Source organism: Poecilia mexicana, unplaced genomic scaffold (genome assembly GCF_051168715.1).
Source record: "Poecilia mexicana isolate PSO_F unplaced genomic scaffold, ASM5116871v1 scaffold_19, whole genome shotgun sequence".
Taxonomy (NCBI): domain Eukaryota; kingdom Metazoa; phylum Chordata; class Actinopteri; order Cyprinodontiformes; family Poeciliidae; genus Poecilia; species Poecilia mexicana.
Genome location: NW_028263388.1, coordinates 6417835 through 6537240, shown reverse-complemented (window position 1 = coordinate 6537240; position 119406 = coordinate 6417835). Strand labels below are relative to the sequence as shown.

Below are 119406 nucleotides of genomic sequence, written 5' to 3'. Positions count from 1 at the left end.
CATAGCTGCCTGAAATCCTTGAAATCCACTTGAAAAATATTTATAACTGCCCATTTTAATCTTTCGAACAGCAAATATATACTAATATGCATTAACACGTACGATGGAGACGGTCTTAGCACTAACCAGCACTAACCACTTAACAGACTCAACAGTCTTCCTTTCCTCTGCTCTTGGGGGTAAAGGTAACCAGCTTTGCTTAGGTCTTCCTGAGTTAAATTTCAGAAAATGAGATTAACCATAAGTAATAATATAAATGATCCGCTGACTAAGAAGGGTTTAAAAAAGTATCTACTCATTTGGATCCTTAAGTTAAAGTCAACATTCGTAGAAAGGCTCCAGAGGTTTAGAACCGAGTCAGGGCTGAAGGAAGGAAGCTTTTCTATCCCAGAATACTTCCATGTCTCGCTAAATATTTCCTGGGGACATTTTTAAATTCAGTGCAAATATTTAACACCAGGTACAAACTTAAACGTTTCACCCACAATAAGAGAAGCTGGAAGCTGAATTCCCTCAGGCTGCTTGTGGAAATCTGGAGCTCCACTGTTTGTCCAAATATAGCTGCCTCGAATGACAGAAACCAGATGCTGAATTTTATGATGTGCTTTAAATCAGTCCTTTATAAACCAGGTAGTAACATTAAGTGGGCTTTGTTTAGCTGTTTCTTGTAGCTTTAAAATGAGAAGCTTCATTCTTGAGTTCTCCACCACACAAAAATAGAAGCAATTCCAGAAACAAAACACTATTTTCATCCCATAAACAGCATAATACACAGTATGACTACCAAAGGTTAATATGCTAACTTTAAGCAGGAGTCACTGAATATAATCCAGTTAGGCTGGTGTGTGTGTGTGCGTGTGCAGTGGTGAGTGTACACAGTAGGTGTGTGGATGGACTCCATGACACTCCGAAAGCAACATTTCTACAAACTCGACTGCACACACCACATGGCTTTGTTTGGGGATCCTGCTCACTTTAGTCAAGTAGAGAAGACTGCTTGGCAACTGGCTGAGGATGAACACACACAGCTGGACATAAACACACACCTCTGCAGAGGAGCCATCGAGGTTATGGCGCCCTCAGGAAGGGCTAATGACACGGAGAGTAACCGCTGCAACAGATGGCTGTCGCTAAGCTAGAAGAAGCCATACCAAGGCCCCTGTTAGCAAGTGGGATGTCAATGACTGGCTCTTGTTTACTTATTCACACCATTGCACATATTTACACACAGTCGGGCGGCACGACCACTCTTGCACATATCACTTGAAGATGCTTTCTGCAGAGTTTGTTTTTTTTTCCATATCATGACCTAAATGTGGGGGAACAACTGGAAAGTTCTCAGAGAAAAACGCCTTTTGGTTCGTCCAAACGGAACGAGAAAACCAGAAATAGTACAGAGATACTTTTCTGCTGTGAGAGTAAGAAATGCAAAGCTTCAAGTGCAGTTTGTGTTTGTTCATTGTAATTATATGATTTCAGTTTTTATTTTTTCAGAACAAAGATTGAAACAGATTTACCTCAAAATGTTTCTAGCTTAGGTTTTAACAAAAAAAAAAAAAACTGTTGAAGCTTATAGAGCAAGATCAGGATCATGAGCTGAAGGGCAGAAATGAACTAACATGCAACACTTTGGACAGGAAGGCAACAGGCTGTAGATGAACACGAACAGGTTTATCAACAGAACTATGTAGTTATGATCGAGATTATGAACCACAAGGTTTGGTTTGGCAACAAAAATGAATGGTTAAAATTACTAAAAAAACTATAAGATTAGGATTAGCAAGAAAACCACATGATAAAATTACATGGTTAGGATTAGCAACATAACTACCTCCTTTAGAGTGGGATTTGCAACAACTTTGCATGGTCAGAATTTTGAAGAGAGAAAGATGAGAAAACGAGAAAGAAAAAGACAAAAGAAAGATTTACAGCACCTTTTTATTTCACCATCCAGGGAATGAAACTTAACAGTGGCCTTACAAAACTCCTCCATGCCTCCATGAAAATCTATGTTACAAGGGAGACACCTACTGATTATTAAAGGTATTACAACTTGTTCAAATATTAATCAGCACATTCAGGGAGAGCGTGAAGGAGTCGTGTGTTGGTGTGTATGGGCTGGTGTGGAAATAGTAGGCAGACAAAGACCACGTCTGGAAAGGGTCAAAGTATTAAATGAAGTAAAAATAGTTTGAAATAAAAATAAAGTAAAAGGGAATTTAAGCATTTTGTCACGAGTATCCAGACAGTGACTGACTTAGTTCCGGCTACAAGCTCAGCACATGAAAACAGTCCAGGCCATTTATAATCCAATTCATCTTATGCTGACATAAGCGGTGATGATGCTGTCGTATGTCACAGTGACATGCTTCACATGCTATTAAAGAAACAAGAGGGGGGAAACGTCTCTGTCACGCTGCTCCAGACTGGGACGTTTTGAAGGAAAGTTAATAACAATGAGTCAGAACGTGAGTCACGGCTCGTCCCAACACACACACACTCCTCTGATCGCGGATGCATGGAAACATATTCTCCGGATGCAGCTGAGGACATGGATCGGGTCGCGCACACGGATTACATAACAAAAAAAAAAAAAAAGGAGAGAAAGTCATGCAGAGAGGTTTTTATCTTCATCATCATTAGCAGCAGGAAAAGGTGTTTGTCCAAAAATAACATGGAGGAAACATTCACAGTGTCATAGGACACTGTGAACTGTTTATAGCAAAGTGACAATTCAAGCTAGTATAAATAACTATAATTATAATATAATTTAGTTAGGGAGGAGTTGATGTTTGAAAATGTGCCGTGTTTGGGATGAATTTTTAAATAAATGTTTTGGCAAAACTTTATTTTTTTAAGGGGATTTTAAAAGATCTTACAGAATCACAGTCTGTCATTGTTTTTAAGATGATTTATGACCAGCCTAAAAACAAATTATGAATTTGTAGTCGAGTGAAAGTGTGTGTATCTGTAACTGCTTGTAATTGTGCTGCTGTCACTTGCCAGGACAATGGCAGGTGACAGCAGCACACTTGCCATTTTAACCTTGAGATTAAAAGTCTGGTAAGAGACTTTTAATCTCAAAGAGTTTTTTTTTTCATCCTGGTTTAATAAAGCTTGATGGTGATGATATCTGCATACAACTATGATGGCATATTAGGGCCGTTATAGAAGAAAAAGGAGTACATTTCTGCCAAAACTCTAAGAAATTTTTCCTAAGTCTAAAACTTTCTTTGGAGTTTAATTTTTTCTAGAAAATTTCTGAGATTAACCTTAAAATTTCTGAGTTTTTTGGGAGTATTTTACTCCTATTTCGTCTCTCTGTAATGGGAATATGCCGTCATACGCAATACACACATTACGTATGTGGTATGCATCTGTTAACTTCCACTAGGGCAGTGTTTTCAAAAATGGCTCGACCACTGGGCCTCTGAAAACTGGACAGATGAGAATAATAAAACACAAAAACAAAAAAATTTGGAACCACAATTTTTTTTCATCATAAAATCTAATCTGTTTTTCAATCATTATAAAATACGAGTTAAAATAATTGACTCACCCTGTGTGAATAAGGGGATACTGATGTTGGATGGATTTCCCTCCTTTGGTGCCTGGAGGTTTATGTTCTGGTTTGACCCTGAAAAAGGTAAACACTCAGACATTTTTATTAGAAGAATGCAAAAATCTTGTTCAAACTCAAACTTTAAAAAAGGCAAAGCAGACCAACAGTCTTACAGAGTGAACATTTCCATTTCGATTTTCAAAACTAGGCTCACAAAATGTCAGCGTGTTACCCTGGTTTCCCTTCCTGCTTCCTGTTTGGCTGCCCTCTCAGCTGCTCGCCCGCATCGACTTTCTTTTCTGCTCCGGGTTGACCTTGCCCCTCCCCCTCCTGTTATTGATGGAGCTGGGTCCTACCGCTGTGTTGCAGCCCGGTTTGGCAGAATGTCACGGTGTTGCAAACAGTTTTAAGCCAATCAAAACAAAAGATTGTCGTGCGAAAAGGTTCCTGCTCCTGCGGTTCGTTCTGCATCGTCGCTCCGGGTCAACTCAACCCAACAGCCGGTGCCCACAGACTCGGATCCTCCTGCCTGCCTGGATTATGTGTCGGGTATTTTTCTGGAGACGGAGAACAGAGGGATGAACCAACTGGCTGTTTGTCATCCTGATTGATGCACCTGCATGGCTTAGACCTACAACAGAGCCTGTTACTTACACAATATTGATGTTCTGTTTTTTCTATACATCTATAGATATAGATATATATCTCATTATGATTATCATGTGAGAAAATTATACATTAAAACCAAAAGTGTCTTAAACAACCACCCAACAATTTTAAAGCTCCTGAACTTTGGGTAAAAGAGTTTTGTCAGGCTAGCCGGTGTTTCTACAGGTTTGACCAACTCAAATTTAAAACTTAATTTATTTATGAATTAAATTTCAGACATGTCATGACAGAAATGTACAAAACATGATAAATTGGGGATAAATTTGCACTTACCCATGATGGATGTAAAAAACGCTAGCTAGCTGGCTAGCAATGGCACATTAGCAGCTGCAAAAAATACAAAAAGTAGAAATAACCAGCACTCTAAAAAATTAATTGGTGTGTACGTACGTATTCCTGATCAAGTTCAACATTTGGATGCATTTTTGAACAGACTTTAACAAAACTAAGACAGAGATTCCGATGGAAGTAACCTGAAACAGAAGGGGAGAGCTAAGTGTGTAGCTGAAGTGTTGTCTTTTCTAGCTCTGTTGCGCATGTACACGTGTTATTACACATCACGGTAATTGTAAGAGGAAATTTCTCACATCAGAACAAGATTTCTGGGAACTGATTGCATAATGTGCAATACTCTGAGTCCCACAGCAATTTCAGGCCACAGATAATAAACTGATTAAAGACAGTCAGAGTGAATTAAAGAAAGCAATCAGGCTTTTAAAGGAGCCGCTCAAACTCATTGGCCGACTCAACTCAACGCTGTTCCTGGTGTCTTGGTTGGCTCGCTGCTGTATCATCGTTGTGTCCGTCCTTCTGGCTCTCTCTGCTGCATCGTTCTCAACATCAGCCGTCTGTGGCTCTGTGGACGACCTGACATCAGAGAACTTAAGGAACATGTGAGAATCTGAGGCTTGTGCAGGTTTGTTAGCTAAATTACATTGAGATAGGATTAAAAGAAAGATGCCTTATGACAGCACTGACATTCAGCTTAGTTCTGATACAACAGAGCTTCTGTCCTTTAGCTTCTCAGTAGCCAGGCGTTCCATCAAGGTTTTTTATGCACATTTTGAAGTTCCGCATTAGAAAAGGTTAGAAAAAAAAAACATCCTAAATTTCGCAAAAAAGGTTAGCGCTTTGCTTGAGGTGGTTTTAGGATCTTCCCGAAAAAGAGTCAATGCACAAAAGGGGAAAGGGGGAAAGAACGTTGTTTGTCCTCTGCAACTTTTAAAAAACCATTTCTACTGTGTTACTTTATTATATTAATATAAATTTCATAATGTGTCATCTACCTTAAATGCAGCTCTAAAACAAATCTTTAGATAAAAATAAATTGTTGGCAAACCAAGACTGGTCTGATTTTTGATAATCAGTGAGACTGGTTCAGTTATGAGTACAAATATCTTTTAAATTAGCTACGAATAATATCTGCCAGCAGGAATAAAACATGATTAAAAAAAATTGTTCTCGACTTAAAACCCTCCAAAACTTTCAGCTTTTAGAAGAGTACATTTTCACCTTTCTCCAGTCCAGCTTTATTTTATGTAAGGGTTTATATTTGCTGATCTACTAACTACTAATTTATTTGCTAGGTTGGTTTTTCACCCTGCTGGTACCGTAAAAATCTAATAATTATCTATTTTTCTACAGGATGCAGAAACACAATTTGTCCCAAAAAATCTGTAATTCCAGTCTGCTACCAGAAGATGGCACCAACGATTCACAGGAAGAATCTGACAGAATTTATTCTTCAACACAATTTACAATATAAATAATTGCAAGATACAAATTACAAGACCACAAGTTAAGTTATTTCCCTCTTTCAGATTCAGAGAAAAAAAAAAGAAAACCTGTCATGTACACAAAAAGTGCTTCAATCATCAGAAAAGAATAAACATGAAGGCATCTTTCTGATGCATCTGAAGAACAACCGTCATCCGGCACTGATTTGACAAAGATCCACTTCATCCGTGGAAAAATACTCAGCTGGAGATAAAAGCCGAAACAAACATTCCTTAAAGCGAGGAACCTTCAATACTCCAGCTGTTTCTTCAGTGATTCTGGTTACAGGTTCAGGCTCTCATCCACCAAGAGGAACAAAACAAATCTACAAACTTTATACAAAAACTGAAAAGACCCCTAAACTATCGTAATGGACATTAACAATTCTTAAAGCCGGTCTGAAAGCAGCCGCCAACGCCTTGGCTTTCATTTCAGCTGCCCAGCATCATGAGTCAAATTTGAATTGTGATCTGATTCACGAAAAGTGAATATTGTTTGTTTTAGGAAGGATACGAGCGTATGCCATGGGATCTAGCCACACCTGATGAGTAGAGGTCTGTCGTTGGTCTCTAACAGGAATGTAGAAGAAACCTGCTCTGATAGAGGATCTGTCATTCAAACAGCAGATATTTCTGAAGTATTTTCATGAACTTCATACTGATAAAATCCCACAGCACTCCAAGGTTACGTTCAAACAGCAGCCTGATCCAACCCAGATCGGACGTTTTTTGCCTGTATGCGACCCACGTCAAACGCCGCCATCTGAACGCTCCAATTCAGATACTGTCACCCTACAAAACATCACATCTGTTCCACATGTGGTGCTAAATCAGATGTGCATCAGATTGTTTTCACGGCATCCACAGACTGAACAGTCACGTCGCATTTGATCCAATTTCGATGTCATTCTGGTGACTTAATTCTGCCAGACGTGGTAAACTTTGATGTAAACAATGATGGAAGATTCCAATTCTGCTATTACGAAAGACGTGTGCATCAGTGAAGAGCATCACAGTCTCACCGCTCTCATTCCTGACTCCACATCCAATCAGATTCCTCCACAGACGTCACACTCAATGCTCTACTAAACGCCGTTGACTTTAGTTGTGACTTCTTTTTATTAGCTTACTTCATCCTGTTATGATTCTGTGACAAGACCGTCGTCTCCCTTTGCAGAATAACTTTAAAAATTGATCCATAGATGGCGCCATTTATCATTACGTCCGTAAACGGTGCGCTGCTGTTAGACGTCTTCATTAGAAGTTCTTTTTCTGTTCACACTGAAGTCTGATCGTGGTCCCAATTCATTTATGGTACGAGTTCTTTTTCGCAAAAATAAAAATAAAAAGGTATTTCAACGTAAAAAAAAAAAAAAGATCATAAGTACCTGCTGTGTGAACGTAGCCTGAGCTTTAAGGTGATGCTGACTTTATTCCAATCTATTCTACAGGTTACATGACGGCGGGTAAAGTAAATTAAGTGAAATGTAATTTCCACTAAGGTTAATGAAAGGGGTTTGAAATCAGATGTTTTTTATTACAGTCAACCTTTACACAGAATACCCAGTTATTTACTTTATGCCCATAAAAATACACTCATAGCATTTGAAGCCATCATAAATAAGTTGGACATCTCATGAAGTCCCCCTCTCTCCTCTGTGTCGTTGTGATAAAGTGCAGAGTACAGTCCTTTGCTGATGATGCGCTTCTTTACATTTCATATGGGGTCAAAATTACAGAGAAACTGAATGCCGTTTAGTGTTGAATCTCATCACACGTCTTCAAATATGAAATGTAGAGCACATAAATACGGACGAAGGCTCAGATCAAGTTTCACATATATCAATAAAACAGGTTAGATACTGTACAAGAAGAGGACACAGTGACTTTAGAAACGGCTGATTAGCTGCATCAGTGAGTTTGATCCGATTCTGTTGATTTGATAAACTACAACATCATGACCACCAAATTCTGCCACTGAGCTCCCAAAAGACAAAATGAGCCGTCATTCTTAAAATATGTACATCACATATGAAAATCTGGGCAACATAGATTCTGCAGGCAGTGAACTGAGTTGAAACGTCTGTGTGTGTGTGTGTGTGTGTGTGTGTGCGTGCGTGTGTGTGGACATGCACAAGTTATTTTACATTCACAGTTGCAGCAGATGGATGAGTTATGGGAGTTGGCCTTATAGTCACTGAGAAAGTAAGAGGGACATTCCCAGGCACACGCATACTCTAGCTTATTGTGTAGTTTAATGATAATAATAGTATCAATAATAATAATAATGACAAGATCCCTGCTTTCTTTCGCTAAGTTCAGTACCGACATGATCAACACACCGGGTGCAGTCTAGGTCCGGCAGCAGCCAGCGACCCTCATTTCTTTGTCCACATATTCCTGCAGCTGGAACTTTGGCTCGTCTGGTTCCTTCATGGTCCGGTGCTTCAGCTCTCTGGTGATCACACACACACACACACACACACACACACCCACACACACACACACACACACACACACACACACACACACACACACACACACACACACACACACACACACACACACACGGAGTCGGAGTGAACAATTAATGTCTGACTTGTGTGTTGGTAGGTTTTCTGCAAAGATCTCCATCATTTGTACATTTTCAATAATCACAAGTTCGTGGAAAAGCAGGAAGTTTATGGAGTATGTGATTTAAGGGGAAATATGAGTTTTAAAAAGAATAAAAGCACATGTAGAACTGTATGATTAAAGTAACTAAATATATTCGAAAGTAAAAGGTTGAAAAGAAATATTTCTAAATAGTTATATGGAAGATGGATACACAAGCAGTAAAATAATTTGGGATATTCTTAGATGATTCAGATAAATATATACATGTTATGTATACATTTATGTATGTATTTTTGATATAACGGTATATTGAAGAATAGCATAAAGGGATGGGAATTAAAAAACAAAACATGTAAGCTACTCATCACTCCTTTTCAAACAAGTATAGTAAGTTAGGAAAAAATACTGAACACCTTCCACATTTATTCTAACACACTCACTCAGTTTCCTGCGGAATCAGTCAAAGATGGCCACTTGAAGCTAACCAGACTACATGTAGGTTTTATATGTAAAATCTGCTCATTTGAAGTCTGTACTTCATCTGGATTTATTGTGGAATCATTTCCAGGTTTGAAACTTGTTTTTCTTTATCAAACTGTAATTGTTCATGACCAAACCATTCAATTGTTTTAGGGAAAAATGTCTCATCATGCTAATACAGCTTTAAGAACTTATTTACATTAAAACAACTCTACCGACTGATTCTTCTTGATCCAAAATTGTGCTGTATTGACTGGATGTGTTTCTGTATATTTTGCTTAATATATTGAAGTAAATGTCCTCTTATAGAATGTTTTTCATTATAGTCTAATTTATATTGCTGTGATTATCTATTTGGCCTCCATTCTGTATGTGTATCCGTCTGTTTCTGCAGTTATTTTTATTCTGAACCTCTAATGTGATCCATTTGCTAAACTCCCTGACCTGAATGTATTGGCTGTAAGGTGGTGCAGCAGTGAATCAGTAAGTCAGTTAAAACATTGAAGTGGTTTGTTGTTTAGTGGTAAATAACAGCAGGCTGCGTGAAAACTCCCCTCGTAATTCTGAGGCATAAAATCGATCTGGTTATTCCAACAGAAAACTTTTCTCCTCTGTTTGCATCTCTTTGTACCATCTGCGTCCCCTATGAGCTGCTTTGTTGTCATTTTGAGCTTCTTTCATGCTAGATTTGTGTCTCATTAGGAGTCTCCGCACTTCCTTTATTGACCTGCCTTGAAAAAAAACGTAATAATTTCAAACTAATGGAGCTGATATGCCACCACCTCCTGAACCTTTGAGCCCTCCGGGTCTGTATTTGGCGGTGCGTACCAGCAACCCACCCGTGGTTACCGTGGAAATTAGCTCATTAAGAGGCAGAAACCAGGAGCTTGATGAGTTTTTAACCTAATATTGAACAGGAGTGCAGGATGCTTTTGTCGACACAGAAATGAATGTTTTGATTACTGCTTTAATATTAGAGCAGTATATTAGCTAAAAATGTGAATAAAAAACGGGTTATTTATTCTCACTAATACACACGTTACATTCCCCTGCTCTGTTTTTGGTTGCTTTCCCAACCCTAACGCGATCGGAGCGAATAACAAAAAGTGACAAAGTGGAGATTTAACTGTGACAAAACAGATGAGCGAAGCAAAGTTATGAAGCAGCAAACATGAGCTGGAGGACGAGGAGATGAACGGATCAGATTTGATATTCTGTATTTGCAGAAGGATTGTGTGCCAGACAGCGAGTCTATTATTGGCAACGTCTCAGCATGCCGGCCTGTTACCATAACGAGGCTATAAAAGGGAAACGGCTCCCACACAAACTGCCTGACATTATACATTAAGAAAAAAAAACACACACAGCTGAAATAGTACCCTCTGTGCTTTTGACTTATTTTTACAGTTTGATTTGTGTTGTTCAGTTAATCTGAAAAATAAAGTTGGCTTCTCAACTCAAATTTTGTTTTGCACTTTGTTTATACAGTAAAAAAGGTGCACAATTTAGTTTTTACATCGTTACTGTTTGTCATATTAATACGACGCCTATAGACTGTCCAGATTTCATCATAGATTGGAACAAAATCATTCAAAGAAAATGAATAACCATAAAAATCCCCACTGACTGGTCAGAAGTTTGATGATATATTAGACATAAATAAAAAAGTATCAGTATTGGCGATACGGGCCTGTATTTACTTGGTATCGGATGAATACCAAAATCTTCAGAATCGCACACCTCTGGAAACTTATAAGTCATGGAACTTTTTGAGAAAATCTTTCTTCAGAAATATGAACTGTGGATGCCGACATTAGCATGTGCTGCTGCAACATGCTAATGTTTAGCATTGAGATGCTATTTTAGGCTTGAGCAGCTCCGCTGATAGGCTAACTCCTTTTAGCACAACTTCAACACAATAGTCTCTTCCAGCATCCAATCAGATTGTTTTTTGAAGCAAAATTAACCCTCAGTAGACCAACAGAAGCAGCTTTGTCGTCCATTGCAGATCTTGCTAGTGCATCAGATTTATGGGCGTACCAGAAACACTCAAATACAAAAGGCTCCAGGACTGATTAATTACTTTAAAAGATTTTAACACGTTGAAATTGTTTTGAGTAAACACATTTGCACTCTTTCCACTCCTCTGAGCTAAATGTTTTCTTGTGTCTTATTATTAAATATAAAAATCTGAGCAAAAGTGGCATCTCCTGTTCAAACCGTTTCCATAACAACCACCAGACAGCGTTTACATACCAAACATGGACTTTGATCAATGTCACTGAATAAATGTAGAGATATTAAGCTTGATATTAAGCACATTAAAGTTTTTAAACATCTTTACCATGACAACCATAACATCACTCCCATATTCTGTCCTGCTGTTCTTTAAATTTGAGTGTTTCTGTGAAAAGCCGTCCAGGCATATTTACAGGCACCAAAGTGTTCTGAGGAGGAGGAAATATGACTTTAAATACTGGTAAGAATCCCAGCGGTTCTCATGCTGCCACCTGGTGGTGGGGGTGTTTTCTGGTCACTACTCACATCAAGTCCCTAATCAGTAAATCTCCTTTATTTTCTCTGAGCCAGGAGGAAACAGCAGGATGATTTCCATGGTTTTGCTTCAGCTGAACTGGAATAAATACTTGTACAACAGCAGGAACAAACGAGCGTTTTCTATGAAACTCAAGATACCATTCAACTTGGTGTGGCTCATGCTGGGCCTCTGTATTTGTGTGACTCACTTGGCCGCAGCGGTGAAGGCCAACTCCACATTCATTCCTGATTTAGCGCTCGTCTCCATGAAGGGCACTCCAAACTCCTGCACAGGAAACATGACTGCTTTTAGCATGCCGACGGAAATCTAGTGAGGGGAGAAAATAACCCTGGAAATGATTAGGTCTTTATTAATGCACACTTCGTTTGATGGTTGGGGTTTAAAATACCTGCAGAGGCATGATGGAGTTGAAAATTAGCGGCAATAACTCAACCTCTTTTTGAAAACATGTCGATATTTCTGGCCTTGAGCCATTTTTCGCTTTCTTTCTTTTTTTTGTTTTTTATTTATTTCCAAGCAGAGTCGATGAAAAGTGCTCCCAGGTACAGAAATATGATTTTGTGGAAGTGAAAACTGTCTTAATATTCCAGCTGAGAACGGCGTCCTGACATCTGCAGAGGCTCGGCCAGATTTCCTCCCGGTGAATTCAAATTTATCCTCAGAGGTTCTCTGAGTGAAACGGCCGGGGTAATTCATTTAGCAAGGCGCCACCATTTATGATAACAGCATTATGCAGGGCTACCAAATGTGTAATTTAACAGAATAATCAAGAAATGACACACAGACTAAGGACGGAGGGTGTTTGTGCCAGAAGATGGAGCAGAGCAGAAAGCTCCTGTGTGAAGTGGAGAAGGTTCACCTTGGCCAGTTTCTCTCCTTCCTCTCGCTTCACCATCCTGTCATGTGTGGAGTCAGCCTGGAAAACACGATAACATGCGGTTGCTCTGATAGTCTCAGCGCCGACACAATATGAGAATAATATGCAACTTTTTATTTTATTTTAGAAAATACCAAACAACGTGTACAGAATGTTGTTAACTCAAATGTATTTAACTGGTGCAGATAAATACATTTGAATATCACCAAATGCAAAATTTTATTTCAAGAATTTGTCTCAAACAGTAAAACTCCAAAAATGTATTTAACGTAGAAAGTTTTTTGTCATTATTTCTGGAATATTTTAGCTTGCAGAATACTAGAATTTAAAATTCTCTTTCAGTTTCTAAGCCACAAAAGATAATCGTTAAAGAAGACTGGTGCTCAGAGCTGTGTGGACAGCTTGTGAAAAGTTCAGTGGAAGGAAAAAACACTTAAGATTCAAAATGTGTGAATGTAGCAACAGTTAGAGCAATTAAAGACCAATTAAAATGAGTTTGATAATTTCCATTCTGATGACTAATATTCTTTGACAAGGAATTTTGTTTAGAGACTTCATAATCCATTTTATTTATGGTTTTTGGTGGTCCTATTTTAAATATTTAAAATGTCTTCCAGCTCTAGTGTGGTATGTTCTATACAAAATTAAGGTTTTTGAGAAAGTGAACCTGCATTTTTAAGCCATAATTATTATTAGTTGAAAATATTATAAAACAATATTTTTATTTACCACTATAATTTCTTGGTCAAGTTATCGTCAAGCAAAATTTGTTTCTGTATTTGTTGTTATTTGTAGTTGATACCCACAGGTGTCTCCAGGACGGAAGCATCTTACCGAGGCTCAGGTTGTTCTGTTGCCATTTGTTCATTTTTGAGTTAAGGTCAAATTTCCGTCTCTTTTTCAAATCAATGTTCTAGATCTTTAGAGTGGAGAGGCACAGAACCGACTTTCTTTAGGCCCAGTGTGAAGTTTCCACAGCGCAGGATGGTTTATGGCGCCCTCTGCTGGTGACGCTCCACTGAGTTTTATCAAATTCAAAATGAGTTTAGACATTTTAGAGAACTGGATGCTTTGCTCTGATGACAAGCTTTCATTTTCCAGCTGTACTGCTCATTTTGCTTAAAGCACCAATTCCTGAGTGAATATGGTGTAAAGCAGAGGTGGACATTTATCGTACTGTTCATCATTTATCGTGATACGCTTCTTATCATGATAAGAATTTTGATTTATCGCCACAATAAATTCCAATTAATTATTTAAATAAATAAACTAGAGAGTTATATCATGAAATCCACAGTCGCTGTGTTGTTGCTCCTTTTACACTGTTTGGTCACCCGTTTGCATTCACGGATCCGCCTTGGCGCTCCCATTCTCTCTACACCCTCCTCCTCCTCCATGAGCCTTCCCGGCCACCCTCCGAGTCCATCTGCCCATCCATCGCCCAGTGTTGCCAACAAGGCCTCACCTTGTTGCCCAGCAGCATGACCACCACGTCCTGCTGGGCGTACTCGTGAATTTCCGTCAGCCACGCCTGCGGATGAAAACAGAGCAAAGATTAGGGAAAGAAACGAAAAAGGGAGCAAAAGGACGAACCGGGGATGACAGACGGAGACAGCGGTGATGAAGAGGAGAGTCAGGGATGAAGGCTTGTGAGGATTGTTTCATGAAGAGAAAGACAAAAGACGCATTTGTTGTTCTCTGATCATCAGCAACCCGTGTGCTTTCTTCTTGTATCTCGGTCCATCCATCTCCTTCCAATTACAGAGTTCCTTTGCTCTTGTTAGTCTTTGGTTTCCACTCACTCACAGCTCTCTCTAGAAAACTTCTCATTTATTTGTGGACTGCGTTCAACCTTTAGGTGCAACGTTTTGAAATGCAATACAAAGAGTACTTCTAACCCAAAGAAAGTAATGATAGATTTAAGACTAACAGGACTAGAAAAAGACGAAGACAAACTGTTGTTGTATCTCCAGATCTAATTAGTATTGATCCAGTTCTTCAGCTTGTATGACATAATTAAATTCACGTGGAAAAATGAATAAATGCACTTGGAAATACTCCACTGCACCAATTAAGAGACAGGTGAAGTGTGTTTTGTATGTTTCGGTGTAAGATGAGACAAAACAGGATGGCAATGCAAAGAGATGAGTAGCTATGGCAACTAGCATGTCAAAGTTGCTTCAGCCTCAATGGAATCTTGTGTTTTCTCTTGAATTTGTATCCTGCTTAAACCGTGCTTCATGTGTTGACTTTTACTTTTTAAATACTATTTCCTGCCTTTTTGTTTTCCTTCTCATCAGGTTTGGAGACTCCTTAGTGTGGAGATTATTGAAGATACAGGGTGCGTGTACACCAGCCCTGCTTAGGCCGCTTTAATCAAACTCTAGTTTGTTTGCCTAGAAAGTCTGGTTCGTTTGGGGAGGTATGAACACGCAAGTGAACTCTGTTCCGCCTACAAACCGAGGTCTCTGTCTGATTGAAGTGAACTCTGATGCAGTTCAAATTGCAAGCGGACTGAAGACCACTCCAAAAGCAAACCACGCCAGCTGAAAACGTTGATGTTATGCAACTCAATAGAACCAAATCTACTGGTGTGAGGTGTGAAAACACCCTCAACTCTAATCCAAGTACTGCCGATGTTCATTTTCAATGTGAACCAATCTTAGGGAAGTTATCAAACTTGTTTTGTACAAAACCTTGAGATATAAAACTATCTGAAAATCCAAAACAACAACAAAAGGAAGTGCAGTCAGCATGAAGCCCACTCTGCCTCTGCAACGCTTCCAGCTACTGACTAAAGACAGACATTCAGAGGTTGATCCCTCCTACTGTGGTAGGAGATTTGTTTCTGCTCGGGGGGACTTGCAGCAGGGTTCTGGTCATTTAGGAAATACCACCCCATCACTCTGCCTTAAGGGGCTTTCAAAAATAATAATACTTTCCATGTTTGAAGTTTTGACAACATGAAAAGTCAAGTTTGAGCCAATGGCTTCTGGAATCCTGAAAACTTCATGCTTTCTTTCAGCGTTTATTTGTTTCACTTGATGTATTATTGATGACCAGACTGTACAACAGTTAACAAAAGACTCGCTTTTATGACAGATGATGAAATAGATCAGGGGTGTGTTGAAGCAGGGATATATGCAAAAGTTGCAGGATGGTATCTTTTGAGGAACGGACTTGGACATCTCTTTAATAGACTATTTCAATTCATGTATCTGACTCTTAAGCTACAAAACCAGCTGCAAATTCTGAAAGTTATTATCAAGTTAACAGAAAACAATCAGTTGATCTGACTGACCAATCTACTGTATAATTCTGTGGTGGAACCTTAAGAGAATGTCTTAGTTACGTTATAATTAAAAGTTTTCTAGAAGAGTGGATGAAAGTGCCGAGATAGATTCAGAAAGCCATATAGCAAAGCTACGTTAGACCTTTAGAGTGCAGGTAGTTTCCGTCATGACTGCATCATTCAATTGTTTCTAGAAAATAAAAACCAGAAAGCTAAAGTTGGCAGAATATTTACCAATTAAAGACGACGTCATCTCACCTCAGTTATACACAACGTGTTTTCAAGTGTAAGAAGGTAAAATATTCTTTGGTCTGTTTGATCACGGAAAACAATACAGTGAAGGATTTTACATGTTTCTTTCCACTTTCACAAATCTAAAAAGGCGTTTAATCTAAAAAGAGATGAAACACCTTTTCCCCTTTTCTGCTTTGTTTTAACCTTTGTTTCAATAATTAGTCCCAAACAAAGCTTCTCAGTGGATTTTTTTTATTATTAAATGATTGAAACACTGAAAACATCACATTATCTGCCATTTGTTCTTTGTGTAACTAACTTTCCAGCTGCTTTCTGCTTGCATAACCAGTTCAAGACAGATGCAAATAAAAAAATATATATCATTAAAGTTTGGCACCAGTTAAGAACCAAAAAAAGATTTCCTGGAAGAGTTTTATTTTACTTTTTCAGCTGCAGCCTTGGTTGAGCAATGTGTATTTTAATATGTCAGCCCTGGCAATACTTTCTACTGATGAGGAGGAGGAGGTGGCCGGGATGAGCAGCAGTGTGTGTTCGTAATGTTTAGGTTTGGGTTCACATCCAGCCAACGATTCCATGTTTACCTGAAGCTGATTAGGGAGCAATTTGACAGTTTGTTGGCACGGTGGCGAGAGGTGCAACAAAATTAAACCCAGAGAGAGAGAGAGAGAAAACTCTACCTCAGGATGCCAATTACTCTGACAAAAATATGGCCTAATAATCTCACACTGTTATTTCCTTTAAATAGCTGTACTGAGCTTTTATCACAGAGTTCTGAAGAGAAACTAAAATATCTTTTTGAACTTTAGTGATGTGTGAAAGAAGGACAGACATCACTGTGGTGGAATCTTAAGAGAAAAGAGAAATATGCAAAACCTTTCCTCAGCTCAGCGTTTCCAAGACACCATTTAGTGCCTTGAAAAAATAATCAGACCTCAAAAACTTCAATGGATTTCATGTGATAGATAACAGATAGTGACAGATTAATATGAAACAGTGCCAGAATGTTTAGTGGAAGGAAGTGACATATAGTTCTTTAAAGTGTTTTATACTGCAAATACACAATTTTACAAAGTATTTTTTGGTCTAGTTTCTAATGCAAATATCTTAGTACGCATAAAATAAGATGAAACTAACTTACAAGTGACTTTTCAGCAAGATATAGCAGACTTAAAACAACCTCCTATGGCGTCCTGAAAAGTCACTTTTAAGTTATTTGCACAAGAAACTAGAGCAAAAATACTTGGTAAGATTTTGAGTTTTTTGCTACGTATAAATAAAGATCTAAAACAACCTATGTTTATTTTATTTATTTATTTATTTTTACATAAACATGAAGTGAACACAGAACAATCTGGCATCATTTAACATCTCCATTGGCTAAACAGTTTTCTTTTCCAACTAAAATATATTTAACGGAGTCATTGACAAAGTTCACACCAGATATCAATTATGACCCAAGAAATCAACAAATATTCTCCTTCCAGCAGGACAATGTTAAACTATCTAGGAGGATCTATGTTTGGATCTAGTTCGTACGCCTCCCTGGTGAGGCGCTCCAGGCTGAATGGATGGATGAATGGAAATGCAATCATTTCCTCTCCACACTTGTAGAAGCTGCTTAAGAAGAGAAAAGGGGCTTAATTTGTTATTTTGTGTTCCTTGAAAGATGGGCTTCTTCTACTTAAAACTATCTGAAGGACAAGATACTAAATAATGAGTCCAACGGGATCCAAGAGTGCCCTGCTAAGGACTTCATTAACTTTCAATCTTGTGTAATTTTCTGTCCACGGATGATGATGAATAGTTTGATTTTCTGTCATTATCCTGTTAATCCTGATGATGTGTGAGTGTGGGTTTGTGTAAAAGTCAAATTGGAGTTTGATCAGGGTATGCTGGTTTCTATTAAGAAAAACAGAAGTATTCTGGGATCGACTGGAACACATGTACGCTTTTTTTTTTGTAAAGTGCTTTGAGACGACATTTGTTGCAAATAGGTGCTACATAAATAAACTGAAATGAACACAATCTGGAACATGGAAGTTGAGCATTCTCTGGTAAATGTTTATAGCAATCACCCAGCTTACATCTACCACACAGTTGAAAGAACCGTTTTTATTCCCGCAGAAGGTTCTCGATCCTGACAGCCTTCCACCTTTCACGCTTCCCTTCAACAAACAAAAATCTGAGGTCTTTTATTCTACCGACCAAACGACAAGGGAACAGACCTCAAATCTGTGTTATCCGTTTTAGCTCTGTCAGTTTCTGAGTTCTAACACCATGAACAAAAAGCTTCAAACACAATGTCTCTCTACCAGATTTGAGTGCCAAGTTGCTCTGGGCCCATTGTTCTCTCCATCTCCTCCATCTTTAAGTACATTGAAAGCAGAGTGCCCTACTGGATGATGTGCAGTCCACTAAAATGAAAGAAACACTCAAATCAAGTGTAGACGGTGAGTTGAACAGAGAGCTGCCGTTACCATTTCAAGCATCAATAAGCACATATTGACTCTTGCTAGCAGGGAGCAAACATATTTCATTGCTATTGAAAGAAACAGGAAAAAAGGTCAGAGCTTTCTCTTAAAACACAGGTTCTGTATAGTGTACAAACACAAACACACACACACTTGTCTTCCTCTAGTGTTCAGTGTGTGAATCATCAAAAAAAGAGCTCTCAGATCAGCAGTAATCCCTCCCCCCTGTGTGCAGGTTTACAGTATCCCGAGAGCTTTACATCGTTTCATTACACTAAGATCAATGGTGCAGAGCCCGACCCCACACCCCCCAACAACACACAGACCTGCCAATTACTCACGCAGCCTTTAAAGATCCCGGCAGCCTGGGGGCGGATTAGGTGAGAAGTGGAGGGGGAAGGAACCCCAGTTTGGGAGCTGAAAGTGATCCGACTTCAAAAGGACTAGCTGTCGACACGCGGAGTCAGAACGCATACGGTATGAGGCGGGATGCGCCGAGGACACGTGTTCGGCCGGGTTTACATGTGATGCTTTGTGACTCGCTGTCAGATTTGGGACGTTTGCAAAGCTTCCAGTTCGACACAATGACTTTTGAGCACAGACAGAGCAGAAAAAGAGAGAGGGAGGAATGGCCAGACGCAGTCAAAGGGCTGCAGTGCTCAACCACCTTATTATCAAGTTATCAAGTTATTGCTGGCCAGTTGAGATTTCACAGGTTTCTAGAAGTCAGAAATTTGCATATTGCTACAAAACCTCCATCCTTTATGGTTCAAATTACTAAAATGGGATCTCAATGTTCACCGAGTTGACTTTTGACATAGTTCATATTTTGAGTTTTCTCTATCATATTCGTAGAACCCTTTTTGTCTCATCCTAGTGAGCCCAGTTTGGAACTGAAGCAGGACCCAACCCCACGCTGCATTCATCAACTTGCCAAATATGGTTGAAGTTTTAAATACAATCTCCTCCAAAATGACTGTTAAAGAATCAATATAGAAAATGACAACAAATCCAAAAGGAAAAAAATTCAGAAGTGGACTCCTAAAGATGATTTAGGTTTTTCACTGTTTAACTATTAAGTTAAACTACCACTTGTTTCCCATTAATATCCAAATTCCTTCACTGAAGGGCTCATCATCTGAGCTACTGCTGCCATCAACTTAACATCGTCTCATTAACAACGGCCCAGGCTTTGAGTGATTAACACAGTCTCTTTCCTAGACAAACGTATTAACTGAGATTTTATGGCAACTCAGTAAAAGCTTAGCATTTAAATGAATACAGCAGATAAAAATATATTAACATGGGCTGGCATTCCCAATAGCTGTTAGCAATAAAATGCTAACAGCTATCCCATTTTTACCTGACCACAACCTAGAAACTTTCATGTTGAGATTCAAGCACATGAAAAGGCATATAAAAAAAAAAAATCAGGAAAGCACTTCAAGTTTTTTTTTCCTATACAGTCATACAAATAAGCCTGAAAGATTATAAATAGGCAACAATTTAAGTTTTTTTTTTTTTTTTTTACAAATATCCCAAAATGAACATTTATGATATAAGAAGAAAGCTGGCTATGTTTTTACATTTGGCAGATGTTTTTATCCAAGGCGACTTGCAGGTGAGGCTAGAACAACGTAGGTAACATCAGAGCGAACTATGAGCTTTTTAAGGCTAGGTCTTCAGCTAGATCTGCAAGAGTTTCTGGACGATAGACAGTGACCCCCCAGCTCTGATACAACTTGGTATTAACATCGCATGACAGAGTCTGGAGTGTTTTAAGTGCGGCATAGACATTGCTAGATTTCAAACCCTTGACAACCGGAGTAAGATAAGACACTAACCTTTGCGAGAACAGTCAGGTTGAGAGAGTCTTTTCCATTAACCACTTTGGAGTGGTAACTTGAAATAGGTACGGACAGCTAAAGGAAAGTGCAGCTCAATGAACACACCTATTCTCTTTTAGGCTGACTGAAGACCAGATGTGCCAGTGGCAGATATGTCAAAGCACAGGCTGGCTCCAGAGACCAGTTAGGAGAGCCTGTTAGTAGAACCTGGCAGTAGTCATGGCCAAGGACTGCACCAGGAGATGTGTGGTGTGATAGGTTGTTTATAAAGTTACATCAAAACAATCTTTTGACTTCTTGCAAAAAGAAAAAAAAAAAACTGGACTAAAAATAACATAAATATTGCAAGTGCCTGGCAAGATCACCTCCCCAGGAGACGCCCTGCTGGTGTTGTAAACATTTCTGCCTGCAGCTGGAACAGAGTTTGTGTAGCAGAAAGTAGCTATGAAATGTGTGAAAGCAAATGTCTAATCATTTAGGCCGTTTAATCTTATGACAGGGAGCACTTAAATGTAAACACCATGGGGAGAAGGCATTCAAAATGCAAAGCAGTAAAACCTTTGCTGCCAATAAGCCCCACAGACTGAGAGAACATCCAGTTCTCTGTAATGGCTTTTCGATACAGAATGTGAAACTGCTAGTGATTCATAAAAGAACTCAGTCATAGTTGTTAAGGTGAGACCCTGATCACATCTGTATATGTCACAACAACCCTGGGAAATGTCTTTCTTAAAGGCCTTCACACACTTGCTTCACGGTACGACAGCAACAGGTGTTTGCCAACCGTGTTTGTGAGATGTGATTACGTGACGGTGTGAGAACTGAGGCATCTGTGGTTCTCAGGGTGTTACTTTCAGGAAGTTGTGGTAAGATTTGGGTGGACCGCTATGAGACCAAGACGGAGAGGGGATGTTACTGACAAAAGCTCTGAAGAGATTAGTCGAGACTGAGATCAGGACAGCGCTGCAGGTAAACAGCTTCTCACGTTTGATATATTACATTTCACAATCAAGTGTAAGCTTGATATAAACCTTAATAGTTGATATTCTTATTTTAAGTTTGAATTTATGAGTATGAAAGGAGTAAGTGTTCACTAAAATGTGTTGTCAAAAATGCCCTCACATTTACATATTTAACATTTGCTGAACAAGTTTCTACTGATCAATTCTACTACACTAGTTTTTTTTTTAATCAGGAGAAGTATACATTTGTAAAATGTAAGAAAGAACAAACTTTAAGGAAAGATCAGCATCAACAAAGTTAAAGTAATGAATCGAATGGATTTCTTTAAAACCATTTTAGAGTATACAGTAAATCTTTTTTACTTATTGTTTGACTGCGGACTTCAAAAGTCACAGTGAATCTTTTATTAAAAAGGTTCTAAAATGTTCTTCATTTAAAGAGAAGCGTTTATCTATGGCATGTCATTTCTCATTAGGAAAGGTGTGGTTTGTCTGATGTACAATGCTTAGGACATGTGTTGCCACTCCTGGAAGAGTTCCTGTTGTGAAAAGTCAGTGGTTTTGAAACTTTATTTTAACAAGTCCAGATGGGTGTCTGCTGTTCCTCTTTTTAGATGCAAAACATCCTGAACACACCCTTTCCTTCTTCTCTGTGTTTCTACTCAGAGTTCTTTTCACATCAAGGTTCCACTCAACCAAGCAAGATGAAGAAATGTTCCACGGGAGATATAGCCTCTGCTTGTCACAGCTCTGTTAAAATGAGAGAAAAAGTGTGTCATGTAAATACCGTCGGCATCAGAGCACAGAGCAGAGAGAGTCCAGGGCCAAGATGTTCAACAACACCCAGCCACGTCCCCAGAGAGAGACCGAACTTGACGGTCTTGACATCCAACGTGAGCTTTCGCTCTCATCAGAGACGGTGGTCAGTTGACTTCTGTAAATGCCAGACACCGCCTGTCATCATGGTGAGGAAGAACAAGAAGGAACCCGACCCTCCTCAGCGCACTGCTTCCCTTCTGCGACTAGAGACATCCTCGCATTCGTCTTTCAAGCGATACTCATGCCCCACCATTGGGATCTTTTCATCGACGTCTTCCTCTTCTTCCTCCACCTCCTCCTGTTGTTCCCCAACTTCTGTTCCCACATCCGTCATCATCGGCCCAGATCCTTTAGGATGGAAAATACAACCCAAATCCAGGTCTAACTCATCTCAGAACCGCACCAAGAGGCTGTCTCTGCAAATCCCTCTCCCCACTCTCCCTACTCTCAGATCTCCAAACCCGGAGCCTTCGTCTCAAACCAAACCTGCACTCGCTCCCAAACCTTCCCGCCGCCACCACTCCGAGTCCTCTGCCTTCTTGAAATTGCTCGGGAAGACTCTGCCTGTGGTGACTCTTGAGCAGCTCCATGCCGTGCATCTCCGGCGAGTTAGCCTTTCCGATGAATCGGACGACGTCTTTGATGAGCCGGGTCAAAGCCAGGTAAGGGTGACTGCTTCACCTCGGAAAATACCGCCCCCTGTTCCAGAGAAGACGGCCATGGCCAGGAAAATAGCGCAGCTGATTGATTGTTCACGGCAGCCTCGCAGGCCGGTTACAGTCAATATCAACAAGATCACTGCAATGAAGCAAACGTCTGAACACTGGCAGAATAAGGGCCATAACAACATGTGTGCCACAAAAATGGGTGAGTTGCACATAGAAATAAACTTTCACAATCTTGTAAAGCACAGGTGTCAAACTCCAGTCCTCGAGGGCCGGTGTCCTGCAACTTTTAGATGTGCCTCTGCTGCACCACACCTGAATAGAATAATTAGGTCATTAGCAGGACTCTGGTGAACTTACCTACACAAGAAGGAGGTAATTAAGCCATTTCATTCCAGTGTTTTGTACCTGTGGTACATCTAAAAACTGCAGGACAGCGGCCCTCGAGGACTGGAGTTTGACACCCCTGTTGTAAAGGATGCAATTTGTTATCTACCGCTTAGTTCATTATTATTTATTAATCCAGCAAGAGGTGTACTGCAATGACTTTGATGATAGATGACGTTATGGGTATAAGGAAACATGACAAAATCCTGAGTGTGCTGGAAGGGCAACACTCAGATGGATCCCCAGATTTAGCTAATTTCAGCAAGATAAAAGCTGTTTAACAATTTCATAAAATAGCATTAGGTTGGTCACCGTTTTCTCAGCTGAAGAAACATCTGTGTTTGTATAAGACAAGGGTGCCCAACTCCAGTCCTTCAGAACCATCATCATGTAACTTTTAGATTCCCTTCTGCTCCAATGCTGGCATCACATTAGCAGTCATTTAGCTCTGCAGAAACCCCGTAATTAGAATTTCATTTAATTTAGGTATAAAAAATATGTTTGTCGATCTACTGGTGATATCAGTATATGCAGAACTTTTTCAACCTTTTTGAGGATTTCTTCATTTTCTACAAACTGATTGTTTGTAGACTACAGACTGATTGTGATTCTACAAATTGATCATTTTTAAACATGTCTGTGAAAATATTTATTTTATTTAACCATTTATTTCTGAAATATTCTAAAATTTCAGGTCAATTGGTAACATTTATGAGGGTTGTAGCAAGGTAGGAAGTGTTTTACTTTGAGGGCAGCATAATTAGTAACACCTGAGTTAAACTTCTGAATGAAGAATATTTATTGTGAAATACTCACTGAGAAAGCTGCTTTAAATCCATTTCACAGTCAGAGTTGAAAATTTGAAGACGCTGTTACAATTTTGGAAATTTAATGTCAGTTTCCTCGCCCACAAACATCACATTATCCTATGAAGTCAAGCTTTTTTGGAAAAAAATAAATAAATAAATACAAAATTATAAATGATGCATGAGGCAGTTTTTGCAGTTTGCCCCCACAACAAAGTGGACAGCCCAGAGTGTTTTTCATCCTGATTAACTTCCAATGATTTTCTTTAGGATGTGAAGAGAAGAAAGAGACGGCCTAACACTTGAAATCAATGCTAACAGCATTAACTTTCTTTCAGCCGAGCTGCATCTTGATAACGTCTGCAACAGGACAGGTGAACCCGGCACTTCCCCCGGCCGTGAAATGTGAGGAGATAACTGAAGAGTCTCCTCCTCAGCTTCACAAATTACGACCACGGGGTGTGAAACTGAGAGAACAAAGTGTTCCCGAAGACACATTCAGTCAAGTTTTTTTTTGTTTTTTTATGGTTTTATGCTCTAGGACTAATATTGCTGAAATTGTTGAAAACAAAAATGTCTCATTACTTCAATATTTTACTCCCCCACCCCCAAAGCATCTGTGCCGTCTTACAATTGCAGTTTGTGTTTTGTTTGTGAAAATTATTGGTGTGACTGAAAATGTTTGTACAAACCCAGGTATGCAATTACTTTTGAATTAAATTTAGTAAAATTTGTTTATATGCAATTACCTCATCTGAGTTGAACAAAAAGTCTGAAACAAAGATAATGAGGCATCGTGATTTAACTACCGTTTGTCGACATGTCAGATTATGTGTATGAAAAACAGCAGATTCCCTTTATTATTAAAAACAACAACATGGACATGAGAATAGTGAATTTATCCAGCAAAAATTAGCTTTTTATGAATAAGATTTCAAACTAAATCCAAATGTGCACAACCCGAGTTTACAATAAATCTGACATTTCCCTTCCTAGCGGGATTCAATTCTTCTTCATAATGTAATAGGTTTGCAGCTCTGGGAGGTGTAGATAACCACAGAAATGTTATTAACACATTAATCCTCATCCACATTTTAATTCCCGTACATCCAGGACCCACTAACCCAGAGTGGGTGATAAGATTGTAAAGAACCTTTTTATGGAGAAGAAACTTGTTAATAAGCGTATGAAGCTGTCTGTTGCCCCGCGGCTTCCTCATAAAGTGACAATGAAACTTTAAACAAGCTTCAGATGCGGTTATGTTCAAAACCTCTACTCTGACAGAAGCATCTGAGGGGGAAAACCAGTCTCTACCTAAATATCATGCTACATATTGCACATATTAAGGTGAAGCCTGGAAGATTTCCTTCGCTTTTTAACCTCGTCACCAAATATTTTAGCTTTCGTTGGTGTGGAAACGTATTTGGAACATAAAAAACATGGAACAGTGGTGAACCTTCCCAGGACTGGATGCCTCACCAAAGTTACCAGGGATGCACCGATTTGACAGTTTGGGCCGATATCAATATCCAAAATTAATATTGCTGTTATGGTAAATAACCAATATTAACTGATGCATACATTTTATGAATGTTTCACAATCCTTTTGACGATAAAAAAAAAAACAATGACACTGACTTCATCACTGCTTCAGTTAAACTCTCCACAATCCTACACTGCATCACTGTCACATGACCAACCAAATGAGGATGCACAATACAGAGTTCTGTTAATCTACTTGGTTTACTTATTTTCTGTTAATCTACTTAGTTTAAATAGAGGTGAAGATAGGATAAGATAGGTTTAGGAAGTAAAGAAAGTAAGGTGCAGAAGTTGAGACGCAGCATGTGTCTCGGCTCCTATCAGTCACACATCCCAGATGATTTGCACTCGACTCATCCTGATGTTACAACAAATGACCAGATAGAAAGCAACAGAGAGGCTTTTACTAATGTAATGCTTCAGTGTGTTCTGTATTTTTTGTGTCTTTATGATGTAAAGCACTTTGAACTGCTTTGTTGCTGAAATGTGATATACAAATAAACTTGATTTGATAAAAGCTAAAAATGGGAGAAGTTACAATGTTAACATTAATGGAGATCTAAAAATAAAAGCAGTAAAATCTGAATTATAATACGTTGGGTTTACTTCAGGTGTGAGTCACATCGGATCAGGCGTTGAATTTTCTTGGCTCGATGGAAACTCTATTGAAGATGCACACACTCTGGTGGAAAATATTTTCTGCTTTTAAATTCAGACAAAACAGAAGTCGCTGAAATTAACCGTTAGTAGTGATTGTCCGGGACCTGCTGTTTACAGGTATGTCACAAAAAATTGGAATGCTGTGAAAAAGTTAAGTTTTGATTGTCATGATCTGATCCGTGTTTCTGTGTATTTATTTTTAAGGGTTTTCTGTGTTCAGTTCCTTCCTGTGAGTCTCTGTCTCTGCGTCTTCCCCGTTGATTGCTTCCCAGGTGTGTCTAGTTACCTGATTACCCTCCCTGTGTATTTAAGTCCACCTGTTGTCTCTGTCTCTTGTTGGGTCCTTGTCAAACGTATGTCATTAGTCTGCCTGCAATCACAGTAGAACTGTGAAGTCCTGTGTTGGTCTAGCTCTCGTTTTCAGTCTTCAGGTTTTCAGTTGCTACCGGTAATTAGCTGTGTGCTAACTCTCTGCCATGCTGCCTGATCTGGACTGTTTTGAGGATCTTCGTTAAAGTCATCATTTTCTTCTACAACCTGGGTCTCTGCGTCTCTCCTCACCACCTCTCACCCACCGCACCTGACATTGATCCCTATTTCAGAAAGTAAAACTCATACAGATTCGTCACACACTGACATTTCTTTCTTCTAATTCTGATCACTATGGCTTACCGATAAAAAAACTAAATTCAACCAGAGCAGGCTGGAAACAACCATTTACAAAAGTCAATTTTCTGAGGCTCAAGTAATATAAAAAACAGAAGGAAGTACGATTTCAAAAGTAAAACTGTGTACCACTTTAAAGTAAATGTGCATTTCTGTGCATGAAGTAAAATTATGGAATAGTTTGGATGAGGAGTAGGAAAAAAATCCTCTATGAATCCATTTAAAACATTTACAAGAAAAAATTACTAAATCTAATATATTTTTGAGTTAAAGAGGAGAATGATATACTGTTTGAAGTTTATATGGTTAATTTCATGTATATCCCTGAAAATGTGCTTTGTACTTAGGGACAGGTTTGTAGAATATTGTGCTTCTCCCTGCTTCCTTTTCATAAGTGTATTAGTTAATTAATGATGAAATTTGTTAAGTCGAGTGAATAAACTGACTGACTGAAGAAGACATACATGTGGGAGAGGTTTAGTTTGGAATTAAATTGTGTAATAAAATATTAATCCTCAAAAGGAAATGACATCAGAAATATAGAGAAATTCATTCAAAATAAGAAGAGTTGACAAAAAGAGGTGATGTTGAATTCTCCAGATACTGCTGTGAATGCACTGGGACTCAGTTTTTAGATTTAAATACATTTTGTGAGCTGCAGGGGCCAAACCGATGCTTCATGCTCTGCATCACTTCCTGCAGACTCCAACCAGCATGCTGCTCTCTGTCTGCAGTCTGAAAGCCAAGTGAGGAGGTTCTGCTGTTCAGTCAAGATCCTACAGCTCTGTCACTTCTCATTGTTGGCACTTCAAGGACTAATTTACTTCCCAGACACCTTAATCACCATGACAATCATGTGAAGAAATAGTTTCAAATTTCTCCTCCTTCCTTTTTCGTTTGGCTCCTGCTACTTAACCTGCCAAGGAGCTCAATCTTTTCCCAGGTGTCTGTGGGATCATTTTAAAAGCTCAGTCAGCTGCACTTGCATGCTAAATAATAATATAAAAGAAGTATTTCTGCCATGATTACAAATGAGAACAGATGTTAGGAAGTGCCACAAGTACCGCCAGCAATCACTGAGAGGCAGCACAGCATCCTAACAATGTAAAAAGAGAAAAGGGGCCAGTAGAGAATCTTAAGCCGCCACTGATTGTTTCATCCTGACATCCAGCAGAGATGTTTCTACTGTTTCCTGATTCCTTCCATGTCTATTTTAATTCTAAATTAAAATAAAATCAGAATATAAAATTACACATTTGAACAAAATTGATCAGTGTCAGGTTAAAGTATAAACTCCCAGTTAAGGATTCTCAATTTTGTTTTGTTAAAACTACAAACTTTAATATATTTTGAAGCTGCAGTATGCAACTTTTATTAAAACAAATAAATAAATATTTGTTGAAACTGTCACAATGTTGACACTATGTTATGAGACAGAATCTGTCAGAACAATGAGTAGAAAATGTTAAAGTGCTCTTCTGCCTTCTCCCTGTGCTAATTAGAAATAACCAATCAGAGCCAGGAGGTGGGTCTAAGCGCTGTCAATCACTCTCCGTGTGACCTGCTCATTTCCTCCCTGATGTGTCTGCTGTTTTCATGTTTTCTCACTAATGCTCCCTGACCAACATTTAATGTCTTAATAGAACGGCAAGTATTTATAACGAGAATATTCTCTTTTTGTTACTTCTGAAGGCAACTGGATTGAACAGGATTTTCTTTATCAAGGTTATCAAGGTAAGAGGAGCAGAATACAAATGCTGGCTGTATCTCTTTTCCATTAAGCATTAATTCTGCAAACTAAACATCATAATGAGTTAAAGTGTTAAGTTGCATTTTTTCCTGGTGTTTTAATGTGAAACAAGAAGCAAAAATACCACATAAATTCACAGATCGTAAAAACACTGTAAAATGCATTTCATCTGTTATTTCCTTAAATTTATTTGTACATTTAGAATCATGCTGACAGCAACTGAGCCACTGTCTTGCTATGTTTTATTTCTTTTTTAAATGCAGGCTGCAGTGACAGGCACTGACAGCAAAAATCGCTATTTTTCTTATGCCGTGACACCTGGAAAAGAAGGACTGCATGACATGTCACATAGTGTGAAGCCACATTTCGGGTCACCAGCATGCATATGTGGGGAAAACAGGGCAAGCTTCCACCTCTGATGTCTCGTCTGAGAATAACACTATTTTTTAAAATGAATAAACTTGTTTATTCCACTGTTTTGACTTCAGACACCTGGATTCCTCTGTATCAGGGGTTCTCATACTTAATGTTCAAACTTCTAATCTTATTTCTAGATATGATCTAAGGTACATAACTAGAAAATACATTTTGATTTGACTGAATCTGCTTACAAAGCAATAGATGGATGGCTTAATGTGTACATTTAACAGTGAAGCATAATGGGAGCTTCAATTGGATAAAAAATGGAAACTTAAAACATTACAAATGTAACGTCTCATACCTCCACATAAAGTGGCTTTCTTTAAACACAAGAATAAAAAAGTATAAAGAGTATAAAGTGCAAAAACAGGAAAACTTTCCATGAGGCACTGACTGCCTTTGTTAAACTAATGCTAATTTGCTAACGCTAATGAGCTTTTAAATGGACTGCTCAATGTGCTGATGGCAGAAACAACTTACCATTCCAGGAAAACGTTTAATCAGCAGTCTTGGTTTCAACGCTAACTAGCCTCAGCATTCACGGCAGGCTGTTTTTTGGACCTAGCTGTAGCGTAAAATGGCAAGTTGCTGAGGCTAGTTAGCAATTAATTCAACGTGCTTATGGCGGAGAAATAAATTTCTGTTTAAGAAAAACTTTTTGTCTGCCATCGTCAGTGCCAATGCTAACTAGCCTGAGCATTCACGGCAGGCTCGGTGGTGTGGAGCTAGCTGCAGCGTAGCGGAGAGCCAGGAGGAGGATGTGAACAGTAGCAGGTAGGAGGCAGAGGAGCCTGATGTTTTCACAAATGATCCTTCTCATGTTATACTATCACAACATAGTGACAGTTTTAGCAAATATTTCTAAGTTACATAAGGTATAGAGCTGTCTATTTTCATAAGCAAGATTAACCATGAAGCTGAAGTGAATCTATTCTAGAAATTTTCCTGCGAATTGATTTCAAGTAAATAACCGAAACTTCCGAAAAAGTGTGAGTGAGCTGGACAGATGGAGTCCGAGAAGAAATAACGAGACGGGACATAAAGAGGGACAGGAGGAAATCTTCTTCCACCCAGCGGGGTGAGCAGCACGGGCTGAACAGGCTGAACACACCGACGCTTATTAGTTTGCATGAGCGCGGGACGGCACATCATGTGAGCATTGTCAGAATTTGTTTACCCAATATGTGCATGAGTTTGCATATGTGGGTGTTCAAACTTCTCTGCTTGGTTTGGCAGCACAGTCAAGAAAAGGCAGGGAAAAAAACACAAGGTTATCATCAAGACTAGACACTCTGAACCTGATCCCACCTCATTATCCCTGTTACAGCTCGCCGAGAGGCTTCTGTGAAATGCTCAACATTTCTAGCCGCAGGGTTTTGATTTTAGACATTCATATAAGTTCCTCTATAGGTGACGTATGTCAAAATGCTGCAGAAATGTCAGTACAGGTTCTTCTGAAACATTCGTCACATGTTTCTTCATCATAGTGTAGCAGTCTGGCCTCAGAGTAATTCGGCATTTAATCCTACATTTTAATAACAGTGTGTTTAGGACTATTTCATACAGATGGTCAATATTAATACTTCACACAGTGACAATGAAGTTTTGATATTGATTGCATCAAGTTTTTTTTTTTTTCTGGATTCTAGTACGCCTCATGTAAGAATGTTTTATTAGCCATTATCAGCAAACTCGTGGGATTTATGTCAACTTCGTTCAATTTATTCGATTACCTCCATTTTAGAAATTATATTTTATCAGGGATTAGGGTTTGCAGAAATTGGGATTTAAACTTTTTAAATTAAAATTTTCTCTCAAAATACAGCTGTTTTGAAGGATTCAACTGAGAATACATTGTTCATAATTGAAGCAAACTGGGAATGAAGCTATTAAAGTTTCTCCTGGCAGGCTAGAAAAATGAATTAACAATCTATTCTTTGTACTTTACATAACGATGGGACACAGGCTGGCCTTTTCATGCTGCTTCCATCCGCCACTGATAAGCCAGCTAACAGTGGGGACGGCTTTTTAGGAAAAAAAAACACATGAAAAAAAACACTGTGGTTACCATGGAGGCGAAGGGCAGGGAGCTTCAAGGAAAAAGCAGCACAGGCAGAAGAAAATGAGACAGATTTAAAATCGTAATATAAGACAAATTTACTGAAATTACAAAACATATGAAACTTTGACAATAATTTAATTATTACTATAGCCGGAAATATATGGGCCGCTGCTTGTAAAGTTACACAGAAAAAAAAGAACAGCAACATTTGTTTTTTTGGGTTTTTTTTTTAAGGATGTCATGGAGAAAAAGATATGGGTTTTCATTTTCAAAATTATATTGAATGTATAGTTCAAAATTATACATTTATTTCACAAGCTAAATATTTAGTTTACAAATTAAATAGTTAGCTACCAAGTGTTATATTCAGCTAGTAGGATAAATATTTAAGTTACAAATTAAACAAGTACTTAGTTTGTGAACTAAATATTTAATATAGTTGTGAATATTTAGTTCACAAACTAAATATTTAGATCTAAATTAAATATTTATTTTAACTAAATATTTTTCTCCAAACAAAATATTAAATTTTCCAAACTAAACATTTAATTCTCAAGCAAAACATTTATTTTCCAAACTAAATATTTTGCTCAAAACTAAATATTTAGCAAGCAGGCTAAACACACGGCTGGTTACCAAATTATTTAGGTTGTTAGCTAAATATTTTGCTTGCAACTAATTGCTTAGGTCGATGCTAAATATTTAGCTAATATGCTAATTAGTTCATTACTCTAATTAGCTGCGAGCTAATTAGCTCAAAGTGAAAGCTGGATTTTGCAGACTTCTGTATGAACTTTACTGGACACTACATTATTTTTCTCTTTCTAAATAAACCAGAATATTATTGTTTATTTTTAATTGTGCAACTTGGTCTGCCATTTTTTTCTTTTTCTTCCCCCCCTCCATTCTGCGTAAACATTTATCCAGTCGTGTGCCAGCAGACACCAGGTGTACATCTCATTGATTTCTACTCTGTTGATAAGGGAATGTCTCAGAAAAACAAATCTTTCCTGCTGCAGGAAGGTTTTCATTGATTTAAAGATTTAGTGATCTCCCTCCCCTCGTGGCCTTTGAGCGGGAGCATGTTGGTCAATAGAAGCCCCGCTGTATGTTTGTGCTTCCAGCCGCACTTCTTGAGTTTTTTTTTTTTTTTGGCATTTAAGCAGAAATCCTAACCCATCAGGGTGTCCAGGTGCCATGGCAGCAGCTGTACGGCCTCGATACGGGCGTCTTAAAACCTTCAGCTTGCTGAAATGTTACCGCTCCACACGGCTGATGATGATGTGTCTTTTAGAGATTAGGCAGCAGCCTGAGGTGATGTTATTTGGCTGCTTCCAGCACTTTCTACTCAGTGATTTGTTTCATTTGTTCTGATTATTCAAATTAAGCTGCAGACGGCTGTAATTACACCAAAAGACCAAACAAGCTCGGAACATTTTAGCATAATTTGAATTGAAAACTGGACACACCCACCATTGTGGGAGACAATAACGCTCCAATTAAATGTCAGCAGGGATGGCAGAAAAAAGAAGGTATTACTCAAGAAGTAGTTGGCATGACGACAATCACAGGACGACAGTAAGTTATCAATTAAGTCCCTGATGTGGATGGGTGTAATTATAGCTTTTATATTCTGAAAGACAAACATGATTTTTGCCTGTGTATCATTAAACTACTTGAAAGCACTTAGTATTGCCATGTTTTGAGGTTTCAGCTATGGAGACAAATAAAACATTGTACACAGCTGTGTGATGATGATAATAATGCTTTCACTCTTAATTAAACTGAAATGTGTCAGTTTAACAAACTATCTTATGTAACTATTCAAGCATGTGCTGAAAAGCATCGAGTCACTATGACAACGGTGAAATCAGGTGACAATGACCTTTAATCAAATTTACCTATGTACATTTAGACGCATGCAGTTCAAGTGTGATGTCATCAGTTTGTGGAGATTTTCAGAATAAAACAAAGCTAAAGATGGAGAACACTGGACAGGAAGCAACAAAGCTAAAGATATTACAGCTCTGTTTTATCCCACACGTGTGGGAGATTTTAGTTTTACATTAATACTGTCTGTTCTCTTGGGAGCAGAGAACACTGGACAGGAAGCAACAAAGCTGACTGTGCCAACAGACTAGATGATAGTTTTTATCTTGCTTTAGCATGAGCATTTATTGATCAAACAGAAACAAGGACTGTACTATTAGATGATGCAGTATCACACCGTAAATAACAAAAAAAGGGGAATCCCACAAGGTTCAGTGTTGGGACACCAACTTTTTAGTTTAAGTCTAGAAGTCATTGAAGTGTCGGGATACAATCTACATTTCAACAGATGCTATTTTTTGTGACTGAAAAATTATTGTAGAAATATTGTTGACATAAAGGTAAACCTCAAAAATGTAATTTTTCCACTTTAATGAAACAACATTTATTATCTTCGGTGACCATAAAAGGAAACATTTACTATGGGAGTTGATTAAATCCCAATATAAAATGTACCTGAACTTGTCTTAAAAGTATTTATACAATGAAAAGTATGCAAAAATATTGCAAACTTCAATAAAACTAAAAGTGTTTTGAACATAACATCTTATTTTTTGTGCCGTCTGTTTTTGACTTTCTATATAAGGATTTTGGCAACACTAGTGTGACCAATTCTAAACCTTTGCTTTACTAAACAAAGCAGTATGAATATTACATAATGTTTGCCATTACATTTTTTATATCGGGTGACAAATCTAGCCACCAAGTTTGTGCTTGTGAAAGTCTGCTAGTTTGGTTACAACAGGATTTCTGGAGAACAAAAAAGTGCAATTCCATAACATTTTAAATGATAATATGCAAGGTTAACATTAGCAGTCAGTGATTGTAAATGTTTACCCTTAGTATTTATCTGTGGAATAATCCCCAGCGTCAAAGAAAATGTACTTGAAAAGAGTCTCAGACAAATGCAAAGAGCCCAAAACATTTTACAATCTGCATAAAACCTATTCAAATGTTACAAAAAATAAGACGCACTTAAGCAAATGCAAAAAGTTGCAATTAGACGACCTTAAGGAGCTAAGTGGTTTGAGATGCAGCATAAGTGGTAAAAGCAGCAAAGAAAGGCGGATAGAAGAGGGCCTTGTTGGCAGCAGTGAAAAGAAGAGCGAGAGAGAAAAGGAAAGCCTGGGTGCCAGAGTGAGACAGTGGGAGATGGACAGCAGCGCGCCCAACTCCTTTATCTCGCCATCATTTCGCTGCCCTTCAGCCTCCACCTCCAGCCTCAGCTGCTAATGGATTCACACTATAGGAGACAGCCTTGTGCAGCGGCCTTGGAAAGCTGTGTAGTCGACACGAGTTTAAAATAAACTCATCTGTTAATCCGTTTGGTGCAAGGTTCTGTCCCTGCTGAGGCACACTGGAATATTTCTCTCTAACAAGCAAAGAATTAGCATGAATTTTGCATTAGCTTAGCATGCGAGAGTAAAAGCCGCACGTTTTAATGGCATCCATACACAGTATGTTTAAACTGTGATGTAGTTATGTATGCAGAAGTAAAAAGTGGTAGAATAATATCTGCTTAAAAGCGCTGATGATTACAATTGTGTTATTTTTAACATTTTAATTTTAATACATGGACACGACTATTGGAAAGTTAGAGAAGTGAGTCTTAAGAGTCAGTCAGGTTTTTCATGAGCTCATGTCAATGATTCACTCAGTTTACTTTACCCAGAGATATTTCAAAATAGAAGGATGAGGAAGTTGGTTGGTCAGCTTTTTGAGAGTCTACCATCAGCCCGAAGCAAAATATAGAACATTAAATCATGCAGTTTAGTTTTTATGTCTATTACACATGTTCTTTTGCTTTTCAGCTTTTGTAAAGTGACCATATAAAATGCTAGTATTGGCTGGTTAATGAGTCAGGTTGTAATCATTTTATTTACTTATTTTTTTACTTTTTGTCTAATTCAGTTAGTTTTAGTTTGTTTTTAGAGTGGGTTTGGTGGTTTTTATTAGCTATCAATAATTTCAGTTTTTCCAGACTGATTCATTTTTTGGTGGAGATTTCAAAAAAGGTCTAAGTATCGTATTGTGATGATGTATACACTGGGTAGTGAATACTCAAGTGTACAGAGATGTGTTGACAACACAACCTGGAGCCAAACTCCACCATCACTCTGCTGTCCTCCATAAAGACATCTTGTATAATGTACCTCAAATCTGTTTCCAAGCTCTGTGTTGAACAGGTGTTGTCTCCGACCGCCCCAAAAACAAAAACAGCCTGGTCAACAATCACACACACACAGACACACACTCACACACGCACATCCACTGTTCATCAGCCTCCTACTGGGTTTGCATCTGCTCTGGCCATTGGGGCTGTTTTGTCCTGATGATGGGAACTAAACACACTCACTGCCTAACAGTGGAAACCTCAATGTGGAGCAGAGTCGATGCGTCTCACTGAAGACGTGTCAGAGCTGTTTGCTGACATGAGGGAGAAAAAAGGATTAGTCTGCTGAAGGGAAGTAAATGAAAACTGAAGCGAAGCTGCTTCTTAAATTTGAATTATGATGGATTAAATTTGCTTCACATGCTTGCTTTTCATCCCAGAATTTAATCCATGGTTCAAAGGAACGCTTTCCCGCATATGTGTTCTCTGGTTGTTGCAGAAATCATGCACACAACAGATCTGGCTCCATCTGAGGGTGGCAAGAGGAACAGCACTGTGGACAGGAAGCCATGAGTTTGTCATAAACCTTATGTGGAACAAAGCAAACATGTGGAACATGGAGCTCTGCTCCAATATTACACTTTAGCTTAATGCTAAATTCAAAATGGAATGGAAAATTAACAAGCACCATCATTCTGAACACATCTGGTTGGGTAAATGTGGTGGCGGTGTCATGCTGTGGGAACAGGAAAGCTGGCTGGAGTGGATGGAACGATGGAGGGAACTAAATTAATAGCAATCCTTTGCTAAATAGTTGAGATCAAACCAGAGCCACTCGTTGGAATGTCCCAGTCAAAGTCCAGACCTAAGCTGAACTGATGATCTGAGGCAAAAGATGGAAATAACTGATGATCCCCATCCAATCTGACTGAGTGGGAGATATTTTGTAGAAAATGGGATTTTTTGTGCTTTTTTTCTTTGTCCTATCACATAAAATCCCAATAACATACTCTGAGGTTTGGAGTTAGGTTCGACAAAGTCTGACTAAAGCTTTCGCAATAAATCAATCACACGATAAACTAAAATGTTTCATAATTTCCATTGTGATGATGAATAGTTATTGAAGGACAGTTTTGTTTACAGACTTCATAATCCATTTCATTTATGGGTTCAGTTGTAAGTGGCTTTATTTCAGTTTTATTCATTGTTTTTTTAGATATTGTGAAAATCTGAATGTAAAAAAGTTCAGGCATGTAAGCACATACTGTATAACGAGCATCCATGGACACTGCGGTCACACACACACACACACACACACACACACACTTATTTACATGTGAGGCTCTCCTACAATGACCATGTCCTGCTCTCATCTCTGCTCCGTGTTCATCAAAGGAGAGAAACGCGCCGAGCAGAGAGGAGAGCAGCACCAAATGGGACAGGAAATGGCTGCAGAATAACGGAGGAGAAGACTTCACACACCAGAGATTGGAACTACAAAGAGATCCGTCTATTAGAGGCAGCGCACGCTCTTATCTGCGCGGCCCATGCTGCTCGCCTTCGTCACCTCCCTCATTTGCTGCCGTTGTTGTGATCCTCACTCAGTGGCCTTGTTGTTCATTATCTGATGCTGGTGGGGGAGTTTCAGCACGCTTGCAAACGGCTCAGGGGGGAAAAAAAGCTGTTGCACTTTAAAATATGTTGGTTGTAAATTATACTTCGCCTTCAGAGGCTTCAAGGAAACAATTTACAAAAGAGGAAGGACCGATGGTCAGAGATGCTGCAATAACTAATGATCCACAGTAGTTAGGATCTCCCAGCTGTTTTTGATCAAACATACAGCTTACCTACTGTGAAGTTAAAATGCTATTAACCTCATGAACTCTTCGCCAAAGAGAAAGAAAACAATCTGCTGGTAAATAACGAGTTCTGCCCAAGTAGCACGATATGACGTTCAGGCTTGTGGATTTAAAACCATTTTGAAATAGAATGCTACCAACGAGAGAGAGAGAGAGAGAGGAAGAGAGAAAGAAACAAAGAGGAAGACAGTGGGAGACGAACATCTTTCAAGGTGATTGATCTTACCCTGATGTTGTCAAAGGAGGCTCTGTTGGTGACGTCATATAGAAGCAGCAGAGCTGGGAGGAAAGAGACAAGAAAATAAAAAGAGAAATTGTTTTATATTTAGCTTTATCTTTAAAACCCAACAAAGCCTGCAGAGGAACTCCTGTCAAGTTTTAATTTAGTTTCTGCCAGATGGCGACTAATTCATCTCAGTCCAGATGTTAAAAAGTGATGGTGAAACAGGGACATCGCACCTCTGGGAGAGGATTTATTAAATGAGGGAACAAAGATAAAACAGGTCATGATGAGTGAATCTGGAACCGTTTACCTTCAGTTTCTTTTATCGGATCTGCTACTCATTAAACGTTGACATCTTAACATGTTTATAGCTCATATTCTTTAGTCATTTATATTTGAAAGTAGCTATCTGCTACAACGATGTAGCATCGCACCACTCGGAGCCTAACCTCATGTGGTGAGGTAACCACATAAGAAAAAAAAAAAACAGTCTATAACCCGCCTCCTGAATAACAATTTGCAGAAATGTGCACAGGTAAAACGCAGGGATAAAAAGAAAAAAGAAATGTAAATGGATTACAGTGTTGGCTGAGGAAAGTGCTGAACTCTGCTCTTTAGCGCAGCATTATTCTGCTCGCTGACAACATAACTGCACATGTGAATCCTAATGAGCTCCAGCAGCGCCGCGCCGCCACAGAGAATAATATCACCTCAGGCGTGTGTTTAGTGGAGAGATGTGGGCATTATGAAGCTCTGCAGGACAGGAGAAAATCATTACACCTACAAGGCCCATTTTACCTCATTTTCACAGATGGCTTAACCTTCGACTGGAAAATGTGCCCTTTGGTTATTACCTCCACAACACTTCACCACTTCCTGCCGCATGTAATCCCCACAGTCCTCGCCTCCGTTACACATGTGTCACTGTCCTGTCCTGTTTTTTCACTTTTCCCCTCTGTACTTGACCCTCTTCTACATCTCAGCCGTAGCCGCTACGTCTCCAGATCCAAAGTGAATTAAACGTTTCGCTTGCGTATTCCAGCCAGGCATGTCTGTGAAGGGCGTTTAATGAGCGGTAATCACCGAGTGCTGTCTGAGCATGTCAAACCAAGAAACGGAGGATGAGGGGGACAGTGGAAGGTATCCAGAAGGAGCGGGAAGATGTGACCGACGAGTTAATTTCCTCTCTCAGTGCTCCTGTGGTGGACTGCCACTGTAAGGCGATCACAGCAAACCACAAGGAGTCCATACACACACATGCATACACACAAAATCCAATTAGGAAGACAAAAGGAAGGAGAAAACATTGTCAAAAATAAAGCCCCAAGTTGAAGGCTTTAGTTAAGCCGGTCAACAGTTTTCTCCTGTGGGAATGAGTCATTATTTCACAACATGGGGCTCTTTTTAATCAAGCACATGTCTTCGTTTTGGAAGGTGTCGCGATGTTTAATCTGTAAACTGTACGAGGTCGGAGCCTGGATAATTATTCCTACATAATGGCCGAGTGTCTCTTGTGAACTATCCATCTGCCAATTAGTGAGTCTGCAAACTCGGTGCTGAAAACACACCAAACATCAACACACAAAAAAGCTGTGTAAGTAGGGGTGTTTAAAAAAAGAACGCCCGCCCTAAACGCGTCAGCTAAATGCAGCATGTGGAATTTAATCAAGACCCTGAGAAGTAGGAGCTACCAGTGAGAAAGCTGTCCAAACCTGCTGAAGAACCAAACTGGTCTGGACCAGAGGGTCCAATTCAGCTTTACAACTGAGGTTGACCAAACGAGTTGACTAGAGCGTATTTGGAGAAGAAGACAGGCAAGGAAAAAAAAAAAATATATAAAAAGTTCACAGCTAAAGTAAGTGTGAAATACTCCACAGGTGTGAAAGTGCACATGCCAGAACGCACGGCTGCAGGATTTGTTCTACGGTAAAACCTGTGTGCCGCTTAACCTTTCAGTTTAACACGTCTGTTACGGAATATGGATGTGTTACATGAGACACATTCATATTCGGAGACGGTTTGTCGGAGACAGACATTACATTTGATGCAGAACGGACCTGTAAGGTGAAGAACATGCTAGAATCACAGTATCCTGACACAATAAGCCCTACAGTGGATTGAAGGAGTCTTGGTGGACTCATCTACACAGTGATGCAGAACCGTCTAAAAACAGAAATCATCCCCAATCAACATCCGAGAATATCGCCAGTCTCTGTACAGTGGTCTTGTGTAAACATACCCTGAAACTGAAATTGAATAAAAACATAGCTAATGTCCAAGTACTTCCTGGGTTAGGAGGTTGATCAGTGTGGAAAGCTACAGAGTACTTCCCTGAAACTTTCCTGAGATTCTGCTTAAGAACTAACCAAAGAAACCCTAAGAAGATGTCGTATCTAAAATACTCATGACTTGTTTCTAAATGACACTCAGACATATAAAGACTTAATTGCTTAAAATGTTCTGTTTAGGCTGAAGTCTTTTCTATGAAGCACATCTTTGTACAGGTATCATTAGGTCAAATGTGTGAAATCCAGTAATCTGTTGACTCTGTTTCATAGCTACTATGATACTTGATACTGAACTCTGAGCCAATACAAAAGACCAAAAACGGGACGTTGAGCAGACATCCAAGCAGAGTGTTTACATGTTGAGTTCAGGGCAGTGATCTGTGTGTCTGATCTGGGCGTGAACCTGTGGAGAGGTAAACACGAGAAGAAATGCCTGAAAGATCAACCATTCCCTTAATAAATCTACAGGCTTACTGTACAACAAACATAGTGATATTGACTGGTGACCAAGATGGTTTCCCTCCATTTGCCCCCTCATCGTTCCAGCTGCTGTTGTCATTTCTGCAGAGTCTCCTGTTTAACAGTGGGCGGCAAGTCTTCATCCTGCCGTGTCAGTTTTTACAGAACAGTGGATCAATCATAATAGAGTTAAAACTCCCCTCACAGCTGCAGCTCAATGCATTACCGAGGTTCAAAATGCTACACTATGAAGCTTGGTTCCATGACATGCGTTCAGACGTCGTGTTAAACTCTAACTTTCCATTTTCCTTTAATAAAGTAGAAGTCGGATGTTTTTTCTTCTCGTGTTTTCTACATCCAGGTGTCTTTTTGATGATGTGAGATGAAGATGAAGCTTTATACCTTGTCCTATTTATATCCAACTCTTTTACATTTGTCTCTAATGTTTTGCTTCCCCCATCACTCTTCACCTTGTTTCTAAATGATTCACGTTTCTTAATTCCTTCCCTGCTATCGAAACACCCAAGAGTAAAGCTAAGCTCTACTTTTTTCTATTTGAAAAGTTTACATGCCTCGACATGCACTACTTTGGTCCAATGTGAAAATATGATCATCTCCTTCCCGAGAAGTGGAGTTTTTGGACATTTGACCTTTTGTGATATTGAGATAATCAGAAAAAAAGACAACAGAGGTGAAGGAGACAGATACTACTGTCCAAAAATAACCTAACTACCCATCTAGAGTTAATCAACTCAATCGATTGCCATCACCATCTACAATAACTCTCACGACTTTGAATCGATGAGCTACAACAACATTTAATTTCCCTTTGGGATCAATAAAGTATTTTTGAATTGAAGTTGCATAAATTAAGGTATTGACTGAGTTTTACAACCGAGTCCTTCAAGAGTGTCAACATATTTGATGCTTCTCTGCATGCGGACAGTCTCCTTTCTTTTGGCTGGTCAGCAGAACACAGACGAATGTAATACAAATTGACATGGATGGACGAAGAAGCTTTTCACAGCATTTTTATGGAATTGTTGTCGTTGTGCAGCTCGTAAAAATCGAAAAACAAACAGACGTTTGACACCGGTTCACTCGTTTGAAGGTTGGAACCGTTTTACTGGGACCTCAGTGGGATTACACGTCCCAATTTTCTGTCAATTTATTGTCACATAAATTAAAAAGTAATTACATTAGCGACTGCACCAAAGGGAACCTGCCATTTGACACTGCTGCTGTGGAAGAAGCATGTCGGAAATGCCAGCATGGGATGAATGTTTGATTTGGTCTGTACTTTATACCATAACATTTACAGAGCTGCTGGCAGCTTCATCGGCCGAGTGGCAAATAGTGTCGAAATCCATGAGAACCTTTACAATAGCTGTTCTAGATATCAAGTTGTAGATAAAAGAGTAGAACAGTCTCTATGGCGTGGATTTTACGGATTTTTTTTACCATTGGTCCCCCAACAGCGAGCTTGAAGGAACTGGAGGACACACTGGTTAAAAGTGAAGTATTGCAAATTTCTACAATACAAGGACCAACAGCAGCAAAAAAGGTTTATAATCACCACATGGAGGATGCCGTTAGGACAGGCAGATGGTTTCATTTTGTCAACTAAAGATTAAATGTCAGTCACTGGATCATGCGTCTTCAGAGGCAGAAAGGGTGGAGAGGCAGAAACAAAGTCATGACATATTGATGGGCAAATGCTTCCTGACATTATTGACCTTGATCACACAAAAAAATACATAAAAACTTGGAGTAATTGCTGTCATCTTTAGAGGACACTGTACTGTAGGAATCACAGGGAAAAGAAGACAGTTTATAGTTTCAGACAGGAACTTAGAAAGTTTCTCTTATTTAAGAAATGAGATTGAAGAACCATTTCAATCTGGTTGTTTTTATGGATTTATTTAATAAAAAATAAATACATAAAAAAAAAAAAAAACAAAGACCCCTGAGGTGGAGCCTGTGAAGGTTAGATGCTCAACTTGTTCTACCTTATGTCACAGTTTTGGATTTCTGAATGGATTCATTTCAACCCATTACCCTCCCTCGCCTGTGGTGGTGCTGCACCATGAACCACTGAAGGAAACGATACAAAAACATCAGACACTGAGCTGAACTTCCTTCACAAAATGGAAACAAAATTGAGTGGCGTCAGATTTATCTTTGGTAAAAGACAACAGAGATTTATCCCTCCAGCACCAGGCACACATGTAAGGTTTGGTTTTATTTATCCAGAATGCCTTGCGCTTTAAACTGCTTCCTGCTTTTGGAGCCGTTTCTGGTCTACTTGGTATTCGAGCTGCTCCAGAGTTCACTTCAACCAGTTTTTGAGTTTGCTCTTTTGTGTCTGCATCAGAGTTTGATTAGACATCAACACCTTCCCAAACGAATCAGACTTTCTGGGCAAATGAACTAAACAGGGTTGATGTGAATACATGAGACATCAATTCTTTACCTTTATAAGATATGAATGTATCTACTTGAAAACCTTGGTTTGTTAAACTGATACAAACCACTGAAAGATATAAGGAATAAAGCTTAAAACAGAGAAAGTAGTCTGATACAAATGTTCATCTGTTGATTCAAAACATCTAATAATTTATTTTTCTGACAGCCTGAAATGTAAGGTCAAAACTCTTGTCTGAAAAAGAACTACTCCCATTAGACGGACAAGAAAGGTCAACATCAGATCATGGAGTAACAGAATTACTTCATTCTTTAGAAGGGTTGTTTCCCCTCCTGAACTCTGTACTAGACGTTAATCTAAACTTATTCTGACATGTCTGTTGAGTTGACATGGTGCGTTGATGAAATCTCTAAAAACCATTCCATCCGACCCGATTCCCATTCAGACACGAAACCCAAGAGAGGTCTCTTTGATTCCCTTTTATGACCTTTTATAACCCTGGAACTGCAGAAATACACTTCTAGACATGCAATTAAAAGAAGGAACATGATTTCTAATGGCTTTTTAAATTAAAAATTAGAGTCCTACAACACACTTAACGATATGAAATGGTCCCAACTCGGCAGGATTACAATGAAAGCGACGTCTGCTTGAGATGTATTTAGAGAGCCATTACCAGTTTCTTTACAACACCGGGAACAAAGAGCGAGCAGTGGGGCCATTACCGCAAAATGAAGCAGCAGGAGTCCTTCTTCTCAATATTGCCTAAAATACTCAATCGTGAAGCGCCATTTGGAGGCATAATTTGTAACGCAGTCATTACCTGTTTCACAAAAATCAATTTTCACACTCCATTTCTTCTGCCTCGTTATCTTTTTAGTGACGAGGGTTTCTTCGAGCATCTCGTTTGGAAAGGAGACATTTAGGCCACAAAGTGTTTTTGAATCTTAATGTAGTTTGTGCTCTTCCCCCATTCTTTAGAGTCTAAACTTAAGGAATAATTAATCTGAAGGGGAAATATTATCTCATTATCCTGAAATGCAAACTTTTATTTAGACGTAATTTCTTTTACTCTACTTTCCGCAAAAGGAAAAGTTGAAAATCATTCAAAGAGGAACATTTAGTGCTTTTCACAGAATACTCTGTTCCTTTGTATTAGGCAATTATATTCCAGTCACACAGTTAAAAAAGGTAGACGTTTTCATATTTAAATTCTCCTAAAATGTCACCACTGTTCTCTTTAAAACAATGACTGAACCTGTCTCTTCCGAGTTTTCCTTCTCTGCTCTCGGATTTCTTTCCTCCGTCTAATTTTGCCCCCAAATCGTCCCCGTTCCCAGGTAACGCAGCTCCTCCTAACTCGTCCCATCTACAGAGCGTGCTTCCTCTGCTCATATTTCGCAGCCTGTGGTTTCAGCTCACGCTGTGGAAATGACAAACTGTCAGCTCCAGTCAGAGAAGAGCGGTGGAGCTGGGCGGGGAGAGGGCTGCAGGTGTGCCGTGAGTGTGCAGCTGGGTTCTGGACCCGTCCAGACCTCGTCGGTGCCCTGCACCAGATGGGCCTGGCAGATTGCGCTGGGCTGACTCCAGCCTCAGACAGCCAGGATCTTCCTGCTCTCACATTACGGACTTAATGAATGTTATGCTCTTGCACAAATCGCTGCTAAAAATACACCCAGTGATCTCCGTGGGGGCAAAAGTGGCCATAGGAGAGAAGTCTTAATGAATCTCAAAACATGATCTTATCTGCTGGATTAATCTCTTATCTGTTAAATTAACTTTTCTCGCATGTTTTCCACAGCACAACCTTTACATTTCAAGTCAAAGGCAGCAGCTCCTGCCACAGTAGTAAACTCTTACTTGTTCAATTGTCAGATTTTATTTTTAAAAAAAATCAATAAATGTGTACTTTAAGATGAAATACTACATTTATGTCTGAAATTAAAAACTCTCACTACAATATAAGAGAGAAACAAATATTTAAATTGGGACCAAACAAATTTGCCAATTAAGTGAAACTACTGAAATATTCTATGCCTATTTAAATGCAGAGTGTATATATATTCAATAAATTCCAGTCACGGTTATTTCTTAATGGATCACTCAGTTTTAAGTATCATTTTATAGTACAATCAATCAAGTAACTATATTATCTTCAACTGTTGTAGAAATGCTGTATATATCAAACATGACTTAACAGAAAATTGACTTGGCAATTTGATGCTTTGAAATTAGGATCCGTCCCTTTAAGAAGCCTTGGCACAGTCCAACACTCCACCTCCAGGAAGTCATCACATCTCTCCAATGTTTTTACCAGCGTTGCACTGAGAAGTAGCTCCTATAATGAGGTCAGCAGTTGTGAAGCTCCACCAGGGTTTGCTAATTGCTGCTGGCTAGTCTGAAGGAGCTGAGTGGAGGAGTCACAGGGGAGGGCTGCTCTGTGAGGAGGAAGTTCAGAAGCTTGGAAACTGCAGCTCTGAGGAGGAACCTTGTGAAAATAGGTGGGGCTAGGTCCAGCCAGGTGCTTTGCACAGCTGACTGGTTGCCATGGGAGATATAAGGATTTCTCAAGCATGCGTGAGAGAATCAAGGAAAGGCTCCACATGTGTCTTTGATTGGAATAACATTATAACATGATGCAAAACTCATAAAAACTGGTGTTACGTAATGCTGCCCCTTTAAATTTTATGCAGCTTATGTGCCGTTTTTGTGCTGCTGGTCAGTGCAGACACCGCGGATTAACATCTTTTAAATTGTGAATTTTTGATCTGCATCTGCGTCACAATCCCAAAAGTTCTCTCAAAAAATTAACCAACAGTCTTTTTTCTTTCACAGCTGCTGCCACTGGTCATTTTACCACTTTGTCTTTTCATATTTTTGCAGTTTTAGAGATTCTTTACTTTTGCCAGACAACAAATTGGGCCATCCACCGCATAATATTGCAAACTCGTGTCAGTTCACACCCCACATCAGATGGACTTTTCAAGACCCCCAGACTTTGCTAATATGAGCCAATATATAAAAAGACATTGAGACATGAGTTTAAACTAGTCACAAAGATGCTAATGAAGCTCTCTATATTGTCAAAACTGATTTAGTACTGAGGAACTTCACAGATATCTGTTCAGAAAAAGCTAGTGGTAAAATCTCAACAGCTTCTAGTGTAAAAGTTAAGAAGATGGTCATAGTGAAGCCTTTGATCATGAGAGGAGGATTTGAATGTAAACTGTGTTGATCTGTCACAAAACGTAACGGAACAAACCTCAGAATGTCAGAGGTAATTTCCTGGTGATTTTTAACTTGCACTAGCTCTAAGGCTCTGTTCACACCCCACTAGTACAAAGAAATTAGTTCCTTTACACGAGCCTCCAAGAACAAGAACAAATCTCTCGGTAGCCAGGTCATTTCATGCTTCACAGGAGCTGCACAGCACAACTCAAAAGAATTCATTTTGCCTTTTCCACTGCAGAAAAACACTCAGTACTAGACACACCTTGCAGGAAATACTGTAAGTTCTGACCATAATGTCTCAAGAACGAGCTGTAAGAACAAATAAGGGCCAAAGGCATACATAGACAGCTATATGTGTTAGACAAAACCCATAGCTACAGAGACAGAACCCTTTAACACCATGAGCACTTTGTAATATGAAACATTCATTGGCAGCAGCCACTGGCATCAAATTGTTTTAATAAGTGGGAAAATCTCTCATATTTTTGTGAAGGAATTTTGGCCAGATTTTCTTTATTGATTGGCCCACCTTTAATAAGAGAAATAAAAGTGGCACACTCTGCAGACTTTTCATTTAAGCACTGAAGTCTTTTTTAATACAAGATTGGATGTATAGTAAAAAACAAACAAAACTACTCAATTCCTTTTTAGATAAGAAAATAAACATTTTATTGCCTATATTTTTGTTTTGCTCTGACTGTTCTTTCAGCAAATGGCCTTTTTTGAGAGTCTGTATGCTCCAGTTACCAATTAACCTAAATTAGTTTTTTTTTTCCAACAAATCAATTAATATGATTAATCGCTTCACCCCTTATGCTGTTTCTTTAGGGCAGGGCATGATGTGTAGTTTTCTGACACCTTTTAGCCTGCTTCATGTCGTCAGACAGGTTCACTTTAAGTGATTTCTGGACTGGTCAGCTCAGGCAGTAATCAACGAGGAATTGAACTCTAGTTTCCAAACAATGAGGTCAATCACAGTTAATTTAAAACCTAATTCACAGTGGTTTATTTTCATTTGCATCGCAGGCAGTGTGGCAGTCTGTCATTATCCATCCTACACTGTGACACGACGTACATTAGGATTTGAAAATGTCAAGCTAGTCGTGTGAGACGTTCAAGAGCCCCACAGTTGATTATGATTCTTGACAATCACTCTATAGCTGCGTTTCTGTTGGCCATATAATTGCGCAACTTGGCAATTCAAAAACAAATTTGTTTAAATGAAACATGGACATTTAGAAATAACACTAGTTTTTAGATAAAAAGCTAGATAAAAATACACGTACTGAAGTTGGTGTATTTTGCAAAACTGCAATGGAAACGATTAACTGCATCACGAGTCACATGATCAGCAACTGGATATTGCCACTGATTCACATGTGATTTTAATTGTACTTCTTACTTAATGCAAACATCACCATTTTTCTTTAAGATATGTAACTAGTGTGTGCCATGCCAAACAAAGGTTCAGTTCCTTTTCACAGAAGCCTTACAGAGTTTTATTGGACAGTTTAGTAAAATCACCATTTGAAAACAGCCTTTTCCAATCCTTCAGGTCATCTTTGTCTCATTTTAAATTTGTTTGGTGGTCTGAAACTTTTATGTGTGAGGAATTTGTAATACTATTTGCAGGGGTCTCAAACTCCAGTCCTCGAGGGCCACTGCCCTGCAACTTTTAGATGTGCCTCTGATGCACCACACCTGAATAGAATAATTAGGTCATTAGCAAGGATCTGGAGAACTGATCTACACAAGGAGGAGGTAATTAAGCCATTTCCTTCCAGTGTTTTGTACCTGTGCCACATCTAAAAACTGCAGGACAGCGGCCCTCGAGGACTGGAGTTTGAGACCCCTGATTTACAGCATTGCGCCCTTCCTGTTTTTAAGTTTTACTTTGAGCCGAGGCCCAAACGCGTTCTAGAACTCGCCCAGTTAAACTTATTGATGTTTTCCAATTGGGCCGAATCCTCTGACAGCCGGATCTTTTCAAGTCATGAAGCGCCGTCCGTTAGTCGAAGGCAGTGATGGAATTAGCTGTGTTTGGGCTGTGTCCTCTCCCCCCAGTCCAGCCCGTCAGGCTGAATGAGTTTTATTTAAAAGTCAGGAACAGACGGACGGCTCAGAGGCTCTGATCCGAGGCTCCCCGGGTGTCTTGTTAAAGATCAGTGAGGGTAAACTGAAGAATCCACAGATCAGAACAACAGGCAATGGGCCAGAGGAGCACAGAGACATCACCCCTCCTCTCTCATGTTGTTATAAATAACCTGACATCCAGAGGAATGGGAGCTGACCATGTGTGAAATCGAACACGGGCTAATAATTAAAGGTGGAAACCAAGACAAATTTTTCAGTTTGTAATTTATTAACCAGATTATCATGCTGGAATGTGAACTTTATTGGGGTTGTTTGAAATCTACAGATACTTCTGAACGTATTTGTACATAACAAGCTGGAGTGTATTTTATCTGGATTGATTGTTACAGTCCAGACTCAAGGTCTGACAGTAATAATAAGAACATATTTGTATAAGGCCCACTAGATAATTACATATATCTACTATTGATGGCAAAGAAGATTGTATAATGTACGTATTGCACCACTGAACTAATTTGTATCCAGAGACACAAATAAGTTTTTTTTTTACAACGCTCCTCATATTTCCATTAGCTGAGATTCTGCATTCTAGAGAACCCACTCCCTGACTCAGCTCTTCCAGACTAGCGGCAGCAGCGATTAGCAATCACCTGGTGGAACTGCACGTCGTCTTCTTATACTTCTCAATTATCAAACGTTCCTAAAAATGGTTGTAAAGGAGATAATGGAGGAGCACTTAGGTGATGACCTGTTGACGGTGGAGTGACAGCAAGAGCAGGAGCTTCTTAAAGAGACAGAGGCCCAATTTCAAGGTGTCTAATTACAAAGTCAAATATCATTTAAGTTTGATAGTTACTTCAGTTTTTATAACTAAAGTTACTTAGTTGTGCTTTAAAATGACACTATGGGCCTGGAAAATACACTGTTACATATATACCATTTTAGATTATTTACAACAGATTTAGATGTTAAGTTCAGTTTTTTCAAACAAGACAAATTCACTATAAAACATATTAAAGTTTCTGGTTTTAATTTTGCTGTTTAAATGTGGCAAAAACAACAAAAAAAAATCATTCTGCACAAAGAGACACACCCATCCTTCTGTTTATAGGTTGAGGTTACTAAATCGACCTCCTCAATGTAAGTACTCACCCTAACCTGACTTATTTTGTACCCAGTAGATTGGCAAAATAATACTGGATGCAACTGTCAAAACACATTTTATTGCCCACAATAATCAGAGTTTTTGTGCCTCTTCATTCCAGCAGGAGTGAGGGAGCTACGATGAGCTATCAGATGTCAGCCAACATTTTGAAGACAAGAGCACAGCAAAATGTCAGGGCGGTTTAGTTCAGACAGGAGAAAATTAAAGCTGTGTTGTCAGTCATGACAGCTGAGGCACACACACACACACACACACAGAGGTAGGACACATACCGTTGGCATCACGGTAATAGGCGTGTGTGACACTGCGGAAACGCTCCTGACCAGCTGTGTCCCAAATCTGAGAGAGAAGATGGAAGAAAAGGTTTTAGGTGACTATTAATAATATTCCTTATATCTTTGCCAAATAAAAGCTGCAAATAAAAGCTTATCCATCCATCCATCCATCCATCCATCCATCCATCCATCCATCCATCCATCCATCCATCCACTTTCTTCCTCTTATCCGAGGTCAGGTTGCGGGGGCAGCAGCTTCAGAAGGGAGGCCCAGACTTCCCTCTCCCCAGCCACTTCTTCCAGCTCCTCCGGGGGAACCCCAAGGCGTTCCCAGGCCAGCCGAGAGACATAGTCCCTCCAGCGTGTCCTGGGTCTTCCTCGGGGCCTCCTCCTGGTGGGACGTGCCCGGAACACCTCACCAGGGAGGCGTCCAGGAGGCATCCTGACCAGATGCCCGAGCCACCTCAACTGGCTCCTCTCGACGTGGAGGAGCAGCGGCTCTACTCTGAGTCCCTCCCGGATGGCCGAGCTTCTCACCCGATCTCTAAGGTAGGAACGTAGATCAACCGGTAAATTGAGAGCTTCGCTTTTTGACTCGCCTCTCTCTTCACCACGATGGACCGGTACAGCGCCCGTTTCACGGCAGACACTGCCCCAATCCCCCTGTCGATCTCCCGCTCCCTTCTTAACTCATTCGTGAACAAGATCCCCAGATACTTAAACTCCTCCACTTGAGGCAGGATGACCCCCCTGACCCGGAGAAGGCACTCTACCCTTTTCCGGCTCAAGACCATGGCCTCGGATTTGGAGGCACTAGGTCTCATCCCGGCCACTTCACACTCGGCTGCGAACCGCTCCAGCGAGAGCTGCAAATCACGACTTGATGAAGCCAATAGGACCACATCATCTGCAAAAAGCAGAGATGCGATCCTAAGGCCACCAAAACGGATCCCCTCGACACCTCGGCTGCGCCTAGAAATTCTGTCCATGAAAGTAATGAACAGAATCGGTGACAAAGGGCAGCCTTGGCGGAGTCCAACTCTCACGGGAAACGAGCCCGACTTACTGCCGGCAATGCGGACCAGACTCTGACACCGGTCATACAGGGACCTGACAGCCCGTATCAAAGGGCCTGGTACCCCATACTCCCGGAGAACCCCCCACAAGGCCCCCCTAGGGACACGGTCGAACGCCTTTTCCAAGTCCACAAAACACATGTAGACTGGTTGGGCAAACTCCCATGCCCCCTCCAGGACCCTGCTGAGGGTGTAGAGCTGGTCCAGTGTTCCACGACCAGGACGAAAACCACACTGCTCTTCCTGAATCCAAGGTTCGACTATCCGACGGATCCTCCTCTAAAGAAAAAACGAAACAAATAAAACATGCCATATGCCATGGTAGCACACCACTATGGCTGCTGAGTACATGAGCACAACGGCTGCACAGTTGAGAAAGTGTCGCCATTAATCCATGAAAAACTGTTAATTTGTTCTTTAATGATCTTTCTTTATCTACTAGGCTTTATCTAGTGAGTTTCAACTCCCTTGAAACTCACAAAAAAAAGGTGCAGGTATATAAAAACTGGACTGACAACTAATCTCTGGCCACAATTACTAAATTTAACAAGAGAGGAAAGATTCAGTATTTCAGCTCAGTCCTCCCTTTAAGGAGCCGGGATGACCACAATGTAGCAAGGTCATTTCTCCTCAGACTAGGCAGCTCTCTCAAACCGTAAAGTGGTGCGCCAATTAAAGAAATAGTAGTAAATGAGCCCATCTTTGAAATATCACCTGAATTACCAGGTTTCACAGACTGACAGATGAATCAATTAAAGAAGAGGAAAAAAAGGCAGAGAGAGCGATGAGGAAGATTGTGTAATTGAGAAAAGGAATTTGACTGACATCCATCTGCCTCCCTCCCCCTCTGTGTCTCCTGATTCTCTCTTCAGTCAGGCAGAGCGGCTGCCTAATTGACTGATGGATAAACCCACGCCTCATTAACTCGTTGCTTTTGCCTCTTTGCCCTCATACTGAAGGCAACAAAGACATACAGAATGTATTTACACCACTGGATGTTTTTACCTTTCATTAGTTATTTCAATTAGAGTAGGTGAGACCTGCAGAAACCTGGTTTTAAACAGAAATGAGGCAATGGCAAAGATGAATGTTGTCAAGCCAACCACTGATAATTTGAACTTACCCATGATAAACACAAAACAAGCTAGCTAGCAGTATATTGCTAGCTAATGATAGCCAATATTACAGTACATTAGCTAGCCAACTAATATGTTGCTATTACATTAGCTGGTAATGTAGCTGATAATGTACCCAAACTAGCCAGATATCTAGCTAGGGAACTTTAGCTAGTCATCTAATATTCTTAGGTACATAGCTAGGTAGAGTAGACTAGTTAAGTTAGCTAGAGAAAACCTAACTTTTCTCAAGTTAGCCTGAGAAAAGTTAGGGTATATATCTAGATAGCTATCCAACTAAGCTAATTAAATAGGGCATCTGTCTAGCTAGCTAACCTAACTTGCAAAGGTATCTATTTAGCTAGTTTACCTGGCTAGGTAGGGTATAATGGCAGCTTTGACAGTAAAAACCTTATTGCATACTATAACTTGACGGTGGAGGGTAAGTCCAGTGGGAGAAAAAAAAAAAAAAAAAACCACATAGAATGTCTGACATTAAGTAGTCCTGCCACGACAAAATTTAAGACCTGTGATTAATGTGCTTAGGACCAAATTACATAAAAAAAGTAAAAGAATTTATGACATTTTAAGGCTTTAATTTTATATAGCTACACTAATTTAAGACTTTAAGGATTCACAGACACCCTGTAAAAGGCCCCCCCCCAAACACACACAAAGAATAAAACAAGAGTCTTGATCTTTTAAAATCCACTGCTCTTCTGTCTCACCTGCAGTTTGACCTTCACACTGTCGATGGTCATGACTTTATTCTGAAAGACAAAAGAAAAATCAATCTTTCAATGACTCAATTGTGCGTACATACAAAGAGAAACAAGGAGGTAGAAAGAGTTGATTTTGAAGTATGTAGAAAAACATTTGTTGTAAAATGACTGGCCTCTCCAGGGAGGCGCTCTTTTACAGCTGTAATGCTGTCACCACACTGTACTATCTGTAGGTCACAGACACAAATCCTGGGCTTTGCTCCATGTCGGCTTTGTTTCAGAGAGTTGCGTCATTTACCAACACCACGGCCGCAAGGCGGTCTGCATTATCCATGAAAATACACAAAAGCATTTAAATTTGTCTGCAGAATCACCTCATGAGGAATGATTCTGGCTCCATGAAATGAGAATGGAACTAACTGAGCCATCAATCATTACAAGGTTTGTGATAACACTGGCAAATAAAATGGATGGGCTCACAGACTCGGTCAGGAGACTGTGGAAATATCGGGATCTAAACAGATTATTAGAGCTGCAAAGAAAAACATGCAAGGAAGACACAAAGCTGCAACGCTTGAGAAATGTTTATTTCTTTTTATCCTGCTGGCTTTGGAGGCTGAATCACAGCCCTGGTGTATTGCAACCACCGACTCCTTTCTTACAATCACTACATATTTGTCCCCTGAAGACAAAACAAGCAGAAGGTAGAGTTGCTGTGAGAGTGTTTGGTATTCACTGACAGACTGAGGTCTCTCTCTCGGGTCAGACCATGGAGAGTTCCACTGAAAAAGCAGAATAGGATTCTTTCTGTAGAAAAGGACCGTTTATACAGCGATGACTGGCAGATTTAGATTATTTATTAAAAGTTATTCATTAAAACAAACAGATGATTGTAGCACTTCTCAGCCTGGAACGTTTATTAAAAACAAAGACAAACACTGTAAAAACCAAGTTACATGTAAAATGCTGTTTTTATTTTATTCTTTGATAGAATATTGAAATAAAATAATGTCTTATGTTTTTCATTCTTAAACGGCATCATCCTAAACATTTTCCAATACTTTGTTCTATAGTACGAAGTTTGTACATTAGTGTATTTTTGTCTAGTTTTTAGAGCAAATATCTTACTACACTTGAAATAAGACAAAAATAACTTTAAAGGAACTTTTCAAAAAGATAGATTTAAGTAAATAATTATTGTATATAGATTGAATTTAATTACGTGACTTTTTTTTTTCATCCTGTTTGTTTTTATCTGCCAGTGCATTTAGTACGGTTTTATAATCTTTATTCTATAATTATCGACTTAAACAAGTTTAATTATTTTTACTTTATCTAGTTGAAAAGTTACTGGTTTGTACTTTTCAGTTAAATGTTAACATAAAAAAAGAAATATATATATATATATATATATATATTTTTTTAATTCACATAACTCAAGTCTCCCCAACTAGTTTTTCATTATTATCATTTCAATTTCCAAAAAGTTTTTCTTTTTTTACCAACACCCAGATGCTGTTTTTCTGAGCGTGAAACCTCCAGGGAGTAATTCCACCAGTCACCAACATCATACCGCCTTCATTTTTAATGCATTTCATTCATATTTCATGGGATACAGAGGTTTGGTTTAGTTTTATAAATGGAAAACACTTTTCATCTTGTATGTGCTTATTTTGTTAGTAGTAGAGAGCTGCCAAGCTCAAGCAGGCTCTGAATGAAGTAAGACAGCAAACAAGGAAGGAATTGTAAGGATTACCTTACTGCTGGGAAACCACCTGGCTTTGGTTTCAACATATTTAATAATCATCGTCATATTTTATCAGATAAACAACCTCTTACAACAGCTTTAACTACTTTTGAAGGGATGCCAGAAACAACATGGATTCTTCTCTGTCCAGACCGAACATAGACAACATGTTAGCTGTAAAGAAGCTAGCATGTTTACTGTTTTGTTCATGCTAGCTCCTGTACAGCTAATAAGCCCTGTTCATGCTAGCTATACTAGAACTAGCATGTCAGTTGGGAAAATAAACTATGTATACAAATGACGGTTACTGAACAAATAGTAATACAAATTTGTCAAATTTCAGTCATAAATTTACAAAATAATGCTACAGTGTACATCAGTACTAATTAAAAAAAAAACTTTCACTTTTTTCTTTAAATTTTCCATAATCAATTACTTTTGATAAAATCAAAACATATTTTAAAAAAAACCTGTTTGATCTCCGTTTCAGAAAATTAAATTTAAATATTTCAATTTAATTTCAATATTTAATTTTCAGCATTGGCTCATTTTCTCTTTCAAAAGGCTCAATTAAAGTATTGGCTTGCAGTTTCATAAATCAGATTATTGATCTTTATTGTAGCTTTTGTTGATTTCTGCTTTTGAACTATATTACAATGAGACAGAAATCAGTTTCTAATACCAGTCCATACCTAAATGTCATGGAACAACCTTAATGTATCTGCATGTCCAGCTCTACATTTTTACTGTTTAAATTTTCTAGAAGTTGAAGGAACCCTTGGAAGAAATGCGCTTCTCTAAATCATGTGACGAATCACTGAAGCGACGGTTCTGATTCGCTCCTACATCCAAAGCCATTCAGCAGAAATGGATTCCTCAGACTTGAATCACCATGTGCATTGTCAAGCCAAGGTAAATATAGAAGCTTAATAATAGACCTCTTGGATTTTAATCTGTATAGCTGTTAACAATTGGGTGTACCATGGCATTGAACACTGAGATAGCTAAAAACAGAAAGTCTATTTACCCAGAAGCTCCAGAACAGCAGATGTTCACCAGTGCCAGGTTTATGAATCTATCCCAATCTTCGAGTATTAATAGAGAAATCTTTAAACATGTTTAAGTTCTCTTGAATTTTATTCTTCTATATTTAGTTCCTCTTCTAATAGTATGTAGTGAGAGCAGGACTATTAGCAAATAAAGTGGGACTGTGACTCAGCGTTACTACGTTGTTGTGCTGTGAAGATGTTGGCAGCTCTGTGTGTATGACGGCTGTTAAACTGTGTGAACTCCATCCTGCTGGATCCGGAGGCTCCGATATGCAATTTGAGAGCATTCCCCAAACCTGAAACAACTTTTACTAATGAATAAAACAATCAGTCAGGAAATGCTCCCAGCTTTTAACATCTGCTCACCTGACTTGGTAATAAATGGTCCTCAAGAGTCGTTCAGCCAACATCTGAACCAACGTCCAAACTTTCTCCATGACCAAAAACATCTGACCTTCCATCTTGGGGACAATGACCCAGGAAGAAGTGCTAGATTAAATTAAACTACTACAACACACACACACACACTTGCTGCTTCTCCTTCACCTTCACATTTAAGCAATACTCTGAACGACTGCATTAGTAATGACTTTCCAACAACCTGAGGCTCCAATTCAATCTCCTTTCCTGTCATTTAGTCTGTTCTGTCATTGTTCCCAAGACCCTGTCACTTATTGGTTTATTGCTCTGTTCTTTAATGTGGTTTGTGTCCAAGCTGCACACTGTAGAAGCTAAAGCAAAAATACAGGTTCCACATGACCAGACACGGCATTTCTTTGACTAAAGTTAAACAGGTGTAAAACTGAAATTCACTGTGATTAATGGAACTTGTCGTTCATTTGTCTCCATTAGATTGTCTTCTCAGAGCATCTCCTGTTGGGTGTCTTGGACTTTTAGAACAAACTGTGAGAAATCTGTGGACAGGAAACTCGTCTCCATGTATCCAACTAACTCAGAAGACAGCAAACCTCCAGCTAAAGTGTAAAGTGGAGTTGCACAATATTGTTATTTTTATATATTTTCAGTTTCTTTACGCTTTGTCTATTGATTATGTACCCGGCCAACTGGATGGTCTTTAGCTGCCTATGTACGTCCGCTCTAGAGGTTTATGTTTAGGAACCGAGGTACTAAAACTCATCGTATAATAGAAATAAAAATAAAATGTGGAAAATCTGGCTTAATCATAATCTATATTATTGCAATTTTTTATTGTGCATCCCTACAACTAAATACAACATGCAGAGAGTTGAACACTGTGTTTGTCAAGGAATGTAGTAATAATAATAATAATAGTGAGTTTAATAGTTGATGAAAATGTTTACTAACTAGAATACCTGCATTTTTCAAAGAGGTAATGCTAAAGGGCATTCACTTTAATCATGCTATGCTAATATAAGATGCTAAAGTCAATCGGTATGTTAAGGGTAGTTATTTTGTTTGTTTTGTAATAAGTGAACGATGAGTAACATTAACCACTTACTCTGCCAGCTCTGGGCCAAATATGAATAATAAGGTTTAGTAGACAGTGAAGTTAAAAGATAAATAAATGAATAAAGGTAGTGAGCTACAACCTGATTAAAACATAAAATTTCCTTATGTCCCATTTATTCCTTAAAGTTTTATTTGTGTCGATGGCTCAATTATGTAGCTTGAAAAATATTTCTGTATTCTGAAAATTTCAGTGGGAACAAAAGTCCATCCCATCATACATCAGTCACATGTCAGCCTGCCCTTGACTCCTGGTGGGAAACTGAACTGCATGTCGGTGAATATGGCTCTCACATTAAGTATTTTGACTGCTTATTTACCATCCATCCATCCATCCATCCATCCATCCATCCATCCATCCATCCATCCATCCATCCATCCATCCATCCATCCATCCATCCATCCATCCATCCATCCATCCATCCATCCATCCCTTCCTCTCTCCCTCCCCCCAGTGGGCCTGGGAGGGGTGCTGGTGACTAACTCCAGCGAACGTTTCGGGCAAGAGGCAGGGTCATCCTGGACAGGCCACCAGTCTGTCGCAGCTGCTTATTTACCACTTATGAAAATGTTTAAGTGGTAAATAACTTTTGATGTAAAGAAATGCAAAAAGTAAAAAAAAAAAAAACAGGATAAAAAACGCATCATTTCTAAAAAAAAAAAAAAAAAAAAAAAAGAAAAAAGAAAAAAAAAACAAATAGAAAAAAAAGTCAAATAGGTCAGAAAATCATTTACACATCACAGATGGGAGCATCTCACCTTCATACAAGTAGGAAAGAAAAGGAAAACAGGTGACCGAACTTAAAAGAAAAAAAAAGTTCATTTGTACAAGTGCATAAATACATTTTATCGAAGTAAATAGAGCTTAATAAGTTGTAACAAACTTGACAAACTTTGACAAACTTAATTTGGTTAATTGTAACAAATGAAATTTTTTTTAAGTTGGAGCTCTGCTCTCTTTCAGCATAGCAGCAGACATATTTTATTTCTTTAAGAAGCAATAACATATTGCTTTTTGTTTATTTGTCTTTAAGGCTTTTTTTCGGCACTAGTGTCCTTTATTTTGACAGTAATCTGATGGGAAGGGAGTGAATGGGAGAGCGGGAAAGACATGCAGCAAAAGAACCGAGGATGGGGTCGTGACTCAGGACGGCTGGGTGCCCCAGATATCCACTGCGCCACGCGACGCATCACATTCTGTGCATGTAGTGCCTTTCTCCCCCATTTACCCAATTATCTGCTGACTCCTCACATTTTACTAGTGTCGTGCAAAAGTTTTCACAGCCTTAATTGTTTTCCATGTTTTGTCATGCTACAATCACCATCTTTAATACGTTTTCTGGAGATGTTGGCATCAGGGCTGCTGAACCAGGCCTCCATGGGGGACTAAGGAAAATTTGGTTTTGGGGCCCTTTACATCTGCTATAAATGTGGACTACTGCAAATCAACAAACAATTTGATCATTTGCACAGCTGCTATAAACTTATCCCATCTCTGAATAATGTTGTTTATGTCATATCCTACATGTTTATCATCTAGTGGTAAAAGTAAAAAAAACAAAAAAAAAAGAAGATGGTGTACACAAACACATATTCATGACATACTTTGATTAAATTAATAAATTAATTCCAGTACCGAAAAATTAACTTTATACCAGGTGAGTCTCTCTCACCTGAGAATGTGAACCTGTACTGGGCTGATTCTGTGCCTTCAAATAATTTTAACAGCTCCAGGAGAAGTTTCATAACTTATAAGTCTGAAACAGGAACAGGTCTGAAAAAAACTGTGATACAGTTGAGAGAGATTCCTTTGATGTATCAAAGAGTGATATCACTGTTGATGTCATTGTTACCATAGGAACTGAACATTCTAATGGTGCATTCACACCAAATACGTTTTGAGCGTCAGGCGAGTCTGGTTTACATTCAAAGTCTATGTGGAGCGTCCAACATTGCACTAGACGCTCTAAAGGCGCCGCAACTTCCCTCGACGCGCCTCCACATAGACTTTGAATGTTAACCAGATGCGCCTGACGGTCAAAATGCATTTGGTGTGAATGCACCATTATATGTACAGTGTCATATTAGTTCCATCATATTAGGACCAAAGCCTGGTCCTAATATGATGGATTCATTGTGAATTAAGTTTTAGTTAATGTTAGAGTTGGGGAAAATGTCTGGGTTAGGCAAAATCGCAGCTACTAAAATGAAGGGAAATGAATGCAAAGTTCCAATATGGGTCAAAATACTTTTGACAAACCTGTATAGAATTTTGTTTTTTAAAATCATTCTATAAGTAATGATGATATAATGTTAGGTTGTTTTTCTGCCAATTGCATAGCTGCAGGATACCAGTAGACACATTCAATACATTAGAAACCAATCAAACCAAAGGACAAACTTTTGGTTCTGATTGGTTTCTAATATATTGAATGTGCTGAGACACATTTAACACTTTTGGTTCTGATTGGTTGTTTCTGGACAGCTGAAATTGATGCTGTGTTTTCTCCATTGATTTTGGAGTGAGGAATTTTATTTGCCTGTGTCTGTTTTAATTTTCTAAATTTGTGTAAAGCGTTGAATTTTCATAATGCCCAGTGTTGGCAAAACCTGGGTTTGGATAATGACCCAGGTTAGTGCCACCTGGGTGTGGGTCGATGTAAAGGCCGAGCCGGGCATAGATTGGTCTTCATGCCAACGCCAGCATGAAGGCCCTCCATGCAACCAGTGGAGTTTGGTCGCATGGATGTCTGTCTTTCCTCGGACCTCCTTGGGTGATTGGAGGTCCATCTTTCTTCGGACCTCCCTGGTTGATTGGAGGTCCGTCTTTCTTCAGACCTCCCTAGTTGATTGGAGGTCCATCTTTCTTCGGACCTCCCTAGTTGATTGGAGGTCCATCTTTCCTCAGACCTCTCTGGTTGAATGGAGGTCTGTCTTTCCTTAGTCTCCTCTGTTGGCAGGGAGCCTTCTGCTTGAAACCTGGATGTGGGTCGACGCAAAGGCTGAGCCAGGCTATGCATGGAGACCCCTCGTTGATTCAAAGTCTGCCTTTGCTTGGTCTCCTTTGTTGGTATGGAGCCTTCAGTTTGCAGGGGGACCTCTGGTTGGGTGCAGACTCTTTGATGGTTCTTATCCAGAGCAAGTTTCAACTTCTCCTTCAGGTCCGCAACCTGACCCTGCAGAGATTTCACAGTTTCCTCCTGCTCTTTGAATTTGGAAGCTTGCTCAGAGAGACTTTTGAGCTGCTCCTCGTATTTAAGTCTCACTCTATATTCTTCAACCATTACTTCTATGAGACCTTTATTGCGGGAGGCATATTTTTCAGCCTCCCACTTGAACTGCTCCAGCTGTCGAAGAATGGTCTTGTCGGCAGTAACTTTAGAAGAGCAAGTAACCTGTTCACGTTTAGCTTGCAGTTGACGTTCTTTTTCTAACAGTTTTTGCAGCTTTTGAATCTCCTCCTGCTGTGATGTGACTTCAGCCTGGTATGAAATCCTTCTGTCTCTTTCCTCTTGGAGTTCAAAGGTCTTACTCTGCAGTTCTGTTTTAAGATCGTCAACCTGCTTTGTCAGCTCTCTAACGTGTTCGTTTGTCTCTTCCACTAAGGGGGTGATCTTGAAGTCAGCAGATGGAGATGTTTCCTGCTTGACTTCCAATGATCTTGGAATCTCCAAGTCGCTGGAAGGACTTGATTCCCCCTGGATCTCTGCTGATTGATCTTCCGACTCAATGGAAGATGAATCAACAGATTCAACAAAATCGCTATCGTCTCCTAAAGGGAAAACGATAGCGTCGTAGTCAACTTGGATGTTGAGCTCCATCATTTCGATCCATGAAAGCTCTGCTGGAAAAGCTTCATGTTCACATCCAATCTGTTCTTGCTTCATGTTTAAACTCTGGTAAATTCTCGCTTCTATGAAAGGCGTGTAATATCTAAATTCGATATCTCGCTCTTTCCGATAAACTTCGAACGTGCTCTGAAGAGTGATCTGCCGCGATAGAACTGTAGAACAGGTCTGAGAAAAACGCTGCCTGTGAGCTACATTCAAGAGAGAGATTCCCTTGTGATATCATAGAGTGATGACATCAATGCTGATGTCATTGATGCCATTGGAACTGAACATCCTATTGTAGCCTGAAGTAAAAACATTTTTCTAGACAATGTCAAACATTGAGAAGCTTTAAATTTTGTTATCAAACGTTATGAAGCCAAAAAACAAAACAAAACAAAAAAACTCAGAAATATATAGGGCCATCCTTGAGAATCAACTCAAACCCAGTTTCACACAAATACAAGGACGCTAGCATAAATGTTTAGCTTTTGAACGGCACCTTTCTAGGTTGCTATCAAGCTAATTTTCTCTTAGCTAATTTTCTTGTCTTTTTCTGTTCCTCCTCTTTTTCTTTCTCCCTGAAGAATAAGTTCTCTTTTGAGACACTGGTTTGCTTGCTTTTCTCCACCGGTGTTTTGGAGGTTTAAATACGCTTTTAGCAGCAGCTCAAATCACAGGGTAACATTACCGACAGTGTCCACCAGGGGGAACCCAAGAGCAATAATTTTTTTTATTTTTACCCATATCAAAATTGGTTTCTACATGACTAAATATATATTTATTATATGGAAGGAGTCTGCGAAAGGAGTCAGCTGCCCCGTCGTTGCATAGAAGTTCAAATTTATAGGACTACTGATTGCTAAATGAAGGAGCAGGTGTGTGCAGTTTTCAATACCTAATTTCCTCCATGTCTCTCCTTAGAGACGTGGTGCATAGCTGAGGAAATCCCCAGGTTACAACTCAATAAAATCCAAACCATCTTTAAGTTTATAAAAATATATATATGTTCAATGTACAGTTATATATTATCAATCATAAAGGCTCATCTATTAAAAATAAATGGCTAAACTGAAATCTATATACATGTCTTCTCTCAAAGGAGAGAAGACACAAATACACACAGTTGCATACAGAAATACACAACAAAAGAGAAACAAGCATGAGTGCAGTATTCAGAGGACTGAAAGAGGCTGAAATTCACCACATAAAACCTTTTAAACCACACTCAATGTCAATGCACAGCTTCAGTTATTACAAATGAAAACCAGCGATCAGCCCGAAACCTGGGAGTAGTGATGGACTCTGACCTGAACCTTCAGAACCACATTAAGACAGTCACAAAGTCGGCCTTCTATCACCTTTAGAACATCTCCAGGATTAGAGGACTAATGTCTCAGCACGATCTAGAGAAACTCATCCATGCGTTTATCTTCAGCCGCATTGATTACTGCAACAGCTTCTTTACAGGTCTGACTAATAAATCAATCCTTCAGCTGCAGCTGATCCAGAACGCTGCTGCTCGCGTTCTCACTAAAACCAGGAAGATAGCGCACATAACACCAGTTTTAAAGTCCCTACACTGGCTCCCTGTAGCTCAAAGAATAGACTTTAAAATACTGTTGTTAGTTTATAAATCACTGAATGGTTTAGCACCACAATACATTAAAGATCTGTTATTGCTGTACCAACCATCTAGACGCCTCAGATTTTCTGGTTCTGGTCTGCTCTGCATCCCCAGAACCAGAACCAAACCAGGAGAAGCAGCATTCAGTTTCTATGCACCACAGATTTTGAACAAACTTCCAGAAAACTGTAAAACAGCTGAAACATTGGGTGCCTATAAATCTCAACTTAAAACCCACCTGTTTAGAGTTGCTCATGGCTAAATTAGGTTTAGAGTGTGGGGTTTTGATGTCTTTGATGTTTCTAATGTTTTTATCTTTAGTTTTCATCTAGTTATTAACTTCTTTTTATTTCTTTCACACTGTCTATGTAAAGCCTCCCCGGAAAACGTCCCAGTTCAACGAATCTATATCTAGGGATGTGAGAATCCTTGTTAAATGACGTTTAACTAAAGTCCTACAGGGTTTAGAGTCCCAGTTGACGGCGTTTCAACTAAAAACCTAGAGGTTGGAGTCCTTGTCAAACGGTGTTTTTGACTAAAGTCCCAGAGGGTTAGAGCCCCAGTTAAATGACATTTAACTGAAGTCCTAAAAGGGGTGCTGGTTTTAATGTTATCTTTTTTAATCAATGTCACATGTTGTTTTTATTTTAATTATGTAAAGCACTTTGAAATGCCTTGCTGCTGAAATGTGCTATACAAATAAAATTTGATTGATTGATTGATTGATTGACTCGGGGGAAAGAGTGAAAAGAATCAATTGCAAAAAAAAAAAAAAATGCAGACATTTGAATTAGTAAACAGGTTTGGTAGGAAGAAAGCAGAGCTAAAATATTGCTTTTCAAAGTAATATTTAAAAATGTTTTCAATTTTTAACAAAAAAACAAATTGCTTTGTTTTTAAACAAGTTTAAAAACAAAATGTGGAGGTTCTGTATGCTGACAGTGTTTTCTTCAGGGAAAGGCCTATTCCACTCCCCAGGGTTGTTCATTTTTCACTATAAACTTTATCATAAAAGAGGTGAATAGGTTTTAAATTACCAGCATTCCAGGTACGGCTTCAGTCTTTCTACTTTGGTTTTTCCTAATAAATAATGGCTATTAAAAAAATAAATAAAGAAAAAGTGAGATGAAAGGAATTATAGGTGATGGAGTTTTGTTTTTATTTTTATTGTTAATCACTTCAGTACAAGTCAGAATCTATCAGTTGTAGCTCTACTTCTGAATACCCCATGGGTGGTTTTCTAATTCTACACTATTTTCATTTGTTGTCTTTACAGCTGCAGAAAACACTGGCTACCGTTCAGTAACGGTGGTAAAAACACATTTCACTGCTGATAACTCCAGACTCTAAATTTAAAATTAAACTGGTCACCACTGCGCTCCTTTATCTGTGGTGCACTAAGACTAATGCTGAAAACTGGCACCAACAGCTCCTTGGTCAGTCTGAGTGAGTAAATCACCGAGGCAGCTCTGAAATGCATAGCAACAGGAACGCAGCACATTTTGGAATGGGCTTTTTGAAAAGACTGACACATTTTTAGTATATTGGGATGTATCCGCCCACACACTCCCACATAAATCCACACCAAAAGGACAGGCTATCAAACAGAGAGGATGGCATGTTTTACACAAGCAGAACATTTCAATTACACAAATATAGTAAAGAAAAAAAAAAAGATAACAAAAAGGACAAAATGATGCACAATGACAAACACCTACACACAAACGAGCATTAAGATTCAACAGCCGCCATAGGACAGCCACGCCAATCAACCCGCCGGTCTGACCAGAGTCTGCTCTGAATATATATGAACAATCAATCTGCAAGAAGTCCTTCAGCTGAGACAGGAAACGGAGACCTCAAGGTCTGCATTTAGAGAGGGAATCTTTAAAACTTCTTAGAAACTACAAGCATCACACAGAATAGAATCTGCAAACCAGATGCCACCAGAACCACGAGCCCATATGGTGCTGAAGTCATGGGAAGAAGGAAGTGCAGCCACTAGCTGTGTTCCCATTACAAATGTGTGCAAAACTGTGTTGATAAGTCGCTAATGTCAGGAAAATAATTTTGCAATTGCAATGTTTAAATAAGAAATGTAATAAAAAATAATTTAAAAAAATCACACGCAAATAAGTTTGTTCATGCAATAATTTATTTTAAAAAAAAACATAGCACAACAGATAAGTATATTCAAGGTTGAATTTTATTACCATCTGCAACAATCTGCTAAATTTTACATGACACTTTCATGTAAAAATTATGAATTTTGAAATGATTAACTCTGACCTGTGCTAATGCAATTTTAATCTGTAAAGAGTCAACCTGCAGGCAAGGGAGCTTGTTAAGCTTCCAAGTTCTCACACCAAGTAGCTCAGCCAGACATTTAAAGAAAGGAAGAAAGAAAACCTGTCAGCGAAGCAGATAAGAAACTTCAGGGACACAAACTTGGTTGTCAGCATTTGGCTTTCAGCTGCTGCTAATTTCCTTCACTGCATCTACATGATTCACTGCTGGAAAGTAAACAACAAAAAGCTTAAAACAACAAACACAGCTGGGCTTTAACAATGCAGGTGTCAACAGGGCTCCGTCCAATTAATGGGGACTTAATGAGAGTTAATAGTTCCAACTTGCTGGATCCTCAAGTTTTCAAAGTGTTGGTCTGAGAAAGACCGGTGTGCTCCAAAAACAAGACGATTACAAGAACTACTGTAGGCTGACACTGACAAATATATCTGTTACTCAATCCAACCGAGGAAGAAGAAATATAAAAAGTAATTTCCTTTCACCAGCCTTGGGTCCAAATAACCCAACGTGGCATGAACATCTGCTTTGCCCTGCTGCTGTCTCTGTCTGCACAGAAACACAGCTAATGAAAGACCGTCTTCTCTGACTGGAGGGAACCAAAGTCAACATACGCATGGTTTAGTATGAACTGTAATCAACATAACGTGATCTGTTGATTAAGGATGGGGGGGAAAAAAACTGCTCTGGATGTCCAATTAGCCACTCAGCTGCATTTAAGTTGTTTTAGCATCTAAAACCTGGTAAATGTGGTGAAAATGGAAAACACAAGACGGTCAAGGATAAATTACCTTGTTGTCAATTAAAGACTCTCCCACACTGTTATTTCACTTCAACTAGTCCGCTTTCACTATTAGGATTTTATATCTGACTGCGTGTGATTAATGTGTGTGGTTTGTGTCACAGTTCGGTAGTTTTTCATCCATTAATAAGCAATAAAACTAATATATTTCTCAAAGTACATAAATACCATTTTGTAATACCAGTATAAGAAAAGGTAATACTGGAAAAATAACCAAAACATATCGTGCAAAAAAAAAAGTTTAAACAAATAGCTCTCCGTCTAATTTTAAAAAGCATTTTTCTCATTAACTTTCTGAAAAAGTCAACTACCGACCTTGAGTATCAATGTTTTATTTTGTTTAGCTGTGACTACATCATTAAAATGAAAACCCTGCAATGTCAGCTTAGTAGTCTAAATAGACCTTAAATAAATAATAGAGGAAGCTGCAGCCCTTGCTGCAGTCAGACTCACTAATTAAAGTTAAGATTAGTTCTAGCCGGCTGCTTAGTCATAGTTACTATGTTTCTGCTTTGCACTGAGGGGAATTAAGAGTTGAAATAATTGATTATTCGCATCATTAGATCACACTTTTGGGTGACTGATAATTGTATTTTTTATGTGTCATCCTCTTTAATGAAATCTGTTGTGCTAATGTACAACATCTGGTAATAAGACCAGCTAATCCCAGATTTGTCATCCTCTGTGACTCTCTCTTTCACACCTCATCCAGTTCTATTTATGGTTTGTTTGTTTTGCTAGAAATGACTCTGCCTTCCTTCTAGAGTCTAAAAGCCCTCCCAATGTTGCTGCTTCTGAAGCCTGAGGACTGTAAACTAATCTTTAGGGTAGCCATTTTGATCTTTCTACCACGCAAACAAGCCTGTTCATTCGTCCGGTTAGATTCTTGTTCACGTCAGCTTTGACCTCTGGTTTCTGAACAACGACCATGCCTTCCAATTTGTATCCCCGAGTTTTCTTTCAAAGAAACTGCTGAAACAAGATTTTCCCCTTTATTTATTTCTTTACTCTTATCTACAGTTTTTCTATTCTTGTTATTTAATTCCCTGTGGGCTGGTACAGCTGCGTCTGATAGAAGAAGTCTGGCTTATGGACATAAAAGCTACAGATCCATGAAAGCGCTTACCCTCTCCGTCTTGGCCTTACTGTCAAAAGTCAACATAGATTTCAAACGAGGGGTAGTCGACCGAAGTCGGGCTCACATTTCCACCTAAAGCTGCTTTTTTCTATCCTGGGGGACAAACTTCTACTCTCACAACAGAGAATTTCTACTTGTACTGCAGTTTAACAGCTTGGTGTTTAAAACAAACCAGCACACCTTAAGGGACAAGTCCAAGAACGTAAGCTTACACCAGTATGAGCAATGATTATGATTATGTTTTACCAAAGTTATTCACGGTAACGGTAAGGATTTGAGTGGACATATTTTGACCTTGTGCAGTTTTCCCATACAGGCGGAGCGATTTGAGTATCGTCATTCATAATGTTTAGCCTCCATTCTCCAGCTGTTGGTGTGAGGCAGAGATGAGCTCCAGTCACATCAAACAGATGTATAGAACAGTTCAGGTCCCCCAGCAGGCTAGTTTAAAAAATATGGAGCACTTTGCCTTGTTTAGATTGCAAACCTCCCACTTTGGCTTGTGGGTTGATCCCATTTATCCTCCACTGAACAAATTTCCCTATGTTTAGCCAGAGGCGGGAGTTAATTTCCCCCCATGATTGCAGAGATACTATTTATGCTCAAGGTTACGCTGCAAGAACCTCACATTGATCAATGAATTGGAATGAAGCATTTTATAATGGTGCAATCTTTAAATAAAAGCCTGAACACATCTTACGTAGATGTGCAAGGTTGCTGCCATTTTTTACCCCACAAGAGAGACTTCAGAAAAAATTCCTATTACGAGGCGAGGAGCATGCTAAGCCCATCTAAACCATTCAATCCTTTCCCAGACATGATAGTATTATCCTAACAATGGGCTGGGAATCCTATTAGGTCACGTGGTGGTCTTATTTAAAATCTTACCAGGCTTAAAAACTCATGTTCAAGCCCATGCTTTATGTTACAATATTCAGAGGTGTTACTGAGAGCAGATTTACAAAAGGTCAAAGCATTCTCTGATCAAATTGTCCAGCATCCTGTTGAAATGTCCTAAAGTAAAGATAGTGATTTACAGACAATGATTTACAAAGGTCAGACAGCTTTCCAAGGGGCTGTTTTTAAAGAATCTGAGCTTTGTTTGATGAACAAAATCTAAAGGGTGTTTTCTCACCTGATAGTCCCGTAGACTCGGTTCGATTGGAGACAAAAATTGCAACATGTTTCATTTTCAGCTGGTACAGTTCTCTTTCACACTGCTCTGTGTCAAATGAATCAAAAACCTTTGAAAAACCTGTTCACCTCCTCGCCTGTGGTGGCGCTGCACCAAGAACCACTGAAGGAAAAGACATGAGCCCCTCTGAAGACAAAATGAGCGCAACTTCCTTCTTCAGGAAATGTAAACAAAACTCGAGTGGCGTCAGATTTTAGTGGCTGTTTTTTTCCTTTTGGCAAAAAAAAAAAAAAAAAGCCATTTCTCCCGCTGGTGCTAGACTAATGTGGTAGTTTTGGTTGAATTTCCCAGAATGCCCTACATTATAATCCACTTCTTGCTTTTAAAGCGGTCTCCAGTCCACTTGGCATTCACATATGTATTTGAACCGTCCCAGAGTTCACTTCAACCACATCGAGACGCAGGTTCACTTTTATGGTGCGCATCAGTTTGAGTGCTTTCCCAAACGAACCAGACTGTCTAGGCAAACAAACTAGAGTTTGATTAAAGCAGATTAAGCAGCGCTAGTATGAATGCACCCTTAGTTTCATATCTTGGTAGATGTTCCCACTGTGGAGCTTTGACATTTCCAGATGTGGAGAAATATCTTTTCTCCATTAAGTTTTGGATGTATGAGGTTGAAATTGAATTCATGAATTCCTTTTATTAAGACTAAAATACAGCTGGTCCGTTTGTGCATGCTATTCTTATGGCCTAATAGAGCAAAAAGCATCAAACAGCAGTTTGTAATTCCCTTTGTTAGCCTCTGCCTAAGCTACACCCTAAAGAGGGCCTTTAACCTTAGCTTTGAGGGTGTTTCCCAACATGTCATTTCCTTTAGCTTTGCGAACAAGCGGACTATGTGAATGCATGTATGTGAATACAAGCATGCAAATAGCTAAAAGAGAATAAAACAGAATTATTTATTCTCAACACAGACTTCTGCCAAAACCACCGCGAAGGATTTATTAAAATCCCTTTTTACGATCACCTTTTATCATTCTCAATATAGACTTCCACAAAATGTCATGACAAACCTTAAGTCGATATTCCTCATACATAACTTGAATGTAATTTGCCCATATTGATACTATGATCTCTGTGACTTTTCAAGAAGCTGCAGTATGGTCCGTTTCTTCCTGACATGTTTATATTGGGTCTTGCTGACCTGTAGCCAGCTAGTGAAAAAAGTCAATGCTAGCCTACTATTTACAATGTTTATTTTACGTTATTTATTCATGGCAAACTTAGCCCTTTTAAAAAGCTAATAACTGTGATTTTCCATCCACATTTGCCACTTCTGACAAATCATAGCTTTAAAAAACGATTCTCAGGGGAAGATAATCATTACTTACCTGACCAGCCATTAGTTTAAATAACATTGCTCCCTCATGATGTATGACTCATACTGTATGATGCATATGCATGTTGCTATAGATACAGAGCAGATTAGCTGTATGTTTGCAGAGCCTTTAGGAACGTTTGTTTTATTCGATTCAAAATAGCAACAGAGGGCAAACTATTTTCAGCAATATGTTGATCCGTTTATCAAAGCTTTGAGTTCTGCTCCTCAGATCAGATCTAACAGCCTAAGTTTTTGATTTTTTTAGCTGTGTCCCTGAGTCCCACTCACACAGCAGCTAGGAATATTTACAGTCTGATAATATCACTGTTCTTTTGCAAAAGTATTCACATTTTTTTCCCCCACATGACACCAGACAGGTCAGGGACATTGGCAGACCTAGAAAAGCTTGGCTTCCCACTTAAACTGACCATGGTAACTCTGGAAGAGCTGCTAAGATTCATACCTCAGGTGGAAGAATCAGGTGATAAGTTATTTTTAATTGCAATTCCCAAATGGGGCTCTTAAGGAAAAATGATGAAGCTAAATTTAGCTCAATCCTGGAGGAATGCCATTCTTACCTTCCAGCAGGACAACAACCCAATGGTTTACATCAAAACATATCCAAATGTTAAACCTAATTTCAATTTTAAATTGGTGGCAAAACTTAGAAGCAGGAGCCCAAAGACACTTTATGCAATTTTACAGACTGACAGGATAGAAAGTCAATCCGTTGGACTTGCATAAAAGACTTGCAGGTGGTTTAACAGAAATTGTCTGCCTACTGGTTTGAGCATGTGATGTATAATTGTGTTAATAATTTTCAATTATAACCCACAAAGAAAGATTCAAAGTCTGGGAAGTCAGTCATTTTTTATTCATTTTAAATCAGCACCAGTGTTCAGTGTCATTAATTCATGGAAAAATGCATAATTACATTCACACCAGTCCTACAGATGTACAGAAGAGTTTTTTTCTGTAAAATATTGATTCTGAAATCAATTATTATGGCAATACAAATGTATTGCCATAATAAACATTAACAAAATAACAAAATCTGTGATGCAAAGATTACTCAGAACTAGATTCCATCTTCCAAATATATCAGTCATCTCCACAAATATCTGTAGTTTATCCAATGAAACACCATAAGAGACAATAATCTTGGATAAATCATTAAGCAAACTGAAATGGTTTCAATGAAGGCAACAATGCCAACCAGGAAGATCATACCATATTTCAGTGAAACATCTCACTGTAATCCCAGAAACCTGGGTGTTACTGTAGAGAGAATATATTTCTACTACAGACTCTGGTGACCAAAAAACACAATATCCTTTTATCGTTGAATCTTTTGACACACTTATATACGCCATTACCTCTACCACCAGAATCATATTCGAAACCAGTTTATAATCTAATTTAATTTTATGCAGTAATGAGGATCAGTTAAGGGATAGCATCGTGATGATCCTCATCTATGTGTTCATCACCATCTTTGTGATAAACCAACTATTGGGTAATGTATTCATTTGTTTTCAATGCGGTGGGGGAAAAAATTAATCTGGAACTTAGTTCAAATCCTCAGCACATTAAAATGAGATATGCTACACTGCTGTGTTTGGTCCCGCTTATGTGAATCCAGGATTTCCAAGCATCACCGGTATCTGATTAATGTTGATTTACTGCAGCAGGGACGTACAGGCGGAGAGGAGACGACATTATTTCCATGAAGGACACTGAAGAAACATTAACTAATCATCTAGGTATCATCATGCCCTTCAGATAATGAGAATTAAACATGAGGCAGTTGATTCTTGATTGTTTTCCAATGGGCTACAACATATAACTCACAACCATCATACATTTATCATGATTGTTCTAAATAGCAATTGTTAACGATGCAGAAGAATCATCTGAGATGGAAATTTGCTGGCTGCTGCTGCTTCTTGTTTCTATTTCCGTTTAAAAGCCGGGCTCTGAATATGCATATCCGGTCGGTTTTGCGCTGATTCTGGCCACAGATTTTTCTAGCAGTCATTCAAAGTTTTCAGCTTTCATCTCCTGAATGGCCAATCTGTATTACTTATATTTAAATACATTATTGGCACACAGGTAGAGAAGGATCTCGGAGACTGTTTAGCCAATCAGGACGCAGAATACAATGCACTGTGGAAAAAACTGCACAAAAAAATCCGCGAAGCAGCGAGACCGTGAAAGGTGAACCGTGTTATAGTGAGGGATGACTGTACACCGACAGCTACAGAATTTGGTAAAAACTGTGAGCTTTGCTGAAGTAATTAAAGACACAAGTTCAAATCCATGCTGAGGGTGGAACTCCTTCAATCAGTGCTGATTGGCTAAGCAATGTAACGCGATCCTCTGCAGCAAGTAGTGGCAAAGCGGGGCATCATCACGACTTTACACAAGTGTCTTTACCTCCGTGGCAGAGGCTCCGCCGAACCCCTAAGACCGACCCACCGAACCCCTGGGGTTCGATCAAACCCAGGTTAAGAACCACTGCGTTATGCATTGTTGCAGCAAGCAGCATGAGCCACATATCTAAGAAAAAATTCAGAGTTCCCTCCTCTGTACTGGAGGTTTGGAATTGGATATTTTTACAATCTTCATGTCTCTGGTAAGGCACAGAACCACCACTGGATGGCAGTAGGCCTGTCTCAATAATGCATTTTGCTGGATGATAAATTGTCCCAGAAGTTACTGTGACAAATAATACTGTTGTCTTGAGATAATTTGAGTAATATAATGCTAAAGGCACAATAATGCAAGAGCACATTCTCAACGATCAATAAACTCTAAATCCTAACACTAAACTCTAAATCAACACTGGAACTGGGAGACATTTAAATATCCAAAATAAATGAAAAAAGAGAACAAACAAGATGAATAATCAAGTCTAAATAAAATTGCCCTTCAAGAAAGGCCTAGTTGACCTCAGTGCACCAGACTGAAGACTTTTATCATCCTGGTTTTGGTGGAAAGCGAGAAAAGAGAGAAACAATAAATCATGCAAAAACTCTCCCCCCACCCCCCCAACACCTCAAGCGATCGTCTGACTTTTTTGTAAAATTGAGTAAATTATTTTGAATTTGGCAGCTCCCAGCAATCCAAATATAAAAAGAAAAAAAACAAAAAGTGTTGATAAAAACACAGTTACTATTTTACATTAGTGACACAAAAATCTGAAAAAAGATGTAGATCAAAAGCAGCAAGAAAAACCTGGTGTCTATGCCCAGCCTTGGCTTTCTGCATGAAGCTGGCATGTTCTCCTGGTGATGGATGGGATTTCTCTGTGGGCTTCAGCCTCCTTTCACAGTCCAAAAAAAAAACAACTAAACCATGGTTTGGTTGATTAGCTTAATTAATGAGCTGTGTGTGAATTGTTGACATGCCTCATAGTTAATTAACTGTTATTTAAAAACTGTGTTGTAACAATAAGAGTGATGGATTGCATACATGTACCGTTTATTTTAATGTTTTAAGCCAAAAACAAACAAAAAAAGTGGAAGAACATTTTAACTGAAACAAAATGTAGATATCACCCACAGTGGCACAAGAAAGTGATGGCAAGTATTACAAAAACTATGAATCTGATTTGAATGCATAGAGCTAGCTGGATTCACAAGCACACAACAATTATATAATAACCTATAACCCATAGAGTGATTTGACAATAAAAAAAGAACTTAAGAAAAACATGATTAGTTCAGATCCTCTAAGGCGGTGAAAGACAAGCAGCTGCAACATCATTATCCTTCATCTCCAACAATGGATAAAGCTAAATTAAATGATTGATGGCATCTTTTTGTACATTTGAATACTTCTGAAATAATCTAATCTATACCTTTGAAAATTTCCCCTTGTAAAAAGCATGAAATTACCTACAACGTTCAGCTCTTAAAAGCCAATTATGTGATGTTTGGTAGCCAGAATCCTGTCCTGCATGTCTTAAATATAAGACTATAAGAAGATTTCCTGGCTGAGGCGGCTGAACTGACTTCTCACTTCATCTCATGGTTAAAAGAAAGTCAGACAGTCTGTGAATTTAACATGGATTTGAACCTAGACTCTAGACTCTATTGAATTAGTGTGAAATGTGTGCTTGGAGTTAAAATATGGTGAATGTACGCGTTTCCTATGCAGCCTGGGATTTCTTTGCTTTTGCATTACAGATGGCTGATTGTTTTAAATTAACTTAAACTATTTTGTTATAAATAAAAAGTTTTAAAGGCCAGACCAAAATAGAAATAATTATAAAAAAATAGCAAAATATCCCAGAATTTTTCTGTGATAATATTTTTCTAAAAAGATTTCCTTGGAACAAACTGCTCAAAGTGAATGGGCACCCTGTGTGAAGTTGCAGTCATGTGAAAAATAAAGATGAGGCGGCGCTCCATATGGAGGGAGCAGAAGTTTTAGCAGCTGTGTTGTGATTTCTCACAACTGCGATAAATCAGAGACGAGTCTTTTCCTCACACCGCGAGTGATGAAGCAGTTTGCTAACAAACGGCTCTTTCCAGCCAACTAAAAATTCATTCACTTGCGTTCACCCACATAAAATAATTCATCAGATAAACACATTTAACATCCTGTGTGAGCGGCAGCGAACTGAATGATTCAGCATTGTGTTTTAAGGGTGACCTCCTTCCTACAACATTTCTAATTATAAATGATGGAGTGACTAAAATCAAATGTGAAATGCCGTCCCTTAGACTATGTGCAGATTTGTCGATAGGAAGGTTAAGTCCTTCAAGCAAAAGTAGAAGAAGCTTGATTACTCCCAGCTAGTGGAGTATGTGGAAACTTTTGTGGACATTTATATATTTTTGCAAGTGGTCGATAAGTGGAAAAAATCTTTACATACAGACGGCTAAAGTGGAAAGAAAATTTCTGTTCTGCAAAACATCTGTTGAAGAAAGGGTGTGGGTTTTGAAGCTTCAGACATCACCATCTGGAGACGCACCCTTATTTTTTTATTTTTTTAAAGATATTTACATGCACAGAATAAAGACATATATGCCTCTGTCCAATGAAAAAGTTAGACCAAAATGAAGTTCTAGGTCAGAATTACCAAAATTATTTCTATTTGCTAAATGCCAGAAAACAAAGACAGCAATTTTTAAAGATCTTTTTTTTTTTTTTACTTTCTTCGAATTCATAAGTTTTCATGCATTTGCCAGAGTCAGGGATAACTGTCCTTTGACGTATGACGTGGGTTAAACCTAAACTGATTTAAACTTTTTTTTTTTGAGGCCAGATTTCAAATTTTGTTGAAAATTTCAACATTTCCAATCAAATCCCAACGACGACGCCAGAAACATGCGTTATGTTTTCATGAGTGGTTCAGATATAATCAACCATTCCCGTTCTGCTGCGAGCAGAAAATAATTTGTTTCTCACTGGAAGAAATCAATTCTCCATGTGAAGCCTTGCGTGGGGAGCAGATCAACACTTTAACCTCGTCTCGCTCCGGTGGAGCCGTTCAGCAGCCTTCACTGAACCACTCTGATTGACTTGGACGGCTTCCAGCTCTCAGAGAACACAAGTCAGCTGTGAGTGTGAGGTAAAGCTTTTTCATCATCCAGCGTGGCAAGAATCAAAACGGTGCGTGACAGACCCATCTGAAAATCTGCCACCGTGTCCAGATGTTGTCACGGTTACTCAGCGGGTACGGCGACGTCCAAACAGCCGACATCTCCACCTCAGGCAAACCTGAGGCAAAACAAGCCCGAGAGCCATCTGCCTCGCTAAACGGGCAGAATTTGATAGAAGCAGTCACCACACAGTTGCTATGTTGTCATGGTTACTCGCCCATAACAACGGTCTCCTGGGAGTACAACAAGTACTTGAGGAGTCATGTGATGCAAAAAGGAAAAAGGTAAAATGGAGCAGACGAGCAGGCTGGACTGTGTGTGTGTGTGTGTGTGTGTTTTTGACAGGTTTGTAGGAGTAGACCGACTTCAGCCCCGTCACACACCAGGAATAAATGAATCGGGTACAAAACAGAGACTACAAACGCAGGGTAGCTTAGAAAGAAGCTGGGATCATTCGTCTTCACTTTTCCCCAAGACAGTAGTAAAATCAGCTTCAGGTTTTTCTTGGTAACGCAGCAAACATCACAGACTCAGTTGGTATTGGTGGGTTCTGTTTGGACTTGAAAGTCGGGAGATGAATTACCCTAATAAAATGTTGTATTTTGAACCCACGCACATTTCAAAGAAAATCTGTGATCTCTGCAACACTTTTCATTTCACCATAGGAACGGTGTGTTTACGGTGATGGGCTGCAGACTTTTTGTTTTGAATGCAAATCAATACGCTCCATTTTGTCTCACCTGGATAGATCACCTTTTTGCGATCTTCAAAGTATCTTCAAAATATTAGATAATCTTGACAACTTCTTTTTCAAGTCGACTTTTTAACTAATTTTCTTTAACATCTCAGCTCCCCACACAACAGTTGGATTTGTACTGAGAAAATTATGCTGATGTGGACTATATTTACTTAATCTATTTAGGAGCATTAGAGTAAATGGGGTGGTGTGATACTGAAAGAAATTTAAATTGCCGGGGGGGGGTTTTAACCCTGCAATTTTTAACCCTGTGAAAAAAACCCACAGGAATTATAAACAGATGACCTGAAGTTATGCTCATCTTCTGCCATCTTGTTGACAGTTAACCTGCATTTTTTAGTGAATCTTTCAAGTATCATTTTTCTTTATCTGTTTTTGAAAATTATTCTTATTAGGGCAGCAAGAGATTAGAAAATCTTTAATTATGATCGATGTTGTGATTACAAATTCAGTTGTCATACATGCCTACTTTCTTCTTTCCTCCTCATCTGTGTTTCCGTCACTGTGTGACATTCAGCATACTGGGCATCATTTATAATCTCCAGTGTGAACATCTGGTGCCATAAGACTCTCTGGCTGAATGTTATGTTAGCATGAAAAACGCAGGTTCAAAACACATTGAATACTTTTGCCAACAAATATTCTGCTCCAAACTATCCTTTGTACACACGATATTGCAATGGTGATACATTCGCAGTAGATTGTGAATCCCTAAAAACAGAGGTGAGTACATGTGAACCCTATACTTTTCAGATTACTTTAAAAAAATGTTTTTTCTTCCAATTCACAATGATGCACCCTTTTGTGCTTGTGCTCAACATCCCAATAAAATGGTTTCAGCCTGACAAAATGCAAGACTAAGGTGCATGAATACTTTTGGAAGGCGATGTGCTCCTCAGTATGCCAGTAAACAACAGTCTAATTTACTCATTTAATTACAGAGATCACAGTCAGGAGATCCAGCATGTTCCTCTGTTTCTGTTCTACCGCCAGCTCTCAAATGAACACGTTTCCCATGAACATGCTGCCTTACGCTCTTAGGAAAGACAGCTTACTGTAATCTCATGCTTAATGTTCCCAGCAACATTTCACTCTGAAAACAAGCTGCTGAGTAACCACTAGAGACGGAAGCCAAACTGCTTCAGAAGCTAAAGATGATGAGAATAAGAAGAGAAGGAATTCACAGCCTCCATTATCTAAAACTGTACAAAATGTACAGTTTTTGGGTGAATTTTCAAAGCATTTGATCTGATCTCTATTAGGAGCCCTCTGTTAAAAATAAATAGGAAAAAAAACACCACAGAAAATAATGTAACCTTATATATTCCAATAGAAATGATAAGGTGTACTATGACAGCTACAATAATTTATTATATGTTGACACAAACTGTTGTCCAGTTTTTTGGACGATGATTGGATACTTTAAGTTAAACTCTGCTTCATTGTGAACATTTTGAACGTCAAGTCTATTTCTGTTAATTATGATTTCCTGCTTATAGCTGATGAAAACATGACATTTAAGACTGGAGTATTAAATGTGGACTTAGTGAAAAAGGTTATTTTCAAAAGAATACTTCTAATGTGACAAAATATAATGCTTATTGATCATTTCATAACCCATGATGTTTTTATGAGTAAAGCACTTTGATCTACCTTGTTACTAAAATGTCCCTTTCCAATAAATTTGACTTGATCTGACAGATGACCCTCAGGGAAACATGTTCTAATTTATAGCATGACGAGACAAATGCAGAAAAGTGACGACTTTATGAACAATTAAGTCAAGACCGTCTTTGTGGCCTCCCCAGAAATATGACAAACTAAAATATAGCATCTGCAGTAAGCCCAGTCTGTTCTTTCACAGCAAAAGAGGAAGCACTGAATAATTGGATAATGGCTCCATTTGAGCTGAAAAGCTGCAACTATTCTTGAGCTAAAACCAACAATAGAACTAAACCTGTTGGAGAAAGACAGAGGGGGGAGAGAAAAGTTTTATGATGAGAGCTTATGACTCAGAGAGCAATGTGGAGCTTGTGAAGGTTTCCACGTTAATCAGCAGCTTCCTGCTCATTTGACATATAACCCATCTATTGGCAGTACGAGGATCTGTCATAGCAAAATGAAAGCAGCCAAATTTTTTAAATTAAAGCTGGCACCTGAGCGCAACCCAAAATGCAAAGCTGGTGATGGCTTCACTGTGGAAGAGCCTAAAAGGTTTTACTGACATGATCTAGGAGTTGTTGGAGCCACAAGCAGATGGATGATTCTCAATCATCCTGAGCAAAGACGAGTCTAGATGTCAGCATGAAAAGCTAAAAAACGATGGAACATTCTGCCTCAGAGCGACTTCATGGAAAGATTTTCAAAAACCTTAGAGGAGAGTAACTCGCATAAAACCACGCTGAAATATTCCTGTAAAGTTATGCTGGAGTTCTATAGTTACAGCTTAAAATATCGAGGAGGAGCTCATTTGCAACTGTTTTAGAGCAAAAAAACAAAAATACAAAAAACAGATTAGTTAAGAAAAGTAAAAATAAGATCATCAAGGTTCAGTTTATTCGCTCTCCATTCTTTCTGTATTGAGAAAGATCAATACAAAAAGATTTTACTGCCAATAAATGCCCATTAACAAAATCATTGAAACAATGTAACAAGCTACATTTAATTTTTTTTACAATGCATCTGAAAACCTAATTGTATAAACTGAAACAATGTTCCCAATCAGACTGTAAATGCAGGCTTTGAAAGAAAACCTGCATGTATTTGATTATTTAATCAAGAAATTAATCAAAAAATTACTCAACTGCCATATTATTTATTAGTTCCAGCATTATGTAGCACAGATAACTGACAGGGTTCGTTAAGGACAAAGTAATTGTGCTAATTAATTGCCGGTTTGGTTCATCACTTCCTTAAAACCAAATCAGACACAAAAACACAGCATAGACCAGAACAAGCATCAGCAGGCTGCAAGCTTCAGGTCACTGCTTGACTAAAAGATACAGCAACAATGAAGAAGAGCAAAAGAAAGGCTCTTAGTTTTGGCAGCAGTCCAGGCCATCAGTGTGCAGGAGTTGGAGTGGGAAGAATTAAGCTGATTTTCCTGGAAGAATCCAAAGAAACGGAGTTCAGTGATCAGAAGCTGTTGCATTAAAGCAGCAGTAGCGTCACCTTGAAGAGGTTATGGATGAAACCAGACAGTCACGCAATGCAATGAACAGAAGAAATGTCACTTTAAAGACATTTTTTTTATGTTTGCTGATCAACTCTTTCTTTTCTGTTGAGAATTTAAATGTCTTGAGTGTCATAATTAAGTAATCTGTGATGAATCGTCAAAAAACTGGTTTCTCTGTATCCCATGTAAGCTGACGAGTTAAAAAAGTTCAAGATAAAGTTTTTAGTACACTCCATTTTAGACTGTTTCTCCATATCCAACCACTTTCCAATTAAAGAAAAAAATATATATATATATATATCAAACCATGTCTCTACTGCTATACACAAGAGCATTTTAGTTGTAAATTGGTATGTTCACACCATGGTTTATGGAGTGAACAAGTTGTAACTCTTGATTGTTGTTTTGTTTTGATGTTTTATTTGTTTAAGTGTACAACACATTGGCCAATGGTGTTTTTAAGTGATTTTAAATAAAACTGTATTCATTATATTGTTCTTATAAAGAAAAAGACAGGAGTGGATTAGAGGATATTTCAACTTTTTAAGTTGAAAAGAAGCAAAAAAAAACAAAACAAAACAAAACACTTACACTTGTACATGCAACAAAGATATAACTATTCAACCATTTAGCTGTTATAACTGAACTAAGCAAAAAGGTCAAAGTAACAACTGTTTGTGTATGAAGGATCAGCACACAAGTTTATGTAATGTTTCTCTGAGCCAGGTACTGATTCTGCTGGAGTTTCCTTCCTGTTAAAGGAGAGGTTTTCCTCTCCACTGTCACCACATGCATGCTCACTAAGAGGGATTGTTAGAATGTATGTATAATTGAACTCAAATGACTTTTTGTAGTAAAAGTGCCTCGAGATGACAGAACTCTAAAAAGACAAAAGAAAGTTTATGGAAATAAGGGGCGGAAAAAATTAGATGCACATATTTATATGCAAGCCTCAGAGGTGAAGGGGTGTTAGTAAAAATAAAACTTCTTCCAGTGTGGAAACGGATGAAACTCATCAGCAATTCTAACTGAGGCCTCGCTGGGAAAGACAGAAAACAATAGGGAGTGAGGGCAGCGTTTGACGTTTGATGTCTGGTGCGTCATCTCTTTCTGTCAGGAAAAATATAAACAGCACATAAAGTTGGCGCAAGTCCACCCTCTTTTCCAGAAAAACTTTCCCTCTGCTTCTCGGTTTCTGACACCTTCACCTCATTATTGCAAAGGTCACCGGAGCACATCCCTGACGGTACTGGAAAGTGCTGCTTTTTAACTCCAACTCCTGCATTAACTGCATATATTAACTAAAGAGCAGTACTTTACTACACTTCAGTGCCTGATGGGCACAAAGACTGGAATACATCTCCAAAAGATGATTAAAGTAGCTCTTTATTTCCTTCTAGATAAAACATTGTACTTTTGGAATTTACATGAAATTATATATATACAGAGTTTCATTTAGCCTGAACTGCCCTCTCACACCTAGTTGAGCAACATCTCATTTGAAATTTATATTAGTGCTGAGACCCCATTAAAAATTCTATTTGAGTTAATTACAGGGTCTGTAATTAATTAATTTAAAGACTGTATGTTGACAAAATAAGCAACATTTTCAATTCCAAAAGCCCTTTTTGTTGCTACATTATTGAATTAATAGACATATGAGTTCAATAACAAATATTGATTGTTTTTCTAACTGTTACATAGGTTATTAAACCATCAGAATGCAAAGTGCTTATACCTATTCAGTTTTTTAAAAAAAAGCTATATTAGTCTATTTAAACTAACTGCCTGCCTTGTTAAACTACAATTTAAATGTGCGTAACAAAACTTTTTTGTGTTCAGTTCCACTTGCCACAGCAAACACTGATCACTGCAAAACTCTTAGAATATACAAATCACTGAAATTGAACACATCAAAAGAATAAAGTAGGGATGCAACGATCCATTTTTTTTCACTTCTGGTACCGATATCTGAGGTTTAGTATTGACCAATACTAAGCCGGTACAAAAAAGCAGAGCTGAATCGACTTAAAACATTTCTCTTTTTTTACGCACATACATAAAAGTACTAAATTACAAATTTATTTGATAGCTCTACACCAAGAATTATACAAATAATAATAAGATAAATAATAAAGCATGACGTCGCTCCGAGCACAAAGCATAAAAATTAGACTAGAGCAGTTTCAAAAATCGGACCGGCCATGAACACATCACCCTGTGACAGATTGATACGACTCCAACTCTCTCACACCACACAACGTTGGGAGACTTGTTGCTTCAGCAGGGTTGCATCAGAAACATCCAGCAGAGCTGTCATGGTGAATATGAGCAGACAGCAAGGTGTGTGTTTTAATGTGATAATTATTAAAGTTGAATGATTGAAAGAGGGAGAAGCAGCAGCCATGGCTGGTGACAGAAGACACAGATCAGATGTTATTTACAGCAGCAGGCTCACTGGATGACTTTACCAGAAAGATGTTTGATGCAGTCTGGAGTCTGCTGTACTCAACTGTGATTGCCAATAATCACACTGTGTTGCCATCATTGATATGTCTGAACAACAGGAAAGAGAGTCTGTAAACATGGCGCCCATGGAAGAGTTTCAACATATTATATATATATATATATATATATATATATATATATATATATATATATTTTTTTTTTTTTTTTTTTTTAATTAATGAAATTATCATTTCAAGACTGCACTTAGTGTTTACTTGGTTCATCTAAAATAAGGAGAAAAAAAACAGAAATTGAAAAAATATTTTCTGGAGAAGGATTTGGAATTGGCTAAAACCTGAATCTGCATTTCAAGCTTCTCAAGGTTAAAGTCTGGTGTCACAGATTTTAGTTGAATGTAAAAATTTGAAAAATAAATCAACTTTGGGAGCTACAGACACTGGTTGGGTTCAGGTTTAAGCTATCACAGTTATTTAGTTGAGTGGTTCCAGTTACATTTCAGATGTTCTGTATTTTTACTTATTGCCATTAATACCAATAAACTATATTATGACAATGCAATGATCTGGAAACACACAGGATGGCTCAGGAAAGATTTAGAGCAGTCATAATGGAAGAACTATTTAAATGTTCAGTGTGATTTTAAAGTCAAAACAAAGCAGCTTTAAAAACCGCATTCAATCTGTCACATATTGGAGAAAAAGTCCTTACAAAACACATCACACACTATAATTACTTCGTCTAGATGTATGAACGTGGGCCTGACGAGAATTAGAAGGCTCTTTGAATAAAGCAGCTCTGGCAGTACTTTCCTTGAACATTCAGTCTGCTGATAATGAGTGAAACCAGCCGCAAAGTGATGGAAACTTTAAAGGTTTTGGGTGAATAAAACGCCAACGTCTCCACTGACGGCTGATGATGAGCATTAGTGTCGTGGATGAAATATGAATACCTCTCATGTAAGTGGTTATGGACACATTGCAGCATGACGTCACTGGCTCTAGATCCTGCCACTGGCCCCCCAGCTCTTTGCTGGATGACAAAAAAAGCTGCTCACTGACGATGACAGCCATTGGTTTTAGCTGTCAAGTTCTCAACCCAACGAGTTAAATCTTAAATGTACGCTTGATATGAAAAAGAAAAAGGGACACAGTGCTTTGCTACTAATTATCAGCACTACGACAACTAGATAATCGGATCAGGAAAAAGTTTCAATTAAAAAATAATTAGTGAGGAAGAAGGAAGTAGGTCAGTTATGCTAGCTTGACTTTGACAACCTTAACATGTAAAGTGCTGCAGAATTTGGCATTCCAGTTCAGATAAAACAATAAAAAGGCGACCCAAACACCAAGTCTCTGGCAGATCATCAGTACAGCAGGTGTTTAAATTAGGTGGCAGCTAATCTACCACTATGGCAGATTAGCCAAAAGCATGCAGTAACTTATCTACCACAGCGATCAATTATTAATAATTGCAAGCTAAACATCAGGCCTGTAACAGACTGAACGTTCTGTTTTTTGTGTGAGAAATGTTTGCATGTTTTTTGGTGTTGAAAAAAACAGGCTGCATAGTTTTTAACAAAGTCACCAGAGGCACCAGACCCTCTAACTCAACACATTTTGTTTTCTGATACAGCATCCCCTACTGCCACACCCTTTAATTAGGTTGGAGGATTTGGAGAAAGGAACCTTTGACCTTTCCTCTTTGCATAATATCTGCCACTGGGTTGTTGTGCAGTGACCTGCTTTTAGGGCACAGCTTCAAAATCTTCTATATTTTTTTGCTAGTCAACAGGAAATCTCAGTCAGGACTAACTGTTCTACCCGAAGCATTTCTTGTCTCCGTTACCTGAGGGTCACTGTGTGCGAAAGCAAACTCCATTTTTGTTCAGCTGAACTCGTTGGGCAGAGAGAACTGGTATGCAGCCGTAGCAACGGCGGCTGACTCGGTTACAGCGAGTGAGTGGGAGTGTAGCGACTCCAACAAAAAAAAAAAAAACTAAGAATCAAAGAAGTTTCAAATACAGCAGATGAAAAAGGATATATTTAGAGGAGTTTGGATCTAAAATAGGAAGCGATCAATGTTGTGAACAAAAACACAAAACTACACTTAGGTAATCAGTCTCCCTGACATATTGAGACAAAACAATGTTCTACTGAAATACTGCTATAAGATAAAGTTAATAGAGATGCCAGAACCTTACCTTTAGTTGTGATTAACCAAACTAGTGTGTATATATGTCAATTATTACATATCCTGAAGCAATCTGCTGCTCTGCTGAATCCCACCTTTCAGTTCTGTGTTTATTGACCTGATTTGAGCATCTTTCTACTCCATTTGTTCCCCTACAAGCAGCTCTGCTTGACAGCATCAGTGAATCGGGGCTCAGAAACCTCCTGGGTGGTGGTGGTGGTGGTGGGTTTCGCTAAAGCAGATTCTGTGGGCATCCTGCTTCAGGGAGCAGCAAGGCAGAAAAAGACAGAGACCGGTCACCTCTCCTAGTCCTCAGCAGCCACAATTAATGGGTGACTGGTTTTTTATTGCCGTAGTGACACCTCTCTGTAATTGTCCCTCAAGGCACTGTAGACAGTACTTTGGTTTGCCACCAGCAGTAAAACAAATAACAATCCATTCACCCATCAATATACAGAGTCTTTTTAAACTATTGTTGATATGTTTGCTTCATTCAGGTCAAACGTGTTTGGTGTGGAAAATATCTGGTTCAAGGGAAAACTACTAATGAGGTTAGGAAAAGGGATTCTAGATTTAAGGTTACGTTCTTTCCTGAAGGAAGGTAATTATTGTGGAAAATAGTTCTGATGATGTCATTATAATATTCATCTGAGACACCTTAGAGGAAAGGGAATCTCAGTCATAATACAGATGAAATATTTAACAGAGGGATTCATGAAGCAGAAGTCATATGCTTTGATGTTCATATTCTGTCTTGTTCAAGTTCTTATTTTCATGTGACTGCCATGTTATTTCTACAGCCACAACAAAAATGGAAAATCAGATCAATCCAAGCTTTTATTTTTATATTTAAAGAGACAGTATTGTGTGATTTCCAGAGATGTAGTGCCACTTTGTAAAATAATCAACTATTTTACAAACTTAACTTTGGTTGTTGTAAAAGGGCTACAGAGAGAAATTTCACTTCCTAATTTAATGCCTTGAAATTAGGCCTCTGTCTCTTTAAAAACTCCTCCTCTTTCTGAAGCTCCGCCTTCTGGCCGTGGCAGAGTTCAAATCTTTCTGAAGCTCCGCCTTCAAAACGTCATCACAACATTGCTCCTCTATTAACTATTAACTAACTCTATTAATTGCTTCTGCTAGTCTGAAGGAGTTGAGTGAAGGAGTCGCTTCGAAATTGCAGCTTTCGAAGGCAGAGCCTGGCGTTTAGCAGAGCTGAATGGTTGCCACAGGAAGCTAAAGGATTCCTCAAAACATGCATGGAAGAATCAAAGCAACACTCCAGGTATGTTTTTGATGCAGGGATAAGATTAGAAGAAAAAAAAACTGAACAAAAAAAACTGAACAAAAAAACTGAACTTGCAATGTGTGACAGAAAACTACTGCAGCACATCACACCGTCTCCACAGTGAAACACATGGCTAGCAGCATCATACTGTGGGAATGCATCAACAGGGAAGCTGGTTGGAGTCTAATAAAGCCAGCAGAGTCAAATAAGGCCAGTCCCAAAAAAACCTGTCAGAAGCTGCAAAACGATTGAGACCGAGGTAGAGATTAACCTTCCAGTTGGAACCTCAACATACAGCAAGAACTACAACATGGCAAGACTTGAAAGTAAAACAGTAGTTGAGCAAAGCCTGTTGTAATTTTCAGATCTGTCTTTGTAAAAGAAAATTGAAAACCACGACATTTTTTATGCAAGAGTTGTTGGTCAGTCACATAGAATCCATGAATGTTTGTGGTTGTAACATGACAAAATACAGAAACCTTCAAAATCCACCAGTTGTTTTTCATGGCATTGTAAAAGAAGCATCCAAAGGTGATTACTTCTGAACACATTGACCTTCAGAATGTCTTCATGTGAGCGTGTGTGAGTGCATACCCTGAAATCGATGCCAACGGTGGAGATGAAGCTGCCGGCTAAAAAGGCTCCGTCTTTAAAGCGGACCAGCAGACAGGTCTTTCCCACGCCTGAATCCCCCACCAGCATCACCTAAAGCAGAAACAACACAGCATATGGTTATCCACCTGATGAAATTTAAATATAATCATTCATTTCCAGTGATTAGATGCAACATTTAAAACAGTTAACAGTTTCAAATGTGTCGCTTTGATGCAGAGACGGGCTGTCCGTGCCAGAGTGATGGAAGATTGGATTGACATTTCCTCAGAGCTGGTTATGATTAAGTCTTCCATTTGCATTTTACAATTCTAATTACCTCGGCGGTCTCCATCTGTGGTCCGTCGTTCCTGATTATCCATCGCTTAATCTATTAAGTGTTTAATATTTAAATCTCTTAAGCCCTGCTCAGATATTGGAAAAGTAACACTGTCGACATCATCGGTCGATAAAGTTCCCAGATATCACTTTGTTCACATGCAGTCCACATCTCAGTTGTTCCTCGTGTTATACGACTGACATTTCATATTTTCAACATGTTTCTCTTGGTGTAAACACAAAAGAAACACTCTGCCTATTAAAACACTAATGGTGGCATGGATTAAGAAAATATGTTTACCGTTGGGTGTGACCTAACAGGCATTGCTCAACTCACAGTTTTTGTCATAGAAAGGAAACAGACAGTGGTTTTGTGTGAAACATTTACATAAATGTTTGAATGGAAGCTCTATAGAGTCCAATATAAATTCAAAAAACCTAAATATAAAGAACACTTGTAGGTTCAACATATCTTTGCATCACACTGGAAAGCTACTGTGAACTGCTTAACTGCATGCATTTAACAGTAATTACATCCCTTTATGCACGGCTTGGTCTAAAGCATGTGGAGACTGCAGACTGAGAGCAGTAGAGCATTAGCATTAGCATAAAACTGGCCCTCAAACCTTTTACATTTATTTATAGCATAGTGTCTACTAAAAGTATCCTTACCCTTGAAAATGTCCACATTTTGTCATGTCAGTCCATAAACTTCAATGTGATTAACAGGGATTTCAAAACAAAGTAGTTTATAATTTTGTAGTAGAAGGAAAATAATACATGGTGTAATACTTTTGCAAACAAAATTCTAAAACTGCTGCATTTCCATTCAGCTTTTCTAAGTCTGCCTCAGCCTATGAAGTGATTTATGTAGAGCCATAGGGTAATATAAGCCTGGTGGGCCACCAGGCTTTACTAGCCCTCCACCAGGCTAAGTGTCATTTGTGTATTTTTAAACAGGGTTTTTTTTTATTCACCAGTCTTTCGGTTTGTAGCTGATGCAATGAATTGCGTTGTCCATGCACTTGCCCGTTGGCCTCACACGCTTTTTCTTCCAAATTATGATGCACCTCCATATTTTTCAACACAAAAACGCAGTGGTGGACTGCCCTAGTGCCCCTAACCACTGGGCTTGGCAGGTTTTCTGGGAGAAACCCACATCAATCACCATTATTAGTCCTTTTGCCTTAAGAGTTTGTGGTTGTATCATGGCAAAACATGTCAATAAAACAAAAAATTAAGAGACAAAAATCTTACGCACTGTGATGATAACGCACTTCCAAAGAATTAAAAGGAATCCAAGTTATTCAGGAACTGGACATAATTCAACACAAGCCTCTGATTTGGCTTTCCATTAGTGCAGTGAGGTGCAATCAGGGGAGGCAGGTGAGTCACTATGACAAGTCAAATGCCAACAATGACAAGAGAACAATCAATATGCCCACTAGACTGTTCTAGAAAGTTGTTTCCTGAATGATTTGATCATTTTTATGGTCAATATTGCTGACTTTGCTCATTCAGATAGTTGGAAGCAGGGCGAGGCGAGGCAATGGTGTGCTTTGCCTCACCTCTTGTGGCTCTGTGTCACACATGCCCATTGCCATTTCTCTTTATATCACCAATATGCATGTTTGATTACACATTTAATCCACTTTCAAATAAATGTGAGTCACAGTCTTTTTCTGGAATGTGTGTATGATGTGCTATATGAATAAACTGAATTGATCTTCTGATTGGCCAAAAATACATAATAAAAATGCACATGTTGAGGAAGAAAATTCTCTGTTGCACTGATAGGGGGCAGCACTGAGCTCCATTGGGACAATGTTTTTGTGGAAAAGAAGTAAGAAATACTGCTACCTGCAGATAGCAATGTCACTTAAACCCAATATATTAAATTTAGAATAATCTCACAATTGTGCATTAGCGCAAAAAAAAAAAATGCATAGGATTGTTTGATTTTGTATGAATTTCACAATGCTTGTTCTTCTTTTATGCGTTTAAAGACTGAAAACATCCATATGGATTAGAAACAATCCAGGTCAACTCATCTTTGGTCAAAATCTCCATTTAACAAAAAAAAAAAAAGTTACCATTTAATTTTTCTTGCTTTGTTAAACAATATAGAATGCATTGCTAAATGTCTCAATTCAGGTCAAAGTTGAAATATAAAATACAGTCATGAACCTCACTTACAGCATTAAAATATTCCATCTAATTTGTGTATATGTATGCTTTATTGATGATAACTTCAAAGATATATTATTATGTTCTACTACTGCAGGGTGTGTAGGTGCAATAAACATTTTATCAGCTGGACTCCTGCTCCAGCAAAAGCCTCATCCTGCTCTGCAGTTAATTGATCTCATTAATTATAGAAACCTGTCTCCATCATCTCCTCTGGGTTATTGCACTGGACTGTGGCGCACTACACAAATATTAAACTATATAGACAACCCGCATCCAAAACAAAGACTACTGGCCGTTTTAGGTTTACAAGCACTATAAAAGACGTTCAGAGGATGGGAAAACAACTATTTTAATTAATTTCTTCAAAAATATTGACAGTCACCGATAATTACCACATATAATGCGTCGAAAATGCAACTTGTTTTTGTTCATTTTCAAAGCCCTTCGTATTTTACTTTTGTGTACAACACATACGCTCCCATATGTTACCAAAATACTGTGAAACTTTCAAATAATCGCTAATAAAATCTCACTTACGCACTGTAGTTCACTTTTTTTTAGGTATACGATGCATTACAGAATTAAAGCAGCCCGCATGAAGCTGAATTAGTGGAATTTGCAGCTGGGAAAACTTGCACGTGCTTTCTCTGACTGGCAGGTTCACCGGCGCGAGCGTTTCGGGAGGCGTTCAAAATGCCAGCTCTGCTTACCTTGAAAGCGATGTCGTAAAACTCGCCGCTGTTGCTGATGGACGGTCTGCTCGGGTAGACCAGAGCCGAGGACGGAGCGCCGGCTGCGGCCAGACCCTTCGCCGTCCGCCCGCTGCTCGGAGACGCCTTTGGGCTCTTGGAGGTCCCTTTGCCCTTCGCTGCCTTCTTCCTGGACATGGCTCTGAGTTCAACTTTTAAGCTTTTCAAGTGAGGAGCGCGTGAAGTTTCGGGTTGGTTAGAGAGGAAAACACTTTACTCCACGTTAAGTTGTTGCTGCTGCGCGGTTGAGGGAAGAGAAGTTCACCTGTGCGTCAGAATCATGGCTGTGCGTAAAATAAAAAAAAAAAGAAGAAAAGCGTCAGCGCTCTGGCTCTGAGGAGGGGCGGCTGTTGTCCCGCTGGTGCAGCTGGATGTGAGAAAGCTGAGGACTGTTTACGCTCGCGCTGTCTCGCAGCGTGTTGCTTTCGTCTCGATGCGAAAGACTAGACTTAAACTAATCATAACAATAACACTAACAACTTAATGTTAATAAATCACATTAACATTACATAGAGCCAAAAATCTGTTTTGTCTTTTTAAGAAAACCGATTAATGCAGTTCGGAATACCGAAATCAATCCTACTCATCATCAAAGCAGGTGGTTCTATCATTAATAGCGTCCCGAGTGAGACTTGCCTTTATTTTTGTAATTTAGTTTAACGTCTTAACTCGTTCATTTTTTATTTTATTGAGGCTTAACGAAAATCTAAAAATCCAGTTTTCCAGAAAAATAAAACATTCCATATCAATTTAAAGAAGACTTTTTAAGTGAAATGTTATGCTGAGGCCTACAAGATCATGGAGAAGTCTTCTGACTTAACAGCTGTCCAGCAGATTCCAAAGCAAGGAAAGTAGGTCATTAAGCCATTGAAAAACAAGTCTACGTGTATCCAAGCACAATGGAAAGTTGAGTGGAAGAAAAAACTGGTAGAAAATACAATGAGCCATAATTATCAAAACCAACATTATTTATATAAAAAATATATAGTTTTTTTAAACCCTTTGTATATTTCTGTCTAATGAATATAAAAATGACTTCAACCTTTTCAAATAAATTAGGCATTTATCAGTGCACAATGGTCAAATTAATTAATTTCAATACACCCGACAGTTTTGAGCAACTAAAATTAAACTTCAATTTTTAAGATGATAATGAACCTAAAGGTTTAGTCTAACTCTCCATCTGGACTGAATGAGCTTGAGTTATTTTGCAGAGTGGGTAAAGGTTTTAGTATCTATATGTGCAGAAATACCCCCAAAAGACTTCCACTACAAGAACGTATTGACTAAAAGGGGGTGGAATATGTGGCTGCAACGTGACAAAATGTGAAAAAATTTGTCTGTCTATAAAGGCCTTGGGCCAACTTCCAGCCTGCATGAAAATATAGCATATGTCACCAAGTTTTAGGCAGTTGGCTCTCATCTTTTAGGAACCCATTAATGCATGCTCCACATGCCACTTTTGTAACCATGAGCACAAAGGATGTGCTGTCCACAGCACGGCAGACTCATTCTTCTGAGATCTACACTGTGTGCATGTTTTATTGCTACTTTGAAGCAAAATCTGCAGAACATCATTTTCTTTCAAAACTTTTGATGCAGTTTGATGTCTATTCTTGAGGACAGAGTTTCCTCGTGGGACCCTTTTCTGTGATCTTTTCTAATCTTGGCATGTTTGCTTTAACATCAACCCAACTGGAAATATCTCAAAGCTAAGTTGGTGGACGGTGAAAAATGTCTGCGACATGCTACACAGTTGGTGGGGGCCTGGAATAGATAGTGGTGTGACAGAGTGTGCAATCTGTAAGCAAACCATCAAAGTCCCCATACAGGAAAAACCTGATGGAAAGGCTACAAGGAAATTGATTTGCAGTCTGGAGGCGGGGATCGCAGCGAACAAGCATGCAGATCCATTTGGAGGCGAGGCTATTAAAAACACCCTTGCTGTGCGACTGATGTATCAAACCCAATGAGCTTCAAAACACGAGGTGGAGCACACACGCCCATCCATGACTGCTTCTGTAAGAAAGACAGACTTCCAAGCAAACGGACCGAGGAACGCTGCCCGTTTAGCTTTGGTGTAAAGTCGTTTTTCTCACTTGACTCTTTTACGGTAAGAAAAAAAGTGTTATTTTATTTATAGCAGTAGCTCAAATAACATTTAAAAAGAAAAACACACAGTTGTATCCCTTAAAATGTATTTATTTATACTTGATCAGAATGTGTCAACTCTAACTAGTGGACCATAACTATCTTCTGGGCATCAACCACATGCTAATTAGTTATGCAAATAAAGCCTTTCATGACTTACCATCCCAAATATAAACATGTGGAACTTGATCATCTTTTCTGAGAGTGTGTGCTTTGGGAAAACTAAGATCAAGCCTTTGGCAAAGAACATTCCAGATGGGTTTAGGGTGAGTCCTAGGTTACCATCACTAATATGCATCTGCTGCACATGAAAAGGAACCTATTGGAAGCAATATGTCACATAAGTCAAAGTTATCCCCAAATTAGGCAGTTTGCATATTCAAATTATTGCCCAGTGATGCACTCCAATATCTCAAAGGTGTACCCCATCTCTCACTCAATGACCGTTGGGGACGGCCACCTGCTCTGAAGTGACCCAATGGGTATGGACAACGGATGGATGTATTCAGATGAAAAATTCCAACTTAATTGAGAATCTGTTAGACAACGAGAAACCTTTTAGTTTATATAGTTGCAAATAAATTCAGGAATAAATTAAGAGGCTCACTATGGTGGGAGATGTAAGATGCTGTGGGCCTGTTTCTCTTCAAAATGTCCTGGGAACCCTGTTCGACTGCATGGCACTCCTTCATATTTCAGCACATTTTAAATAAAAGTCTGATGGCTGCTGACAGAAAACTGAAAATGGGTGGCCATCTGGGGTTTTAGCAGAAACATATGGCCACAGAAAGTGTTCACCAGGCACAAAAAACAGCTTTCTTCCATAGCCAGTCCAGTTCACAGGGTCTACATCCTATAGAAAAACCTGAGATCCAAAGAGAAGAGAGTTTAAGATCTGTACGTTCTATCCATGTGAAATGTTCAAGGTGAACGTAAAGTACTGTCCTACTGGCAAAAAAGTTGAGAAATGGCCAAAATGAACAACAGAAAACCAAGGTGTTCATGGCAGTAAAGAAAAGTCTGCTCCTATGTCAATAGATGTTAAAAGCAAACAGTACAGTTTTTCTCGCTGTTGCACATAATGCTCTACAGCAGTGTCTGAGAAATTACAATGGTTGCTTGTTAACGTAACCGAGACTCTCAAGGTCTCTTTCTTTTTGCTAAAAACAGTTAGGATCCTCAGCTGATACTGAGAAATAAATTGTACTGGACATTGTCGTGAAAAATAGACTGTGCAGTAAAAGGATTTTCATTCTCCGGGGAATTTATTCAACATGCTGGAACACCTTCACAAAGACACATTTATCTGTTATCTGGACAGACATGATCTGTTAAGCTCAGGGTGAAGTCAACTTTCCAGAAATCACAACCTTTGCATTCACCATAAAATATAAAATAATAAAATCTCTATTAATACATGGTAAATGTTTGTACAAAGAACGAAGGGGTATCCAGGGGAAGGAAGAAAAGAAGGGCCATTAATGCAGGGGAGGTGGGAAATAATGTAAGGAAGAGAGGTAGAACAAAGACGCAAGGGTAGAAGAAAGGTATAGAATGAAGGGGGTAGAATGCAAGAAAGGAGAAAAGGACACAAAGAAGGAATAAGGGGATAAATGAAGGAGAGGAAAAGAAGAAAGTAAGGATATAAGGGTACGAAAAAGAGAGGGTACATAGAAGAAACAAGGCATGCCACAAGGGGAAGGAGGTGACGCAAGGAATAATTAGGAAGGAAGGAAGAAAGACAAGGGAGAAAGAAAGAACAGGGGTAGGATGCAATAAAGGAAAGGAGAAGGACACAAGGAAATAGGAGAGAAAGATGCAAGGCAAGGACAGAAATATGATATGTTGTTGCCTTCCTTTTTGGAAGGTAAAAAGAAAGGCAACAGAAAGAGTTAAGAAGGACCAAACTAAGGGAGGGAGGACAAGAAATGAAGAGGATTTAACAATGTCCACTGTCGATTCTTTTTTTTTAATTAAACCCCAGTGAAACAATTCCTCAGCATGAAGCTCCCCTTTACAGTTGTATTCACACCCATCTCATTCTTTTTCTCATAAAGGTTAAGTAGTCTCAAATTAGGTTTCTCCATAAAGTTTTTCTCTAGAAGACATCTGGCTTTTCCATGTGTGAAGGAAGACGTTCTTCCCTGTGTTCAGTGAGAATGGTTGTCCAACATCTTCCAGTTTGTGACAGGCTTGATGCTTGGTTGTACTTGAGCTGTTCCTGAAAAATATTCTAACCACATATTTTATCTGTAGAGGTTCAGCAGGGGGCAGGTAAGACTTGGTGTTTGGAGTAACAGCACCATCTGCTGGTCTTTTTGTTTGGTACTGCACTGTCTGTTCTGTGGCTTTTCAGTTTTTTCTCCATGTCTCAGTGGATTAATGATGGATGATTCAAACTTTGTATATATTTTAAGGATTTCATGTGTAAATTCTTAAAATTTATGTAAATAATTAACACTTACAGTGCTTATGTTTCTTCTTTAAAATTTCTTCAACTCAAGTTTTCCCTACTGCAGGTTCTGGACCAAGTATTGACTTATGATGACCCAGTCTTGTCATCAGAGCTCAGAGTTGATCAGGTTTGTTGGATGCTTTTGGTTAATCTGCTTTTGACAACACATTGTCTGAATTGTTGTGATCCTGGAAATATAGCTTTCACATTTTGTTGTGCAAAATGGTGCTCCACCATGCCGTAAAATACTCCTGGAAGACATTTACATCTCACTCTTTATTAATAGAAGTGCTTGAGAAGAAGAAAAAGTACAACTCAGCGGAAGATGGAAAAACTTTTCAGCTGTAGAAATTTTGCACATCTTTCTTTCAACACTATTTTGTCCAAATGTATTAAAACAGGTTTTTCAGTCTATCAAATATTTCTCCTGTGTATTTGAGATTTTTTTAAAGAAAAATATTTAGATTTGAAAATGTCTTGACAAAGGAGACCTCATTAGTGTTTTTTGCTATTTTCTTACGCATGTGCTCCAGTGAAATTGAGCTTGTTTTGACACTGTATTCTGGTCACAGATAGCATGCTAATGTGGCTCAACTCTCAAAATCCAGCTAAGCTAAAGCTAGTTTAAAAAACAAACCAAAAAAAAAAAAAAACACAGGCAGGAAGCCATAGAGACTTGGTGAGAAAATGAAACAAGTTGACCGCTGTCATGGTGGCGATTTTCCTTTTTTACATTTTCAACCGGTTGGTACATTTACTTTCAGGTGTCCTCAGGACGTTTTTAGAACTTATTCGTTTAAAACTGAGAGCTTCGAAACCTTCACATTGATTGGGAATAGTTCGCAGGTGTCAAACTCCAGTCCTCAAGGGCCAGTGTTATTAGAACTTTTAGATGCGTCTCTGCTGTACGACTCCTGAATAGAATAATTAGGTCATTAGCAAGGTTCTGGAGAACTGATCTACACAAAAAGGAGGTAATTAAGCCATTTCATTCCAGTGTTTTGTACCTGTGGCACATCTAAAAACTGCAGGACAGCGGCCCTTGAGGACTGGAGTTTGACACCCCTGGAATAGTTGTACTGGTGTTCTGAGTCAGAAAACTTTTCATCAAGAGTTCTTGAGAAACCTGATGTCATCTGCATAAAGTGTAACCTTGGCTCCAAACTGCTTTGAAATGACTTATTTTTCATCCCGTTTGACTTCAGCTCCTGCTTGGTGGGATGTGTGGGTGAGGCCAGTTCCTGGACTGGAAGTAGCCTCTGAGTCCTTCCAGGTCTATGGCAGGGAAGTAGGCTCCGATGCGTTTTCTCAGCCACCATTTGCCCTGTGCTGCGCTGGCGCTGCCCGGCTGAGAGAATTTGTACCTGAAGTGTTCTCCTCGAATCCATCTGACAAAGTAGAAGCATAGAACGGTCACCGATCTAATTATGTTTTTGATTTCCGCTGTGGAGCAAACAGGTAATGTTCCCTTTTCCCAAAAATTGTTTCCAATACGATAATAACTGTTGGAGTAATTATATTTTAGAGTATTTTATTCTCTTCTAGAATTGTGCCGTTGCAGTTTCTCTGTTACCTTAGTTCTGATTTGTCCTTTGAATAGACTTTTAATCATTTTTGTGGTTGAGGAATTGCTTGTAAGGACAATTATTCCCTCTGGTTTTGTATGTTGGAGAGCTGGAAGGAGTTTTGCTCTTACTCTTTTACCTTCAGATAATTCTGTTGCACAACCATGCCACCAAGGTGTTTTTTGTTTTTGCAACTGGAACCAGCTGATTAGAATCTCAAAAGATCAAATAACAGCTGAACTTTGACCCCAAATCCAAGATAAAGATTTAAATAGGAGCTGCAAAAGCAAATGAGGTTTATTAACAATAACTGCAAACAACATTTAAATTATTATTTCCTTTTTAATTTAAATTTGTATTATATATACAATTTGTTATTTGTTCCACCAGGGGGAGCCCTAAGACAAAAAGTGCTCTGCTCAGCAGAGATAGCTCGATTTACAAGTGAATTCTGAAAGCAAAGCTGGTGATGCTCATGTGTGTTTACCTGGGGGGGCCTCTGCCTTGGAAGGGGTTGTGGTCGAGTAGCGAGAGGACAGTGCTGTCGTTGGCCAGCAGGCGTCCAGCTATGTGGATGACCCACTCGCTCTGCTCATAGGTCTGCGCAAACACAATGTTATTCCAGACTTGGCACAGAAAAGTAACTTCTATTGAAAGGTAGAAGTTATCGCACCTGGAAGGCAGCGAACCACATGAGCCAGTCCAGCCGGTAGTGGTAGGGCGATATGAGGCAGGGCCGTCGGTACACGTCTCCTGGCTTACACCTGAACTGGTACTCCTCCCAAACCGCCTCAGGGTCTTTGGGATCTGGGCTCAGAGTTCCCTGGAAGATCACCTCAGTCCGTTCTTTGGTGATGCTTCCCAGAGGATAGAGAAACAAAAAGGTTAAATGAGATGAAGATGGGTTTCACTTTAAATAAAGTATGCCCCTTTCCTAAGAGTTTAGCAGCACCAAATTACATTAAAGACATGTTGTTGTAGCAACCTTCCAGGCCACACAGGTCTCCTGGTTTTAGTCCACTCTGCATCACCACAACCAGAACCAAACATTATGTTTCTACGCTCCACTAATCTGGAGCAAATGTCTAGAAAACTTCAAAACTCCCAAAACACCAAGATCATTTAAATCAAGGCCAAAAACCCACCTGGTTAGAGTTGCCTTTGATTCATAACTGGAACACTGATCAATATATTTGATGTATACTTGCTTGATACTGGCATTTCACAAACTAATGTTTATTTCTTGTTTCATGATTGGTAACTGTATAATATTTTTATGGTATAACGAACTTTAAACTGCCTTGTTGCTAAAATGTTCTATACAAATAAACTTGGCCTGTCTTCAAATTGGAGTGTTCATGTTTGGTCATGTAATGAAATCCTCCAAACTGTACCTTCCAAAAGCCCCGTAGGTGTTGACGATACGCAACGGGTCGAAGGAAGTGTTCATCACCTGCCGTGGACTCAACAGGTTCATCACCACTGGCACGCTCAGGACGCCAATGAGAACACCCAAAGAAATGTTCACCACCCGCCGTATCAGCATGCCTAACACACACACAGAGGGTGTGTGTTAACACAGCATCTCAAGGGTGTCTTGTGGGAATGAAAGTCCAACAATGGAAAACAGGCACATTTATCATTGCTGGGTCTGAATCTTGATGGCCTGGCAGAATGTTACAGTGACACAAAGCAGTGGTCAAGTTTATGTCGGTTCTTTCCCACTCCTGCATGTTCAACTCCTCTGTATAATCCACAGAAACTGTTTTTATTCCTACAAAATCCCACTCTGGCTCTGTTTGAGTTATTAAAACAAGTTCCCACCTACAGCAATAAGCTCATTTTAAACTGAATAAAGTAAAAACAGTAAATCTGCAATAAGTCTAGTTATAGAAGAGTGGGGGTTTTTTTACATTCATGACAGCCTGCTCTATTAAAAAAAATCCTTCAAATTTAAATAATTTTTCGTAGTGTTGATCCCTTTTACTTATTTCTACTGTATTTTACTGTAGTTCTCTTTCCACCATGGCCAAACACACTGCCTTTTCTGGCATCTATTGGATATTATACAAAATAATAATTAAAAAAAGAAGTCTAAAGACACCTTTTGTGGGTTTGGGGGCTTGTCCGGTCACTTTCCTCTTCTGGATCTCCAGCACCGCTTCCTTAGCTCTGGAGCCGCAGCGAAACAGAAAGCTTAGCGATGCGTCGTCGAAGCAGGCCCAACTAGGAACAATGGTCAGCCAGTTGAGGAAACTCAGGTTCCCACTGATGATCAAGACTACCTGCAGGCCAGGAAGGGGTGATAGAGGAAACAAAAGCCACAGAACAGAGTGGGTACAATGTACAGTTAAACAAATAACAACAACAAAAACACACACTGAATGTGTGTTACCTGAAAGAGAATCTGGATGGCTCCGTTCACCATGCACATCTGCCGGCCCAGGAAGGTGAAGAAGGGAGCAATGAGCTCAATGAAGTGGTTGGACAGTGTCTCGAAGCGGTGGAACCACCACGGAGAGCGGTGCATGTAGTAGGACATGGGGTTTGGCACTGGCTGGGTCTGGAGACACATTTCAATTCAATACACTTAGGCTCAATCATACTTTATCTCAGAGTGAAATTAAATATTGTTGTGACTGTTACTGTATGACAGTCTTATGTCTCAAGCAAACAACAGGAACTCGCTTCATTGTATCCTTCAACTATCTGTCACAAAACAAGTTGGGCGAGAAAATATTGGCCGTTTTTTTTTTAAATCTCAGATTTACTCACCTTACAAGAAATAAACGCACAAACTAATGCTTGAGATTAGTCCCAACTGTGCTAAATGGTAATGAAATATGCTAGAGACAGTTTACAATGTTGACTGATCATTTTAACCTCAAGTACAGAGAAATTCTATTTTGCTGCTCACACAGTGTAACGTCGCCTCTGGTCCTAATGTGAATAAACTATGATCATTCACAGGAAAACTGCTTAGGTCTCCATTAAAACAATGGTAAGCTAGAATCTGGTCTTGTAAAGGACCAAAGGAGAGAACCTAATTTATGTTGTCCAAAGATATTTAGAGATATTTACAAGGCAATCAGACATGTCTCTGTAAGATGTACTTAGCTAATTATTAAAAAAAAAAAAGAAATGATACTGGCAGGTCAGAGCTCTACGAAAATTGGTCATGGTGACTCTGCATGATCAAAAGAACGTTTACAGCCAACATGTTCAATCTGTGAGGAGTACTGACGCTAAGGATGGAAGATTTCACTACTTTGCTTTGGCGCTCATCTGAGAGTGAGTCAGGGGAGTCATTTCTGCACCACACCTCGAGGAGAACTTTTCCGAGACTAAATAAAGATGGAACCTTATTTAAATGAAGGCGGCTGCACCTTCACCCAGGCAAACACTCAGAGGTTTCTCAGTGTTTGTCCATGCAAAATGTGCTTTGGCTGAACAGGCAAACAGACACGGGTTAGGTCAGGAAAAATAAACATAGCACAAATATAGAAGGAAAGGGAAAAAAAAAAGATTATGCAGCTGTCAAACAGATCAATACTTTTATTGTATTAATGCAAGAAAATTTTGGATTATTTAACAGGTGGGGGACCTAAATCTCCACCTGGTGCGTTAATGACAACCCACCCTGAATGAACAAAGTACTAACTGTCCTGCAATTCATCGCCACGGTAACCCCTGAGAGTTGGGACAGGAGGAAACCTGCAGTCCCACTGCAGGTCTGAAAGGGAGCAGTGTGCCAAAGGGGTTAACGCGGCGTCAGCTGGCGCCATGGCCTTCCGGTCTTAGAATGTGTGTGTGTGTGTGTGTAAATCAACATTAGCACTCAGGGTGTCGAAAGCTGAAATTGGACCAGGGAAACTGACCCAGCAAGGCATAAAATTCACAAAGCAACGAGACCGTTCAAAAGTTTTTCTGCTACGCGACAGATATAAAAGATTCATTTTGTTTCACTCAGAAGGAACCAGTGAAGCTGTCCATCATGAGTTCTGACCGTGTTGCTTTGAATACAATTTAAAGTTTTAGAAAGCTACACTCATCCGTTGACTTCTGGCCTAAAAATGCGCAGTCCCCAGAGAGTTGAATTGCAAAACATTTGTGCATTATAGTACATCAAAACTTGCAAAACAAACAAGCATGGGTGTTTTAACTGAGATACATTTAATCTAATTAACATGTTCAATAAAGCAACAATCTTTCATAATGATACAACTGATATCATGCCTTTGGCCTTGTGTGTATTTTCTCCAGTCATGTGTTCAATCATTACACAAGGCACTCTTCCTCCATCTGAGACCAGGATGGTGTGGACAGATCATGACTGAGCAGAAATGTGAGCAGCCTGGGTGTGACTAAAAGCCCAGGAAACTATTTTATGACTTTTTATTCACTTTAGAAAATATTTTAAAACACAAAATGAAACAAAATAAGATTACAAAAAAATACTGATTGAATTATTTTAATAACTAAAAGCATGCATTCAAATCTCATCGCCATATTATATAAACTGCTGTGCAATGACTTAGTGGAATAAATAAAGAGTCACCTCATAGTGGTAGTCCATGCAGGTCAGGTCTCTCCAGCACTGGTCTCCTCTGATTTTAATGAGGCCCTGAACAAAGAGAGAAACCAATCACTGAACTCAATATGAAAAACAACTGGACATCATTCTAAAGTCACAGCTGGAAGCTTGAATACGAAATAAAAACTAATATTACATGGGCTTTATTCAAATTAAACGCTGAACGTCTTTTCACACCTGATAGTCTGGTAGACTCTGTTTGACTGTGGACCAAAATTGTTACATTATCATTTTGTGTGTTTTGCTTTCACACTGCCTCTGTCAAACGAAGCAAACCCTTTGAAAAACCTGTTCACCTCCTCATCTGTGGTGGCGCTACTTTAAGAACCACAGATGGAAATGACACAAAAAGAAGACACTGATCACAACTTGCTTCTTTACGTAATATAGTGGCGTGGCGTCAGATTTTAGCTTTTATAGGATTTCCCTTTTGTTTTTAGCAAAAGACCATGAGCCATTTCTCCCGCTAGTATTAGACTCTATCATTGGATTTGGTAGCATTCACCCAGAATGCCCTGTGCTATAGTTTGCTTCCTGCTTTTGGAAGGGTTCCTGGTCCTCTTGGCTTTCGTACCGCATCAGATTTCACTTTTACTAAACTGAAAACTAGGTTTTTAGGCAGACCAGAGGTTTTTTTCCTAAGCAAAGAAAATTATCCAAAAATGTCAGAGATGAGCTCATTGTCAAAAACAAGGAAAAAGACACTAAAAGATGGCAAATGCCTTAAATCTTCCAAGATATAACAGTGACTGCACCACCTGGGAGGAGAACACAGACTCCATTAACAACTGCCACCATATTCCCAAGGACACAGGTGGTAAAAACCCTTGACTGATTGCAAAAAACACTTGACCACAGGAAATACTAAGGTTTCAGTTTCCACAGTTAGGATTTCATGGTTGAGCTCCATGACAAACACCACTACTCACCCAAAAGAGCAGTTCCAATATACCAAAACATGTGACTTTATACGTTCCCACCAAATGAAAGTGCTGTCACCACAGATATGTGAATTGTAGTCACATAAGTAGGAAGAGACATAACTACCACCACAAGACATATCATCGCTCTGACAGTACAATCTTCAATGGGACAGAGTCTCATCAGATCTCATCTAATATCTGCAAAACACCCGATCCCAGTTTCCGAGACTCGCACTATATGAACAAATTAGGGATTCATAAAGGCATCTTCACTTGTGTGGCTGTTTTCCATTCAAACAGCTTAGGGAATAACATCTTATCCAAAACACGAGACCGCCGATATTGACACATCAGCTGGTCATGTGGCTGGGCACGGAACGCACAGTAAGGCGCCCGCTAACCTGTTTGATTGAATTTAGGAAAAAGCAGAACGTCTCTCTCTGATTAGGAGCTTGGCTGTGGAGGTGGTGAGGTCCAATATCATGCTGTTTATCCTCTTCAGTCATGAGACCCAGACATTTCACCAGTTACAACGGGACTGAAAAAAATGGAGCACCAGGTAGAGAGATAGCTGGACCTAAGCCTACACAACTATCCTCTAATAGTAGAATACTATTGGACTTCTCTCTGAAAACACCAGGGACACATGGTTAGCATGTTAGCATAGCATAACACTAACATTATTTTCTTCAGAAGCGACACAAAAGTTCACCTGAGTTTATGGGAAGATGGATAAAGCTCAACACCGGGCGATGTTGGCAGGAAGCCCGTTAAGAGGCTAAAAGACTTAGAGATGTCACTAATGGAATAATCTCATCTGTCAGCATGTGACACCAATAGGGCACCATGGCAGGAGTTTTTAGAATTGGACCACCTTCCAAAGAAACATTTAGTCTTGTCTTCAATACAATAACAGGCCTTTAAATAAACCGCATGATGCGATGGAAACTGCTCCATTTACACTGAGTAATTGGCAAAGGTTTCAACCTCAACCAACATGACGCTGTTAATTTGTAATAAAGCTACTAACATGAGCCTGGCTTCACTGTAATCAAAGATTCTCAATTGGATTTAGGGGTGTAACTCACCTTTACGCTGTCCTGTGCAGCTCAAGGCTGTTTTGGTTGATCGCCAATCAACCAAAATGAAGGAATTAGGGGACGATCAATCAGTAAACCTCTAATGGCTAACAGAGTAAAGGCAAGGCGACTACATACAAATTCACACAATACCTTTCAAATTTTTGTATTTTTTTAATGTTTTGATTGCTTTTTGTTCCTATTCACAAACACTAAATGTTTTGTGTAACTCTGTCAGGGAAACAGCCTTGAGTTACAATGAAGCTTTGGGTTGCAACACTACATTTTCGAGGTACAGTATATATTTAATCAAGATTTTTCATAATCAGCAGGGATTTTTATTTTTTTAAAAATCATCTAGTAGCCTTTCAGTAGATTAGTGATTTGTTCGATTAAACATTTGCATCCATCTATTAAAACACCAACTATCGACTCTAAATGGGACAAATACTGTATCTGGATCAGCCAGCTGTATTGAAAGCAAAGCTAAGCATGTCTTAGGTCTTTAAAATCTAAAAACGGAGAAGAAAAATGGAAATGTGTAAAACGTAGAGCCTGACGTGTCGCAATCCAGCGTCAGTCTGAGAACATACCAAACATATTTGGAGAATTACTCAGTAAGCCATTTTGCTATACTTTTGCTACCATCCCAGCCTGCTGCTGATGCAACAAGCTGTTTCACTCCAGAGCTGCAGATACTTTGTTGCAGACACTTTCTTTGCAGTCTGAACAGTTTCAAGGCAAAACCCCATAGATATTATTGAGTACATCGCCACCAGAACGGTGTTAAAATATGACGTGACTTCAGTAGGGTTAGGCTGGAAGAGAACCTTAAATATACCGATGAGTTTACATGTGAAGTAGATTGTGTGTTTCAGCGAAGTGGAGGTGTGTTAAGTTTTCTCCATGCTCCTGCTGGGAGGAGTCCCACTCGGCTGGTGGCGACGACTTATCAAATAAACCCCAGCTCTGTGCTCTATAAATCCCCGTGAAATCTGACAAAAGAGGCGCTGTGTTGTTGAGTCGATCACATATTTGGCTTCGCTTTACCAAACACCTGCAGAGTGCTAGAGCAGGACAGCGGTTCCGAAGTATCGCTTTAAAATTAGGACAAACACCAGAATGATTCCATCTGCTCAATGTTTGCATGAACTTTTTACATCTTACAAACACAAACTTTAGCGATTTTTATTGGAGTTCCACGCGATCGATCAATTTGAAGGACCGAATAGTTGTGATTTTGACTCACAGCTCCCACCATGATGCGAACGATGAGCCACCTGAAGGTCCAGATGCAGACGAGAGAGGGGGGACAGCTGCTGGGAACCTGGGACAGAGTCCACAGTGGACACAGGAAGACGGCCAGGAAGCCCGTCTCCAACAGCTGGCTCTCCCAACCTGCACAGACAAGCACATTTATACAGTAAAACAGACGATGCTGCCCAGGCCTGGTTGTGATGTCACTTTTTTTTTATGCAGGCAGTGCAGAAATTTACCACAGTGATATTTATTTTTACACTGAAGTCTTGTTTTTTTTTTTTTTTTTAATACTTAGGACAGAAAGCAGAGCTACCGAGGCAAACATGCTCGTGTTTGTGTTATTTCTTTGGTTCAGCTGCACCACAGACTCAGTGGCCTGTAGTTTACACTCCTGTCTGATAAGTTCTCAGGACTGTTAACTCTCTGCTGAAGAGGAGTATTTTTCCATTGAGAATTGAACACAACTGTTGAATTGTTGCCTTTGTTTTTGCTACAAAATACTAGCATGAACCCGTTCTACCATGGAGAGACACGGTTAACTGAAACACACGTAGCCTTAGCAAGTATATTCTCCTCAGTTTAGCATTAAATCAGCTGTTTGTAAGAAATTTGCAAGAAATTAGGTGCAAGATTTTTACGAAATAAAAAAAAGAAGGAAAGAAAAAAAAAAGCTGAACGACACTACAAATTTAATGAAACAAGGAAATAATTATTGAATAAGATCTGTTTCCAATAGCAGTTAGCTTACAAAAACATAATGATTTAGCCCCTATACTCACAAGGCGATTTTTGTTCATTTAAAAATATATATATTTATTTTTCCCTCTATAATCATTTGGTTTGTTTAACTTTTCTTTCCATCGTTTTCAATTTTTTGAAATCCAACGTTTTACAAGCATTTTAAGTGATGGATTTTGTATCTTCTAAACACCTTCGCACTAAAAATATCCACATTTTAAAACCTGCTATTACATCAGACATCAAGTCCTTTTTTCTGGCTCCATAAGGGGAAGAGAACTTTAAAGTTATGCAGTACAGTACATGAAATAAATCTCTGTTTTTTTGTTGTTGTTTTTTTTTTTTTTTGCAATAAATAATATAATAATTTAAAACGGAAACAAGTGGATTGCTATTTAAAGAGTTAAACTTCTAAAAGGGGACTGAATATTTGGTAGGTTTGAGAAAATATGAAGCAGTTTAAGAGATACATGAAAAAAGGCAGAACAAGTATTATTAAAGTATCAGTATTTAAAAGGAAGGTTTTTTTTAGGTATGCACATTTTTGCCGTTATGTTATTTAGATGGCGGCAAATCTGAGACAAGAAGGTCAAAATTATATCAGGACCTTCCTTCTCATGCTTCCGATCCACATCTTCTTTTGGAGAAGGAAAAACAAAGGAAGCCCTGGTCGAGCTAGTATGACGTTCACTTACCAAAGGAGTACCTAGAAAGAAAAAAATACAGACAAGAATATAAGAATTTGATCTCACTTTTGAAAAATGCGTAAAAATTTAACACGTGTTGAAATAACCAAATGTATTTTTATTGTTCCTATTGAGGCCATGGCATGATGAATACACAGTTAGCCAATGAGGTTTACATTGACAAAACACCTTACATCATCAAAACTGCTGTTTCTATTAGTGTAATTCTGTTTGTGTCCTTACTTCCTCCTACACATACATATGTTCTACACCTGATTAGATGAGCCACAACTGTAGCATCAGGAGGAGGAACTGGACCGCACTTAGTTGGATGTCATCTGCAGTTTTGCCACTAGATGGCACTAAATCATATCCCATTTTAAATGGTAGATGAAGTAAACCATAAACCTCAACAAAGCAGGCTTCTAAAACAAATCAAAGACATTTAATTAAATAGATTACAAGAAGCAACCCTACACTTATCTGTAGACACAATCCTGCTGCCACCAGCGCAACGCTTACCCACTTTTGGCAGCAGTACTTCAATGTGGTTCAAGTCCAGCAGACTTAATCACCCCCCCGTCTTATTTACAGTCAAGTCTATTAGCTACATTCAGAGAAAAATATTTATTTTTTTAGCTAATAAAGGCTCCGCCGTGTGTGTGTATACACTCACCACAGCTGTCCCACGTTGACCAAGGAGTGGTAAAGCACCCACAGAGTCACCATGATCACCATATTGGACATCCCTGTCACCAGGACGAACCCTGACAACGCCATCCCAAGCAAGGCAATGCAGTCCAGGTTGGCGTCCATGCTGGTCCAGTCCAAGAACCAGAGGATGGAAGGTGTGTATGCCAGGGCTGACGTGCCGATCTTTCCTCCGACATAGCGCTTGACGCTGTTCAGGTAGTTCTTGCAAGGCATTAGCCCATTCTCTCCAATCAGCTGCTTGTTCTGGTTGTAGGCAACTGTAAAGGCCACAACTAGAATGAAAAAGAAAACTTTAGCATTAATGTTTTTTTGTGTGTAGAGTCAATATTTGCAGTGTTGACCCATCTCCAACCCAAGCACGTGTTCATGCTTTTTCACAATCAATCTATTCATTCAAGCTGGAGTTTCGTAATTTCACCTGTGGGGATGATATGACTGCACTAACATTAAGTTAGCTGATCGATTTTGTTCCAGAGCAGAAATGCTTTTTTATCTAAGCTAATACACATTAGATCTCTCTAAAAGCAATATTGACTGTCCTTAAGTACAATGACCCTGTAATATGTAGGCTACAATAGAAAACACTAATGTTGCTGCCAAAACTGTAACGTATGAATTAAGATAGACCATTAGCAACACAACCACAATAACAGTATGACAATGTTACAACCCGCACACATTAACTGCGGAGTAATCACGGTTCATAGTCAACACAGATGCTGACAGCTGTGATATTGAGGCCAGAATACAGTAGGCTTTAAAACTACAGCGCTCGTGGTTCTAATAGTTTGAAGAAGTTTATTGAGCAATTTTGGGTTGGAAAAGGAAGCAGGGAAACAGCGAACACGGTTCGGTTCTTCTGGAGAAGTCAGAGAAACTCACAGTAAATGAAAGCGACTGAGCGCAGCAGCACAATACGAGTGAGCCAGTAAGTTCCAGGTTGTAAGGACACAAACTGCTTCTTTTTCTCCGAGTCTCCATTGGTGGCAGTTCCGTCTGAGGAGTCGCCAGGGACTCTCTCCTTCTCCGTCCTCCTGCTGTCCACGCGCCTCTTCCTCACGGAGCTTTCTGTAGCTGCAGCGCTGGCCGCCATGTTTACGGAGCTCTCCGTCACGTGACAAAAACATATCCGGAAGTGAATAAAAAAGGTTTCTTTTTTCTGAAAAATATATGTAAAACAAGACAAATTTTATTATTATTATTATTATTATTATTATTATTATTATTAGTAGTAGTAGTAGTAGTAGTAGTAGTAGTAGTATAAATAAACAAATAAATAAATAACATTATCCTCAAAACTGTAAATATAATATAAATTATTTGGACAGGTAAACCATAAAAACAAAAATAATAATAAGACAATTAACAAAGACCTATGTAATGATAAAGCCAATAAAAAAAATACCTTAATATTTTAAATAAAGAAAAAAAGGAAACAATAAGAAATTTGTGAAATAAAAAAAAGAAAACTGATTTTGAAAAATACACAATCATTTATTCTTTTAAGTTGTGTGTTTATATGTCATTATTATAGCAGGATATACAGAGATCGTAGCAGATCTCAGGTAGCAGATCATTACAAAAGGTTGTTTTTAAAACATTTTTGAAGTACGCCGACTACTAAAAGTGTCACAAGTTATTTAGACAGGTTGTGTGTAAAATACAACTGTAAGTGTGATATTCAGTAATTATATTGCTAAATCTATATTTCATAATTATGTCAGTGCTATTCACTTATGGCTCCTTTGCTGCTGCAGTGCACCACAAAGAGTTTTGGTGGATAAAACTCCCGACTTGACAGTTTTCCAGCAGACAGCCATTGACACCTTCCTCAAGGAGAGTTAGCAACTAAGGTTCACTGCTAAAGAAGCTCATTATTTAGAGAGTTCTGTATCCAAAGCAAACAAGGTAAAGTTCAGAGGAAGAAAAAAGTGTGGCAGAAATGTTTTTATAATAATAATTACTATCACATATTTTACAAAATGTCTATTTGTACTTATTTAGAAAAATATTATTAGTGATATATAAGTCCTTATGCATGTTGTGTCTCGAAATCTAAAGGTCCAAACTTATTTTGAGGCACGTTTGGGCCTCTATAGAAAGACTTACATCTTCAGGCAAAGTAAATATTTAAGGTTAGAGAGAATAAGAGTCCAAGTTGACTGCAATTATTATTATTATTATTATTATTATTATTATTATTATTATTATTATTACTTAACAGTTTTCAAAATTGCAGACTTTCTAAACTTGGAATTCTGTGTCAGACGTTGTTTTTCCAATTAATTGGGGAAGGAGGTCCCCTTTTTTTTTCTTTTTTTTGTGCAAGCCAATAGCGGATGGAGGTGGAGAGATTGCAGCGTTTACTTTTCGATGAGCTTGTCAAAGTTGTCATACATTGGGGTAAATGTGAAGGGGGATGGCAGCCCCGTGCCAGATCTCTCCAGTGAGGGAACTTCATTTGTTTTCGTGGCGATCCAGTCAGAACCGCGCGCTTTTTCGCATTTGGAGAGCTTTCCGCGAACTTTGGAGACGCTAAAATAAGCCCAGTTGCAAACTATGGCTGAAACGCACAGCATACTTACTGAGGATCCGTGCAGTCCACAGAGCAGCGGCGGCTCTACGCCCCGGCACGAACCGGACCGGGAGGTCGGGAACTCTCCCGTCGTATCTGACGCGCTGGCGGTGGCGCGTCCGCTCACTGGAGCGGAGAGGTCCCCGGAGGACGAGCGGTTCCCCGCCTGCATCCGAGACGCGGTGTCGCAGGTGCTGAAAGGGTACGACTGGTCGCTGGTGCCCGTGCCGAGTCAGGGGGAGAGGAGTCTGAAGAGCAAACCGCACGTGAAGAGGCCGATGAACGCCTTCATGGTGTGGGCGCAGGCGGCGCGGAGGAAACTGGCGGACCAGTACCCGCACCTCCACAACGCGGAGCTGAGCAAGACGCTGGGCAAACTCTGGAGGTGAGTGGCTGATTTTATAGAGAGAGCAAAAACATAAGGAGGGTAAGATCGACAGTACAGCAAAACACAACAGACAAGAAGTGCCCAAAATGTCCACAGAAAGTTATTCTTGAAAATAGACGTAGATATGATGGAGATTTTTGGAATTTGAAAATTGAAAATTTGAAATTTTACATTGTAGGGTTGAGCCTAATGAGTGAGGCTCACTACTTGAAAAATGAGAAAAGTGAGATTAGAATTTTTGAAGTGAGGTTGTTTTAAAAAGATTATAGTCCGTTAATATCTAATTAAATTTAATTTATTACCTTCCTGGTTCCTTAATTTTTCATTAATTTAGATTAGTTAGACCAAGAGGCTGAAGCCAACAGGAAGACACAATCATGGAGATCCAAGACAGAAGTGGATATCTACCATCTAAAATAAAAAACATCTTTGCTGTTTTTGCAAATGCCATTTTATGGGCCTTTGAATTGTTGTGACATTTGTATTGAACTGTATTTTACACAGCAGCTGATCCATATTTAAATAAATAATGGTGTCCCTATTTAAAACATCACAATATGTCTGAGATAAAACTAAAGCAATGTTAAAAACAAAACCCGCTTCTTTCAATAGTCTGTTTTCCACATATTAAAAACCGATTACATATATGAGCACATGATTTCTGTGAGGTCATTCCATCAAAAGGTTGTGTGTCATTTATATCTTAATGTCAGAATTTAACTATAAGGTTTCAATCGAAAAATAACCCACATCTAATGTTTCAGTCTCTATTTTTAAGCTTTTTTAAGCTTAAAAATATGTTTTGCGGAAATAAAAGCACTATTACAAGTGAAAGACTCTATTTTCACACCAACCACTAAGGAGTGACAACACTCACTAACCATTATATGTGGAACATTTTACACTACTCACAAATTTTAATATTCTGCTCTTTTCGAGTCACAGTCTTTCAGTGTTTTTTTTAAAATATAAATCAAGGCAAAAGGATTAACCTGGAGTTAATTAGTAAGGCTACTGTGGTAGACTGGAGTCTATAGACATGCCGCTCATTGCCATCTTGTCAGGCTAACATTATCAGGTTATAATGTTAGCTTGATATCAGGCTATAATGTTAGCCTGATAAGATATATTGGTGTTGCTCCAAGATGTTTGTTTTAAGTTAGGAAACAATGCACTAACTTTATATCAAACCGCTAACTAGCAATGCATAGCAACAAGTGAGTTGGGGGTTGCGCAGGACTACTCAATGCTCTGTACAGATGAAAAACAAAAAAACAAAACATGAACACTTTGGAGTTTTTTCTTAGCACCTCGGTTAAAGGATTTAAACCATTCAAACGGTATGATGGGAAAATGTTCCAACTTTTAAATCACAAACAGTAATGCTAATACCCGTCTTTGCCTTTCCTAAATAAGAGATAATGCTTAGCCTGCTTTGAAGAGAGAATGCCTCTGTTCAGTCACTTCTTCCTGTCTTTTGTTTCAGACTTCTCTCTGAAACAGAAAGGCGGCCATTTGTTGAGGAGGCTGAAAAGCTGAGACTGCAACACAAGAGAGACTATCCAGACTACAAATACCAACCTCGAAGACGCAAAAGTGCTAAACCAGGCCAAGGGGACCAAAGACCACACCAGCCCCAGCAGGGCTTTTATAAGACGGAAGCTGGGTTGACCCGGCTAGGTGGTAAAGGAGAGGCACCCAAGAATTACAATCCAGACAGACCAGGTGACGAGATTACAAAATCTCAGCAATTGCAATCTTTTATGTAAAGTGAAAAAAACTGAATGTTTTTTGTCTGTTTGTCTTTAGGTCAACCTCATGGTCCTCCAACACCCCCGACAACCCCTAAAACTGAGCTGCATGCTGGGAACAAGCATGATGCCCATCGTCCTGTTGACAGTAGCACCGCTATCCATTCCAACCGAAACATCGACTTCAGCAACGTGGACATTTCAGAGCTTAGCACCGAGGTCATCGGCACCATGGATGGCTTTGATGTGCACGAGCTGGACCAGTACCTTCCCCCAAACAGCCACATCACAATTCTTCCAGCCCAGATGGAACCCGGCAGCCTGAATGGATCATACATCCCCCAAAGTGCCCAAGCTCACTCCAACAGCTCAGTCAACTGTATCCTCAAAACACCTGAAGGGACATCGGTGGAGGTACCACAGGAAGACACTGGCCAAAAACCTCAGATCAAAATGGAGCAGATGAGCCCGAGCCATTGCAGCTCGTCACCTTCCTCTTCTACTTCACCTCCTCCGCCCTCACACCAACCTCAGTACACCTCTCTTAGTTCCTCCACCTCTGTGTCTCCTCCTAACCCGCCGGACTACACTGACCTTCAGAACACCAGCCTCTTCGGCGCGTTTTCAGGTTACCCTGCCGGCCTGTACCAGTATCCGTACCTTCACTCATCTCGCAGGTCTTATGCCGCTCCGCTCATCAACAGCCTGGCCTTGGCGCCGCCTCCACGCAGTCCTCCCTCTGTCTGGGAGCAGCCCGTCTACGCGTCTCTCTCCAGGCCTTGACAGGGACTGAAGTCTGCCTTCAGACTCAACCGCAGCTCACAGACAGTAAACAAAATCACATCTGTTTTCCGTGATGTGAAAAACATCACGGCCCTTTGTTGTCATGCAGAAAAAATCTCAAGACTGACAAGAACTTAGAAATATGTTTGAAATTGGATGTCTTGAAAGGGTAAATTAATAAAATTCTCCAAACTCAAATTCATTTGGCATTCCATACCTTTGTAGTTAGCTGAACCTTAAAAAATCCTTATAATCAAGACATCTGCCACTACCCACTATGCACCAGGGTTCGGCATTGGCAATGTGATGATGTCATTCTAATAAATAATATCTGCCAAATGGAGGTAGCTCATAGTTATATAAATTTATCAATAGTCATAATCTGGCATATTTGATAAGAGTCAACTGGTTGAAATGGAGTTTAAAAGTAAAATACATACAAATAGGTGGTCCTAAGTACTGTACAATGTACAATGAAAATATCTCAGAAAATGTTGCTATGCCATTGCTTAAGTACATGGGTACCAAGCATGGAATCAGGACTGGTTCTTGCTAGACCAAGACTGCACTCTCAAAGACCAAGAGCAAGAGCAGGTCTTCTGAGACCAAGACTAAGACATAACAATCTAAGACTGAGCTCAAGACCAGGAAAAAACAGGCTGAGACCGGGCTCGAGCCATCTACCCCTGATGGACACCAACTTTGTTTGTGGGTTATAAAACTGAGACAGGAAGCAACAAAACAGCATAGTGTGGGTACAAAATGGGGATAACAAATGAAGAGTTTAACCCAGTCCAGGTAGCAGTAGTTTAGGACAGTTTCTTAAACGTACTTGAGCAAGTTGGGAACCTTTGATGACATGGCTGCCAATAATTCCTGCATCTCTAATAGTGAAACATTCAGTACAAGTTGACCTCTCTGCAGGTTTTTTTATTTTTATTTATTATAGGTATATTAAGTGCCCAGGTAATCCACCATGAATTTTTTGGACTCTAGAAAGAAACCGATGCAGAGGGAACTCAACCTGCCGTTGTGAAAACATTCAAACTCAAAGCAAGTTTGAATCAACAAGCTGCCTGGCGACAGTCCAACAAGAGTCTCTGTGAGCCTGCTGTAATCTCATCGTATATATATTTTTTAATCAAATGAATGTCTTGATATCTCTTGTCTTCTGTGCCTTGGTTATTGCTTACAAGTTTTCCAGTTTGCACGAAAAAAATCTGAGAATTTATTTTTTTGAAACTTGTACAATTTGTGAGATGATTTATCTAATGTGGGACCTCAGCTGAATAAAATGGTTCTGATTGATTGTAGAGGGTGTGGCTTATTGCAAAGTATTCTAGTGTCACTTTACATAAGAATAACATTTCGTAGGTAACAATTATGCATCCAAAGGCTTTAATCAGATATTATTGATACAAGACGTTTTGTAGTGCATTTTGTATGGTGTGCAGACACAGTAGACTTTAGCTCAGATGATCTGTTTACAACTAGGGCCAACAAATAAAAGCACTAAAAAAAACAATTTGCTTAGAATTTCTTATAAGGTTTAAATTGAGCTGTTTAGATTGAGCAATTTCCCCAATGGAGACTAATAATGTTTATGTGGATAGAAAAAAATGTTTGATTATGTTTTCATATTTTGGTCTCTTTGGTCAAGTACCTTTTTTTGCATTTGTTTAAAATAAGAAAGTCTATGTCCCCTTTTTGGTTCCATACTCTTACACCAAGGTTCATCTGCCTGGTAACAGATGTTTGTTCCGTGTTCCAATGACCGACTGGAGGTATTACTTTCAGTATGAACATTTGGGGTCTGCTGAGCCAAAGGTCCTACCCGATTTTAAACTCTTCCTGTTGCCTGGCACGTACAGCTCACTGGCTCTCTGTCTCAGCAGTTTACCATGAGAACCTGGCAGCCAACAACAACAGCACAGCCAGACAGAAGACGCATTGACAAATTTATGTTTGCAATGGCTGGAATCCTGTGGAAGGTTGTGTCAGAGAGGGAGATCATCAGGTGACAGGTACACTGGCAGTCATTTAGCCCACTTTTCTTTCTATTGGAAAACGTCCAAATCATCATGACTTTTAAAGGAGAACATTGACCGCAGTCTAGTAGATTTCACACTATGAGATGACGGGTCTTTGCAACTTGAGACCCATAAATTTGCCAGTGACAGTTTTTGACCAAATAGCTGTTGATGAGAAAAGAGTTAGAGTTAGTGATGGGTATTATGCCTCACTGCCCAAGGTAATTATCTATCAAGGGCTCTCAGCTGCAAAATAGATATCTTTCACTTGCTTTGAGTTATTGCTTTTTGTTATCACACTCGTGGAGAGTGGGTGTCCCTCTATTGCCTCGTTTCCACTGAGCAGTACAACACAGGTTGATGCTGTTTGACACACTGTTTTATGGTCCAATGTACTCAGGAAAGCATTTCCACTGCCAGTTGGACTCTCGTTGGTGAGACAGGGTTAAGCCTGACCTGCTAACATTTCTTCATACTACTGCGACAACAAACATGAGCACTAGTGTATCTTGTTCTTGTCACACACAGTGACATTTTTACCATTCCATTGTCCTATAGACCTACTACTCAAGTGGGTCCAGGAATGGTATGGTATGGTTCGGTTTTATGGGTCACTTTTACAATCGAAACATACAAAATAGCATACCAAACCACACCAACCCATTCTGTACCTCTCAGTGGAAATGAGGCATATGTTAAACACAGTGTAAGCAGGATAAAGGATAAAAATCTAATTCTAACATGGGCGGAGTAACTGCGTACACAGTCTAATGGCGCCATCTGCTGGACAAATTAGGCATTAACCTAACATTTAGAATGTCCTCGGTATCGTTTCTCAAAATACTAATACCTGAATAAAAGGTGAATTTTAACTGCTGAAATGGGTACTGTGATTGTGATAGGCGTAGTTCTTTGAAGGACACAGCCTTCGTGAGTGTGATGCTGCCTTCTATTTATTCCGGAAGTTAGAACCAGCGGCATAGAGAAACCATACGGAACTGGTCATGGGAGCTGGGTTTGAAACAAGAAATACGCCTTCCGAATCTTAAATCTGTGGAATTCGACTATGGAGAGCGTTCCAGTTGATTCCAATAGTTTTAACAAAATTCTTTAACACCTAAAAGCTGGCGATGTGTCAAAATTAAATTATTTGTATCAGTTTTGGCAATACCGGCAGTGTATTTACTTTGTATGCTATCGATATCAAAATATGCAGTGTCACACACTTCTACTGTCAAATATGCGTTGACCCACAAGGGTCAGTAAAAGGAAACCACAAAGGAAGCTATGCTAAACTTGCTAGCATAGCCGCTGTTTCACATTAAAACAGAGGCATAACTTCCGTTGGGACTTTTGCATGTTGTTGTCCCTTCTGGGCCACCATACAAACAACAAATGAGACACAGAACATATAAATATTGTAACCTTGTCTCTGGTTCCTCTGTTTTCATTTTTTCAAATTTATTTCCCACAACAATGCAAGAATCAACAAAACAGTGTGCCTTTGAATCAAGATACAAAGAACAAATTGAACATTTGTAGAAGTGTTCTACAAATTACAATCCCGTCACATTACAATCCAAGAAAGCAGCAAAAAATTAGCATCCCACGATGACATGGTATGTTCGACAGTACAAATAAATAAGGGCGCAGCTTCTGTTTGGGATGGAGGTTTTCTAAAAGGGACCCTGGTTGGACGTGGAGGATCAGCCTGCTCCACCGTCATTAACAGCAGGTGGTGTTCACTGAGCGTTTGTGTGCAAGTTTCGTTTGTAGGCATGGTTGTTGTTAACAGCACTTTGTAGAATTCAGGTTTCCCAGGGTTTCAGCGCCAGAGGTTGGACCTCGCAAGAGTCCTCAATGAAAACATGACGATTCCACACGCACAATTAAGACACTGTGGTCGAAAACTGTACATTCAATAAATTAACAACGTGTTCGTCTTCATTACGCGACCAGTGACATGACTCTAGGTTACATAGCTACATTAGATCACAGGCAGAAAGAACCATTCACAAGATGAAATCCAGGGGTGTAAGGGTAGCTTGATGCAGATGAGAGGTCCACATGGCTGAGGGGCAGGAGAAGAGGGAGTGGGGTCTGGTATGACAATGTACAGCACAAAGTTGGTAAGAGCAGTATTAAAAGACATCATCTCTACCCTTCCACCTTAGATCATACCAACCATTGTCTTTAACATAGACTGGAGTCCTTCTGTTCTCCTTTTCTTTTTTAACCTCCTCCTTACCCAGACGGGACCCCAATGTCTCCCCACTTGTTGTGCGGTGCGGGGTGGGGGGCTGTCTCTCATCTCTCTGACTGGGCTGGTCCAGATGACTTTGGACTTGCTGTAGGCTTCAAGGCTTGTGTTTAAAATGGGCCTCCACTGAAAAAAACAATGAAGGAAATGGAAATTAGGTACGGACACAAACCGATGCAAATGCAGCCTTCCTCAGTGTGAATGTTATGGCAGCCGAGAGGTACAAACTAATACATGACAGACGTAAACTTCTAAATACAAAAAAACGATGCAAACAAAAAATGCTGCAATCACAGAAAAAAACAAGCAAAAACCTACAATTAACTAAAGAAATATGAAGGAAAAAAATATGCAACCACAGAAAATGGAACAATGTGCCACTGTAGATGGACTTGATGAGGTAATCAATCAAAATCAGTTTTGGTCCGCATTCCTATCTGCACCTGTCCAACATTCCAAATAACAACCTGCGTATTCCTGTGGCCTCATCGGTCGATTGATGACTCTCTGGAAAGCCGCGATCCAGTCGCGCTGCTCGGCCTCTGTCTCGCAGGCAAAGAGGAACTTCCTGTCGGGTGTGACGATGGTGATGCCGTGGTTCCAGTGGTAGCCCTGCGTGGACGGGGGCAAGCCGGCCAGGACGGTGTAGCTGTTCTCCTTGCTGCCAATGAACACTTCGCCCCGGGCGTAGGCGTCCTGGGAGGGGGTGGGGGGACAGAGAGGGTCCCGTTAGTCAAACATGTCAGGCCTCTAGAGGACCGGGACGGAATCTGGTCTTTTCTCACCAGAGGGTCTTTGAAGTACATGAGCCGCCGGTCGTCCATGGTGAACCACCTCTTCTTAAAGCCTTCCGTGTGCTGCAGCAGAGCGAGACAGAGAAATTACAAAGAGGGAAAAATCATTTTTGAACTGCAGTTTGCACTCAACATAGAAAATAGTGGTTTCAACAATGCTTGGCAGAAGAAAAGAAGGGAAAGGTAATGAGTATATATATATATATATATATATATGAAGGAGAAGTGGACCCAAAGCAGCCTTGAAACATTGTCTTGAATAGAAATTATTGATTTCCTTTCAGTTTTACTTTGGGTTTAATACAAACCTTTGGGCCGGTTTTCTCCATGAAGCCTTCTTTCATAAAGTTCCGTGTTAGTTTGGGCACCAGCTACAAAAAAAACAAAAAACATTTAAGATTCGCATGAAATATTAAAAATGTGCAAATTAAGTATCATCATAAAAAAACCTAAACTGAATTAGGTTTACCCCATCTTGTTCTACTGTACTTAAAGCTGCAGTGTAACTTTTATAAAAGTATTACTTTACATATTACATATTAAAGCTGTCACTATGTCCTGAGAGTAAAGTATGAGAAATTGAGCTCCTCTGCCTTCTCCCTGTGGTTATACTGCCATCTGCAGACATACACCGCTCCCAGAAACAACCAATCAGAGCCAGGAGGAGGGTTCTAGCGCTGTCAATCATGCTTGTGGGTGCGTTTTTTTTTTGTGTGTTTTTTTTTTTTTTTACACCTACCAACTAATACCAGCAACAATATGAGTAATTTTAAAATCAAATAATGGTAAGTGGCCTTAAAAATAATAATTATTCTATTAATACAATTTTTTTTATTTAAGATAAGCAAATTAATTTAGATATCAACAACCAAACAAAGACGCCCATATAGAACGTTTCTGAAGGATTAGAAACAGAAGATGTAACTGGTAGAGAAAATGTGTGTTAAGGAAATATCATCTCATTTTAGGTTTTACAAGGAAATCAGTCTGAATTTAAAACATGAACCACCGTCACTGAGGCAGCGACCGGAGCCATAAGCCTGGCTCCCAGAAACGTGTTGGATCAAAGTGCATCTTTCTCACCTCCTCGTCACTCGCTCCAGGGAAGGCCACCTGCAGGTAGTGGAACCGGGCTGCTCTGATGGCATTGAACCAGTCCACCATCTCCTGCCAAACAAACGCACACTTCTCATTAGGAACACCTCCTGCACGACACGACAGCAAACTCTACCAGTGTAAACGAGGACTTTCTCTTTTGTTTTTGTTTTTTTGGTTCTGATGTAAAAATATGAGTTTTGACTTCTTGTCTCCGTCAGTAACTCCACCGCAGATTGAGACCGACTGAACTCAGTGAACTCTTCCTTTCACAACCCCTCAGTACTCCTAGTCTACCAGTAGAGGGAGTAGTGCTTTCTTTTCTCCCCTTCACTCTGAAATTCATTTTTCTAGTCATTAATCTTTTAATAGCTGATAAATTTATACTTATTTTAAAGATTAAACCAGAAGCTGCAACTGAAGTGAAAAATTTTATGTAATTTTCAAGATTTCCCTTCACATTTCATTGATGATGAATAATCAGAGTCAGAGTGATGTTTTCATGTCGTCAAGCTAAAATGTATGATCTAATTAAGATCATACATTAAATGTTTCGCCATCCAGGCCAAAGCTGTGCAGTTAAAAGTACTCAACTAAGTAGTAAATTTACTATGAAATAGAAATGAGCTGGAAGACATTTTAAATAGCCAAGGAAATAAACAAAATAAAATGGGTTATGAAGTCTCAACAAAGCAAAACTGATGTTCAAAACATGTTAATCATTGACTCAGAAACTTTTCAGATTTATCTTTATAACCGTGCATACTTATTATGAACCACTCTGATCTTTCTATATCAAGCACACATCAGCATTAGATTGCGTCCTGTTATGCAGATGAGTTAAACGGGATTCAACCAATTCCATGAAGGAAATTTGAAACTAATACATGTTCACACATTAGGAAAGCTGTCTGTACTTTTCACAAATGTTGCAAAAGTCTGCAAGCTCATAACTGCACTGACTTACATGACTCTTTATAATTTATCTTCCACACAATTCGGAGCACATTTGGCAAGATGCGTTCAAAGTGGTTTCATGGACGGCATGGGATTTCTAAATCAAAGACTGATCCTGGCATTTGAAAGCTGTGCTTCAGAAGGGTTGATGTTGAGCAGAAAAACCAACCGTATTTCACCATTACCTCATATAAAGTGATCACCCGGAGTCACAAGTGTCTCTTTGGATCTTACAAAATGCCTCTTTATAACTTCAGCTAAACCTCATGTTTATAAAGGGGCAGTATTATATGTTTTCCAGGCAGATAGTGCCATTTTATAGCATAATCAAGTAACTCTGTTAACTTTTAACTCTGTTAAAAGAACTTTTACTTCATGATTTAACTCTTTGAAATTGGGCCTCTGTCTCTTTAAGAAACTCCCGCTCTTTCTGAAACTCCGCCTTCAGGAAGTCGTCACATCGTTGCTCTTCTGGTAACCCTGTAATAATATTTTTACCAGCTATTCACCTAGACGTAGCTTGCATAATGAGCTCAGCAGATACGCAGCCCTGAGTATCATTATAAAATGAAGGAAAGCTAAATAAAATTGTAACAAGTATTTTTCAGTTAGAAAAGTTACTTTCTCCAAAGGATAGTCTTCACCAGTAGTGCAAGCTTTACCATCGGCATCATTTTAGTCAAAACCAGCAGTGAGACAATAAAAACAGCAGCAAACATATTTCACATTTAGTTTCTGCTCTGAAAAAGTCACAAAACAAAATCCTCTAATCTGTTTATGGACTTTGGAGAATGTTTTATTTTTTTTATTACACTGGATTTATGTGTCACTTATACGACAGCTGCTCTGGCAAGCCATATAACAAGCTGAGGCAATACCAGCACAATCCGCCGTTTACAAGCAGCAAACATGAAAGGAGATCAATCACCTGAAAACCTTCAATAATCAATTTTAATCATGCTTTATTTAGGGATCACTTTCAAACAGAGTAACACAGATGCTAATCAACGCTAAAAATGTTTAGAGCACACAAGTTAGAGTTATATTCTGGCTCAAATATATCAGTTTGAACATTTTGGACCCGACATGTTTCCTCTGTCTGTCCTTCCTTGTTTTCTCCAAACTCTGATTCGTATTCGTCAAGGAAAATTAAGTCGGTCTGGGTGAAAAGGCTTCAGGATTCAAGTCTCTCATCCAGCATAATGTTTGCTAAAGCTAACAAATAAGTTTGAAACTTTCTTAATTGTGTTGACCGCAGATTATTATTATTTTTGTTGTCTAATATTCTCACTATTTATTCCTGGCTCTTTTAAATTCCAGTGTCACTTATGTTTAGAATGCAACATTTACTTTTTAGTGCACTTTGTTAGCCTAATAAAAACCATCTCCTTGTTTTACACTTTGCCTCATATGGAGAATCTGGACTTTCATCTACTGAGAAATGATTACCAGACGGAGGCATGGACTCTGTTGTATTTTACCCAGTCGCTAACAATTGTCTGTGACTTTTGTAATGCGCTTACTGGAAACTGCATCCACTGTAAACAACCCCGCAGGAGCAAGGCCACAACATCTTTGCTGGCAATAAAATATCTTAAACATTCCTCTTGCTCCGACTTTAGTCGCTCAATATACGGAAGCGTTGAACCATTGCACAAATACAAGCAGACTGCAATTCTAAAACAGCACAGAAAATAAACACAACACGTCCTTCTAGTCGCTGATTGGCCCAGTTGAAATTCAAATTGAGAAATCCAGCTCAATGGGAGAAATCCAAGAAAAGGACATGAGAATCAAGTGGAATTGTGTAGGAACACAATGGCCAATTTGGTAAAACTTCAGATTTTTGTGAAATACTGGACTGAAATTCACATAACTTTTTGTCCAGCTTTGTTTTTATTCTAATTGTGCTGACAAGAAAATGCACTTCTGGTAATTTCTTTTGCATTTTGGACCAATGGTCGGATAATTCTCGAGACCTTAACCCCACCGAGAACTTGTGGTCAAGAAACAAAGAAACTGTGATTAAAACCAGTAACAGTGGATCACCGTCAGTCAAGATTTAGACCAGAATGTTATAGTTAACAAGGCAAATTACAAAAGTTATAAATAGGAACACTCAAAATATAAATATTTAAATGCTGACTCTATAAATGCGATTCATCTGCAAAAACCATTGGAACTTCAGCAGAATATTGTAAAATGAGTCGCCTCAGAAATCTTTGGCTCAAGACAAAAGCATTTCACAAATAGTTCATTTTCCTACTAGACCATGATGGAAAAAAACGACCCAAAATTTGTCATTACGTTGATGACTCAGGGGTTTTCATAAAGCAGATAACATTTATATTCTCCAAATTTTGCTCTTCAAGATTTTCCAGAGAATTTGAAAAGCCAAACATTACAGCACATTACTCACTCACCAGACACAGGTTTATCAGTGTGAGATTATAAGACTGTACCTTAGCGTCACTGTGGTAGACAAAGATGTTTCTTGTGCTGTTGTCTTT

The 119406-nt window shown here is 39.1% G+C and overlaps 5 protein-coding genes across 6 annotated transcripts in view; 2 read left to right on the top strand and 3 right to left on the bottom strand.

Moving 5' to 3' along the window:
• Positions 1–5944: 5944 nt before the first annotated feature.
• On the bottom strand, positions 5945–88765 carry LOC106904111 (ras-related protein Rab-26-like). The gene is made up of 9 exons (XM_088016577.1): positions 88060–88765; positions 84824–84934; positions 52241–52282; positions 49319–49385; positions 37388–37440; positions 14002–14067; positions 12519–12575; positions 11847–11923; positions 5945–8461 (listed from the first exon to the last, which is right to left on the bottom strand). Exons 1-9 carry the CDS (start codon positions 88234–88236, stop codon positions 8359–8361), a joined length of 753 nt encoding a protein of 250 aa, XP_087872703.1. The 5' UTR covers positions 88237–88765; the 3' UTR covers positions 5945–8358.
• LOC106904110 (uncharacterized) lies at positions 21229–26168 on the top strand. The gene is made up of 3 exons (XM_014968268.2): positions 21229–21370; positions 22030–23049; positions 24379–26168. Exons 2-3 carry the CDS (start codon positions 22068–22070, stop codon positions 24447–24449), a joined length of 1053 nt encoding a protein of 350 aa, XP_014823754.2. The 5' UTR covers positions 21229–21370; positions 22030–22067; the 3' UTR covers positions 24450–26168.
• A 2730-nt stretch (positions 88766–91495) lies between the features above and the next one.
• On the bottom strand, positions 91496–105396 carry lmf1 (lipase maturation factor 1). Its single transcript, XM_015008893.2, has 11 exons — positions 105146–105396; positions 104226–104535; positions 103559–103569; positions 102115–102263; positions 98828–98893; positions 96665–96832; positions 96374–96554; positions 95664–95817; positions 94943–95126; positions 94757–94869; positions 91496–94092 (listed from the first exon to the last, which is right to left on the bottom strand). The coding sequence occupies exons 1-11, from the start codon at positions 105354–105356 to the stop codon at positions 93906–93908; spliced, it is 1734 nt and encodes a 577-aa protein (XP_014864379.2). The 5' UTR covers positions 105357–105396; the 3' UTR covers positions 91496–93905.
• A 1091-nt stretch (positions 105397–106487) lies between these two features.
• sox8a (SRY-box transcription factor 8a) lies at positions 106488–111073 on the top strand. The gene is made up of 3 exons (XM_015008894.2): positions 106488–107223; positions 108713–108951; positions 109036–111073. Exons 1-3 carry the CDS (start codon positions 106823–106825, stop codon positions 109758–109760), a joined length of 1365 nt encoding a protein of 454 aa, XP_014864380.2. The 5' UTR covers positions 106488–106822; the 3' UTR covers positions 109761–111073.
• A 2133-nt stretch (positions 111074–113206) lies between these two features.
• LOC106930996 (arf-GAP with dual PH domain-containing protein 1) overlaps positions 113207–119406 on the bottom strand; it is a 29395-nt gene continuing 23195 nt past the window's right edge. Inside the window, exons 6-12 of one of the 2 annotated variants that reach the window (XR_015766325.1) lie at positions 119359–119406; positions 115928–116011; positions 115153–115215; positions 114836–114907; positions 114518–114746; positions 113976–114176; positions 113207–113890 (exon numbers count right to left, since the gene is read on the bottom strand). The exon at positions 119359–119406 is cut by the window's right edge and continues 99 nt beyond it. Coding sequence is in view for 1 of the 2 variants with exons in the window: in XM_015008895.2 (XP_014864381.1) it covers positions 114148–114176; positions 114518–114746; positions 114836–114907; positions 115153–115215; positions 115928–116011; positions 119359–119406 (525 nt within the window). In the remaining variant the exon portion in view is untranslated. Of the gene's footprint in view, positions 114177–114517; positions 114747–114835; positions 114908–115152; positions 115216–115927; positions 116012–119358 lie in introns of both variants that reach the window. The other variant, XM_015008895.2, reaches the window with a different exon arrangement.

Bases quoted from the DNA above. Each gene is read 5' to 3' on its own strand.
- sox8a (XM_015008894.2), top strand. From the start codon at position 106,823: ATGGCTGAAACGCACAGCATACTTACTGAGGATCCGTGCAGTCCACAG. The intron at 107,224-108,712 runs GTGAGTGGCTGA...CTTTTGTTTCAG, and splicing joins ACGCTGGGCAAACTCTGGAG to ACTTCTCTCTGAAACAGAAA. The intron at 108,952-109,035 runs GTGACGAGATTA...GTTTGTCTTTAG, and splicing joins TTACAATCCAGACAGACCAG to GTCAACCTCATGGTCCTCCA.
- LOC106904110 (XM_014968268.2), top strand. From the start codon at position 22,068: ATGAAGAAATGTTCCACGGGAGATATAGCCTCTGCTTGTCACAGCTCT. The intron at 23,050-24,378 runs GTGAGTTGCACA...ACTTTCTTTCAG, and splicing joins CATGTGTGCCACAAAAATGG to CCGAGCTGCATCTTGATAAC.
- LOC106904111 (XM_088016577.1), bottom strand. From the start codon at position 88,236: ATGTCCAGGAAGAAGGCAGCGAAGGGCAAAGGGACCTCCAAGAGCCCA. The intron at 49,386-52,240 runs GTGAGACAGAAG...CTTCTCTCTCAG, and splicing joins GTGTGAAGGTCAAACTGCAG to ATTTGGGACACAGCTGGTCA. The intron at 12,576-14,001 runs GTGAGGCCTTGT...CGTGTTTTCCAG, and splicing joins TCATGCTGCTGGGCAACAAG to GCTGACTCCACACATGACAG.
- lmf1 (XM_015008893.2), bottom strand. From the start codon at position 105,356: ATGGCGGCCAGCGCTGCAGCTACAGAAAGCTCCGTGAGGAAGAGGCGC. The intron at 96,555-96,664 runs GTAACACACATT...CCTGGCCTGCAG, and splicing joins CCATCCAGATTCTCTTTCAG to GTAGTCTTGATCATCAGTGG. The intron at 94,093-94,756 runs GTAAACACACAT...CTACTTTGTCAG, and splicing joins CAAGGCAGAGGCCCCCCCAG to ATGGATTCGAGGAGAACACT.